Below are 144,179 nucleotides of genomic sequence, written 5' to 3'. Positions count from 1 at the left end.
GACCTGCATCACTTCGGGCTTTCCTCCCACATTAAGCTGACACGCCGCGATATAACTGGAATACTGTTAAAAGCGGCGTTTAACCCAACTCACTTTCTCACTCACTCACAGGACAGGTGGCGGAGTACCTCCTCCTCACATTCACGTGAAAGATCTCCAATTGAGTCACCATGACGCAATTGGCCAATCTAATGCAATCTAATGCCATGCACTTTTACATAATTTCAATGAGATCCCATTATTGATACAAGATTTACAGCCCTCTGCACTATATCTCCAAGAAACCAGGCTCAAAAGTACAGATAGGTTCACTTTAAGACAGTACGATGATTATCATTCCTTTTCTCCTCCGGGAGATAAAGCAACGGGAGGCACAACTATCTTGGTGCTGCAGGACATCATACATAGCCCTGTCACTCTTAATACAAATCATCAAACTGTTCCTGTTCTCCTGACTCTGCACATTGCTTTTACGCTGTGCTCCTTATATATCCCTCCTTCCTCTGACAGTCTGATCATCAAAATCCATATGATCAACTTCCAAAGCCCTGCATTATCATGGATGATCTGAACGGTGAGGTGAGGTGAAATTGTGTTTAACGTCGCGTCCAAGATTATTGCACTTCTATAGGGACGGACATGCACGTATGTGTGAGTGTGTGTGTGTGGCTGCTTGTACTAGTCTGGACTGGTGCTGATTTATAGTGCTAGCCCAATTAGATACCATGCTGCAGTTTAGCATGAATACCACACTCAGACACAGGATACTGACTTCCAGCCGACCAGTCCTTGTTTTAGCCCCTTAATGCCGAGCGCCAGACAGGGTAACAACAAGTACCATCTTTTAACGTCTTTTGGTATGACGCGGCCGGGTATCGAGCCCCGGACCTTCCGCTCTCCGGGCGGACGCTCTATCACTACCCAGCTAACAATTTCACGTTGTGACAACGTCGTGACAACGTTGTGTTTACGTTGTGGCAACGTTGTGGATGTAACGTCCATATAACGTTATTCTGTTGACTCCCATTTATGTTGTCACAACGTCATGGCCTAACGTTGTGTTACGTCATATTCACGTCGTCACAACGTTGTGATGACGTTGTATTTTACGTTGTGGGAACGTTGTGTTTACGTTGTGGTAACGTTGCGGATGTTACGTCCATATAACGTTATTCTGTGGACTCCCATTTATGTTGTCACAACGTCATGGCCTAACGTTGTGTTACGTCATATTCACGTCGTCACAACGTTGTGATGACGTTGTATTTTACGTTGTAGGAACGTTGTATTTTTACGTTGAGGGAACGTTGTATTTGACGTTGTGGTTATGTTGTAATTTACGTTGTGGCAATGTTATAATAATGCGTACTACCACGGACGTTGTCACGACGTGAAATAACTTTGTTACAAGGATGAAATACGGTTGTGACCATTCCACACTAAAATGTTGTAAAAACAACCCCAAAAAATGTTTTAGAATATGCTTTAGTCACGTGAATGTGTATGATTCGAGATACCTTTTACCAATATTTGAAAACCAGGGCGTCGAATAGCCCGGTTAACAGTGAGTTAGATCCTGTTTTGCTAACAATGTTCAAAATGTAAAAACACCACTGAGCTGTTAACTAGATACATGATTTGACTATTAGAAAGTTAGACACCATTACCCTTTAGGCTTGTACTGAAAGAAACAAAAAAAAGAATGGCAGACAATGTAAGGGGTTGACCATGTGATATTTTCTGGGGAGGGTCGGGTCCTGGAATATTATCGAAAAAATATATTGTCACCGAAAATACTTGACAAAAATAATAACGGTTCAGACTGGTGAAAAAAATGCCTGCCACAAAAAAAAATGACATAGATCTAGATGCAAGGTGCTTATCTTCAGGCTCATAGAGTTAAAGAAAATCATATATCTGCTTTTGTAGCTGTGACCGAAAACATATGTAATCTCCATAGAAAGGTTCCAGGTCCCCACCTCCTTGAATATTAAATGGTCGGTCTCTAAACAAGTCCATATTGTATACTTTCAGTCATGCGAAGTCACCATTCAACAAAGAACTCCAAGACATATTTGCGTTGACATTTTATTATTTTTAGATTATAGAAAATGTATACACTTTTCTAAATTATTGAATGCCAGAATCTTCTTCCTTTGGTGTTCACTTCCACTTCCCTGAAATACAAACAGCTTAATAAATCTCAAGCAGGTATATGAAAGATTTCATATGACGAGAAACATTCATTTGGAGATAAGGTTTTATCAATATTCAAACAATAATGTATAATTCAAGTAACTGATGGAAACAAATTTTAACATTCATTCAGAGACATCAAGAATCAGGTTGAATACAAAACGTGGTACGAGCATAGATTTATTTGGTGTGTTCCTCAATGATTCAACATTCTTGATTTTATCTCCTGGAGTGGTCGTGTAACATTTTCCCCCTTGCTGCAAAGAAAACATATTAAAAAAGTCAAAACTAAAACTATATTCAATAAGCATACATTTAGATCTGTAGTCTAAACAAAAAGATAACACACATTGTATAATTGCCTAAAATTTAGGAAAACTGTAAATCTAAAGTCTTCATGTATAAGGTCCGATCGGAAATAAACTAAGGCTACAGATATAAGTAACAAAATTATGAGTATATAAGTAACAAAATTATGAGTACCATCATAAAAAAACCAACACCTAATGTAATTTGGTTTTACATATACACCGGTCTGACAAACCCGGTCAGGCAAACCAGTGATTGTTTTAGTGAGCCACGTCTCACAACCTCTGTCAGAGTACAATGACACACAATCATGTTAGTACAAATATGGTTTGTTGGGGACCTTTTCTAAACCGGAATCCAAACGGGAACATATATATATTAGACAGGCATTGTAGCTAATTACGACTCACATCTTCATCGCAGCGTTGTTTATATAGATCTAGCTACAGTACGATTTCGTAGCGAGCACTAAAACTTACTCGTTCAGTTTTCGATCACCATTTTATTCTCTCTCATTGCCAAAATGTTTCAGAGAACCAAGTATCATATACTTACTACGTTTATTAACATAATACAGTTCAATATCGTTAAATATAATTCTGTAGTATGGTAGCCTTCCTGGCAACATACGGAGAACGAATATGGTTGCTATCAATTCCATTGTATTTTTCATTGGTGCACATTGACTAGATCTACACCTATCTCACCTTAATAATCAACAAACGATGACCAAATCACTGACAATGTATGGTGATATTTAACTTTTGACTATCGACTAGCTATCTTCAGCGAGAACAATACCGCAAACACCCCGTTATAGCGCGCGACGAGACTCGTTTTACTTTTGCTCGTTTTCATTAGAAGGGAGTCGGACATAGATCTAGTTATCGGAAAATGATGAATTGATTCTTTTTTTTGGAAATATTAAAAATACATATGATAAGCGCCTTGCTCAAATAAACTTTATAGATAGCACCAACAACCATATATGATCCACATTTAGGCTACTTCAGTCAGTGCTAATTGGGCCTTTTCGGGAACAACAAGTATGTTTCTGTCTCTTCCCGAAAATACAATTGTTCATAACATCATTGAGCCCTTTAGACTAGGGCTATAACTAGGAGCCTACAGAGAGTCGATCTGAAAATACTTCCATTGTTTTGATTCCCTCTCTTCGCTGTATAAGAGAAATCTACTCAACCTTTCCCATGGCCTGAATGAGCCACATTGTTTCACAAAAATCAAAGTCAGTACATGTAAACTTTCAGATTTCAGAAATAACACTGAAGAAATGGCAATAACTGTCAGTGGTCAGTAGGCGATGCATACGTTAGGCCTATTTAGGCCTACAGACCTTATACCCTTACGATCGAAACCCGAACATAATATGACGACCACAAAACGCCGCCAGACTGAATTCTGGTCAAACATAAACTACTTGCCCTTGGTAATTTCACTTGGTATCCATAAAATAATAATATTGTAAAAAGTCATGGGCTTCCTTCACCTCTATATACATCACGTTCTGTGTATCAAATATTACTATCAACACTGACGCTCAGCTCAGTGAAAATGATCGGCAAACTGCATTCTAAACCCCGCCACTTCTGAATAATACGATACATTTAAATCATTTGACTATCTGCATGTACAAAAACATATCAACAAGCGGAGACTGCTTTTGAAAAATAACTTACCTTATCCGAATTCACAGAACATCTGTCCAGTTCCCGTTGCTGCACAATCACTTGGTTGTAATATGTCTAGAGTGAGCTTGAACTAAGATGGCTGGTGACGTCATTTTGACGTCACTTCACGAGGCAACAGGCTAAACTTTTCAGCAGTCACTCTCACGCCGCAAAAAATGCGCGCCAATGTGTTTTTAACTGTAATTTTGCTTGTGACAACATTTAGTAGACAGATAACTTCCTTCATAGATATATATGTTTAAAAAAAATAAAACTACGAGATGATAGATCTACAAGTGGTTTCCTAAACATCATTTACAAAAAGTGTTGTAATGTCCAAAGCATAACGTTATTACAACGTTAATTTGCAACGTTGTTGTTACGTTGTGGAATAACGTTACAATGTAACGTAATACTAACGTTGTAATAGAGATACGCAATTACGTTCTGGAAATTTTAGAATTAAGAGATGAAAATTCAAATGCTGAATATACAGAAAGGTAAAGCATTACTGCCTTGGTATTCTGACAAATCCATGTTGATTTTGATAAAGCAGTTCTATTCCTTTATGGTTATCAAGAAGCAAACATTATAACCGACGTTTCAGAAACGTAGTTACAAAACGTTGTGCGATGTCCGATGTACAACGTTTTCACAACGTTAATGTGCAACGTTGTCATAACGTTGTGAAATAACGTTGCACGTTGACGTTATAATAACGTTGTGACAACGTTATTTCACGACGTTACCTATCCACAACCTTTCCACAACGTTGTGACAACGTCGTGTGTTAGCTGGGTAGACCACGGAGGTGGTTGATCTGAAAAAAAACCAACCTGCTGTGGGTGAGTACAGATGCTAAAATTTAAAGGAAAAATCATTGAGGAATTTCTTTCTGACATTAACTTATGTATCTTTAATGATGATTCCAGACCTTATTAACATCAAGCCACTGGAACGTATTTTGCCCTCGATCTGTCACTCACAGACTCAAACTTGTACAATGAGTGAGTTTATGCTTTACGTCACATCGGCAATATTTCAGCCATATCGTGACGATCTTGTACAATCAGTTTGTATGGTAAGTCCATGATGACCTCTGCGGGAGTGATCATTTTCCTACTATTCTTAAAACTGTTAACCCTAGTGATGAGCCACCATCATCCAGGTGGAACTTTACCAAGGCTAAATTGTCCTTATATGAGGTACTGTGTATTGGCAACATAAAACATGACATTTGCAAGAATATTCCAGATCCGACAGTTGTTTTCGGACATACTGAATGACATTGCTGATCAAACCACTCCGAATTCCTCTGCAAATCCCCACATTCGTAAAGCATGGTTCACAACTGAATTCAAACAGGCCAGAAAGTGTATGAAGAAAGCAGAAAATATTTTCGCCAACATCCTACAGTCCATAATTTAGATAAGGATAAAATTACAAATGCCAAGGCACGAAGTGCTTTTAAACAAAATAAGCGACAATCCTGATATCGTTTTTATCCGTTGGCTTTATCCTGCCGAGAAACCCACCCATGGTGTGATAATATAAATTATCTACCGATGGCACCTTCTCTCGATCGATATTCAATTCTATAAGCACTTATTACATTAATGTACTTTCAGGTTCCATTGCCTTTTATCTTAACATTGAATAGATCACACATTTCCGTGGTTCACTTCATATTGCAGGAAGTGGAAATGTAAATAATACGTCTGACTTGTGAGCAAAGCGTCAATAAACAATGTTTTGCAAATACTCAGTTTATCAGTACAGCGGGATGTTTCCTTGACAGCGATGACATTACCATTTCCAGTACTGGTGCAAAACTGCATAATTCAATATAAACTTAAAGCCCTCTGCTCACAGAAGGTGGGGTCAGGTATGTTAACAGAAATAGAAATAGGCATCTGTTTATGAAGCATTTACCTAGATGATCAAATGCTCCTGGCGTTTAATTCCCTGATTAGGATCCGTGTGCACTCATATCCCAGCACATGCGGCAGCGTATTATCCAATCATAGTCACTGTCTGCAGTAACCTAAGCAACAGCTAAATGGAATAACACCTGCATATCAATACATGTCATTGCGAACATCACCACCGAACACTGACATCATGTTTTTCATGTCCGCAATAACACTGTCACTGCTCTTCATCTTATCAGGAGCTAGTGTCTCCAATAGAACCCAGTTGACATTAAGAAGACTGAAGATATATCTCCAAGGGGAAATTGCTAATGATGGCATCAGTATCATCTCCGATAAGATACAGGTTAACATAAGTATTTTGCCAATGTCCATCTCCAGTCTGAATGCAGCCAAACAGACATTCGCTTTCAGTGCGGGGGTCGTCATGACGTGGTTCGACACGGGTCTGGCTTGGAACAAAACTGATTATGATGACATTGAACTTGTGACTATCTCTGAGAAGTTTGTGTGGATACCTTTGGTGGTTGTCCCAAACGGGATTGACAGCATTGTACCTATTTCAATTCAATCTCCAGAACTTTCTAGTGATGGAAGAGCAGTACTTGTAATCACTGACAGTTTCAAGACCAGTTGTCAAATAGACATCACACTGTACCCGTTTGACCAGCAGCAATGTAGCATCCTGTTCGCGCCTGCAAATGACCTTAATCTTGTGGTTGATATCACTGGCTCTATTATTACGGGATTACCTACTTTCTTTATTGAGAACAGTGAATGGGAGTTGGTGGACATACTTGCCAAGACTGTAGACGCCCAAATGAAACAGATATCAAGTCTGGTATCGTTTGAGTTCTTTTTGAAACGCAAGAGCATGTTCTATATAGTTAGTATCATCTTTCCTATGGCTCTTCTCTCTCTGCTCAACGCCTGTGTGTTCCTCCTACCAGCTGACTCCGGAGAGAAGATGTCCTACCTCATCTCAATATTTGTGTCCTATGCAGTGTTCATGAACTTCGTCAATGACTCGATCCCCAAGTCTGGAGACGTGTGTCGACTGTCTGTGTACCTGACCCTCATCCTCTGTCAGAGCTGCCTGGCTATCATCACCACCATGGCCACACTCAACGTCCGCAATAATGGTCACCTATTTCAGACCAAGACAGATGTACAGCCAGAACACGACCTTGTAAACACGAAAAGCACTGAACGTCCGTCAAAGGTCCGCCGCTCAGACCACGTTTTGTTCGTGGTCTTCCTGCTTCTGGCACTGATGTCCCTGCTAGTGTTTTGTGTATAAGGCGACATTTGTCTGGAGCCCTGGCACTGATCATGATGTCCCTGCTGGTATAAGAAGGAACTCGTCCGGAGCTCGACGTCTGATCTCCTCCTCCCCCCCACTGTGTTAGGGAATGCCTCCGTTGTGATAAGCTTTTCAAACGTGGATTTGCAGTGATTTAATGTGACACGTCGATTCCTTCAGTAATTATTTACTCTGTGATCAGTGGCATGTGTGTAGGCTAGTGTAACTCTCTTGTTGCCTTCAATGTGACTTTCTGCACCATGTGCTTACAGTGAGTACTATGTTGTTTAAAATGATTTGGGAAATTAGAAAGTTTGATTAGCAGTACTGTCATCAATATTCAAAACCATTACAACCTGCAAATAATCAAATCCGCCATGACATGAAAACACACACAAAACGATTGTAATTTTATCTTGGCCAAACATTTGGTTTTCGGATTTTCATGTACCAGCGGTAGGCTTTGTGATCAAAAGAGAAAATAAATGTAGCTACATCACGGCTATTTATTGGATTAACCAATTTGAGATTTATGTACGTTAACGTTAGATGGTCTATGAGTACAGAATACCAGAGGACTACAAATTTAGCTCATTTAGCATTTATACAAATATTCCCTTTTCTTTTCTTCCATGTCTTTTGGTTCTATCTGTTTTTTAAATAAATTTATTCGTATTTCTTGTTTGTATCACGTCACATGTGGACATTTCCAAATTTGACGCATCAATGAGTAAACATGATGTCCGACGCAATTATCTTTATGGTGTTGTGCAACATGTTCCTGTGTGTTTTCTTGTGAACAGTTGATTTGACTTGCATGTGTTTGTGGCGGGCGCGGGACACACTTACCTTTTTGCGAACACTTGTACTTTAAAGGGGCACTTATCTAAAGCAATTCCCCAGGACTGGTTGTTGCCTTTGTTATTGTTTTTTCCCCGTAAGCACCCGGATGATACGCAACGCAACTGAACGTGACAAGAGACAAGTTACCGTCTGCAAGGACAGCAAAATAAACTTGGATGCAATATTTGTTTTACCCATTTTTGAACACTGATTGGTTAACCGTGATCTATAAAGATTTCGACAAAGGGCGCATGTTAATTAATTTCTTCAGCCTAAACAAACAGACAAAAAGAACGGCGGAGATCATCGGTTGTCGTCATTTGGAAATACCCCTGATTGTTATCGTTTAAAAAAAGTATCAATGCAGTGAAAGCATTTTCGGATTTCGGATTGCGTCGATAATACGATTACTACTTCCTTGTTGTCATCCACGTTTTCTGGTATACCCCTACACTTGCGTATTTGTCGTCATTCACTTGATGCTCAGTTAATGAATTCATTACAGGTATAATTGGTGGTAGCACCACTCTGAATACCCGAGGAAGCTTCCCATTTGGCATTTATAGTGTCTGGGGTAATTATTCAATCTAAATCCAGGTTTGAAGTGAGGTGAAATGTGTGTTATGTAAATATGCACGTGGCACCCCAGCAAGAGATGAATGATCAGTTGATTTACTTTTTTTGTAAATCAGCGGATAGTTTGTAGTCATCAAAGGATTAACAGAAAATACATTGATTGATTAATTGCTGTTATCTTGCACAGTGGATAGTGTAAAAAGTGAGTATTTACATGTCTAGGTTTACTAAAACAAAGGGAATATCCTCATATCCTTGCGTGAAGTGCCGATGTAAAAACAACATACTTTGTTCAAAGGGTTAACCGACAATACGTTGATTAATTGCTCATTGATATCTAACTCTATGGATTTTTCTTTAGGAACAGTGGACGTTATAAAAAAAAATTGTCACATGGGCTTTCTCAGCCGACCTATGAGACTTGACACCTATGTAAAACACCTGAAATATATTATAGTCAAGTTGTAAAATGTGATTCTCTCAGGCAATTTATAAAATGTGTGAATATTTCAGTGATTTTAACTGAAAAATCTGTCCATTTCTTTAACAGATTGACCAAAATTGATTAAGACGATCAATAGGGCCTAAAAACATCACAACAGATTATTATGTAGGATTAGAAGCCAAACAATATAGAAATGTACTTTTCATCGTAACATTTTCAGTCTATTGGTGATGATATTAAACATAAAAATGTTTGGAATTCGTTGTCATAATAATACAGATGGACATATTTTTCAGTCAGTTTGTACAATACCTGAATATTCAGGCGTTAAACAAATTTCGTAAGTGTAAAATTTTGCACATTTTGACTGTAAAAATATAAACACGATAAAATAAGCAATGCTAAGGAGAAATATTTACTTTGTGTAGCAAGTCAAAATAGTGTAAACGAAAATCGCACAATTACCAAGCAAGTGACTTATCAAAACTTCGTCACCGTTACCGATGCTAACCACAACGATACCTACATTTCCTTATTATTTCCAAAACTGTATTTCATTTTGTTGATGTGACCATACGCCCTTATACTATCAATAAAAGTGACAAATTCGCCAACGAATTGCGCGGCACAGGTTGCGAACTAGTCTAGGTCTCTGCTATATCATCCGGGTACTCACGGGAAAGAACAATAACAAAGGCAACAACCAGTCCCGGGGAATTGTTTTAGATCAGTGCCCCTTTAACTATTTGATTGTGATTTATTAACATGTGATCGTGATTTTGTCAGAATCGACTCTGCTTTTTGGCGAGATTTCTTACGGATATGGAATGAGTATTGTTGCTTTTATTTGTAATTCAATGTGGGATAGATTAATTGTAGCCTATTTTAATCACAAATGATCACCATTTCAAAGAAATTAAGTTTCACTGCCGGTAGAGTTATCCCGTGTGCTTTTTTAGTTTCAATGCTATTCCCTCCCATCCTCATGTTTTCTAAGGTGTCACCTTTGCACTATATTATATACTCAACAACAAAAGTTCCTGTGACACCAATATTTTAGTGTATTTTTCAAACAAGTTTGGTTTTCAATATTGTAGTACATGTATGGAATCAAGTCACAAAAACGCAACTGCTACAGAAAAGCATGCAGTCCATGCAAAAGTTGACTTTTATGCAAGCCCCATGCATTTCACTACCCAAGAATGGGTATAAATACATGTGCGTTAACGGGATTCCATATGCATTATTTAGCATCGTGCTGACAACAACCACTCAAAAAAAACAAAACAGAATGACGCAATTATTCAACATTACGAAACGCAACACCTGTCCGAAAATTAGCGTCTGCGAGCCATTGGTATGCTTGAAGCAGAATCGAGTCAACTTGATGTTGCAAGACAATGTAACATCCACAGAAAATCCCATTTGGTGTTTATGGCAACGTTGGCAACAGACGAATGCAGTCACAGACCATCCTCGAAGTGGCAGGCCACGCGTAACCAATAATCAGACAACCGGATTCGAACAACACACCTACGAAATCGTTTCCAGCCAGCAACAGTGACTGCATTTCGACAGGAAACCACCGTCAAGCACATCTACAGTAGTGCAGACAGCGTCTACGCTAGACGGCCATGCAGTGGAGTTCTATTCACTGACGAGTCTCGTTTTCACCTCAGCCACAGCAATGGACGGATTCGAGTGTACCTGCGTCGAGGTGAACGTTACGTCAATCATTGTATCATAGAAACGGCCGGCCTCATATTGTTCGACTTGTTCAGGACTCTCGTCAACAAAACAACGTGAATGTCATCCCCTGGCCGGCTCTATCCCCTGATCTCTCACCAACTGAGCACATGTCGGATGAGATGGATCGGCGCCTTCGACGTCAACCACGTGTTCCACAGACATTCAAGGAACAGCAGATATGGACAGATATCCCACAGCACAGCACAGCTATTAATTTGTAAATTGACATTTTGGCATGTTCATGTTTTTGTTATGAAATCACGCATTTTCTGAAGTCAGTATGGCAAATGAAACCATTGGAACACTTACAGGAGTCTTTTTCTGTTGCAAACCGAAATTGTTTCAGACTTGGTAAAAAACATAACTTTGCATTAAATATTATTCAATGTCACTGTTGTTCAGTATATATTGTGGTACGATTGAGCTGCAATCCAAACATAGGAGGGGCGCAGTATAAAAAGAGCCATTTGCTTGGTTTATAAGTTTTATCTATTTGAGTTAAGACCTTCACAATTTGATACGTGACGAATTCCTTTATTGTCAACATTTTAGCAGATGTCGAGATTAGATATGGCCTGATATTTCACAGCAGATTGTGTTGAAACATTTTGTTTCAACAACCCTAGCAAGTATTAAAATGAGGAATGACTTACTCCCTGTCTTATGAACTTAGTCGTCACAGTCTCTTTGTTGAAGACAGCATCAATTTTAATGCCTAATCATATCGCTACGCATATTATGTTATTCTGAAGGTGAAGACAGGTATTGCAAAAAGCTAGCCGTAGGACAATTTGTTACCAGAATATAAGTTCTATAAAAAGAGTGAGGGAGTGAGGGAGTCGAAATTTAACGTCACGTAGGCAATATTTTAGCAATGTCGTAACGAGAACGTAGCCATTTAAAATACAGATATTCTCAGCCTGAATAAAACCTATTAGCGATGGAAGTATAATAAGTAGACGAACACAGTTTCGATTGATTTTAAAACTAACTGAGAGCATTTGAAAGAATGAATTAAACAATACAATATATAAATGGGTTATAGATCACCAGCATCTCAAGTTACGCGCCATACTAGGGGCCGTGGGGACTATAAAACAAATATAATACGTTTAAAACTGAGGTATCAATAAATGTACTTTGAATTATGAGTTCTTACATACATTAAAAACCCAATAAACAAATGAGAACTAATACTATTATAAAGACCCTTAATAGATGAAGATTTGAAATACGTGTCCCTTGTGATGGAAAAAGCAACGATGCCGTTTTGGCCAGTGGCACATTAGTTATTTAATTTAAGAATTGCGATTAAAAGTCGATGTTTGGAAGACTGATTTTTAATTGCATGTAGACAGGAAAGAGAGTCGGAAAACATATGTAAATTGTTTATGCTTTGATTGTTTACTTATGTATTTTAGTCCTGAGAATATGGCCTTTATTTCGGCCATAAAAATGGAACAGTTATCTGGTATGATATAGCCCGTGATCTAATGACAGTTGCGCTGGCAACTGCGTCAACATCCTTGGATCCATCTGAAAAGTTTTGTAGGTATTGTAAAATCTGTTTTATTGATTATATTGATAAATTAGTTGATTTGTTTCAGAATTCCTTAGTTCTTTAATGTATGATCCACCTCTGGTTTTACTAAATGCCAGAATGGTGGAGAAGACGAAAGAAAAGTGGGGGTTATATTGTCAAGATTTATTTTAGCCGCAGATTAAAAACTCAGTCACATGCTGGATTCGAGTGAGTAGAACGTAATTTATAGATATACTGCAAAGATTATTTAATGCGACGGCGTTTAACGTATGGTTCATCTGCTCCCACATACAAACTATTAATTGGGTTGAAGTAGCGTAAAATTATTGTCCCCCTAAGAGGGTATGTAAGTCCCATATCATTCGAACTATTTTTCTGCATGCCTAGTTTTTAAACGTAGAATATTCGTCATTTTAATCTTTGGCTCATTGGTACACTGTCCCAAGTGACTGAAGGGATGATATAAATCCTGCCGGGGTCCATCCAGGAAGCAAAGGCACTGTAAGTCCCCATGGTCCCTAGTATGGTGATCTCCCTTTAGTTACTGACGAGCTCTAGCCCATTTTTATATTGTGTTGTTCACTAATACTTATGCCTTTTATATATTCTCAACTACTTTTAAATCGACTCTGTGATTTTCTAGATATAGTACTGTCCATCGTTTACAGTTTTTTATATTGTCGAAATATATGTATTATTAATGTACTGTTCGTCACGATATGGCTGAAATATTGCCGATGTGACGTTAAATCTTAACTCACTCACTCACTCAGGGCTCATGGGCCAAACTGGTTATACAGACCGCTGATTTCTTTGTTTTTATAGGAAAATGCCATGGTCCGAACCAGCCTGATATTCTCCTTCTATTAACAACATCTGTTCACGTCTTTATTTCTGGAGAAACATCGTCCTTGTTGACCCTCGATGGCGGATGGGGAGCAGGGATGTGAAATAATATGTTCATACCATGGCTAACAGAACACCCACTGGTTCATCTCAAGCTAATAAAAGTTTCTTCATCATCTCCAATAATTAAAGAATCTAGGGCAATGTTCTAAGTCATTTCAACTCTAGGTGACAGTTCTTTAAAACTCAACCCGTTTGCATACGCAAAGTGCCTGTGTTGAGGTTAAACATTTCCCGTGGTGGATTAAGCAGTATGCAATGTGCAAGGAGACAGCAATCTGTTTGTCTGTTTGTTGTTAAACGCCGCACTAAGCAATATTCCAGCTTTATGACGGCGGTCTGTAAATAATCGAGTCTGGACAAAACAGTCTAGTGATTGACATGAGTATCGATCAACGCAATTGGGATACAATGACATGTATCAAACAAGTCAGCAAGCTTAACCACCAGATCACGTTGCGCCTTTTACGGCAAGCATTGGTTACTGAATACTTCTTTTACCCCGGATCTTCACGGGTCTCAGAAGTTTGTTAATACACTTGTTGTAAGTACACGGGTTGTTGTCTCAGTGCACAAGACACTGAACTGTAGTGGGGGAATCGTTCGAGATCGAAATTGCTGTCTGTCAGACTTGACAGAAGAAGAGATAGAAGAACTAAAAACTCTATGTGTCACCGCAGTTGAGCGGTTAACCCCAAAATCAGAAGATGGAAATATTATCAATACCCAAACTTACCGTTCCACTTTTTGTCTTACAACTCTTCCATAAGTCCATAAAAGCAGGTTACTTTAACATCGGAGTTGAGGTCTATGTTCCAAATCCAGTCTGATGTTACAAGTGTCAAACACTCGGTCATTGGGCCAAAACTTACACTAACAAGGCAAGGTACTTCTAGCTTCAAACTGCAATGGAGAGCACTTGTCCTCCTTAAAATCCTGTCCTGTTTTTGATCGGGAAACCAAAATATTGAAACTCAAGCATACCAACAACATCTCTTACACCGTGGCGGGCGGTCGGGTAGCCTAGTGGTTAAAGCGTTCACTCGTCACGCCGAAGACCTGGGTTCGATTCCCGACATGGGTACAATGTGTGAAGCCCATTTCTGGTGTCCCCCTCCGTGATATTGCTGGAATATTGCTAAAAGCGGCGTAAAACCATACTCACTCACTCTTACACCGTGGCAAAACAGTTACTCATTCCGTCCCAAACACCCTCTAAAAGCTATTCAGCTGCCGTCTCTTCTTCACCAGTTTCAGTTACCAAAGTAACTATGGTCTCCATACAATACCATCTCTCTTCTATCTCTTGGTTGAAGAATGACCAAATTACCATCAATGACACCATTCAGGCTTCTCAAAACTCTCCAATGATACCGACATCTGCCATCCAAAACAAAACTTTCAATCAATACCGTCTGATCAAATATCACCACTTAGAACCAGAACCAAACCCTGTAACCGAAATAGGAATGTTTCAGGCTGAAGCCCATTTATCAAAAAAGGCTAAAAAGCAGAATAGGAGAAAAGCCAGGACACCCCAACACTTGGCGGTGCCTTCTCCTAGGGCCTGTTGAACATCTGTTGAGGTTCATAAATCCGTTTGAGCCCCTGGAGATGGACGTCACTCCCACACAACAAGTCCTTGGGAGTGGGCGTACCTCCTGCTCTATATCCCGAGTTGAGCAGCCATGAGCTTCTCAAGTCAAATCATACAATGGGTGAGTGAGTTAGTGAGTTGGGTTTAACCCCGCTTTTAACAATATTCCAGTTATATCGCGGCGTGTCAGTTTAATGTGGGAGGAAAGCCCCAAGTGATGCAGGTCTAAGTCGTTTACCACTTCTGTGAAACCCACGAGCACGGGTAGTGTGCTGACAAACCTAGAAACATAATTGGGGCGAGCCGGGATTCGAACCCACAATCGTAGGTTTCTGGCAATCACGCACCTCTGCACAGCGAATCGCGGCGCCTTAGACGACTTGGCCAACCGTGCCCCCAATCAAACAATGGAATTGCAGAGGTCTCCGACTAAATTAAAATGGTCTCCAACTCCAACAAGATTTTATACCATCAGCTTTATGTCTTCAAGAAACCGACTTGAAAAATACCGATCAAATCGACATCAGGCAGTTTAATTCCAATCATTTCGTTTCACCTCCAGTGGTTAAGGCCACTGGGGGTTCTTCAGTGTCGGTGAGCAAGGTGTCATTTACAGTCCTGTTCCTTTCGATACTCCCCTCAAAGCCGTTGCTTTCTGAAAAACATTACACATTATTGTCTTTACTTTGTGTTCTCTATATACTCCTCCATCTTCGTATATTCAGCCAAATGATCTTCAAGCACTATATGACCAGCTTCCTAAGGTCTGTATCTGAGTGGGGATTAGAATGGACATAATCCACTATAGGGAAGTGATCATACCAGCAGTAAGGGAAAGAGTCCAGAAACGTTTATTTCCAACAATGCTTTTTCCCTCTGAACTCTAAAACATATTTACATCCTGGCACAGGTACATACTCTTGATTTGTCCATTACAGACTCTATGACTTGGTTGATGCATGTCATGGATCCAAATTGCGTGAGACCGCCTCCGTGGTCTAGTGGTAGAGCGTATACCCGGAGAGCGGAAGGTCCGGGGTTCGATACCCGACCGCGTCATACCCAAAGAAGTTAAAAGATGGTTCCTTCTTGTTACCCTGTCTGGCGCTCGGCATTAAGGGGCTAAAACAAGGACTGGTCGGCTTGGAGTCAGTATACTGAGTCTGAGTGGGGTATTCATGTTAAACTGCGGCATGGTATCTCAATGAGCTAGCACTATAAATCGGCATCAGTCCGGACTAGTACAAGCAGCCACACAAACACACACACGTACATGCACGTCGCTATATAAGTGTAATAATCTTGGACGCGACGTTAAACCCCATTTCAACTCACCTCACCAAATTGAGTGGACCAATGCTCATGATATTGCTCGGGGGTACGAGTAGCCCAGTCGTCTAATGCGCCGCGGTTCGCTGCGCAGAGGTGCGTCCCTTGGGCACGCCAGAAACCTATGATTGCTGGAATCTCGGTTCGCCCCGATTATGTTTTAGGATTGTCAGCGCCATACCCGTGCTCGTGGCTTTCAACAAAGTGGTAAACGTCCGAGACCTGCATCACTTAGGGTTTTCCTCCCACATTAAGCTGGCACACCGTGATATAACTTGAATAATGATAAAGAAGAGTTAAACCCAACGCACTCATGATATTAATCACTGGACTGTCTAGTCCAGACTCGATTATTTACAGACCGCCGTCATATAGCTGGAATATTGCTGAGTGAGGCGTTAAACAACCAACCAACCAACCATTACAGACTCTAATCTGTTGAATGAATTTGAGTGGTGAGTTCACGATGACCTCTTTTGGAGTGACCACTTTCCAACCTTTCTAAAAACGTTTACCCCATCTGATGTTCCTCTATGATCAAGATGGAACTTTACGAAGACAAAGTTGCCTTTGTTTGGAATACTGTCCTCAAACAAATTAACACCTGATTTGTTTATCAACCGTTACGTTCCTGATCATGTCCAAATACTCTCTGATGAACAAAATTGCTGATGAATGTATTCCAAAGTCCTCTGCAATTCCACACATCCGTAAACCACAATGACTGCAAACAAACAAGCAAGGACGGCACGGAAAATGGCTGAACACAATTTCCGTTGCCACCCCATGATACATAATTTGAATACCGTCAAAATTTAATTTCTATCTTTATTGTAAATAAACGCCGACGTCTTGACAAACTTATGTCTCAAAAATATACTTACCATGTCTAATGTATGGAACATGATTCAGAAAATACAAGGTATGGGTTCCGAATCCAGCATCCACCATCTCAAGAATGAGGATGTACTACTAACGGATAAATCTGATATTGCCAAAAAACTTGGTTAAACTGTGGCTAAAAATTCTTCCTCAACGAACTATGCAGAAGCAGCACTCAACAAATCTGTAACACCTCTTCTGATTATAAAACCACACCAAGAACCCAAGATGAGAGAATCACACCGTCAAGCATGTCCAGCTTAACTGTGTTGATTTTTCCATCACAAGTGATAATCCATAAAGGATATTTATGAAAATATTAGTTCTCTTTTAATTATTTGGTTTTTAAAAGAAAAAGAATTGTATAATAAATTTTGATCATATGTTTTGTATGAAATAAAATACCTTTAAAATTGGTATAATGAATTTCTATCTGAGTTTATATAAGTGGCTATTTCATCGAAGCGGGTTGAAGTAGTGTAAAATTATTGTTCCCCTCGTTTGTTCGTGTCAAATGAATATTTTGCTTACTATTCCTTTAAGCGTAGAATATTTGTAATTTTAATTGTGGATAACATTACGTACAAACGCCAGCCTCTGAAATATTGCTGGGATCCATGCAGGTAGCAAAGGTACTGTAAATAAGGCGACAAAACGCTTTCAATATCCAATAGAAATCTCTGCATAAAGCAGATTCGATTGACAAATTCCGACTATATCATAAGCATTTCATAATGAATCACTAACAAATAGTTATGATACCTGGTATTCGCAACCACCACCCCCCCCCCCCCCCCCCCCCCCCCCCCCCCCCCAGGTATGGCGATCTACCTTTAGTTGCTGGCGATCTACAGCCCTTTTTTATATTGTATTGTGGAATATAGTGATATATTTTTATAGTTGTAAGCTAGTCTTAAGTTTTAATCTGTGATATTCTAGTTATTTACTGTCCATCGATGACAGGTTTTTATTTAGTCTTAATATATGTATTCTTAATGAATAACCTCTCGTCATAATATGGCTGAAATATTGCCGATGTTACGTTAAATGTTAAACTTACTCACTCACTCTGTATTAACCCCAGCTTTAATTTCATATTTAATCGTATGTAGGTGTAGTAACGTCCGTGTCAGCACCAGGTTCATTTAATTGCGTTGTCTGTGTAATGCCTTTGCACAAATTGAAGTGCATACCACATATATTCTCAGGCAATGGCATTAATCAATTCGTTGGCCATACATTAATGCGTATTTACGTTGCCTATGCATTCCAGGGACATGACGCATTTAAATGTTTCCAGTCTACTCATATTGCAGAAAGCAAAGATACACACAGTACTTGTCACTAAAAAGTATATTAACGATGCTTTGGAAACACTGATTACTGAGAATTTAATAAAAGATTTTTTCCATGGCAATCTGTTGGCATTACCACCTCCATTATTTGTACGTAATTGCAGTAGGGGCTATAAAGAGATACGGCTTTGTCCAATGAAGGTGGGGACAGGTATTACTATAGAATCATTAATATTAATCTAAAGCGCTTACTTACATTTTCACTAATGGGTGTGCGCAAGGCGCCTGGCATTATTGATTGCGTGATCCGTGTTGACTCGTATTCCAGTTCAAAGGTTCATTGTCATAATTTAAGCAAAATTATAAATGGATAAACACCTGCCTGACAATATCTGTCATTTGGAACATCACCACTGAACACTGAAATCATGTTTTACATGCCGGCTAAAATCCTTAACTTAGTCGTCATATTATCAATCGCCAGTACCTGTGATAGCACTGAGTCGTTATTAGGAAGACTGAAGGCATATCTCCAAGGGGAAACTGATGCTTATGGCATCAGTGTTGATCTCTCCGATGACAAACAGGTCAACATAAGTATGTTGCTGATGTCCATCTCCAATCTCAATGCTGCCGAGCAGATATTCACTTTCAGTGCTGGTTTCCGGATGACGTGGCTCGACCTAAATCTGGCTTGGAACAAAACTGATTATGATAATATTACGGAAGTGACCGTCTCTGAGAAGTTTGTATGGATACCGACCATTGCCATCCCTAACGGTATCGACAGCGCTACCTTGGCTTCAATACAATCTCCAAAGATATTTTCAGTAATGGAATTGCATCACTTCAATTCATTGAGAGCTTAAAGACCAGTTGTCAAATAGACATCACTCGGTACCCGTTTGATCAGCAGCGATGTAGCATCCTGTTCACGCCTGTAAATACTTTCGATCTTGGAGTTGACAGCACCGGTTCTATTATTACGGGATTACCTTCTTTCTTTATTGAGAACAGTGAATGGGAGTTGATTGACATACTTGCCAAGAACGTAGACGTCCAAATGAAACAGATATCAAGTCTGGTATCGTTTGAGTTCTTTTTGAAACGCAAGAGCATGTTCTATATAGTTAGTATCATCTTTCCTATGGCTCTTCTCTCTCTGCTCAACGCCTGTGTGTTCCTCCTACCAGCTGACTCCGGAGAGAAGATGTCCTACCTCATCTCAATATGTGTGTCCTATGCAGTATTCATGAACTTCGTCAACGACTCGATCCCCAAGTCTGGAGACGTGTGTCGACTGTCTGTGTACCTGACCCTCATCCTCTGTCAGAGCTGCCTGGCTATCATCACCACCATGGCCACACTCAATGTCCGCAATAATGGTCACCTATTTCAGACCAAGACGGATGTACAGCCAGAACATGACCTTGTAAACACGAAAATCACTGAACGTCCGTATGTGAAGTCTGCGTCAAACGTCCGCCGCGCAGACCACGTTTTGTTCGGGATCTTCCTGCTTCTAGCACTGATGTCCCTGCTGGTGTTTTGTGTGTAAGAAGGAACTCGTCCGGACCTCGACGTCCGAACCCCACACTGTGTTATCATCACCACCATGGCCACACTCAATGTCCGCAATAACGGTTTCCTATTTCAGACGGGTGTACAGCGAACGACAATGTTAAGACGAGCAACGCTGAAAGTCTCCATGTGAAGTCTGTCCCAGACGTCCGCCGCCCACATCACGTTTTGTTCGGGTTGTTTCTGCTTCTGGCACTGATGTCCCTGTGGTGTATGTTGCATAGGAAGGAATTCGGCCGGATATCAATTCCTGAATTTCGAATGTGTAATTGGATTTTCAAATGTGGGATCCTTCAGTCATGTGTTTAAGACTCTATTGTTAACTTCAATGTTATTATTTGACACGTAGGCTTATAGTCCATTTGTTGTGTTCCTCTATTTGGAAAGTTACATTAAAGCTGTGTACGACATTCCTTATTATTGAATTAACTTGATGAAATAGGGACTGTTGTTCACCACGCAACCAGTATAATTCCAGTTATGATATAAACGGCCTGTAAATATTCTAGACTGGACCAGTCAAACCAGTGATTGACAACATGAACAACATTCTAAGCATCTGGGGCACGCTCACGTTTCATTGTGTCTCTTAAATCAAACATGGAATAATGATCTGAAATTTTTCAAAAACGGTCAGACAGCCAATTCACTTCCACTTCTTTACGCATATGCACTGGTAACAAAGGACACCAGCGAAACTGCCTCATCTCTTTCATGTTTAGTTACATCCATAAAGATTCAGAGTGACAAAAAGCTGTCCGAAATACTGTCTAACAAGTGGGATGAATTGAACTTTCTAAAAGTTAAATTTCCTTTCATGACATTCAACCCTTTTGTGTCTACATTTGGCAACGTCTGATGTACAATCAAGCATGCTCTGTGTATGAAGATTTCAAAGTGTGTCCAACGACTCTTCAAATGTTGTTTGATCAAGGTGACACCATTCTAGGCCTTGGCAAGGCTTTCAAAACGCTTTATGATAGTCGTGTGATGTCCGATGCAATTCCCTATCTTCCTTTCAACATGTTCCCTGTTTTCCAGGTGAACAATTGACTTCCCTTTGCATGCATTTGTGACTAGCTGTGCCACGGACGGGGCAGGATACGCTCACCTTTTTGCGAATATCTGGTATCATCGCTATTTGATAGTGATTCATAAGCACATGCTTATGATCTCGTCAGAACTGTACAATGGTCACTGAGTTTAGCAGAGATTTCTTATGAAACACCTTTGTTTAACCGTAAAAAATATTTACACAAAATCCATGGCTTGCAGAAAATCAATGCATAACAACTCATGGAATAACAAACTGGCAGTTTGAAAGGCATACCTTCTACCCTTTGTGCAAATGTCACATTGGAGCAGGATAATGCCCATCCCCATGTTGCTCGTGACTTTTTGAGGCAGCATAACATTGCTGTACTGCCTTGTCCGAGTGTTGTTCCAGACCTCTCACTCATGGGACATGTCTAGGATGAAATAAAACGACGCAAACACCAAAATCCAAAGACCGAAATCAGCCGGTAACGCAAGGTTAGTTTGGTTGGCATTTGGAACTTTCAATAATGTTGGTGACTTGTAATTGTTTATCAATAGCCCTTTACGCTTCAAGACCAATGTCAAAAACCTTAACAGTGTGGTATCTGTGGAAAGAGCAGACACTGGGCAGTAATAACAAAGAAAGTTTAGGGAAAATAATGGTATAAAGAGTAAAAAAATATAGGAAAACAACGACGTGCATACATATAACGTGGCCGGGATGATGCGCAGAATGTTTCCCAAAGTTTAAATACATTCTTCAGATCCTTGATGTAGTAGTAGAACTAATAATTTGACCTATTTCAAGGGCTTCATTTTGGGTTATTTCGATACGACCCAAAGTTTAAAATTATGTGTTGTAACCCCTGGTTGTCGTCAGGATATGCAAGGGGTTGCTGAGGAGTTCTGAGCCTAAATATGAGAGATGTACCGTTTACAGTTTGCATGTTTTACGTTCAATACGTTCAATTCGTTCTATGTTTGAGCCAAATACACAACCAGATCTCCTGCCTATTTCTGGAGGCATCAAACTGAGGCATCTCCGTTGATTGAAATGAAAAAATAAGGGGCTGTCACAATGTTCATCTCCAACTGAAAGGGCTAACAGCCATCCATGCTGACATGGTTGTCAACTTTATGGGAAGATGTTCCTTCCTGTGCCACTGTTAAGAGGTGGGCAGCAGATTTCAGGAGGGGAAGAGAGCTTCGAAGATGATCCAAGATCCGTAAGATCTACCAACACTGAGGAATTATTTTATAAAGTACATGATCTGATTATGGATGACCGACGACTCACCACACGTCACATTATCAATACAGAAGACAACTCTCATGACAGATGAATGTATTGGGAATGACAATGAGATTTCAGCTATCGTCTCTTGTGATTTTACATCGGTTTGAAGCAGACCCAGCTGAATTGGTTTGAGCGATTTGTGATTTGGGTCTTGGGTTCCCAGCCATCAACTGGATACTACACAACAGTGTCAAAGCATTGAATAACATCTTCCCAGAAACATGAACCGTCTGTTCCATCAGATGTCAAGATAGATTTCGATTTGCTGGGATTCCAGAAGCATTCTCCCTGTGAACTACCTTATGCCAAGCCGTTGTCACATCTATTACGGAATTACTGATATCTTGAATTGAATTGAAGATGTCTTGATTGAATAGAAGATCTCGTGGATGGAATGGAAGATATCACGAAATGAATTAAGGTTATGGTGAAGCTTGTTACTGATATCTTGAAAAGAATGGCTGATATCTTGAATTAGATTAGTAACAAAATGTGATTTAAAGATATCGAAAAGTCATGTTTTTTTATATCAATTATTCAATTCTTGATATATAGAAACTAAATACAGATATCAATAATTAATTATTGATGTCTTCAATTATTGCCATTATTAATAGATTTATTAGGAGATAAACATACTGTGTTTTCAATGTAGAGCAAGGTTACCTTTAGATTTAACCCCGCTAAATTGAATTTGGAACCGAACGTGCAGCGTGAGATTTCAAATGTTAAATTTAGCGCGGTATGTTTATCTCCATTCTACCATGACTAAATAAAACGCGAACTCTTTGGTGTTAGCAAATATACTGAGTGAAGCGGCACGGGTTGAGTCCAGTGTCTTGAGTGGGTTATCGATCTGAATTACGGAATTAACATCGCACGTCACCATTATGACGTCATATCGATCATTGTGACTCAAAAGATATAAATATGCCTACCGACAATGACTGAAAATAGTACTATTCTATGAATATTAGCTTCCGTGGTGATGCGGCCGTCAAACCAGCTGTTTTAATCAGAGGGGGTTGTTGTGATTTAATAGCCTCTGATTGACCAATCAGAGTCGAGTAAATTCCAAATTCATGGTAGAATTAATTATTGATGTCTTCAATTGTTGCCATTATTAATAGATTAATATTTATAGATACTTTCAAGTACTTCTGTCTGTTAAGTACTCTTGGTACTTTCTAGGGAGAAGTGTTTTAAAATTGATCACTGCTGTCATTGTCACTCCCCTCAACTCCTCCGCGAATTGCTTGACTTGTTGTTGAAGCTAGTTCTTGCACAAGTTGGGCATGGTTTGCCGCCATTTTGGAACGATAAGAATTTACGGATATGTAGCCAAACAGGAAATATTTGAAGATATCTGTTAATCATTTCCCGAACTTTTCGGGACCTTAATAATTCTTTTGCTTTTCCTTCATGTTACCTAAATTATATTACAGACATTAACAATTGGTATAAAGATATCTTCACAATTATTGATAATATTTTTAAACTGATTTTTATTTTCAATAACCGTCAAAATTAATTATATCTTTAATTGAATTAAAGATATCTCAAATTGAATTAAAGATATCTAAAACGAGTAAATGGTATCTGTAATGCATTTTAGGATATGTATAACTTATTTCAAGATATCTTGAATTGAATTTAAGATATCTTACACTTATTATTTCTGATATCATTATGTACAGCAGGGTGGTACTTGTTTAATTATATCATAAATACATTTAGAGATATCAGGAAATATTTTGTTGATATCACAGTAACATTTTAAAATATCAGTTACTGTATTTTGGATATCAGAAATGAATTCAAGATATCTTTAACTGAAATTTGATGTCTTGAAAACATTATTGATATCTTTTAAACAATCGAAGATATCAGTACTTCCGTTTAAAATGTAAAAACAGCTTGCCCTTCTACTTCTCGAAAGGCCAGACTATTGACTGCCAATATTACGCTAAGCTGCTATGGCAACTGTCTGAGAATATCAAGGCTAAACGTCATGGAAAACTCATGGTATGTCCACCAGGACAATTCAACTGTTCACATGCCGCCATGTGCTGCAATGAATAGACGTGGCTCTAAAGTCATTGAACATCCTCCATATTCACCAAATTTGGCACTGTGAGATTTCCATTTGAAGTAGGAACAATATGACAAGAATTATGCAAATGATGATGACGCCGTTCCTGCTGTGGGGGACTTTTTTACACCACCATGTGGAATCCTTCTGTACCAAACAGTAACCAGGTACTCCAGAATCGTTGACAGAAGAGTGTAGACATCAGACATCATTCTTTTGAAAAATAAGCCACGTTTTACCCACCCTTCGAGAGACAAGAGACGTTTGTCTAATCTACGTTGCAAGTGCGGATTAGATACCTAGTTGTAAGCACTGAATTCCTTCCACACTATTCTGAATTCAAAAACTCAGATCAAGGCTGTTTTAGGACGTTTGAAAGTGTCAAAATTCTGTGCATTCGTGGGTGCACTTATATTAATTACAGAAACTGTTGCTGCCCCTTTTTTACTCATTGCGTTGATTATTTCATCGTCAACTATGTCTTTGAATACGATTTCTATAATTGATGTTGTCTGCTTATTTACTAATTTTGTAATTCTGTAATTTAGAATTTACTGTAATTGAGTTCTGTACTTACCGATTTCTGGGTTAAACTGCGTTCCAATTTCGTAGTCTCCTCCTAACAGGACCCGTGAAGATCCGGGGTCGAATAGGTCTTCAGCAAACCATGCTTGCTTTAAAAAGCGACTATGCTTGTCGTAAGAGGCGACTAACAGGACAGGGTGGTCAGGCTCGCTGACTCGGTTGATGCATGTCATCGATCCCAATTGCGTGGATCGATGCTCATGATAATCACTGGGTTTTTTGGTCCAGACTGGATTATTTACACAGACCGCCCTCATATAGCTGGAATATTGCTGAGTGCGGTGTTAAACAACATACCAACCAACCAACCAAACTCGTAACAGCGTCATAAGTTAACTTCGACACAACCCATAGTGTGCAATGCTTAAGTCAATAGGGTCCTTCGTCATTGTCATGTTCTTCGTCCAGATAAACTATCCCCTGAATCTGCACCAACTGAAATAAGCAAGTGTACTATTTTTGTCAGCCTGCAACTTTAGTATAACGGTATTATATGTCACATCGTCTGGCATTCCGAGTGTTTGTGTGCAGACTTCTTGTTCCTTTCTGTTATGGATGGCCGAGAAAAACAAGAGCCTCATAAGTAAATTATGATTGGATGAGAAATATGTCGTTGTCTTCTTCACTCCTTAGTACCAAGTGGCGTCTTCTGTTCTTTTTTCCCAAGCAGCTCACGCAATACTCCTCCATTCAAGGGGTCCTTTTTCGTTTGGGATTGTTGTTATAGGCAGTATCCTTGTTTGATAGGCATTACTCAGAAGTTGACAGATGACAATGTAGACACAATTTATGGATAACAACTTCTTTAATACTGTAAAGGCAACGTTTCGGTTTAGATTCTTATGACAGAATGAGGAACATTGTCCAGAATATATACTCTTCAAAAAAAGAAACTTGACACTGACTTTCAAAATGTAATATAATGCGATTGTTTCAACATCGGACACAGAAAGCATAACTGAAACACTGTTTGAAGATAAATGTACACAATGTTCAAAACATTAATCGTGTCACAAACACACGTACACGATACAGTTAATGTCACAGGGAAACAGAAAATGTCAGTATCGGTTGTGCCCAACACGTGCATCAATCACCGCTTGACACAGACGACCCATAGATGCAATCAAGTTGTCAATAACACGCTGTTGGATGTGCTGCCATTCATGCGCCGGAAGTGTTTGGGACGGTGGATTCCTTCTGCGAACGCGTCGATCCAACTCGTCCCACAGATGCTCAATCGGGGACAAATCTGGTGACCGGGCTGGCCAAGGTAACCCGGACTCTATGGTAGGCCAACATTTTACTGCCCCCATTTTCTCCAGCTGGGTGTGAACACCGTCAGCCGAAATAACATATCCTCAACAATCGAGTGAGTCAGTTAATTTTTAACATCATATCGGCAGTCCTAAGAAATTGAATCTCTTTGAAGAGAAGGCATTTTTGTAGGCATTGATTTTAGGCCAGCTGAGGTCAGACGATCTAAATACTAATCTAGACGGGTGGTTTGTGTCCTTTTTGACTGACTCAACTGCAATCATGCTCATATTGCGTCATTACGGGCAGTGTACACACTAAAAACAACTAATCACATGCAGTAACACCCACGAGACAATACCATTCGGAAAAGTTAAACACAATATTGGACGCATGCTTTTAATGCTTGCTAAAACCTTGTTCTTACCCATCCCCATAACATGCAAAACATATCTCTTTGGGGACAAATTTGATTGGCGACGCTAAAGCGTGCCAGAAACCTGAGATTGTCTGTCAGAATCCTGAATTTGTCTGATGTGGTGACATCAAGGACCTATACGACGTTTTACTTTCACCAAAACCAACTTATTCACTCAGTCACTCATTCTGTTGAGAGGCTGCTGATGTTTGTGTCCGGAATACTTAGTATCATACACGGGTAGTAAGTGAGTGACTGAGTGAGTATGGTTTATGCCGCTTTTAGCAATATTTTAGCAATATCACTGCCGGGTACAAAAGAAATAGGCGTTACAAATGGGCCGATGTGGTGAATCGAACCCAGACCTTCGGCGTGACGAGCGAACGCTTCAACTATATACTAGGCTACCCCAGCGCCCCATACACAGATAGCATAAGACCGAAACAAACCATAAGCGAGGGAATCTTCAGTTGATGGACAGACCAGGGATACAAGTTGCACTGCCTTGCTAGTCCGAGTCGGTTTCAAGCTTGAGGCCAAGTAGAATTTCAGGCGTGTTCGGCGGCGTTTATAATCTTTCAGGTTAACTGGCATCCCTACAGACAATCATAACCAGCTACGTTCCATCATTGCGTCGCATGTTTGTATATATCACGTTCATTAGAGATTATTGGTGTTGCCGTTGTATTTAACCAACGAAAGAACCCAGCGAGTGGAAAACAAGTGAATGCTCAGACAAATGAGCATTCGGATTACGTCGGCAACATGTGTCGCAGCCTTGTGGTATCTGCTCTTCACACAAAGGGGCACGGGTGGCCCAGTCGTCTGAGGCGACGCGATTCGCTGTGCAGAGTTACGTCCCTTAGGCACGCCAGAAACCTATGATTGTGGGTTCGAATCCTGGTTCGCCAGTATTATGTTTCTAGGTTTGTCAGCACCATACCCGTGCTCGTGGGTTTCACCGAAGTGATAAACGTCTGAGAGCTGCATTACTTCGGATTTTCCTCCCATACACAGCTGACAAGCCGTGATATAACTGGAATACTGTTAAACGTGACTCACTCGCCCATCTCCCACACACATTACAAATTTTCCTGGAATGTGCGCATTTATATATTACGTCACATTGTAAGTGATCAATCAGTTCCCAGAACCAGTCTATTGTCAAATGGACATACATGACATATGGATACACCCGTATATTCTCAGACTGGGCATCCTCAATGAACTTGTGCATCAAATGTGTAAAGGATTTCCATACCAAACATATTATTTAGTGAAAAAAATGGTTGAGGAGGAACATAGCCAAGATTATCATGAAATAATGTGTTTATTTTGGAGATGTTACAGATTTTCAATTACGTCCAAAAAATTTTGAATGTCACTTTTGTTGCACAGACTAAACTGTCAGTACCATGCACACTTCTGGTTCACGGAATTGAGGAAGTCCAAATATTGACTTTCCAACAGTATCTTGTGTAACCTCCCTGAACCCAAACAACTGCTCCAAGATGCCTCCTCGTTCTTTGGATCAATGTCTGGATTTGATTCTGAGGAATTCTGTCCAATTGTTCATGCAAAGCAACAGTCAATTTATTGAGCGTATGGACAGGTGTCGAACACGAAGGCCTAAAATGGGACAGAATTCCCCAGAACACAAGACACTGATGGAAAGAAGACAAATACAGCTGCTCGCATCATATTCCCTGGAGTATAACATCCCTGTATCCCTTGTGTCAGGATCCTGGATATCGGGTGCAATTTGACATCATCCTTGTTGTCACTCGGTGGTGGCTGGGGAGCAGGGGTGCGGAATAATGTTATTTCATCATGTCACTACAACAATTTGGTTCATCTCGGAATGAAAAGAAGAGACGTATTGAGGATATAGATCACTCAACTGGAAATAATTCTCCAAGCTTTGATTCTTGGGCTAGATTCCTGGTTATTGAGGCTAGTGATCAACTATCTATCAAACTGAGCCCGTTTGCTTTCCCTAAAGCAGTTTCTGGAGTTTGTGGGGAGGTGAAAATTGTCACCCGTCTTCGTAGTGGCTCACTTCTGGTTGATCTCTCAATCTTTTGTCTATCAAAACATTTGCCAATATTGAGGTTGCTGTGTCTGTGCACAGAACATAAAATTCTTGTGGATGCATCGTTCGCGACCGGACTGGTTGCATGTCCAACATGTCGAAAGAGGACATTGCTGCAGTGTTGGAGGAGCAGACTGTCACCACAGTAAAAAGTATCACTGTCAAGAAAGATGATGTCATCACAAATACAAACACTCATCTCTTGACCTTTGTGCGTACATCGCTTCCGCAGTCAATTAAGGCAGATTATTTCAATATCGGAGTGGAGGTGTATGTCCCCATTCAACTCCGATGTTACAAATGCCAACAGTTCGGTCATGGATCACAGTCTCGTAACAACTCTGTGGTATGCCATCTTTGTGGTGGTACCCTCGAAAACTCTGACTGTGAAAATGATTTCAACTACTTTAACTGTCATGGCCCAAATACTGCTTCATCAAGGTTCTGCCCCGTGTAGCAAAGAGAATTAAAAATATGTGAAAAATCATACCTAGATGCCAAGAAACAATTCACAAATCAGACCTCAACTCGTTCCCAGCCTATTTCCCTAGTCACTCAGTCTAGTGCTGGATCTCAGACAGTCAGCCTGAGAAACAATCTCCAACGTCTGTTTCACAACCAGTCACCGTTCCTTTGACAAAAAAAAAGAAAGAAGAAAAATTAAATAGGATACAACACCAACCGTCCCTACATGCATCTTCAGAGGTTCCTCTACAGAACTTGTTTGGACCTGGATATGGAGATCACTCAGTCCTCACAGGACAGGGGGCACGGGTGGCCCAGTCGTCTAAGGCGCCTCGAATCGCTGTGCAGAGTTGCGTCCCTTGGGCACGCCAGAAACCTATGATTGTGGGTTCTAATCCCGGTTCACCCCGATTATGTTTCTTGGTTTGTCAGCACCATACACCCTGCTCGTGGGTTTCACCGAAGTGGTAAACGTCTGAGACCTGCATCACTTCGGGCTTTCCTCCCACATTAAGCTGACACGCCGCGATATAACTGGAATACTGTTAAAAGCGGCGTTTAACCCAACTCACTTTCTCACTCACTCACAGGACAGGTGGCGGAGTACCTCCTCCTCACATTCACGTGAAAGATCTCCAATTGAGTCACCATGAATCAATTGGCCAATCTAATGCAATCTAATGCCATGCACTTTTACATAATTTCAATGAGATCCCATTATTGATACAAGATTTACAGCCCTCTGCACTATATCTCCAAGAAACCAGCCTCAAAAGTACAAATAGGTTCACTTTAAGACAGTACGATGATTATCATTCCTTTTCTCCTCCGGGAGATAAAGCAACGGGAGGCACAACTATCTTGGTGCTGCAGGACATCATACATAGCCCTGTCACTCTTAATACAAATCCTCAAACTGTTCCTGTTCTCCTGACTCTGCACATTGCTTTTACGCTGTGCTCCTTATATATCCCTCCTTCCTCTGACAGTCTGATCATCAAAATCCATATGATCAACTTCCAAAGCCCTGCATTATCATGGATGATCTGAACGGTGAGGTGAGGTGAAATTGTGTTTAACGTCGCGTCCAAGATTATTGCACTTCTATAGGGACGGACATGCATGTACGTGTGAGTGTGTGTGTGTGCCTGCTTGTACTAGTCTGGACTGATGCTGATTTTTAGTGCTAACCCAATTAGATACCATGCTGCAGTTTAGCATGAATACCCCACTCAGATACAAGATACTGACTCCCAGCCGACCAGTCCTTGTTTTAGCCCCTTAATGCCGAGCGCCAGACAGGGTAACAACAAGTACCATCTTTTAACGTCTTTTGGTATGACGCGGCCGGGTATCGAGCCCCGGACCTTCCACTTCCGGGCGGACGCTCTATCACTAGACCACGGAGGCGGTTGATCTGAAAAAAACCCAACCTGCTGTGGGTGAGTACAGATGCTAAAATTTAAAGGAAAAATCATTGAGGATTTTCTTTCTGACATTAACTTATGTATCTTTAATGATGATTCCAGACCTTATTTACATCAAGCCACTGGAACGTATTTTGCCCTCGATCTGTCACTCACACTCAAACTTGTACAATGAGTGAGTTTATGCTTTACGTCACACCGGCAATATTTCAGCCATATCGTGACGATCTTGTACAATCAGTTTGTATGGTCAGTCCATGATGACCTCTGCGGGAGTGATCATTTTCCTACTATTCTTAAAACTGTTAACCCTAGTGATGAGCCACCATCATCCAGGTGGAACTTTACCAAGGCTAAATTGTCCTTATATGAGGTACTGTGTATTGGTTTCATAAAACATGACATTTGCAAGAATATTCCAGATCCGACAGTTGTTTTCGGACATACTGAATGACATTGCTGATCAAACCACTCCGAATTCCTCTGCAAATCCCCACATTCGTAGAGCATGGTTCACAACTGAATTCAAACAGGCAAGAAAGTGTATGAAGAAAGCAGAAAATATTTTCGCCAACATCCTACAGTCCATAATTTAGATAAGGATAAAATTACAAATGCCAAGGCACGAAGTGCTTTTAAACAAAATAAGCGACAATCCTGATATCGTTTTTATCCGTTGGCTTTATCCTGTCGAGAAACCCACCCATGGTGTGATAATATAAATTATCTACCGATGGCACCTTCTCTCGATCGATATTCAATTCTATAAGCACTTATTACATTAATGTACTTTCAGGTTCCATTGCCTTTTATCTTAACATCGAATAGATCACACATTTCCGTGGTTCACTTCATATTGCAGGAAGTGGAAATGTAAATAATACGTCTGACTTGTGAGCAAAGCGTCAATAAACAATGTTTTGCAAATACTCAGTTTATCAGTACAGCGAGATTGTTTCCTTGACAGCGATGACATTACCATTTCCAGTACTGGTGCATAACTGCATAATTCAATAAAAACTTAAAGCCCTCTGCTCACAGAAGGTGGGGGCAGGTATGTTAACAGAAATAGAAATAGGCATCTGTTTATGAAGCATTTACCTAGATGATCAAATGCTCCTGGCGTTTAATTCCCTGATTAGGATCCGTGTGCACTCATATCCCAGCACATGCGGCAGCGGATTATCCAATCATAGTCACTGTCTGCAGTAACCTAAGCAACAGCTAAATGGAATAACACCTGCATATCAATACATGTCATTGCGAACATCACCACCGAACACTGACATCATGTTTTTCATGTCCGCGATAACACTGTCACAGCTCTTCATCTTATCAGGAGCTAGTGTCTCCAATAGAACCCAGTTGACATTAAGAAGACTGAAGATATATCTCCAAGGGGAAATTGCTAATGATGGCATCAGTATCATCTCCGATAAGATACAGGTTAACATAAGTATTTTGCCAATGTCCATCTCCAGTCTCAATGCAGCCAAACAGACATTCGCTTTCAGTGCGGGGGTCGTCATGACGTGGTTCGACACGGGTCTGGCTTGGAACAAAACTGATTATGATGACATTGAACTTGTGACTATCTCTGAGAAGTTTGTGTGGATACCTTTGGTGGTTGTCCCAAACGGGATTGACAGCATTGTACCTATTTCAATTCAGTCTCCAGAACTTTCTAGTGATGGAAGAGCAGTACTTGTAATCACTGACAGTTTCAAGACCAGTTGTCAAATAGACATCACACTGTACCCGTTTGACCAGCAGCGATGTAGCATCCTGTTCGCGCCTGCAAATGACCTTAATCTTGTGGTTGATATCACTGGCTCTATTATTACGGGATTACCTACTTTCTTTATTGAGAACAGTGAATGGGAGTTGGTTGACATACTTGCCAAGACTGTAGACGCCCAAATGAAACAGATATCAAGTCTGGTATCGTTTGAGTTCTTTTTGAAACGCAAGAGCATCTTCTATATAGTTAGTATCATCTTTCCTATGGCTCTTCTCTCTCTGCTCAACGCCTGTGTGTTCCTCCTACCAGCTGACTCTGGAGAGAAGATGTCCTACCTCATCTCAATATTTGTGTCCTATGCAGTGTTCATGAACTTCGTCAATGACTCGATCCCCAAGTCTGGAGACGTGTGTCGACTGTCTGTGTACCTGACCCTCATCCTCTGTCAGAGCTGCCTGGCTATCATCACCACCATGGCCACACTCAACGTCCGCAATAATGGTCAGCTATTTCAGACCAAGACAGATGTACAGCCAGAACACGACCTTGTAAACACGAAAAGCACTGAACGTCCGTCAAAGGTCCGCCGCTCAGACCACGTTTTGTTCGTGGTCTTCCTGCTTCTGGCACTGATGTCCCTGCTAGTGTTTTGTGTATAAGGCGACATTTGTCTGGAGCCCTGGCACTGATCATGATGTCCCTGCTGGTATAAGAAGGAACTCGTCCGGAGCTCGACGTCTGATCTCCTCCTCCTCCCCCTCCCCCCTCCCCCCTCCCCCCCTCCCCCCGACCTCCCCCCTCCCCCCCCCCTCCCCCCCCCCCCCCCCCCCTCCCCTGTGTTAGGGAATGCCTCCCTTGTGATAAGCTTTTCAAACGTGGATTTGCAGTGATTTAATGTGACACGTCGATTCCTTCAGTAATTATTTACTCTGTGATCAGTGGCATGTGTGTAGGCTAGTGTGACTCTCGTGCCTTCTATGTGACTTTCTGCACCATGTGCTTACAGTGAGTACTATGTTGTTTAAAATGATTTGGGAAATTAGAAAGTTTGATTAGCAGTACTGTCATCAATATTCAAAACCATTACAACCTGCAAATAATCAAATCCGCCATGACATGAAAACACACACAAAACGATTGTAATTTTATCTTGGCCAAACATTTGGTTTTCGGATTTTCATGTACCAGCGGTAGGCTTTGTGATCAAAAGAGAAAATAAATGTAGCTACATCCCGGCTATTTATTGGATTATCCAATTTGAGATTTATGTACGTTAAGGTTAGATGGTCTATGAGTACAGAATACCAGAGGACTACAAATTTAGCTCATTTAGCATTTATACAAATATTCCCTTTTCTTTTCTTCCATGTCTTTTGGTTCTATCTGTTTTTTAAATAAATTTATTCGTACTTCTTGTTTGTATCACGTCACATGTGGACATTTCCAAATTTGACGCATCAATGAGTAAACATGATGTCCGACGCAATTATTTTTATGGTGTTGTGCAACATGTTCCTGTGTGTTTTCTTGTGGACAGTTGATTTGACTTGCATGTGTTTGTGGCGGGCGCGGGACACGCATACCTTTTTGCGAACACTTGTACTTTAAAGGGGCACTGATCTAAAGCAATTCCCCAGGACTGGTTGTTGCCTTTGTTATTGTTTTTTCCCCGTAAGCACCCAGATGATACGCAACGCAACTGAACGTGACAAGAGACTGGGCTACCGTCTGCAAGGACAGCAAAATAAACTTGGATGCAATATTTGTTTTACCCATTTTTAAACACTGATTGGTTAACCGTGATCTATAAAGATTTCGACAAAGGGCGCATGTTAATTAATTTCTTCAGCCTAAACAAACAGACAAAAAGAACGGCGGAGATCATCGGTTGTCGTCATTTGGAAATACCCCTGATTGTTATCGTTTAAAAAAAGTATCAATGCAGTGAAAGCATTTTCGGATTTCGGATTGCGTCGATAATACGATTACTACTCCCTTGTTGTCATCCTCGTTTTCTGGTATACCCCTACACTTGCGTATTTGTCGTCATTCACTTGATGCTCAGTTAATGAATTCATTACAGGTATAATTGGTGGTAGCACCACTCTGAATACCCGAGGAAGCTTCCCATTTGGCATTTATAGTGTCTGGGGTAATTATTCAATCTAAATCCAGCTTTGAAGTGAGGTGAAATGTGTGTTATGTAAATATGCACGTGGCACCCCAGCAAGAGATGAATGATCAGTTGATTTACTTTTTTTGTAAATCAGCGGATCGTTCGTAGTCATCAAAGGATTAACAGAAAATACTGTACATTGATTGATTAATAGCTGTTATCTTGCACAGTGGATAGTGTCAAAAGTGAGTATTTACATGTCTAGGTTTACTAAAACAAAGGGAATATCCTCATATCCTTGCGTGAAGTGCCGATGTAAAAACAACATACTTTGTTCAAAGGGTTAACCGACAATACGTTGATTAATTGCTCATTGATATCTAACTCAATGGATTTTTCTTTAGGAACCGTGGACGTTATGAAAATAGTTGTCACGTGGGCTTTCTCAGCCGACCTATGAGACTTGACACCTATGTAAAACACCTGAAATATATTATAGTCATGTTGTAAAATGTGATTCTCTCAGGCAATTTATAAAATGTGTGAATAGTTCAGTGATTTTAACTGAAAAATCTGTCCATTTCTTTAACAGAGAGACCAAAATTGATTAAAACGATCAATAGGGCCTAAAAACATCACAATAGATTATTATGTAGGATTAGAAGCCGAACAATATAGAAATGTACTTTTCATCGTAACATTTTCAGTCTCTTGGTGATGATATTAAACATAAAAATGTTTGGAATTCGTTGTCATAATAATACAGATGGACATATGTTTCAGTCAGTTTGTAAAATAACTGAATATTCAGGCGTTAAACAAATTTCCTAAGTGTAAAATTTTGCACATTTTGACTGTAAAAATATAAACACGATAAAATAAGCAATGCTAAAAAGAAATATTTACTTTGTGTAGCAAGTCAAAATAGTGTAAACGAAAATCGTACAATTACCAAGCAAGTGACTTATCAAAACTTCGTCACCGTTACCGATGCTAACCACAACGATACCTACATTTCCTTATTATTTCCAAAACTGAATTTCATTTTGTTGATGTGACCATACGCCCTTATACTATCAATAAAAGTGACAAATTCGCCTACGAATTGCGCAGCACAGGTTGCGAACTAGTCTAGGTCTCTGCTATATCATCCGGGTACTCACGGGAAAGAACAATAACAAAGTAAACAACCAGTCCCGGGGAATTGTTTTAGATCAGTGCCCCTTTAACTATTTGATTGTGATTTATTAACATGTGATCGGGATTTTGTCAGAATCGACTCTGCTTTTTGGCGAGATTTCTTACGGATATGGAATGAGTATTGTTGCTTTTATTTGTAATTCAATGTGGGATAGATTAATTGTAGCCTATTTTAATCACAAATGATCACCATTTCAAAGAAATTAAGTTTCACTGCCGGTAGAGTTATCCCGTGTGCTTTTTTAGTTTCAATGCTATTCCCTCCCATCCTCATGTTTTCTAAGGTGTCACCTTTGCACTATATTATATACTCAACAACAAAAGTTCCTGTGACACCAATATTTTAGTGTATTTTTCAAACAAGTTTGGTTTTCAATATTGTAGTACATGTATGGAATCAAGTCACAAAAACGCATCTGCTACAGAAAAGCATGCAGTCCATGCAAAAGTTGACTTTTATGCAAGCCCCATGCATTTCACTACCCATGAATGGGTATAAAAACATGTGCGTTAACGGGATTCCATATGTATTATTTAGCATCGTGCTGACAACAACCACTCAGGAAAACAACAGAATGACGCAATTATTCAACGTAACGAAACGCAACACCTGTCCGAAAATTAGCGTCTGCGAGCCATTGGTATGCTTGAAGCAGAATCGAGTCAACGTGATGTTGCAAGACAATTTAACATCCACAGAAAATCCCATTTGGTGTTTATGGCAACGTTGACAACAGACGAATGCAGTCACAGACCATCCTCGAAGTGGCAGGCCACGCGTAACCAATAATCAGACAACCGGATTCGAACAACACACCTACGAAATCGATTCTAGCCAGCAACAGTGACTGCATGAAGCATCCCTGGCCTTCGACGAATATCTTCACAAACCGTACGTCGTCGCCTCAGATGTGCAGGGATTGTCGCCAGAAGACCCACCAGACGTCCCATTTCGACAGGAAACCACCGTCAAGAACATCTACAGTAGTGCAGACAGCGTCTACGCTAGACGGCCATGCAATGGAGACAAGTTCTATTCACTGACGAGTCTCGTTTTCACCACAGCGATGGACGGATTCGTGTGTACCTGCGTCGAGGTGAACGTTACGTCAATCATTGTATCATAGAAACGGCCGGCCTCATATTGTTCGACTTGTTCAGGATTCTCGTCAACAAAACAACGTGAATGTCATCCCCTGGCCGGCTCTATCCCCTGATCTCTCACCAACCGAGCACATGTGGGATGAGATGGATCGACGCCTTCGACGTCAACCACGTGTTCCACAGACACTCAAGGAACAGCAGATATGGACAGATATCCCACAGCACAGCACAGCTATTGATTTGTAAATTGACATTTTGGCATGTTCATGTTTTTGTTATGAAATCACGCATTTTCTGAAGTCAGTATGGCAAATGAAACCATTTGAACACTTACGGGAGTCTTTTTCTGTTGCAAACCGAAATTGTTTCAGACTTGGTAAAAAACATAACTTTGCATTAAATATTATTCAATGTCACTGTTGTTCAGTATATATTGTGGTACGATTGAGCTGCAATCCAAACATAGGAGGGGCGCAGTATAAAAAGAGCCATCTGCTTGGTTTATAAGTTTTATCTATTTGAGTTAAGACCTTCACAATTTGATACGTGACGAATTCCTTTATTGTCAACATTTTAGCAGATGTCGAGATTAGATATGGCCTGATATTTCACAGCAGATTGTGTTGAAACATTTTGTTTCAACAACCCTAGCAAGTATTAAAATGAGGAATGGCTTACCCCCTGTCTTATAAACTTAGTCGTCACAGTCTCTTTGTTGAAGACAGCATCAATTTTAATGCCTAATTATATCGCTACGCATATTATGTTATTCTGAAGGTGAAGACAATTTGTTACCAGAATATAAGTTCTATAAAAAGAGTGAGGGAGTGAGTGAGTCGAAATTTAACGTCACGTAGGCAATATTTTAGCGATGTCGTAACGAGAACGTAGCCATTTAAAATACAGATATTCTCAGCTTGAATAAAACCTATTAGCGATGGAAGTATAATAAGTAGACGAACACAGTTTCGATTGATTTTAAAACTAACTGAGAGCATTTGAAAGAATGAATTCAACAATACAATATATAAATGGGTTATAGATCACCAGCATCTCAAGTTACGCGCCATACTAGGGGCCGTGGGGACTATAAAACAAATATAATACGTTTAAAACTGAGGTATCAATAAATGTACTTTGAATTATGAGTTCTTACATACATTAAAAACACATTAAACAAATGAGAACTAATACTATTATAAAGACCCTTAATAGATGAAGATTTGAAATACGTATCCCTTGTGATGGAAAAATCAACGATGCCGTTTTGGCCAGTGGCACATTAATTATTTAATTTAAGAATTTCGATTAAAAGTCGATGTTTGGAAGACTGATTTTTAATTGCATGTAGACAGGAAAGAGAGTCGGAAAACATATGTAAATTGTTTATGCTTTGATTGTTTACTTATGTATTTTAGTCCTGTGAATATGGCCTTTATTTCGGCCATAAAAATGGAACAGTTATCTGGTATGATATAGCCCGTGATCTAATGACAGTTGCGCTGGCAACTGCGTCAACATCCTTGGATCCATCTGAAAAGTTTTGTAGGTATTGTAAAATTTGTTTTATTGATTATATTGATAAATTAGTTGATTTGTTTCAGAATTCCTTAGTTCAGTTAATGTATGATCCACCTCTGGTTTTACTAAATGCCAGAATGGTGGAGAAGACGAAAGAAAAGTGGGGGTTATATTGTCAAGATTTATTTTAGCCGCAGATTAAAAACTCAGTCACATGCTGGATTCGAGTGAGTAGAACGTAATTTATAGATATACTGCAAAGATTATTTAATGCGACGGCGTTTAACGTATGGTTCATCCGCTCCCACATACAAACTATTAATTGGGTTGAAGTAGCGTAAAATTATTGTCCCCCTAAGAGGGTATGTAAGTCCCATATCATTCGAACTATTTTTCTGCATGCCTAGTTTTTAAACGTAGAATATTCGTCATTTTAATCTTTGGCTCAATTGGTACACTGTCCCAATTGACTGAAGGGATTATATAAATCCTGCCGGGGTCCATCCAGGAAGCAAAGGCACTGTAAGTCCCCATGGTCCCTAGTATGGTGATCTCCCTTTAGTTACTGACGAGCTCTAGCCCATTTATATATTGTGTTGTTCACTAATACTTATGCCTTTTATATATTCTCAACTACTTTTAAATCGACTCTGTGATTTTCTAGATATTGTACTGTCCATCGTTTACAGCTTTTTATATTGTCGAAATATATGTATTATTAATGTACTTTTCGTCACGATATGGCTGAAATACTGCCGATGTGACGTTAAATCTTAACTCACTCACTCACTCTGCCTGAAGGCGGTGGCTCATGGGCCAAACTGGTTATACAGACCGCTGATTTCTTTGTTTTTATAGGAAAATGCCATGGTCCGAACCAGCCTGATATTCTCCTTCTATTAACAACATCTATTCACGTCTTATTTCTGGAGAAACATCGTCCTTGTTGACCCTCGATGGCGGATGGGGAGCAGGGATGTGAAATAATATGTTCATACCATGGCTAACAGAACACCCACTGGTTCATCTCAAGCTAATAAAAGTTTCTTCATCATCTCCAATAATTAAAGAATCTAGGGCAATGTTCTAAGTCATTTCAACTCTAGGTGACAGTTCTTTAAAACTCAACCCGTTTGCATACGCAAAGTGCCTGTGGTGAGCTTAAACATTTCCCGTGGTGGATTAAGCAGTATGCAATGTGCAAGGAGACAGCAATCTGTTTGTCTGTTTGTTGTTAAACGCCGCACTAAGCAATATTCCAGCTTTATGACGGCGGTCTGTAAATAATCGAGTCTGGACAAAACAGTCTAGTGATTGACATGAGTATCGATCAACGCAATTGGGATACAATGACATGTATCAAACAAGTCAGCAAGCCTAACCCTCAGATCACGTTGCGCCTTTTACGGCAAGCATGGGTTGCTGAATACCTATTTTACCCCGGATCTTCACGGGTCTCAGAAGTTTGTTAATACACTTGTTGTAAGTACACGGGTTGTTGTCTCAGTGCACAAGACACTGAACTGTAGTGGGGGAATCGTTCGAGATCGAGATTGCTGTCTGTCAGACTTGACAGAAGAAGAGATAGAAGAACTAAAAACTCTATGTGTCACCGCAGTTGAGAGGTTAACCCAAAAATCAGAAGATGGAAATATTATCAATACCCAAACTTACCGTTCCACTTTTTGTCTTACAACTCTTCCATAAGTCCATAAAAGCAGGTTACTTTAACATCGGAGTTGAGGTCTATGTTCCAAATCCAGTCTGATGTTACAAGTGTCAAACACTCGGTCATGGGGCCAAAACTTACACTAACAAGGCAAGGTGCTTCTAGCTTCAAACTGCAATGGAGAGCACTTGTCCTCCTTAAAATCCTGTCCTGTTTTTGATCGGGAAACCAAAATATTGAAACTCAAGCATACCAACAACATCTCTTACACCGTGGCGGGCGGTCGGGTAGCCTAGTGGTTAAAGCGTTCACTCGTCACGCCGAAGACCTGGGTTCGATTCCCGACATGGGTACAATGTGTGAAGCCCATTTCTGGTGTCCCCCTCCGTGATATTGCTGGAATATTGCTAAAAGCGGCGTAAAACCATACTCACTCACTCTTACACCGTGGCAAAACAGTTACTCATTCCGTCCCAAACACCTTCTAAAAGCTATTCAGCTGCCGTCTCTTCTTCACCAGTTTCAGTTACCAAAGTAACTATGGTCTCCATACAATACCATCTCTCTTCTATCTCTTGGTTGAAGAATGACCAAATTACCATCAATGACACCATTCAGGCTTCTCAAAACTCTCCAATGATACCGACATCTGCCACCCAAACAAAACTTTCAATCAATACCGTCTGATCAAATATCACCACTTAGAACCAGAACCAAACCCTGTAACCGAAATAGGAATATTTCAGGCTGAAGCCCATTTATCAAAAAAGGCTAAAAAGCAGATGAGGAGCAAAGCCAGGACACCCCAACACTTGGCGGTGCCTTCTCCTGTTAAACATCTGTTGAGGTTCATAAATCCGTTTGAGCCCCTGGAGATGGAATCACTCCCACACAACAAGTCCTTGGGAGTAGACGTACCTCCTGCTCTATATCCCGAGTTGAGCAAGTCAAATCATACAATGGGTGAGTGAGTTAGTTGGGTTTAACCCCGCTTTTAACAATATTCCAGTTATATCGCGGCGTGTCAGTTTAATGTGGGAGGAAAGCCCCAAGTGATGCAGGTCTAAGTCGTTTACCACTTCGGTGAAACCCACGAGCACGGGTATGGTGCTGACCAACCTAGAAACATAATCACGGCGAACCGGGATTCGAACCCACAATCATAGGTTTCTGGCAATCACGCACCTCTGCACAGCGAATCTCGGCGACTTAGACGACTGGGCCAACCGTGCCCCTAATCATACAATGGATTTGCAGAGGACTCCGACAAAATTAAAAACTCCAACAAGATTTTAAACCATCAGCTTTATGTCTTCAAGAAACCGACTTGAAAAATACCGATCAAATCGACATCAGGCAGTTTAATTCCAGTCATTTCTTTTCACCTCCAGTGGTTAAGGCCACTAGGGGTTCTTCAGTGTCGGTGAGCAAGGTGTCATTTACAGTCCTGTTCCTTTCGATACTCCTCTCAAAGCCGTTGCTTTCTGAATAACATTACACATTATTGTCTTTACTTTGTGTTCTCTATATACTCCTCCATCTTCGTATATTCAGCCAAATGATCTTCAAGCACTATATGACCAGCTTCCTAAGGTCTGTATCTGAGTGGGGATTAGAATGGACATAATCCACTATGGGGAAGTGATCATACCAGCAGTAAGGGGAAGAGTCCAGAAACGTTTATTTCCAACAATGCTTTTTCCCTTTGAACTCTAAAATATATTTACATCCTGGTACAGGTACATACTCTTTTCTTGATTTGTCCTTTACAGACTCTATGACTTGGTTGATGCATGTCATGGATCCAAATTGCGTGGGACCGCCTCCGTGGTCTAGTGGTAGAGCGTCCGCCCGGAGAGCGGAAGGTCCGGGGTTCGATACCCCACCGCGTCATACCAAAAGAAGTTAAAAGATGGTTCCTTCTTGTTACCCTGTCTGGCGCTCGGCATTAAGGGGCTAAAACAAGGACTGGTCGGCTTGGAGTCAGTAACCTGTGTCTGAGTGGGGTATTCATGTTATGCGGCATGGTATCTCAGTGAGCTAGCACTATAAATCGGCATCAGTCCGGACTAGTACAAGCAGACACACAAACACACACACGTACATGCACGTCGCTATATAAGTGTAATAATCTTGGACGCGACGTTAAACCGCATTTCAACTCACCTCACCAAATTGAGTGGACCAATGCTCATGATATTACTCGGGGGTACGAGTAGCCCAGTCGTCTAATGCGCCGCGGTTCGCTGCGCAGAGGTGCGTCCCTTGGGCACGCCAGAAACCTATGATTGTTGGAATCCCGGTTCGCCCCGATAATGTTTTTAGGTTTGTCAGCGCCATACCCGTGCTCGTGGCTTTCAACAAAGTGGTAAACGTCCGAAACCTGCATCACTTCGGGCTTTCCTCACACATTAAGCTGGCACACCGTGATATAACTGGAATGATGTTAAAAGCAGAGTTAAACCCCACTCACTCATGATATTAATCACTGGACTGTCTAGTCCAGACTCGATTATTTACAGACCGCCGTCATATAGCTGGAATATCGCTGAGTGAGGCGTTAAACAACCAACCAACCAACCATTACAGACTGTAATCTGTTGAATGAATTTGAGTGATGAGTCCACGATGACCTCTTTTGGAGTGACCACTTTCCAACCTTTCTAAAAACGTTTACCCCATCTGATGTTCCTCTATGATCAAGATGGAACTTAACGAAGACAAAGTGGCATTTGTTTGGAATACTGTCCTCAAACAAATTAACACCTGATTTGTTTATCAACCGTTACGTTCCTGATCATGTCCAAATACTCTCTGATGAACAAAATTGCTGATGAATGTATTCCAAAGTTCTCTGCAATTCCACACATCCGTAAACCACAATGACTGCAAACAAACAAGCAAGGAAGGCACGGAAAATGACAGAACACAATTTCCGTTGCCACCCCATGATCCATTATTTGAATACCGTCAAAATTTAATTTCTACCTTTATTGTAAATAAACGCCAACGTCTTGGCAAACTTATGTCTAAAAAATATACTTACCATGTCTAATGTATGGAACATGATTCAGAAAATACAAGCTTAAGGTATGGGTTCCGAATCCAGCATCCACCATCTCAAGAATGAGAATGTACTACTAACGACTAAATCTGATATTGCAAAAAAACTTGGTTAAACTGTGGCTACAAATTCTTCCTCAACGAACTATGCAAAAGCAGCACTCAACACATCTGTAACGACCTCTTCTGATTATAAAACCACACTGATCATTAACCCAAGATGAGAGAATCACACCGTCAAGCATGTCCAGCTTAACTGTGTTGAATTTTCCATCACAAGTGATAATTATTTCAACATTTCATCCATAAAGGATATTTTTTTAAATATTAGTTCTCTTTTAATTATTTGGTTTTTAAAAGAAAAAGAATTGTATAATAAATTTTGATCATATGTTTTGTATGAAATAAAAGACCTTTAAAATTGGTATAATGAATGTCTATCTGAGTATATATAAGTGGCTATTTCATCGAAGGGGGTTGAAGTAATGTAAAATTATTGTTCCCCTGAGGGGATAACGTTTGTTCGTGTCATAACAATATTTTTCTTACTATTCCTTTAAGTGTAGAATATTTGTAATTTTAATTGTGGATAACATTACGTACAAACGCCATCCGCTGAAATCTTGCTGGGATCCATGCAGGTAGCAAAGGTACTGTAAATAAGGCGACAAAACGCTTTCATTATCCAATAGAAATCTCTGCATAAAGCAGATTCGTTTGAAATATTCCGACTATATCATGAACATTTCTGAATGAATCACTAACAAATAGTTATGATACCTGGTATTCGCAACCAGTCCCCCCTGGTATGGTGATCTACCTTCAGTTGCCGGCGATCTACAGCCCTTTTTCATATTGTATTGTGGAATATAGTGATATCTTTTTATGGTTGTAAGCTAGGAATAGTATTAATCTGTGATATTCTAGTTATTTACTGTCCATCGATGACAGGTTTTTATTTAGTCTTAATATATGTATTCTTAATGAATAACCTCTCGTCATAATATGGCTGAAATATTGCCGATGTTACTTTTAATATTAACTTACTCACTCTGTATTAACCCCAGCTTTCATTTCATATTTAATCGTATGTAAGTGTAGTAACGTCCGTGTCAGCACCAGGTTCATTTAACTGCGTTGTCTGTGTAATGCCTTTGCACAAATTGAAGTGCATACCACATATATTCTCAGACAATGGCATTAATCAATACGTTGGCAATACATTAATGCGTATTTACGTTGCACATACATTCCAGGGACATGACGCATTTAAATGTTTCCAGTCTACTCATATTGCAGAAAGCAAAGATACATACAGTGCTTGTCACTTTAAAAGTATATTAACGATGCTTTGGAAACACTGATTACTGAGCATTTAATAAAAGATTTTTTCCATGGCAATCTGTTAGCATTACCATTTCCATTATTTGTACGTAACTGTAGTAGGTAATATAAAGAGATACTGCTCTGCCCAATGAAGGGGGGGACAGGTATTACTATAGAATTATTGATATTAATCTGTTTATAAAGCGCTTACATACATTTTCACTAATGGGTGTGCGCAAGGCGCCTGGCATTATTGATTGCGTGATCCGTGTTGACTCGTATTCCAGTTCAAAGGTTCTTTGTCATAATTTAAGCAAAATTATAAATGGATAAACACCTGCCTGACAATATCTGTCATTTTGAACATCACCACTGAACACTGAAATCATGTTTTACATGCCGGCTAAAATCCTTAACTTTGTCGTCATAGTATCAATCGCCAGTACCTGTGATAGCACGGAGTCGACATTAAGAAGACTGAAGGCATATCTCCAAGGGGAAACTGATGCTTATGGCATCAGTGTTGATCTCTCCGATGACAGACAGGTCAACATAAGTATGTTGCCGATGTCCATCTCCAATCTCAATGCTGCCGAGCAGATATTCACTTTCAGTGCTGGTTTCCACATGACGTGGCTCGACCCAAATCTGGCTTGGAACAAAACTGATTATGATAATATTACGGAAGTGACCGTCTCTGAGAACTTTGTATGGATACCGACCATTGCCATCCCTAACGGTATCGACAGCGCTACCTTGGCTTCAATACAATCTCCAAAGATATCCAGTAATGGAATTGCATCACTTAAATTCATTGAGAGTTTAAAGACCAGTTGTCAAATAGACATCACTCGGTACCCGTTTGATCAGCAGCGATGTAGCATCCTGTTCACGCCTGTAAATACTTTCGATCTTGGAGTTGACAGCACCGGTTCTATTATTGCGAGATTACCTACTTTCTTTATTGAGAACAATGAATGGGAGTTGGTTGACATACTTGCCAAGTATGTAGACGTCCAAATGAAACAGATATCAAGTCTGGTATCGTTTGAGTTCTTTTTGAAACGCAAGAGCATGTTCTATATAGTGAGTATCATCTTTCCTATGGCTCTTCTCTCTCTGCTCAACGCCTGTGTGTTCCTCCTACCAGCTGACTCCGGAGAGAAGATGTCCTACCTCATCTCAATATTTGTGTCCTATGCAGTGTTCATGAACTTCGTCAATGACTCGATCCCCAAGTCTGGAGACGTGTGTCGACTGTCTGTGTACCTGACCCTCATCCTCTGTCAGAGCTGCCTGGCTATCATCACCACCATGGCCACACTCAATGTCCGCAATAATGGTCAGCTATTTCAGACCAAGACAGATGTACAGCCAGAACACGACAACGTAAGCAAGAAAATCACTGAACGTCCGTGTGTGAAGTCTGCGTCAAAGGTCCGCCGCGCAGACCACGTTTTGTTCGGGGTCTTCCTGCTTCTGGCACTGATGTCCCTGCTGGTATTTTGTGTATAAGAAGGAACTCCGTAGCTCGACGTCCGAACCCCCCATTGTTATCATCATCACCACGGCCACACTCAATGTCTGCAATAACAGTTTCCTATTTCAGAACAAGACGGGTGTACAGCCAGCAAACGACAATGTAAAGACGAACAACGCTGAAAGTCTGCATGTGAAGTCTGCTCCAGACGTCCGCCGCCACATCACGTTTTGTTCGGGTTGTTTCTTCTTCTGGCACTGAAGTCCATGCAGGTGTTTAGTCCATAGGAAGGAATTCGGCCGGATATCAATACCTGAATATTCGAATGTGTAATTGGATTTTCAAATGTGGGATTCTTCAGTCATGTTTGTGAGACTCTATTCTATTGTTAACTGCAATGTAATTATTTGACACGTGGGCTTATAGTCAATATATTGTGTTCCTCTTTTTTGGAAAGTAACATTAAGGATGTGTAAGACATTCATAAATTGAATTAACTTGATGAGTTAGGGACTATTGTTCACCGCGCAACCAGCTTAATTCCAGTTATAATACGACGGCCTGTAAATAGTCTAGTCTGGACCAGTCAAACCAGTGATTGACAACATGAACAACGATCTAAGTATCTGGGGCACGCTCACGCTTAGTAAGCCATTTCATTGTGTCTCTTAAATAAAACATGGAATAATGATCTGAAATCTTGAAAATTCACTTCCACTTATTTACGCATATGCACTAGTAACAAAGGACATCAACAAAACTGTCTCATCTCTTTCATGTTTAGTTCCATCCAGAAAGATCCAGGGTGACAAAAAGCTGTCCAAAATACTGTCTAACAAGTGGGATGAATTGAACTTTCTAAAAGTCAAATTTCCTTGCATGACATTCCACTCTTTTGTGTCTACATTTGACAACGTCTGAGGTACAATCAAGCATGCTCTGTCTATGAAGTTTTCAAAGTGTGTCCAACAACTCTTCAAATGTTGTTTGATCAAGGTGATACCATACTAGGCCTTGGCAAGGCTTTCAAAACGCTTTATGATAGTCATGTGGTGCCAAAATGATGTCCGATGCAATTCCCTATCCTGCTTTCCACATGTTCCCTGTTTTTCAGGTGAACAATTGACTTCCCTTTGCATGCATTTGTAACTAGCTCACCTTTTCGCGAACACCTGGTATCATCGCTATTTGATAGTGATTCATGCTTATGATCTCGTCAGAACTGTACAATGGTCACTGAGTTTAGCAGAGATTTCTTATGAAACACCTTTGTTTAATCTTTGTTTAATTCATGGCTTGCAGAAAGCCAATGCATCACAACTCATGGAATAACAAACTGGCAGTTTGAAAGGCATACCTTTTACCCTTTGTGCGAATGTCACATTGCAGCAGGATAATGCCCATCTTCATGTTGCTCGTGACTTTTTGAGGCAGCATAACATTGCTGTACTGCCATGTCCGACTGTTGTTCCAGACCTCTCACTCATGGAACATCTCTGGGATGAAATAAAACGACGCAAACGCCAAGACCAAAATGAGCCGGTAACGCAAGGTTAGTTTGGTTGGCATTTGGAACTTTCAAAAATGTTGGTGACTTGTAACTGTTTATCAGTAGCCCTTCACGCTTCAAGACCAATGTCAAAAACCTTAACGGTGTGGTATGTGTGGAAAGAGCAGCCACTGGGCAGTAATCTCAATACAAACAAAGAAAGGCTAGGGGGAATAATGGTATAAAGAGTAAAACATATAGAAAAAACAACGTGCATACATATAACGTGGCCGGAATGTTGCGCAGAACGTTTCCCAAAGCTACAAATACATTTTTCAGATCCTTGAGTTAGTAGTAGAACTGATAATTTGACTTATTTCAAGGGCTTCATTTTGGGTTGTTTCAATGCGTTCCAAAGTTCAAAAATATTTGTTGTAACCACTGGTTGACGTCAGGATATGCAAGGGGTTGCTGAGGAGTTCTGAGCCTAAATATGAAAGATGTATTGGGTGCACCCTTCACAATTTGCATGTTTTACGTTTAATGCGTTCCATGTTTGAGCCAGATACACAACCAGATAGCCTATTTCTGGAGGCATCAAACTGAGGCATCGCTGTTGATGGAAATGAAAAAATAAGTGGCTATCACAATGTTCATCTCCAACTGAAAGGGCAATCTCCAACAGCCATCCATGCTGACATGGTTGTCAACTTTAGGAGAAGATGCTCCTTCCTTTGCCACTGTTAAGAGGTGGGCAGCAGATGTCAGGAATGGAAGAGAGCTTCGAAGATAATCCAAGATCCGTAAGACACTGAGGAATGTTATTATAAAGTACATGATCTGATTATGGATGACCGTCGACTCACCTCACGTCACATAGCCAACACAGAAGACAACTCTCATGAGAGAGTTGAGAATATTCTGACGAATGAATTGGGAATGACAGTGAGGTTTCAGCAAACATCTCTTGTGATTTTTCAGACCTAGCTGAATTGGTTTGAGTGATTTGTGACTTGGGTCTTTGGTTCTCAACCGTCAACTGGAGACTACACAACAGTGTCAAAACATTGGATAACATCTTCCATCAGATGTCAAGATAGGTTTCGATTTTCTGGGATTCCAGAAGTATTCTACCTGTGAACTACCTTATGGCAAGCCGTTGTCACATTTATTACGGAATTTCGGATTGAATAGAAGATACTTTGGATGGAATGGAAGATATCTTGAATACAGATAATTGTAGATATCTGCAATAAATGTTAAGATATCACGAAATGGATTAAGGATATGGTGAAGCTTGTTACTGATATCTTGAAAAGAATGGCTGATATCTTAAATACGATTAAAAGCAAAATATGATTTAAAGACATCAAAAAGTCATGTTTTGTTGTGATATCAGTAATTCAATTCGAGATATATTGAAACTAAATACAGATATCAGTAATTAATTATTGGTGTCTTCAACTGTTGCCATTATTAAAGACGATAGACTATATTTATAGATACTTTCAAATACTTCCGTCTGTTAAGTACTCTGAGTACTTTCTAGGGAGAAGTGTTTTCAAATTGATCACTGCTGTCATAGTCATTCCCCTCAACTCCTCCGCGAATTGCTTGACTTGCTGTTGAGACTAGTTCTTGCACAGGTTCGGCATGGTTTGTCGCCATTTTCGAACGAGAAGAATTTACGGATTTGTAGCCAGACCGGAAGTATTTGAAAATATCTGTTAATCATTTCCCGCACTATTGAGGACCGGAATAATTCTTTTGCCGTCCCATCATGTTACTTGAATTATATTACCGATATCAACTAATGGTATAAAGATATCTTCAACATTATTAATAATATCTTTAATTTGATTTAATTTTCAATAACCATCAGACTTAATGATATCTTGAATTTAATTAAAGATATCTAAAACGAGTAAATGATATCTGTAATGCATTTTAGGATATGTATAACTTATTTCAAGATATGTTGAATTGAATTTAAGAAATTTTGAATTCATTTCTAATATCAGTATGTACAGCAGGGTGGTAGTTGTTTAATTATATCTTACATACATTGAGAGATGTCATGAAATATTTTGTTGATATCACAGTTACATTTTAAAATATCAGTTACTGTAATTTGGATATCAGAAATGAATTCAAGATATCTTTAATTATTTTGTGATATCTGGAAAACATTATTGATATCTTTTAAGCAATCGAAGATATCAGTACTTCCATAATAAATGTAAAAACGGCTTGCCATACTACTTCTCGAAAGGCCAGACTATTGACTGCCAATATTACGCTAATCTGCTATGGCAACTGTCTGAGAATATCAAGGCAAAACGTCATGGAAAACTCACCAGGACAAGTACACTGTGCACATGCCGCTATGTGCTGCAATGCATGGCCGTGGCTCTACATTTATTGAACATTATCCCTATTCATCAGATCTGGCACTGTGAGATTTCCATTTGAAGCAGGAACGATATGACAAGAATTATGCAAATGCTGATGACGTCATTTCTGCTGTGGGGGACTTTTTACACTACCATGTGGAAGCCTTCTATATCAAGAGTAACCAGGTACTCCAGAATCGTTGACAGAAGAATATAGACATCAGACATCATTTTTTTGAAAAAAAGCCACGTTTTACCTACTCCTCGAGAGACAAGAGACGTTTTTCTAATCTACGTTGCAAGTGCGGATTAGATACCTAGTTGTAAGCACTGAATTCCTTCCATACTATTTCAAGAACTCAGATCAAGGCTCTTTTAAGACGTTTGAAAGTGACAAAATTCTGTACATTCGTGAGTGCACTTATATTAATTACAGAGACTGTTTAATGTTGCGGGGCGGTCGGGTAGCCTAGTGGTTAAAGTGTTCGCTCGTCACGCCAAAGACCCGGGTTCGATTCCTGACATGGGTCAAATGTGTGAAGCCCATTTTTGGTGTCCCCCGCTGTAATGTTGCTGGAATATTGCTAAAAGCGGCGTTAAACCATACTCACTCACTCACTCATATGTTGCTGCCCCTTTTTAAATCATTGCGTTGATTTTTTCATCGTCAACCATGTCTTTGAATACGATTTCTATTTTTGATGTTGTCTGCTTATTTACTAATTTTGTAATTCTGTTATTTAGAATTTACTGTAATTGAGTTCTGTACTTACCGATTTCTGGGTTAAACTGCGTTCCAATTTCGTAATCACCTCGTAACAGGACCCGTGAAGATTCGGGGTAGAATAGGTCTTCAGCAACCCGTGCTTGCTTTAATAGGTGGCTATGCTTGTCGTAAGAGGCGACTAACGGGATCGGGTGGTCAGGCTCGCTGGCTTGGTTGATGCATGTCATCGATCCCAATTGCGTCGATCGAAGCTCATGATAATCACTGGATTGTTTGGTCCAGACTGCATTATTTACAGACCACCGTCATATAGCTGGAATATTGCTGAGTGCGGCGTTAAACAACAAACCAACCAACGTCGTAACAGCGTCATAAGTTAACTTCGACACAACCCATAGTGTGCAATGCTTAAGTCAATAGGGTCCTTCGTCATTGTCATGTTCTTCGTCCAGATCCAATATCCCCTGAATCTGCACCAACTGAAACAAGCAATTTTACTATTTTTGTCGGCCTGCAACTTGAGTATAACGGTATTAAATGTCACATCGTCTGGCATTCCGAGTGTTTGTGAGCATACTTCTTGTTCCTTTCTGTTCTGGATTGCCGAGAAAAACAAGAGCCTCATAAGTAAAGGATCAGGATAGGAACAGAAATATGTCGTTGTCTTCTTCACTCCTTACTACCACGTGGCGTCTCCTGCTCTTTCTCCCAAGTAGTTCACGCAATACTCCTCTATTCGGGAGGTCGTTTTTCGTTTGGGATTTTTGTTACAGGCAGTAACCTTGTTGCATAGACATTACTTAGAAATTGACAGATGGCAATGTAGACACAATATATGGATAACAACTTCTTTAATACTGTAAAGGCCACGTTTCGGTATAGATCCTTATGACAGAATGAGGAACATTGTCCAGAATATATACTCTTCAAAAAAAATAATTGACACTGACTTTCAAAATGTGATATAATGCGATTGTTTCAAAATAGGACACAGAAACCATTATTGAGACACTGGTTGAAGATCAATGTACACAATGTTCAAAACATTAATCGTGTCACCTAGACAGACACACAGTTAATGTCACAGGGGTACAGAAATGTCAGTATCAGTTGTGCCCACCACGTGCATCAATCACCGCTTGACACCGACGACCCATAGACCGGGCTGGCCAAGGTAATGTCTGGATGTTGTTGTGGTGTATGCGGTCGAGCGTTGTCCTGCTGGAACTGTCCGCCATGAACGTTGACGTGAGGAAGAACGTAAGGCTGTAGGATCAAGTCTCTGTAACGCGCACCTGTCAATGCACCTGTCACATGCTCGAGAGGCGTCATACCACCGTGATGAATTCCGGCCCATACCATGACACTCCCGACGCCAAATGGGACAACCTGCTGCACACAGTTGGGGGCGTAACGTTCACCCCGACGTCTGTAGACACGTGCGCGCCCATCAGCACGTGTGAGTAGGAAACGGGACTCGTCAGTAAACAGTACATTTCTCCACCTTGCACGTGCCCATTTAACCCTCTGTTGGCACCAAAGCAGACGGTCCGCCAGATGACGTGGGGTCAATACATGACGTCGAGCAGGTCTTCCTGCAAAAGTCCAGCCTCCCTCAGTCTGTTGCGTACCGTCTGATCTGATATTTTGCGTACCCCAGGGATCTGTGTGGTTGTGGACGTGGCTGTGGTAGTGCGGTTTCGGAGGTGTCGCAGCCGGATGTATCGATCCTGTGCTTGGGTTGTCACCCTTGGTCTTCCTGACCTTTGTCTGTCGTCAACTCTGTTGGTGTTGTTGTATCGGGTCCACAGCGCGGAGATTGGCTGTCTGGATACGCCAAAGTGCCTGGCCACTTCTTGCTGAGTTGCTCCAGCTTGTTATTTCCCAATGGCGTTGTTCCGTTGAGCTGCATTCACGCTTGGCATTCTGTCACCGCCTCTGCTGCCGTTATAAGGACTGTATGGTCAGCCGTTGATGTGGATTCTTATACCCATTGAGCAGAGGTGTGTGTGTGTGGGGGGGGGGAGGTGATCCTGTGCTGCACATTTTTTACAGGCGGTTGCGTTTTGATGAAGCTGCAAAATTGATCCCCAAACGCTACGTTTATGTGCTTTGCATGTGTTTTCGCGAATTATAGACACATCATATTTCTGTTTGACTTATTTGGTTCTCATTTAATGTAATTATTTTAGATATTTGGCAAAAAGTGGTTTTACCTCTATGTCAAGTTTCTTTTTTTTGAAGAGTATTATAGTAGGTGGAGGATTAACAGTAACAACCATAACATACATGCAGGCAGTAACAGCTTGTTGAAAATGAAAGGATTCATTTTGGAATTTGGCAATCCACTACACGCCTGTCATGTCACATACAAACCTTGTAACTCTGAGCATTGAATTCTGGTGCCTTACACCACTGGGCTCTTCGTATCCCAACAATTGGAAGATACGGGGATGTTAAAGATGCAAATCGTATATAGAAAAATGAATGAATAGAGTAAGTTAATTTCAAACTGACGATGGCAGCCTACTGGGGTAGTAAGCGACAGTCTAAAACAATACAACGTTAGGAAGGTATTTTCAGTTATGACAAATGATTAATTATATATTTGATCACTCCGCGTGTCAGGTCATACACATACTATGAGTGAGTGAGTGAATTGGGTTTAACGCCGCTTTGAACAGTAATCCACTTATATCTTGGCGTGTCAGCTTAATGTGGGAGGAAAGCCTTAGACGTTTATCACTATGATGAAACCCACGAGCAATGGTGGGGAATCGCGCTGACAAATTTAGCAACATATTCGGAGCAAGAACATGCGTGGCGTGCCTAATGGACGCAGCTCGGCACAGCGTATAGCATTGCCGTTGACGACTGGTCCATCCGTGCCCCCTACCAACAATAAAAAAAATTATATACTGAAACATAAAGGGTTTTTCAAAAGATACGTGATAACCTGAAACATGCGGTGGTTAAATAGACAAGAGTGCGGCGTTAAACAACAAACAAACTGAAAGATGCATGGTGTTAAATAAAACATGGCTTGCCTTGACACATTTTGTTATGTCTATAGCAGTGATCAAAGTCATCAAACACACCTAACTTTTTTTAAACATAGGAAAATGCTTTGTCGCATTTTTACTAAACTTGGTAGTTGACGAGTCTTCACCGCTTCATCTGTTTCATATTTGGACAAATACGTTAAGATTCAGAGTAACAAAAAGCTCTGCACAAGACTGTAGGGCAAGAGGGATGGCTTCAACTTTAGAATGGTCAACGTTCCCTTTATGTCGAGCAAAATTCCGGCAGCTCCAACCCTTGGTGTCAACATTTCAAACTTTTGAGGTACAATCAAGCATGCCCCTTCTGAAAAGATCTCAAAGAGTGTCATACAGAAGTTGTTTGATCAAAGTTACAACATTCAAGTCCTCAGAAAGATCTTTCAAAAAGGTTTTATGGTAGCCACATGGAGGATATATCAAAATTTGACGCATCAGTGACAAAAATGATGTCCGATGCAATTCCCTATTTCGACATGGGCAATATGTTCCAATGTTTGTTCAGGTGACTTACCTTTGCATGTGTTTGTGAAGGGTAACACAGGTGGGGTAGAATATGCTCGCCTTTTCGCGAACACCTGTTAACATCACTATTTGATAGTGATTCATATACACGTGTTCTTGATATATTCGGAATCGTATAATCGACTCTGTTTTTGGCAGAGAGGACTCATGAAAATGGAATGGGGTTTGTCGCTTTTTTTTACTCTGTGTAAAGTTCCAGTTATAACATTTTTAAATTATGGTCCAGATCATATGCGACACCGAAAGCTTGGCAGAACCGTACTACTTTTGCAAGTGCCAAAAACTAGTCCATTTGAGACAACCCTCGACAGCGAGTTAAACAGTGTGGTTGAGGTATGACTGCCGGAAGGAGAAGAGCTTCTGTCCACATTAGGGCGTAATGTTTGCAGGAGAAGCATCCTTCACAGACACAACAGGATTCCGGAACAGTGGAATCTGTTTTGGCGGATTATCGCGACTGGTGACTCTCAGGCGTTGAATGGATCACTGAACTTCCATGATCATGTTTTCTCTGTGTAGGATGCTTCTCAATTTATTCAAAACATATATTGTTGATTTCCCAGGGAATGTTGAATGAGGATTAAAGAAAATTTGTTTCTTGTTAATCACCTGGGCCATGTTGTCAAGAGGGGAAACCTTGAGACGATTTACATCATTATCAGCATCGTAAACCTTGCTCACATTAGTAATCGAGGGTTATACTCATCGGTGTTGAGTCGGTTAAACAACATTACAGTCATCTACGTGGTCATCTGAAATCTCCTTTCACCATTTTCCTGCTGCCAGGATCATCAGTTGAAATATAATTTCCACCACTATTTGGCCTTTTATACCTAATGGGATCTGGAATTTGATTATTCTCTGGCGCTGACTTTTTATATTTAACGAAAACTGTTTGGGTAAGTGATATATTAACATGATATATTCTATGGATTACTACCACATCCTCCCTTTTCCAATAAATACCTCGCTTGTTCTTTTCCGAAACGATATAAAAAGATTAACTTTTGATTGATTAGATAACTGGTATTTGTCTTCTGTGAGTATTCCTCATTCTGATTTGATAGGCACACAGCAAAAGTTACCTGGCACGTAGCTATACCTTATCTTATAATCCTGTTCCGAACGTTGAACTTTCATATTCATGTCATGTTAATTTGCAAAGTTGAAAAATCAAATGCATGTTTCTCAGCACCAGTCTCAGCAATAACCTCAGCTTCATATTCTTATTTTATCGCATATGTGTTTTAACGTCCGCGTCAACATCAAGTCCATTTAAGTAACTATGTTCTCTGTGTAATGCATTTGCACAAATTGAAGTGCATAGAATATATATTCTCAGACAATGGCATATATCTGAATCAATACGTTGGCTGACAGTAAACATCAGACCTTTAAACTACTGTCACGTTTACTCGCCTGTTTAAAGGTTCAAATAACAAAACTGAATTCAACGTTAATGCTTATTTACGTTGCACATACATTCCAGGGACATGACGCATTTAAATGTTTCCAAAGTCTACTCATATTGAAGAAAGCAAAGAAACATACAGTACTGGTCACCAAGACGTTCATTAACTATGCTTTTACGTAACTATACTATACGTGAGTGAGTTGGGATTAACGCCGGTTCTCAGACGCTTACCAATTTGGTGAAACCCACGAGCACGGGTATGGTGCTGACAAAACTAGAAACATAATCAGGGCGAACCGGGATTCGAACCCACAATCATAGGTTTCTGGCGTGACCAAGGGACGCAACTCTTTACAGCGAATAGCGGCGCCTTAGCCAACTGGGCCACCCGTGTACCCTATTATTACGAAATTACCGCCTTTCCTTATTGAGAACACTGAAAGGGAGCGACATGGTTGTAGACGTCCAAATGAAACAAATATCAAGTGTTGCATCGTTTGAATTCGTTTTGAAACGCAAGAGCATGTTTCATATAGTGAGTATCATCTTTCCTGTGGCTCGTCTCTCTCTGCTCAACGAATGTGTGTTCCTCCTACAAGCTGACTCTTGAGAAAAGATGTCCTACCTCATGTCAATATTTGTGCCCTATGCAGTGTTAAAAAACTTCGTCAATGACACGATCCCAAAGTGTCGATTGTCTGTGTACCTGACCCTCATCCTCTGCTAGAGCTGCCTGACCACCATCACGGCACTCAATATCCGACCACCCGATCCGGTTAATCGCCTCTTACAAGCATAGTCGCTTTTTACAGAAAGCATGAGTTGCTGAATACCTACGCTACCCCGGATGTTCACGGGTCTGTTCCCATGTTTCTCAGTTGGACAATAGACTTGATTTGGCATGTATTCGCGACGGGTGCCACCGGTATGGCAGGGCACGCTCACCTTTTCCCAAACGCCAGGTACAATCATTATTTTATAGCGATTAATAAACAAATGCTTATAGATGATCTCGTCAGAACCGTACAATGAACTCTTGATTTTAGCAGAGGTTTCTTATGTTTATGGATATGAATTTGCCTCTTTTACTCAATACCAACTGCATATGGTTGGTGATCGAAAAAGATAAACATTGAAATTTCTAAAATCTTGAATGTGCATGTGTACGGAGCACATTTTGGATGTATGTTTGTTAGTGGGAGCATGATACTCATACACGTCGTTTCCTTAATGTGAGCAACACACATTGTTTGCTCGTAAAAACACCTTTGTTTAACCGTAAATAACGCTTACGTAATGCCACGGCTAGCTGCTAATCAACTAATACACGCCGTGGGTATGCTGCAAACAGGAGTAGCGCAAAACGAAGTTGCCATACATTTTACGATTGATCAAAACACAATAGTATCACTTCAGAGACGTTATCTACAGCACGGCGACAGTCATGACTTGCCAGGGGCCAGTCGTTCACATCTGATGTTACGTCAACAAGACAAGCAGATTCGGTGGGTACATCTACAAACGAAGCGTCTACGGAATGCTGCGACCACCAGCTCCGACAATTGGTGGCAAAACCGTATGCAACTGGTTCAGGGAACGCAACATCCTGCCCTGACGTCCAACAATATGCCAAATTTTGTTTCCATGGAACCGCCAGGCAAGCCTAGGTTGACGTAGACAGCATCCGGGGTTCCAAAGACATGACTGGGACAGTATACTGGACCCAGATGAGTCCGGGTTTCATCGGGACAGCTCTGTCGTGCACTGGTCTTCAGGCTTCGAGGAGAACATTTTTGCAAGGCTTGCGTTACTCAACGTCCGTGTGGGGCTGGAAGCGTAATTGTATGGGGTGGCATCACAAGTCATGGGGGAACACATTTATCATTGTTTATGACAAGTTGAATGTCGTACGTTACCGGGCGACATCGTTCGAGAACATGTTCTACCCTTTGTGCACATGCAGGGACGTAACGTCACATAGCAGCAGGATAATGCCCGCCCACATGTTGCACGTGTTGAAACAGACTGTATATTGCTGTACTGTCATGTCCGGTTGTTTCTAAAGACTTCAGCCTCATTGAACATGTTTGGGATGAGATGGAACGATGCCTACGCCAGGACAATAAGCAGTAGCTAGTGCAAGCTGTTTGGTTGGCATTGGGACCTTCCTGCAGACTGTTTTCAATCATCTGGTGTCTTGAATTTGCCTCCTCCCCGTTATCAACGCAAATGATAGTCACACCTAATATCAACATTGTAAATTGATTTGTTACAACCCCCCATTTTTAGGGCATGTCGATCCGTCTCCTGTTACCAGGTATGGGTGTTGGCAATGCGTTTGTTATGATAAAACATTGATGAGACAAATGTCCATACATAATGTTATTTTCAATAACATAACATTTGCACCAGTTACTTTCTAGAATACGTACTATACTGTATACAAGGGGTAGCTGAAGAGTTCTGAGCCTAACTACTAAAGGTGAATAGTACACCTGTCACAGTTTGTATGTATTAAATACAATACCTAAGATTGTATCCTACTTTCATGGATCGATGCTCATATCAATCACTGGATTGTCTGGTTCAGACTCGCTTTTTTACTGACTGCTGTATTACAGCTGAAATATTGCCGAGTGTGGCGTAAAACAACAAACAAACAAACTTAGATGTGACTTGAAATTAACAAGCAATGACAGAGAAAACCTGGCATGGAAGATTATTTTCACTTTAATCCATTATTGGCACATAAATATTATCAAGACAAGGTAATATCAAAGACATTAGCACAAATCAAAGGTTAGTCATGACCCAGAGTGGCTATGCCCATATTCAATAGTTGCTGTGTGAGTTTCATTGTCACTACAAATTACCAACAGCAGCCAATGATCCTTCACATGTGGAGAAAAAATACCTGTTCAAAGAACTTGTACTTGTCAAGAAACAAATCCATATCATTTCTCTTTCGATTAAAATCTCATCTTGTGTCCTCAAGGCCGAGCAATTATGTTACAGCAGGGCTCGTCACTGTGAAGATTCTTCAGTGTATTGCTTCTCGCTTTAAACTACTAGAGAACAGAAAACCTGAATGAACTGGAGATGTTTGCACCATCGCCATTTCCTCAAAGCTTAATGAACCACCATGTACTTCCGGCTCAAAAACAAGTAGCATGCTTGTGGAGTGGTAACCATGCCTCTGAAACCGACAAGAACCTTGACCTTTGACCTAAAATTTTCAAAGCAGGGTCCCATCGTAGAGAAGGTATATACCAAATTTAATGAAACATGCATTAATACTTTTTGAAAATGGGTTACAACCCAAAAGAAGTTCCCCTGGGCAATCTGTCAATAATCTTAATGTAGTATGACTTTATATGGAGAACAACTTTATTCTTTGTAATGATTCAGGGCTACTTCTTGCACCTTTATTAGAAGTCAAATTAGCAAAAAGACTTAAAGCAGTCATGTTTTGTGGACAGTGAATTATTTGTGGTCTTGCATTAAAGTGTATAAATATGTGTTGTTTCATCTTCACTTTGATAGTGTTCTTCATCAAGCCCACATTTTGAAACTTATTTTATCATGTTGAATTGAATCACATTTCTATTAAACAAAGGCAATAGGCAATGATCTTAATATTACACAAATCAGGGATTCGAACCTCTGATCTGCAAATCCCTGTTCAACTAAGGGAGGCAACTCTGCACATGTTCAAGCATAATATAATCCTAAAACAGGTATAACCTTGAAAACAAAGTTTAGATGGTACATTCAAAATTACTTTATCTAGTTGGTGTTTTGTCCATGGTGTTTCTGTCTATGTTTTGCCGACAATAATGATTGCAATTCACTAGTTAGAGATATTCCCTCAAGAATACAGGACATCTGACACTATGGATCATCTGATTAAATGTTCATTAAACACTCATCACAGTCATTCATTCTGACTCAGCATTTGTACAGTTTTCATACATAAATATACAGTCACAGCACACAATATATATACATCAATATCAACAAAGGTCAGAGTAAGTTACACTCAACAGCACTGAATGAAATTGTACTTCAACAGAATAAAAATTAAGATGAAAAGGTAATTTGAAAATAGAAACTGAATCCATCTGCGTTTTCAGCTTCATGCAACAATCAACACATGAAGCCAGTTTTGTCATTTGTAATTTTCTTTAGAAAAGTGAAAAAAGAACATTATCTGCACAAGCACAGGAACAGTCTGCAACAAGCCACATGATGTTGTTGGTCTTATCTCAAAGACATGAACTGTCTTCAATAAGCCAGACAGTGTTAAAGTTATATGCTCAAGGACAGGAAGTCTGCAACAAGCCACATGGTGTTGTTGGTCTTATCTCAAAGACATGAACTGTCTGCAATAAGCCAGACAGTGTTAAAGTTATATGCTCAAGGACAGGAAGTCTGCAACAAGCCACATGGTGTTGTTGGTCTTATCTCAAAGACATGAACTGTCTGCAATAAGCCAGACAGTGTTAAAGTTATATGCTCAAGGACAGGAAGTCTGCAACAAGCCACATGGTGTTGTTGGTCTTATCTCAAAGACATGAACTGTCTGCAATAAGCTAGACAGTGTTAAAGTTATATGCTCAAGGACAGGAACTGTCTGCGATAGCCCACATGGTGTGTAAGTTATGTGCTCAAAGACACAAACAGTCTGCAACAGCTAATATGTGTTGAAGTTGATGCGTGCTCAAGAACACAAAATCTGCAACTTTTAAACATGGTGTTGAAATTGATACATGCTCAAAGACACAAAGTCTGCAACTCTTAAGCATGGTGTTGAAGTTTATACGTGCTCAAGGACACGAAGTCTGCAACTTTTAAACATGGTGTTGATATTGATACATGCTTAAAGACATGAACAGTCTGCAACAAGCCACATGGGGTGAAGTCTGATCATGCTGAATGCATAATGAGGTGCAACATGGCCAGGCTTCCATACAGCTGTTCCGATTCAGTGGAAGGTGCACTGCAATACTTTGTGCCTCAAAACAAGTATCATACTATAAAATCATTTATCATCCAGAACGGTTCCCACATGAGTTGTAGCTTGGGTGAGATCAACCAATATCTACACTGTAGATATTGCTGCATTGAAATTGCATCACAATGCTTTGCAGACCACTGTGACGTTACTCTTACCATGAGGTCACAATCAAATGACATCACTAATGGCTCTGCCACTGAAGCTGTTAGCAGTACTTTTTACATTTAACACACTGCTTATTACTGTCTACAAACTGAAAAAGTTGGAAGTTGATAAAAGTGAAAAAACTCCTTGGCAAGCCCTGGAGTTTTTGCTCTTTTATCAACTTGTGTTGATATATTTGATATCAAAATTCACGCAATTGTAATAGAACATGTCATATGGTTTGGATTATACATACTTCTTTCTGATCATATATCCAACTAGTTAGAAGTCATTGTTGGACTGAATGACTCAAGGGTACTTAATTGTTTTGCTGGGTTTTCAGTATTTACATGATGGAACACAGACAAGATAGACACAATTTTATGGATAACAACTTCTTTAATACTGTAAAAGGCGACGTTTCGGTATAGATCCTTATACCGTTGTCAAGCAAGACTGAATGAGGGACATAGTGTAGAATATATATATAGCAAGTGGATGATACATATATATATATATTCTACACTATGTCCCTCATTCAGTCTTGCTTGACAACGGTATAAGGATCTATACCGAAACGTCGCCTTTTACAGTATTAAAGAAGTTGTTATCCATAAAATTGTGTCTATCTTGTCATCCGTCAACTTCTAAGTAATGCCTATCAAACAATTGATGGAACACAGAGCTTTAACTTGAGAAACAGGGGGTAGGTATGTAATTTCTCATGTATCGTATCAACATTGTTTTATGATGTATTCTACAATTATCACTACTGAGATGCCATACATACGATTTGTAAGACAGGGTAAAAACACAAGCTCCATACACTGCTGTCACAAAACAACTTTGGGTAAAATGTTCCTAAATGTCTGAAGTTCTCTCTCTTCATGGAGGTGTAAGAGAGTTGTTGGAAAGTTCAGCGTTGGATGAAATTCTAAATTACTCATGGGCTGAGATGAAATGGGTTTATGTTTAGACTTAAAAAAATAGAAGAATTGCATCTCAGGCAATGACTTTTGAAAACAGAGTGTGGGCCGGCAGGGTTATTTATTTTTTTTGCTTGTTCAAACTAGCTTGAAACCAAATATACAGTTGTATACTATCAACCTGGGAAAGGGCCTCCCTACATAAACATGCATACAAACTACTACTGCCACCATGACCACAACACAAGATGCCAGTAAGCAGTGAACATTTGAAGGAAAGTAACTGTGCACTTTATTGGATCACACTGTCTTTAAGTGTTAGGATGCTATTTATTAAAGTATTTTCTTTTTGGAAATGGAAATATAAACGAAACGTGTGGAAGACTTTCTGATGATGCGGGCAGTGCCTGAGAACCAAGACTATTTTTTCAGCCTTAACATTGCTTTATTTAACTCATCTATCAATGTGCGAAGTGTGTGTTGATATTAACAGTGCTAGCCCACTGAGATACCATGCCACAGTTCAACATGGATACACCACTCAGACTGTATTCTGAGGGAGCCGACCCGTCTTTGTTTTATCCCCTAAATGCCGAGCTTCAGGCAGGGTAACTAACAAGTACCACATCTTTGGGTGTATGACGTGGCCTGGGATCAAATCACCAACCTTCCACTCACAGATCAGCTTTTTAGGCTTTTTACAATTGAAGACAATAAATACCGGTATGACAAAAACGAACATTATCGCCACTGAAGGTAAAACAAGTTGAAATACAATGGTGTAAGTGAGTTGGGTTAACAACACTTTTAACAGTATTCCAGTTATATTACAGCTTCAAAATACAAGTAAGAGTGAAAGTTAAAAAAATTGACCGTTTATAAACCTTTTAAGCATGCTGGTGCCCAAATTCAGATAGCTAGAAACTTAAAAAGTTAATGCAAAGCCATTATGATTTGTATGTTCGTCTTTTGAAAGAAACGCTTTTAAGATTGAGGTTTTTGGGGGATGAAGGAGTGTGTCTTAAAACTTAAGGAATTAAGTTTTTTTATCCAACATCAATTCCTTTAACTGCTTCAAAAGAAGTTAACAGGTCTCACATGTGCTTGACACAGTTTCAGTGGCTGAAACAACATAATAAAACTTCACCTAAATACTAAAAACAAACAATACAGTAAACAATCATAAACACATAATTAACAAAATATCCACTGTAACTGAACAGAAATAACAAGCTAACTAAAATATTTTAGAATAGGAGCAAAACTCAAAACAGTTTAACTGAATAAGTTGAGCAGTAACAGGACAAATGAACTGAGATATTTATTGTCAATGTGCTTCTGAGAGTAGTCTTCATCTCTCAGTACTATCCCAACGTTTCAGACAGCAGACTTTGGATACACCTCCTGTTTCATTTTAACTTCAGTATTGCATGCTATTGGAACAGATTGCTGTTGGTAAGTGGCAACTGTTGAGTCAATATGAAATGAATTTTATATGAACAAATGATTTGCCAACTCCAACTTGTCCAGCCATGATTGATTTTGTCATCAATTCACATATTTATAGTCTGAGAGGAACCAGTTTCTCTCGCTTGGCAAGTACCTTCATCACAATATATTGGCCATGTCTGTAGTTTAATTTGTCAGGGTAGACTTATGTTGTGCTCCATATGACTGACATCTACCCCCATCAGTGATTGTTACAGCTAAATCTTCCTCGTTATGTACAAAAAGCGTGATTATCATCTAATTTGATACCTGTATGCCATGAAATGGTGAATAATCATGTTTTAATTATTGAGCCGATGTTACAATGATTCATTCACAATGAGTCACACATAATACTGGGAGAAGACAAGAGTACTAGTAAGGGGTCATGTGATCGAGATGAGGATTATTTAAAGATTTTTTATATTTTTTTAAAAAGGAAAAAAAACAAACCTGCTGCAGACTTTATGCCTGAGAATCAAGACTATTATCTTTTTAGCCTAACCAATATTCCTTTTTCCAAGGAAATGTAGAAAAACGTAGATTTCCTTTTCTCAAGTGGAGCCCTGAGTTCATTCAGTCTATTGTTGGAACCACATCAACAAATCAACTGTGACATCATGAAAATGGATGCCACCATCTTCCATTTCTTGCGACAGTGCGTTCAAATGTCATCACTTTGAAATAGACCTTATTGAAAACTGTGAAACAATGGAACAATTGGTGTAAACTAGCCAATCACCTTGAAACAAACATTAGAATATTCTGTGAGATACTTTCATCTATTTCTGTGCTGCTATGGGAAATATATGATCATACTTTACAGTAAGGCAGAAAACAAACACAGCTTCTAAATAGATAAATGCAGTGTACAATCAGAATTTCATTCTCACACCTATTCTGCAAAATGTCTCCATTGAGGCTATAGTGCACTCACACATACTGGTAAAATTCTCAAATACATATGACATAAAAATCCCAAATAAAACAGCAGTTGTCACATCCGTTGCCCCACTAGACATAACGCTGTGGTGGAAACCACTTTGGCAATACTGGTTGAGACTGGTTTAGACTAGTATGTACTGGAGTCTCCGTCTGGTGTTGACTGGTCTGTACTGGTGCTGAGACATCATGTGTTTTGCTTCTTGCCGGACATGGGTTTTCTCTTTCTTGCTGTCAAAGCCTGAAACCAATTTGGGTTCCATGAATTTGAGATCAGGTTCACAGGATTCAAGTAGAGGTCTTGTTACTTTCATGATGGACTCATAATAAACAGCTACATTAACTCGGAAATATCCCAATATCATGTCTTAAGAACTGATTTATTTCATCAAATGCAGTGAATGTTCAGAAAGACTAACCAATTCAACCATACAAGGTATCATCCAGTTATAAATCGTTCATTGTAAACCAGGGATGAACATTTTTCAATGTTTTGTTGCCCTGTAAAATAATAATTATAATCAAAGGTTTGTGTGTAATTTATGTGACATTCAGCAATATTTCAGCTAAAACACAGCTCCTTAAGTCCAGGCCTGACAAACTAGCAGCAGATATTGTGGGGAACATCCCACATGGTCAGGGTACATTCCACAATCTAGCAAGACAAAAGGTTAATGACTGAGCCCAACTACCCCATCCCATAAAGTCACCTCTTATGACCAGCAATAAAGGGCTATAGGTGTCATGGGATCTGCTCACCTCAGCTGCAGAGTTCTCAGAGTTAGAGCTGGAGAACACTGGGTTTCTCTCCACAGTGGGATGATCCTCCTCTTCATCGTCCTCCTCCTTCTCAGCATCATGCTCACTCCCATCATCGTCAAGGAAACCATCTTCTTCTATGATCATTTCTTCATCAGTATCTGAAGGAGGGCAAGGTGCAAGGTTTTAGGTGAATTGATAGAATGTTGCATTCATAAATTATGTATTCAGTTTTTAGAGTGAGTGAGTATATGAGTTGGGTTTAACGCCGCTTTTAACAGTATTCCAGTTATATAACGGCGTGTCAGCTTAATGTGGGAGGAAAGCCCGAAGTGATGTAGGTCTCAGACGTTTACCACTTCGGTAAAACCCACGAGAATGGGTATGATGCTGACAAACCTAGAAACATAATAGGGGTGAACCGGGATTTGAACCCACAATCACAGGTTTCTGGCATGCCCAAGGGACACAACTCTGAACAGCGAATGGCGGTGCCTTAGACGAGTGGGCCACCCGTGCCCCTCAGTTTTTAGAAGGGATTCTCAACTTAAACTGAATCCCAGCCTAGCCACACAGGCATCAGTTTCACATCCCTACTTGCTCCTGGTTACAGGACACACAAATGAAATTTGAGAACGATTTATGGATGGGTGACGTATTGAAAATCGGACTCGAACTTTTTGAACTAGCTCTGTTGAAATCATTGATGGGAACATAAAGAACAGCTTCATTGGACCTAATCAAAATTAATATCACAAAATTAATTATCACTTCCAACTACACACATACTAAATTATATCCCATTGTGAAGAAAATGGCTGATTAATTAAGAATGGGATTTGAACCTCTTTGACAAATTCACGTGTCATCATGTCAGTCAGGTGAGCTAAGATACTGGGAACTGTCTGAGGACCTCATCTGAAATTCAATCTGCAATATAAAGTTGATGAAGCTGGATACTTACATTCAGTCTCGTAATCATCATCTGTGAGGTAGAACACGGTGGACTTCGGCTTGGTGATCTTAGACACCTTCTCAGCCAGGTCAGTGAAGTAGGCCATCACAGGGACATGGGACTGCAACACAACCAGCAAATATCGCCATAACAACACACAGGAAATATCGCCATAGCAACACACAGAGGAAATATCCCCATAGCAACACACACAGGAAATATCAAGACAGCAAAACAACCAGTAAATATCACTATAGCATCACACATAGGAAATATCACCATAGTAACACAACCAGGGATTATCACCATAGCAACACACAGAGGAAATATCACCATAGCAACAAAACCAGGAATTATCACCATGGCAACACAATCTGATATTAACAATATGGTGACAACATCTTAACACAGGTGTGTCTGAACTGCCATCTCGTGTCTTTGAGTGAGTGACAGCAGAAATTTTACCACTCAGCAATATTTCAGCAATGGGCTTCAAATACCCATGCCGTGAATTGGTGCAAACAGGTAGCCTCATGGTTAAAGAGTTTGCTCGTCCTGCTGAAGTGAGTGAGTGAGTGAGTTGGGTTTAACGCCACTTTTAACAATATTCCAGTTATATCACGGCGTGTCAGCTTAATGTAGGAGGAAAGCCCGAAGTGATGCAGGTCTCAGACATTTACCACTTCGATGAAACCCACGAGCACGGGTATGGTGCTGACAAACCTAGAAACATAATCGGGGCGAGCCGGGACTCGAACCCACAATCATAGGTTTCTGGCGTGCCCAAGGGACGCAACTCTGCACAGCGAGTCGCGGCGCCTTAGACGACTGGGCCACCCGTGCCCCCCTGTCCTGCTGAAGACCCGGGTTCGATTCCCAACATGGGTACAATGTGTGAAGCCCATTTCTGGTGTCCCCAGCATGACATAGCTGGAATATTGCTCAAAGCGGCGTAAAACCACACCTACACACAGCATGACGAGTGAACACCTTAACCCCTGGCCACCCTTGTGCCATGGAATGTTGGATACTAACACTACCTTCAATCTGAAAACTGCATCTCAGTACGCTTGTATCCACTAAACGACAATAGGACAAGAGTTAGTTGAGCAAGCTCCACAACTACAGCACATGAGTATCCCTGTGTGTGACTCACCACCTGTTGTTGCTTCTTCTTCATCCCTGCTTCTGTTTCCTTCGTCTTTTCAATAAACAGTTTGTCCAGGTAGCCTCCCTTCATCCAGCCATTGAACAATGTCTTTCCATAGTGGTAGCCCACATCCTGGGAAGAGACACATGGAAAATATGAGTGAGTGTATCTTTTCATCAAGGTATTTTTCATATACTGATTTTCGGACCCAAGTCTACAAAATTGAATTTAAAATTTCACTATTCAGGTTGTCCTTAACAATAAGACCTGCATCACATTGGGCTCTCCTCCCACATTCACTTTCTTAGGCAATCCAATTAAAATTTTACTTTGTCTGATTACTCATTAATCTTATGTCAGCATGGATAAATTTTGCATTTTACGACACCAACTCTAATTCCACAAAAATAATCTCCCACATGTGACGCCATGTGTAGACCACGGCAGGACATCAACCAAGTCACCAGGTCAGACCACCCAATCTATTTGGACTATTTGGTTACAAGCAGCATAGGTTGCTGGGGACCAATTGTAACTGGGAATCCCCACAGGGTTGCCATGAATGAATCGTAAAGGAACACCAACTCACTGAGATCTCATCATAGCTGCCAAATTGAAGAGTACCATACTTGTCAATGGGAGGCCTCATGTATTCACAGTAGTCGCTGCTCTTGACCAAGTCAAGTTGTCGCACACATGACACGTACGCCAGCCGGGACTGGATCTCCGTCATGTCCAGAACCTGAACACAGGAAAGAAAACGGAGTCACAAAATGTCTATGTCATAGTGTTACAGGTATAGAACGTACTGGCTATTCACTGAGGCTAAAAAGTTTTACAAACCTGTAGAGGTTATGAATTCTCTGATGAAATCCTTCCTGGGGGCACTAATTGCATTTTCCTTGCTCAAGAAAATCTACATGACATAGTTGTAACCATTTTCCTTAATAAAAAATGTTACCACACAAAAAAACTTCGTTTTTGTATGATATACGACCACCCTTACGGGGCCTCACCCCCAACGGCGCCTCACGCCAGGGGGAGCAACTCTCACCCAAATCACTTTCCTTATGTCAAATACTGACGGAATGTGGGGAGGTGGGTGGCCGTGCCCCAAGGAGGATTTCATCAGAGAGTTCATAACCTCTACAAGGTTGTAAAATTCTCTTTCTGATTAAATCCTCCTTGGGGCACTTATTGCATCAAGACAGACTCCCAAAGATAATCTAGGAAGTGGCATCCGTCAGCAACAGGCGTAAATAAATACATCGTATTTGATTATTCAACAGAATAAAATATTGAGTTCAATAAATGGAACCAACCTTATCGTGAGGCACCACCGTCGAAAGGCGGGGGCTAGAGACAGGGCATGGTCGACCATATATTATGATAAAGCCTGTTTTTGCGGCTTGTCATAAGTTGAGAACTCGAAACACCTCCCACCCCCCCACACTTTTTTTGAACAAGTGATATAGGGGCGTAGATCATGAGAGACCATAACCAGCGCTGAGCTAGGCCAGAGGGTCCCCGAGGATCGAAGGAGTGCGTGCGCAAAATACGAGTATTATCAAGTAGTAAGGACTGATATTTATCGACCGCAGAAGATAAAATCCGGACCATTACTGAGCAGTATAACCGGAAGACTGTCTAAAATCTCGAATGCTCAATCAGCTAGAGATTAGAACTTTGCCCAGTTTGGAGAACTGACTGACCAAACCGAGTACGCTCGCTTGAGTGTTTGTCGAGTTGGTAAGGTTTGATGAATCGTGCTCGGCTGGCTCCAAATAGCCGCGGAGCAGATCTGCTCAATGGGCAGAGCCGCGGCGTACGCTTTTGACGCAGCCACTGCTCTAACCTAATGAGCCTTCAACCTGGTAGGGGGGTCCCTGCCTGTATGCGTATACGCTGTACAAATGGTTGAAACTATTCACCTCGAGATAGATTGTTTACTCGCAGGTGAGCCAACCTTCCTACCGCCGTAACAGCAAAATAGTTGGTTATCCTTACGGACACCCATATTTCTGCTGATATAGGCCTTGAGAGTCGTGCGGACATCCAAGACATGTCTTGCAGTGGTCCCCGACGAGGAAGGCTGTGAAAGAGCAGGTAGCTCAATAGGAGCCGTTCACGTGGAATTGTGTGCAACCCTAGGACGGTAAGAGTCTGGTAGTCGAAAACTGACTCTGTCCCGGTGATATTTATCGACCGCATGGAAGACAGTTATTTCGGGATCGGCTGACATAACACGAATGTCGCCTACCCGTCTGCCGGACGTAACCACCACAAGGAACGCCGTCTCCCAGCTCAACAGCTGAAGAGATAGAGACGACAGATCCCGAAAGGAAGGACCGGACAGCCATTCGAGAATGATTGACAAGTCCCAAGGGGGACTGATCCGCCGGACTGGCGGTCGGATCCTGTCCACACCTGCTAAAAAGCGCTGCACTAATGAGTGTGCACCAAGAAGTGCCCCGTTGACAGGGACGTGAAAAGCTGCGATAGCTGTAGAGTACCCTCAAACTGTTGATGCGGCCAGGCCGTCATCTAGTCGCGACTGGAGAAACTCAAGCACGGATACGAGATCTGCAGAAAAAAGATCTGCAATCCCTCTATCAACACACCAGGGCGCATAGCAGGCCTATCTATCGTACTGAACGTTTGTTGAATCCCTCCGCAAAGCCAGTATTGTGTCTGCCACGCGTGCAGGAATACCACTCTTCTGGAGGCGATTCCTGACAATGGCCAAGCCACCCACTGAATCCTGGGATTCAGGTGGAGGGCCCCGTTCTGGAATAGGAGGTCCGGTCATAAAGGTAATATAACAGGCGGCTGAGCCAGAACCCTGAGTATTACTGGAAACCCACTCTTCGCCGACTAAAGAGGTGCCAGGAGCACAATTAGTCGCGCAGACTGAGTGCCTAGCTGAGACAGGACCTAGGAAATCAGAGATACTGGGGGGAATGCCCACAGAACTGTCCGTCCAATCTAGCAGGAAGGCGTCCGGTGCCACCGACCTCGGGTCGTGGACTCGGGAGCAGAACGTTGGTGTCTGGTGATTTAACCCAGACGCAAACAGATCCACCTGTAACGGCCTGTATAACAGGGAGAAAATCCCGAATATCCCCGGGTCGAGCCTCCACTCGTGAGGAGCGAGGATCCGGCGAGACAGAGCGTCCGCACGGAGGTTGTCCACCCCCGGGAGATAAACAGGTACCACCCTGGTATTGTGAGAGTCGCACTATAGTAGGAACTGCCACGTCTTTCGTCGTTTCTAAGCGACGGAGACGCCGTTCCCCCCTGCTTCCGGATGTAAGTCATTGCCGTTTGGTTGTCCATCTCTAGACGAACCACTTGGCCACGAAGAAGATCCGGGAAGCGTTGAAACACCAACCTGACCACTCTCAGTTCTAGCACATTGATATGCAGTTTGATCTCCTGCTGGGACCATAGTCCCGAGGCAGTGTGATCATTCAGAACGCCTCCCCAGCCGGAGAGTGACGCGTCTGTTTGAACTGTGAGAGAGGGAACGGAAGTGTCGAGGGGGAGCCCCCGGGACAGATTCCCGACCTCGGTCCACCACTGGAGGTGTGTAATGAGCCACTACGGAGTCTCGAGCACAGTCTCGAGATCTTCCGAGTTAGCCACTAGGAAGACTAGATTCTGAGTAGGGCTCAGATCTGACTTTCTTGAGATTGACCATCCACCCTAGAGTGATCAGAATATCTATCACTTGTTGTGTAGCTATCTGACTCAGGGATTGCAATAGAGCTCTTAGTAACAAGTCGTCTAGGTACGGATGGCAGAACCGACCTTTTGACCTGGCCACTTGGGCGGGAATCAACATCAGCTTGGTGAACCCCCTCGGGGCCATGGAGATCCCGAATGGTAGAACCCTGAACTGATAACACCTCCCGTCTAAAGAAAACCTCAGGTATTTCTTGAACTCGGGGTGTATTGGTATGTGGAGATAGGCGTATTTTAGTCTATTGACGTTAGCCATTCTCCTGTCTCGACAGTTGAGATCACTGTTTGGTGACTAGTAAACAAGTCGAGTAGAAGCCCTCGCTTTCCTGTCCCTCGGGACCCGGTTCGATCGCACCTTTCATAAGAAGTGCGTCGACCTCGGCACGGAGGAATTCCGCCTTCTCTCGGGTAGCAGGCACCGGAGTGTGCTTTATCCCGGAGAAGGGGAGGGGCGGATGATGTTTCCACCGAGGCAAATGGCCATCCCTTAAAATGGACGGGGTCCGGGGATTGTGATGTAACTGTCTCCCATTCCTTCAGGAATAGAGCCAGTCGGCCGCCTACAGGGACATCCGGCTGGAGGCAGTTGACCCCGGGTGTCAGCAGTTCGATAACTTGCGACTGTGGGTTCACCCGGGGCTCTTCGGGCGCTAATGGGAACCCATCGTTCCCAGCCCCGCGAAAAAGCTGTTGGCCTCGACCAGCTGCCTTGCCCCGGCCCGTGCCTCTCTTGCTCCTCCCGGCGCCCTTATACCTGAAGGAAGCGGCGGCTTCCAAGCAGGTGTGGACGTCTGACCCGTGCGTTAGCGTAGGAGGGGACAATTTGAGAGGCCCGCTTACGCAGTTTTAACGCTTGGTACCTCCAACAAGGCCTTTTGAGTCTCTGATGGAAGTATGCAATTGAGCGGCCTCTCGGACCACCTGCTGAGCCCCAGGGAAGAGGGCGGCACCCTCTTATACGGCAAAGCAAGTAGGTCTTGGCGTGTGTAAGTCAAGTATTTACATACCGACATCCACCGCCTGCGCATGCCCATAACAGCGCACATCATCTGCGAGGCACAGCTACGAATAGCGTCCCGCGTAAGATAACTGAACTTCCGTTAGTTGCACGGCCAACTCCGAAGAGTCGGCCGGCCCCTCTCCCGCTAACTCCCTCTGTACAGCCGACAGATACGCGGAGTGTACGGACACACGGAGCTGTTGGCATGCATTATGATATTGCTCCTCGAAGCATAAGTAAGCAGCCTTCAACTCCGCACTGCACGCGGGAAAGGGGGGCAACCGCCGGCCCTGCTTGACCTTAGTCAAGTTGGGTGTCTCCGACTCTGGCATGGGCGCAGCCACCTGAGGCAGTACCTGGACAATCCTGTCCCGCACGTGCCTCTGCACCCGGCCCGAGGCCTGGTGCCGAGGTGCCGAGGTGCCAGAGGTTCAAGGGAACCCACCTGGCACCGGGCTAGGTATCCACTAGTGGAAGCCTCGGCCCCGGAAGAGGCGTCTGGCTCGCTAGGGAAAATTGTGCGTCGGTAGTGCACGGGCTGGCGCCCGCCACCACTACGCTGGGGAGCGACCTCGAGCCAGAGCCGAAGCTCGGTCTCGGATCGTCCCCGAGACAAAGGGAACCAACCTGGCTCCGGGCTAGGTATCCACTAGTGGAAGCCTCGGCCTCAGAAGAGGCGCCTGGCTCCGCTAGGGAAAATTGTGCATCGGTAGTGCACGGGCCAGCGCCCGCCATCACTCCGCTGGGGAGCGACCTCGAGCCGGAGCCGAAGCCCGGTCTCGGATCGTCCCCGAGACCAAATGGCCTGCCTCGGCCGATGCCGGGCATAACACAGATCTCGAAGCTACCGATCACAGATCTACCCCCGCCTTTAATAGACCTCTTTAAAGTGGACAAGTCAACTTGTCTCTTTTGGGGGGTAAAGGCAATGTCCTCCGCCAGACATATTAGGCAGCGTTCGTGCCTGTCTTAGAACAACCCGTACACAGTTTGAAGGTCTTTGTAAACAAGACCGTAATTTCTGAGGTGGGCGGGAAGGGTATTAACGTGTATCAGTGCGATATAAAGATCGGAAAGATACGTGCATAAATTGTGAAACTAGAAGCAAAGGCGTAATGTAGAATGCGATTTGTAACGCGATACTAATAGCCAATGTCGTAGTATAATTATAACACCAAAGGGGCGTGTTACGCGCTAAGGTGTAAAACCCGTAAAAAAGGTAAGTGTAGTTTATAAATTAACACACCACCTTGGGTTTTGTAAAGGAAAAAATTGTAGACCAATGCTGTATGATATAACAAAACCCCAAGCCGTTTCTTAATGGCCTTGGTGTTACATGTATCAGCCCGTGGAACTACAATATGGACGCCATTACGGCCACTTGAATTCAAAGGTACCGTGCACGTGGCGTTAATTACAACTCTATAACTTCACAATGCGAGGTATTACGCCTTTGCAATGAAAGAAATGTACCATACATACAGTTTGGTTAGCCATGGTTCTTGTCGAACGATAGATTTCTCTTATTTTGTCTTGTGTGAAAAATCAACACGTCTGTCTCTTACAGATGATATAAGGAAAAGTGATTTGGGTGAGAGTTGCTCCCCCTGGTGTGAGGCGCCGTTGGGGGTGAGGCCCCGCAAGGGTGGTCGTATATCATACAAAAACGAAGTTTTTTGTGTGGTAACATTTTTTATTAAGGAAAATGGTTACAACTATGTCATGTAGATTTTCTTGAGCAAGGAAAATGCAATAAGTGCCCCAAGGAGGATTTAATCAGAAAGAGAATAATAAGTCTTTGTTCTCAGTTACTCAGTTCATTAAGTTCACTGCATGTCACAAAAAAAATCCTTAAATATTCCAACTACGACGCCAGTCAAAAACAAGTATACCAAAACTTTACTCGTCAAGGAATAAATTTTGTAGGGAGGCCCTTTCCAGGTTCATTGTACACAACTGTTCATTTGGCTACATGATTAGTAGCCTTCCCCCCAACCACACACCCCCAAAACGAAAACCTACAAAAAAACACAACGCCCGCCCACACTATATTTTCAAAAACATTTCCTAAGAACCAATTCTTTTATTGTTTTAAGCCTTAATCATTACCTCATTGTTGAAATAGAATGGATGAAGATAAGTTTTTTAAGTCTTATACAGAACAACTTGAACATTTGAAACTGAAGCAAATGCCTATATCAATTTACCAATGGGTGATCAAGAAATCACTATGTGATCTGAGATGCCTCTTCTTCTCACACAGGCAATATCTCCAGCAGGTGTCAGTATTGGATAAGAATTCCAGTTACATGACAACAATCCATGTCCTGTTGCTACTCCCTTAATGCATGGCTCTACTTGGACCAAGTTGAGGTGAAATGTGGTTTAATGTTGCCTTCAAAATTATAGCACTGCTTAAGCGACGAGCATGCATGTGTGAGTGTGGCTGATTGTACTGGTCTTGACTTATGCCAGCTCTATAGTGCACATGCTAAGCCACTGAGATACCATGCCACAGTTTGACATGGATAGCCGATTCAAATACAGTATATGACTCCCAGCCGAATACATGTAGTCCTTGTTTTGGCCCCTTAATGCTGAGCGTAACCAGGGTTACAACAAGTACCATCTTTTAAGGTCTTTCAGTATGATGTGGCCGGGGATAAAATCATCTCTCCAAGCACAAGCTCTATCCACTAGACCATGGAGATGGCTTTAATTGCACTAATATAACGGTGATAATGGTAAGTGCTAACCTTCATCTCCACACATGCAGCGTGGGTTGAATTATGCTCTCTTGGAAACTGATTCCATAAAATAAACACCCATACTTTCACCAGTGTGATATATTTAAAAAACACCTCTAATCTTTATTTTTATAAGGGTTGTCACAGACATGCCCCAACCATAATACTGAATTTCACACTGGAAACTGATGCCGACAAAACTTACCTTGACATTCTCTGTCCATGGATTCCAACGTTTCCATAGCAACCACCATCCTGAGACCTGATCGCCATAGTTGAGGAAGTTGGACTCCTCCTCACTGCCGACATCCAGGGCCAGGATTGTCTGGGCCCCGAACGCCCTCATCACATCAGCTGAAGGAACACACGTTTTTACATTAATACCTACTGAAGCACCAAAAATCATTGAAATCAATTCTTACATACCACAGCTCCGCTCCACAAAGCGATCTTAGCGTTTGATGATCGTAAGCCTTTGTTAAAATATGTGAGTTACGATCACCTTAGCGCTAAGACTGTTTTGGCGGACCGGAGCATAATAAGGCAATTCTGGGATTCCAATCTAGGAACTCCTATCCAGGAAGTTGGGATTTCTGCCATGAGTGGTATTTTCTGATACAGCCTGGAAAAAGAACTGTTCCTTTTTAAAGACAACATTTGTTTGTTTACCTGGTACGTTGTTGACGTATCCTCCATCCAGCAGGTGGTGACCGTCCATAGGGTCACACATGGGCGGCAGGTAGCCGGACAGTGACATGGATGCTCGCACATACCGCCACAAACTACCTGTACACACACACAACATACACATCTGTAGTCAAGGCATTATATTGGAAATTATACAATATTAGCTAAGTAGACTTTATTTCTGATTTTAGACCCTCATTATCCCAGATAATACAAACTGTCCCACTTCAGGGCGAGAATCTCTGCATCATGTGGATATTGGGAAGCCACATTATTTCTGCAGACCAACTCTCAACCCTGTGGTCACGATATGGCTGCAATATTGCCGATGTGACTTAAAATTTTAACTCACTCACTCACTCACTCAACCCTGTGTGAACTTGTTACAGGTTGATGCCCACCATGTCGACCACTGGTTCATCCTGGCAGAATTTGATTCACAGTATCGTGTTTTTTCAGCCAAAAACTTAATGGCTTGCATCTCTGGGTAATAGTCTCATAAAATGAGGAGACGCTTGGACCAACTCTTCTCCTGCCATCACAGATGTCGAACAGAGTTGTGGAGGAGACACTGACCTGTAGTGTGTATCCTCATGCTAGAGTTGGAGATGTCGGTGGTCACACAGAAGTACGGCAGCCACAAGTCCTCCACCTGCCTGTCCTTGAACACCTGCTCGATACATCGGTTGAAAGCACCACCTGTCAACATGGTGAATATACATTGATTGAAAGCACCATCTGTCAATATGGTAAATACACATCGGTTGAAGGCTCACCAATCAATATGGTAAATACATAGGTTGAAAGCACTGGTAGACAACACGGTAAATATGAATTTGTTCAAAGCACTGCTGGACAACATGGTAAATACGCAATGATTGAAAGCACTGCCTGTCAACATGGTAAATATATTTCGGTTGAAAGCACTGCCTGTCAACATGGTAAATAAACATTGGTTGAAAGCACAACCTGTCAACATGGTAAATATATTTCGGTTGAAAGCACTGCCTGTCAACATGGTAAATAAACATTGGTTGAAAGCACAACCTGTCAACATGGTAAATATATTTCGGTTGAAAGCATTGCATGTCAACGTGGTAAATAAACATTGGTTGAAAGCACTACCTGTCAACATGGTAAATACACATCAGTTAAAGGCACCACCTGTCAACAGGGTAAATACACCTCAGTTGAAGGCACTGGCTGTCAACATGGTAAATACAGATCGGTTGAAGGCACTGGCTGTCAACATGGTAAATACAGATCGGTTGAAGGCACTGGCTGTCAACATGGTAAATACACATCGGTTGAAGGCACTGGCTGTCAACATGGTAAATACACATCAGTTGAGGGCACTGGCTGTCAACATGGTAAATACACCTCGGTTGAAGGCACTGGCTGTCAACATGGTAAATACACATCGGTTGAAGGCACTGGCTGTCAACATGGTAAATACACATCGGTTGAAGGCACTGGCTGTCAACATGGTAAATACACATCAGTTGAAGGCACTGGCTGTCAACATGGTAAATACAGATCGGTTGAAGGCACTGGCTGTCAACATGGTAAATACACATCAGTTGAAGGCACTGGCTGTCAACATGGTAAATACACAAATCGGTTGAAGGCACTGGCTGTCAACATGGTAAATATACACTATTTTAGAACACAAACTGTCAACTGTCTACAATTTATCTCGCTGACTACAATCTATCCAGTTGAATCTCACCTGTAAACATGGAGGTAACTGGGTATGTCAGATCAATAATTTTCTTCCAGAGAGATGTCATGTCCTGTGTAATAAAAAAAAATTATAGCAGGACTGGGACGGGCGACTCTGGGACTTGGTGGGCCCTGTGGTTAGTCACAAGATTTACTGGTTAATGACAATAAAACTCCATAGTTACAATACTGTCACTAATGTTCACTATGCACATATTCCTTCTGACTTTTACATGTTTGAGTAAGGATAAAGCATACATACTAATAGCATGGACTTATTTACAAACAAAATACTGGTATTCTATGCATATCACAGGGACTAATTTACTAAGTACTGGCATTCTATGCCTATACCTACACACAGCATGGACTAATTTACAAACAAAATACTGGTATCCTTTTCCCATACCTACTTGCAGCATGGACTTCCTCTCATTATTTTAGAACAGTACACCTTTTTCACAACATGGCAATCTACAGACCCCAGCAAACGGTAGATGTGGTAGACACTGACATCATGTCAAATAAATCAAAGGAATTAGATAATCTTATGTTTCAGAGGGGTATATCATTTTTCAATGATATTGAAGGTTTTATATACAATCTGAGCTGTCATAAATGCGGTGAAATACAGAACTTTCCCAATAGTCACAATGACATCATAAGAACCCAAGCCCAGGTTATTGACAGACTCCGATCAATTAAGCACCGATTATCATTAGTCTGTGTCAGAGAATAGTGAGCAATGCCATATCAGCAATTCTTGCTGCTGTTTATGGTCAGTCTTGGCTGGCAAGCACTCAACATCTACCAAGTTCTCAACTCTTTGATGACCAGGTCCTGTTTAACCGGTATGTCCCCTATTAACAATAATAACAAGGAAATGGATTCACAATATGTAAGAACTGCACTGAAGTAAACGATCACTATGTTGTTGATACCAGCCAACGACACATCTCCACCATACAGTGACACAACTCACCATTGACCACTCTCTGCCTCGCTGAGTGAAGCGAGTGTAGTTCTGCTCTTCACACCAGAGGGCGCCGATGAAGGACCCCATACTCGTCCCCCCGACCATGTCAATGGGGATACCCGCTTCTGTGATCGCCTTGATCATACCAACGTGAGACAGTCCTCTGTGGGTAGAACACATTCAGCAGTTCATACTAACCTTCAATGATTCATATTTACAGGTAATTGTGTAAACTTAACTAATGACATAGATTATGTAAATGTGCAAGCATTTCCTTATATTACACAGCCCCCTGGTCAGTTCATCCCCTCCACTCATCTCCCTTCTTCTTACCGAGCCCTACTCCACCTTTCTCACTTCCTGGCCCTTCCTTGGCTGTGCAGCTCTCTCCCTTATCATCTAGCTGCTCTCCCAGCAATATTGCCCTTCTTTCTCCTCCCTCCCCCCCACTCACACTCTCACCTAGCTCCTCCCTCACCTCTTTAATCCCCCACCCCCACTCCCTCCTGGCTCCCCCTCACCTCTTTAATCTACCCCACCCACACTCCCACCTGGCTCCTCCTTCATCTTTTTAATCCACCCCACCCCCACCACCCTTCCCTCATGTCTCCTTCTTCACTCTTTAATCCCGCCCCCCACTCTCACCTGGCTCCTCCTTCGCCTCTTTAATCCTCCTACTCTCAAATGGCTCCTCCCTCACCTCTTAACCCCCATCCATTGTCACCTGGCTCCTTCCTCTCCTCTTAACCCCCTCCCATTCTCACACGGCTCCTCCCTCACCTCTTTATCTCTCCCATTGTCACCTGGCTCTTCCCTCACCTCTTTATGCCTCCCATTCTCACCTGGCTCTTCCCTCACCTCTTAACCCCCTCCCATTCTCACCTGGCACCTCCTTCACCTCTTTAAGCCTCCCATTCTCACCTGGCTCTTCCCTCACCTCTTAACCCCCTCCCATTCTCACCTGGCACCTCCTTCACCTCTTTATGCCTCCCATTCTCACCTGGCTCTTCCCTCACCTCTTAACCCCCTCCCATTGTCACCTGGCTCTTCCCTCACCTCTTAACCCCCTCCCATTCTCACCTGGCTACTCCCTCACATCTTTATCCCTCCCATTCTCACCTGTCTCTTCCCTCACCTCTTAACCCCCTCCCATTCTCACCTGGCTACTCCCTCACATCTTTATCCCTCCCATTGTCAGATGGCTCCTCCCTCTCCTCTTAACCCAATTCCATTCTCACCTGGCTCTTCCCTCACCTCTTTATCCCTCCCATTCTTACCTGGCTCCTCCCTCACCTCTTTATCCCTCCCATTCTCGCCTGAGTTCTCCCTCACTTCTTTATCCCTCCCATTCTCACCTGGCTTCTCCCTCACTTCTTAAACCCCTCCCATTCTCACCTGGCTCCTGCCTCCCTTCTTAAGCCCCTCCCATTCTCACCTGGCTCCTCCCTCACCTCCTTATCCCACCAATTCTCACCTGGTTCCTCCCCGACCTCTCGAAACCACCCCTTTCTCACCTGGCTCCTCCCCCGCCCAGTACCAGGCCAATGGATGTTCCTGTGAGATAGCGAGCCAGCCTGGAGAAGTCCTTCTGGCGGTGTGGCGGTTTCTCAAACAGTTTGCTATACATATCAAGCTGAAACAAACCAGTGAGTGGCATCTTGAATTCCTCCAGAATACAATAAACACTCAGCCTTCATTACAAGTTCACAGTACCTGAAGTCAAAATTTATACAAGATACTTCATAAGCAGTATTCAGTATATTCGTTTGCAAAAACTAACAAAGAAGGACAGCCATGAGATGTTTGTTTAAGAACACTGTATACTGACAAATTTCACTTTCACAATTTCACAAGAGATCTTGTTGCAGTCCTCAAGCTCACAAGATAGACATGCTAGAAGTAGTCATTTCTGCATTATCATTTTAGATTTTAATGTGAACATACAGCTTCTATTAGCCACGAATACCAGACCAATTAATGTTTTTTCCATAACATTGGGCATGTGGTTAATGTCAGGGACACATTTTACAAGTGATGTATGTACTTACTCTCTTTTGAAGAGGTTTTTTACTGAAGACCCGGGGTGGACAGCGGATGTGATGATGATGAGAGCACCAGTCTCGAGCGTTGAGCCAGTCCGCCGTCCGCCGCGGCGTCTCTGCATCCTCCCTGTGGAGCAACACCAACTCCTTCTGGGCCCTGATAGCGATACCCTCTAGCTCCTTCTCAACCTGGCAACATAGAAGAGTCAGGAGGATAGTCATTGCCATGGAAATATACACCAGCCTACCAGGAGCCCCAGTAAGTTTCCATTCTGTTTGAATTAGGGGTGGAACTTTTCACCAAAAGTCAGTTCGTCGTTACTAACCATATGCATGATCTTTAACCATATAATTTCCAATCCAAGTTTTCAACATTACCGGAAACATGTGAAACATTAGTCTTGTCAGTTGTAGTGGAAAAGAGCATGGAGTGTGACGTTTCTGATTGTGAGGTGGTGGTGTTTAAGCGGAATCAAACTTGAATGAACTGTTGTGCCATAAGTACTGATTCGTTGGGTCATGTATCAGTACAAAACAATACACATATATCTAAGTGGGCATGTAAAATCATATGAAAATTAATTGTAGTATTTTCTGCTGCTATGTACAACTTTTTATTTAAGTCGAGTTTAATAAATTAGCTTTGGTTTGGCATCTATGCATTCCCTTTGAAGATGGAATATGTCTCCCAGCATAGTTATTAACATGTCGAGGTGTCATGCATTTTGTATCATATTGTGACCCTGCTATGAAGACATGTATAAAATCAGTGTATCATTTCAATTCAAAGTCTGGAGGTGAGGTGATGTGGGGTTTAATATCATGTCCAATATTACTGCACTTAAACAGCGACGTGTTTATGTGTGTGTGTGTGTGTGTGTGTGGCTGCTTATAGTGCTAGCCCACTGAGATACCAAGCCGCAGCTTAACATGAATACCCAACACACAGAACTGACCAGTCCTTGTTTCAGCCCCTTAATGCCAAGCGCAAGACAGGGTAACAACAAGCCCCATCTTATAATGTCTTTTGCTACGATGCGCCCGTGGATCGAACCCAGATCTTCCGCTCGAGGCAGTCTCTAAGTGTTGAACTGCCATGGGGAGGTTCTATCTGATGCAATCATCAATAAGCTTGTGTTGTGGGTTTTATTTCTAAAAATCAATTCCTGATGACTGTTGGTACATAATGCTCTGGCCAACTGATCATTGTGAAACATGTGTGCGCTGCGATGTGACTGGTTCAAATACGTGAACAAATGGGATTTGAAGTCTGGAAATCCTCGGGATTATTCAGTGAAATACCCGACCTCTAAAATATATGCTTGATAAATATTTGGTGTCATTAAAAATATACATTCTTTGCTATCTTGTTACAGATAAATGTAACAAATGTATCGGATTGTGATACCAAGTTGACATCAACAACACTATCCATTATGGAATACACAAACTATGTCACTGGTCACTCACGGTGCCCACGGTGTGGTCATGGTCAGCCTGAGCCACAATGAGGATGCAGTCGGCCTGCCTGATGCAGTTCTTGGTCCACCTGGTCATGGTGTAGTCACACTGGTACAGCACCATGCGGTGGATGTCCTCCTGCTGCCCCAGCCAGCTGAACAGGCGGAACTCGTTCACACTGAAAACACCACACAGTCAGGTCATCAGTCTTAGAACTGCATCGATTAATTATTGGTTTGTTGTTCAGCACTGCATTCATCAATATTACAGCTATATGATAGTGGCCTGTAAATAATCTAGTCTGGACCAGACCATTCAGTGATATTGTGAGCAATGATACACATTGTCAGGGAATAGTGACATGCAATCAACCACCGAGTCCAACTACCCAATCCATTTGTTTGTTTGTTGTTTGTTTAACGCTGCACTCTACCAAATTCTACCTATATGACCGGGGTCTGTAGATAATCAAGTGATTGATATCATGAGCATCGATCTACGCAATTGGGATATGATGACATGCATCAACCAAGACAGCGAGCCTGACCCTCCGACAAGCAGAGTTGCCTGTTATGGCAAGCATGGGCTGCTAAAGACCTATCCTAACCTGGATTGTCACAGGTCCGTGATCAATTTGGTTACAAGCTTCTAAATTAGGGAAATATTCAATCCCCATCAACTTCCAGTCACAATGCACCTAATAACCCTAATTACAATGCACATATTGACAATAAATCTTATCATATAGTTCCAGCTTGGCAACTCTCAAGAGTTGGGAACAAAATGTCTGATTGGGAATTGTTTTACAGCAGCCCTGGCAAAAACTTTTACAAACCTGTAGAGGTTATGAATTCTCTGATGAAATCCTCCTTGGGGCACTTATTGCATTTTCCTGGCTCAAGAAAATCTACATGACATAGTTGTAACCATTTTCCTTAATAAAAATTGTTACCACACAAAAAACTTTGTTTTTGTCTGATATACGTCCACCCTTATGGTGCCTCACCCTCCACGGCGCGTCACGCCAAGGGAAGCAACTCTCACCCAAATCACTTTCCATATGTCTAATGCTGACGGAATGTGGGGAGGCGGGTGGCCGTGCCCCAAGGAGGATTTCATCAGAGAATTCATAACCTCTACAGGTTTGTAAAATTCTCTTTCAGATTAAATCCTCCTTGGGGCACTTATTGCATCAAGATAGACTCCTAAAGATAATCTAGGAAGTGGCATCCGTCAGCAACAAGCGTGCATAAATACATCGTATTTTGATTATTTCAATGAATAAACAAGAGTTCAATAAATGGAACCAACCTTATCGTGAGGCACCACCGTCGAAAGGCGGGGGCTGGAGACAGGGCGTTATCGACCATACACCATGAAAAGAGCCATTCTTTGTGGCTTATCATATCGAGAACTCGAGACACACACACCCCCCACCCCCCACACTTTTTTTGAACAAGTGATATTGGGGCACAGATCACGAGAGCCTATAAACCCGCACAGAGCTAGGCCAGAGGGTCCCCGTAATCGAAGGAGTGCATGTGCAAATACGATGATTATCGAGTGGTAATGGCTGGTATTGTATCGACCGTAGAAGATAAAATCCGGACCGTTACTGAGCAGTGTTATAACCGGTCCGGGCGGTCTAAAATCTCGAAGGCTCAATCGGCTAGAGATGTAGAACTTTGCCCAGTTCGGAGAACTGACTGACCAAACCGAGCACGCTCGCTTGAGTGTTTGTCGAGTTGGTAATGTTTGATGAACGTGCTCGGCTGGCTCCAAATAGCCGCGGAGCAGATCTCCTCAATGGGCAGAGCCGCGGCATACGCTTGTGTCGTAGCCACTGCTCTAACCGAATGAGCCTTCAACTTGGTAGGGGGGTCCCTGCCTTGAAGTGTGTACGCCGTACATATAGTAGAGACTATCCACCTGGAGATTGTTTGTTTGCTCGCAGGTGAGCCAGCCTTCCTACCGCCATAACAGCAAAATAGTTGATTATCCTTACGGATACCCTTAGTTCTGCTGATATAGGACTTAAGGGTCCTGCGGACATCCAAGACATGAGCATGTCTTGTAGTGGTCCCCGACGAAGAAGGCTGTGAAAGAGCAGGTAGCTCAATAGGAGCCGTCACGTGGAAGGCGTGTGCGACCTTAGGACGGTAAGAGTCCGGCAGGCGAATACTGACCCTGTCCCGGTGAAAGACAGTTAGTTCGGGATCGGCTGACATTGCGTGAATGTCGCCTACCCGTCTGCCGGACGTTACCGCCACAAGGAACGCCGTCTTCCAGCTCAACAGCTGAAGAGAGAGAGACGACAGATCCCGAAAGGAAGGACCGGACAGCCAATCAAGAACGATTGACAATTCCCAAGGGGGACTGATCCGCCGGACAGGCGGTCGGATCCTGTCCACACCTGCTAAAAAACGCTGCACTAATGGGTGCGCACCCAAAAGTGCCCCGTCGACGGGGACGTGAAAGGCAGCGATAGCTGTAGAGTACCCCCGGACTGTCGATGCGGCCAGGCCGACATCTAGTCGCGACTGGAGGAACTCAAGTACGGCTACGAGATCTGCAGAAAAGGGATCTGCAATCCCTCTATCGACACACCAGCGCGCATAGCAGGCCCATCTATCCTCGTACTGAACGTTTGTCGAATCCCTCCGCGAAGCCAGTATTGTGTCTGCAACTCGTGCAGGAATACCGCTCTCCTGGAGGCGATTCCGGACAGTGGCCAAGCCACCCACTGAATCCTGGGATTCGGGTGGAGGGCCTCGTTCTGGGATAGGAGGTCCGGTCGTAAAGGTAATAGAACAGGAGGCTGAGCCAGAAACCTGAGTATGACTGGAAACCAACTCTGCGCCGACCAAAGGGGTGCCAGGAGCACAAGTAGTCGCGCAGGCTGAGTGGCTAGCTGAGACAGGACCTTGGAAATCAGAGGTACTGGGGGGAATGCCCACAGAATTCTGTCCGTCCAATCTAGCTGGAAGGCGTCCGGTGCCACCGACCTCGGGTCGGGGACTCGGGAGCAGAACGTTGGTGTCTGGTGATTCACCCCAGACGCAAACAGATCCACCTGGAACGACCCGTATAACTGGGAGATAATCCCGAATATCCCCGGGTCGAGCCTCCACTCGTGAGGAGCGAGGATCCGGCGAGACAGAGCGTCCGCACGGACGTTGTCTACCCCCGGGAGATAAACAGGTAGCACCCTGATAACGTGTGAGTCGCACCATAGGAGGAACTGCCACGTCTCTTGGAGAAGCGACGGAGACACCGTTCCCCCCTGCTTCCGGATGTAAGTCATCGCCGTTTGGTTGTCCATCTCTAGACGCACCACTTGGCCACGAAGCAGATCCAGGAAGCGTTGGAACACCAACCTGACCGCTCTCAGTTCTAGCACATTGATATGCAGTTTGATCTCCTGCTGGGACCATAGTCCCGAGGCAGTGTGATCGTTCAGAACGCCTCCCCAGCCGGAGAGTGACGCGTCTGTTTGAACTGTGAGAGACGGCACGGGAGTGTCGAGGGGGAGCCCCCGGGACAGATTCCCGACCTCGGTCCACCACTGAAGGTGTGCATTGAGCCACTGCGGAGTCTCGAGAACAGTCTCGAGATCTTCCGAGTTCACCCAAAGTCGACGGAGCGCTTGTTGAATGGGTCTCATTCTCAAGCGCGCCCGCCAAACCACATCCACTGTCGCCGCCATGTTGCCCAGTAACTGGAGCCATGTACGAGCAGTGTGACTGGCGGACAGAAGGAACTGGGAAGTAACACTTCTGACCTTGGTAATGCGATCTTGTGACAGAGATACAATTCCGCTCACCGTGTTGAAATTCGCCCCTAGGAAGACTAGATTCTGAGTAGGGCTCAGATCTGACTTCTTGAGATTGACTATCCACCCTAGAGTGATCAGAATATCTATCACTTGTTGTGTAGCTATCTGACTCAGGGATTGCGATAGAGCTCTTAGTAACCAGTCGTCGAGGTACGGATGGCAGAACCGACCTTTTGACCTGGCCACTTGGGCGGGAATCAACATCAGCTTGGTGAACACCCTCGGGGCCGTAGCGATCCCGAATGGTAGAACCCTGAACTGATAACACCTCCCGTCGAAAGAAAACCTGAGGTATTTCTTGAACTCGGGGTGTATGGGTACGTGGAGATAGGCGTCTTTTAGGTCTATTGACGTTAGCCATTCTCCGGTCTCGACAGCTGAGATCACCGAGCGCAGTGTCTCCATCCTGAAGGACGGTACCTCTATAAGTTTGTTCAGCCTTCTCAGATTGAGAATAGGCCTGAACCCTCCGTCTTTTTTGGTGACTAGGAAATATGTCGAGTAGAAGCCCTCGCTTTCCTGTCCCACGGGAACCGGTTCGATCGCAGCCTTCATAAGAAGTGCGTCGACCTCGGCACGGAGGAATTCCGCCCTCTCTAGGGTAGCAGGCACCGGAGTGTGCTTTATCCCGGAGAAGGGGGGCGGATGGTGTTTCCACCGAGGCAAATGGCCATCCCTTAGAGTGGACAGGGTCCAGGGATTGGATGTGACTGTCTCCCATTCCTGCAGGAATAGAGCCAGTCGGCCGCCTACGGGGACATCCGGCTTGAGGCAGTGGACCCCGGCTGTCGGCAGTTCGATAACATGCGACCGTGGGTCCGCCCGGGGCACTTCGGGCGCTAATGGGAACCCGATGGGTTCCCGGCCCCGCGAAAAGGCTGCTGGCCTCGACCAGCTGCCCTGCCCCGGCCCCTGCCTCTCTTGCTCCTCCCGGCGCCCTTACCTGAAGGAAGCGGCTGCTTCCAAGCAGGTGCAGACTTCTGACCCGGCGCATCAGCGTAGGAGGAAGCAAGTGGAGAGGTCCGCTTACGCGGTTTAACGCATGGTACCTCCAACAAGGCCTTAGAATCCTTGATGGAGGCATACAACTGTGCGGCCTCTCGGACCACCTGCTGAGCCCCAGGGAAGAGGGTGGCACCCATCTTATATGGCAAAGCAAGTAGATCCTGGCGTGTGGAAGCCGAGTATTTGGATACCGACATCCACAGCCTGCGCATGCCCATGACTGCGCACATCATCTGCGAGGCACAGCTACGAATAGCGTCCCTGGCAAGATGACTATGTACCTCCGTCAGTTGCGCGGCCAACTCCGAAGAGTCGGCCGGCCCCTCTCCCGCTAACTCCCTCTGTACGGCCGACAGATAAGCGGAGTGTACGGACACCCGGAGCTGCTGACATGCGTTACGATATTGCTCCTCGAAGCAAACGTAAGCAGCCTTCAGCTCCGTACCGCACGCGGGAAAGGGTGGCAACCGCCGGCCCTGCTTGACCTTAGCCAAGTTGGGGGTCGAAGACCCCCCCAGGGTAACGGAGGTCCAGACGCATTCGTCCACCACCGGTACCTCAAAATCACCATCCTCTGCTAACGGGTACCGCTTAATAAGTTCGGGCAGGTCGAACTTCCTGCGGGCACCCGACAACAGAGGATTGATAACTTCATGCACCAATGAGGACAGAATACGGAGCCGCACCTGGGGCGCCTTGCTCGGAGCAAAAGCGTCCCCCGGAAGGCGGAACTCAGTCGGATCCGACTGGGGCATAGGCGCAGCCACCTGAGGCAGTACCTGGACAATCTTGTCCCGTACATGCCTCAACGAGGAAACGAAGGAAAATGTTCCCGAGGTCTCCGAGTCGTCTCCCCCCTCCTCCATCCACTCCTCCTCTCTCGATTCCGAGCCGAAATTAATCGACTCTTCCCCGAGAGAAGAGGCAGACGAAGTCGGAAGGGGACGCCCGAAGGCCTGGGCCTTCGCATCCCCGGGCTGCACCCGGCCCGAAGCCGAGTCCCGGTCCCGAGGTGCCGGGGGTTCAAGGGAACCCACCTGGCTCTGGGCTAGCAATCCGCTAGAGGAAGCCTCGGCCTCGGAAGAGGCGTCTGGCTCCGCTAGGGAGAACTGTGCGTCGGTAGTGAACGGGCCAGTGCCCGCCACCCCTCCGCTGGGGAGCGACCTCGAGCCGGCGCCGAAGCCCGGTCTGAGATCGTCCCCGAGACCAAGTGGCCTGCCTCGGCCGACGCCGGGCATATCACAAGGTCTCGAAGCCGCGTCCGGCGCCGACAACGGGGAAGGCTCGGTCCGCATCTCCTCTCGGAGCTGAGACTTTACCTCCTCCATCATCGACGCCATCTGCGACCTCAACAAGGCAGAGATGTCTGCCAAAGACGGTGCAGGAGAGGGTGCAGTGATTGTGACGGGGACCCTAGAGCCTTCTCCCCCGGCCCCCGGGGAGGGAGCGGAGGAGACAGTCTCAGCTGCTTTTTTTCCCCTTCTTACTTTTTTAGATGGGGGGGGGGCGGTCTTTGCCGATCTAATGTCCACCCCCGCCTTCAATAGACCCTTAAAGTGTAAGAGGTCCACCTTCCTCTTTTTTTGCGCCCGTGGTGTAAATGCAACACAGATCGGGCATGACCCATCGTCATGCCCGTCTTCGGCCAAACACTTTATGCAAGTATCATGCCTGTCTTGGGGGGGAATCGAGGCCGAGCACCCCGTACACAGTTTGAAGGTCTGTAAAAAAGACCGTAATTTTTGAGTTTGGCGGGAAGGGTAATAAAGTGTATCAGTGCGATTGAAAGATCGGAAAGATACGTGCATAAATTGTGCAACTAGAAGCAAAGGCGTAATTTAGAATGCGATTGGTAACGCGATACTAACAGCCAATGTCGTAGTATAATTATAACACCAAAGTGGGCGTGTTACGCGCGAAGGTGTAAAAAACCCGTAAAAAAGGTAAGTGTAATTTAAAAATAAATAACACACCACCTTGGGTTTATTAAAGGAAAAGATTGTAGGCTAAAGCCCGATGATATAACATTAAAAAACCCAAGCCGTTTTTGATGGCCCTGGTGTTACATGTATCATACGTGGCACTACAAAATGGACGCTACTACGGCCTTTGTTTTCAAAGGTATCGTACACGTGTCACATAATTACAACTTTATAACTTCACAATGCGATGTATTACGCCTTTGCATGAAAGAAATGTACCATACATACAGTTTGGTCTGCCATGGTTCTTGTACGAACGATTATCTTGTACTTTGTTTTGTCTTGAAAAAACAGCACGTCTGTCTTAGTCAGATGACATAAGGAAAGTGATTTGGGTGAGAGTTGCTTCCCTTGGCGTGACGCGCCGTGGAGGGTGAGGCACCATAAGGGTGGACGTATATCAGACAAAAACAAAGTTTTTTGTGTGGTAACAATTTTTATTAAGGAAAATGGTTACAACTATGTCATGTAGATTTTCTTGAGCCAGGAAAATGCAATAAGTGCCCCAAGGAGGATTTAATCTGAAAGAGAATATTTAGATACATGTATCAAACAATCAGATCATGGGTACACTGAAGTTGACTCGCAAACATAAACAAGTCAAAATGAATGTGCGCATCGTCAGAAAAAAATGCGAACCTTAGCGACTTTATGGTATTTTAACCACTGACATATTGTGATTTTTGGTCATTATATATCACTTGACTAACCACAGGTCCGGGTAGTCCTGTGGGTACCCGGGTCCTACTCAGTACCCACCTGACACGAGTCCCCGAGTTACCAGTCCCAGCCGTAGCTTACATTATTATTACCTCTAGCCAATCAATGAGTGTCACTCATAACCAAGTAGAAGATGGAGGCTACAATTTACCTGTCCAGAGCCGAGCTGCCTAGTCGAGTTTTGATGATATCACTTGACAGACGAGTAGTCAGACCTGTTACAAGATATAACAACAGTTGATTATTTCAGCTCTGCTGGTCTCGTCCTCATTACAAGGGCTGTTACGATTCACTCGCCTATTCGGTGAATCGAACCGTATCCATTTATGAATTGAATTTGTTATTCGTGGCCACTGGAATCGAATGGTTATGAATATGCAATCATGTGCATTTACATATTCTGTACATAAAAATATCAATGAGGGCATATTATATGCATAGATTTCTTCAAAGACAACGCTCTTAATATATTTAATTTGACAGTATTGTGGTCACTGGTCATTGTCTCATTTGAGCAGATACTAGTACCTGGATAAGTGCAGTACATATAAATGTTTACTATATTAATAATTAACAAACCTTGCCAAAAAATTTATGTTGTTTCACTGAATATAACAAATAATACATCAACTGCTGACTTGTTATTGTATTCGTGGATGAATATTCATATTCGTTACCCAAAATTCATGATACGAATCGTATTCGCCTCATGGTGTATTCATTGCAGCCCTACTCATTTCGCATCATCAGTGTGATCAACATAGGGGTATAGTGATGTGGGTAAGCAACAGTATTCTTCAAGATGCATTTCACATTTCAAGATCACTCATCAAATGTTCTCGGTTTACAGATTCTTCAAACTGGAGGAGAAAGGTGAGCTAAATGAGGTTTTAACATTGCATCTATCCTTTTTGCACTTGATTAACATGCATATTTCAGTCGACCGCAGGATTTGCAAAGCATGTGTACCGTCAACTGGGCGTCGACAGATATTTTATGAATCTTTTCATTTTTTAATCAATGTTCTCAAGTGATTTGATGCATTTCACGGATTTAGACCCGTTTTATTACAAGATAGATCTTGATTATCGATCAGACTGGGCGCCGCCATATTGTTGGATGAGTGATGAGAGGTGGAATCTGTTTGGTTGATAGAAAGGACATAGAAGTTGTTTTTGTTTGTTATTTCACACCACACTCAGCAATATTCCAGCTATATGCAGCGGTCTGTTAACAATTGAGTCTGGATCAGACAATCCAGTGATTGAAATCATGAGCAACGATCCATACAAATGGGACATGATGACAGGCATCAACCAAGTCAGCAAACCTGACCACCCGATCCCGACAAGCATTGTCAACCCTCATGCTCATGACAAGGATAGGTTGCTGAGGACCTATTATCCTTCACGGGTCTATTGTCCATAAGACTCCTTGTCATAGTTTAGTAACTGCATGTATTCACCGATAGCGCTGAGGTTGTGCTGCAGTTCCAGCGTGAAGTTGGTGAGGGGAACATCATCCGAAGCCGGCAACACGGCCACAGTTGCTAGGTTACACACTGACCGGCTTTCTAAACCAGGGTTGTCGGCTGGAAGGACAAAGAAATCACTCAAGATTCTTTATTTGCATATAAATAACAAATACAACATATAACTATAAGTTTGAAAGAAAATGTCAGCAAAACTTGCCAAAGTGGAATTAAAAATTTTCCAATTCGTATGCCAAGGGCACTTAGTTTAGAATCCTATATAAATCCCTGAGCATGTACAGTGATTAGTTTAGACCCTGAAACACGACCTTCTTGATGATTGCTACCAGAAATGTTTACATACCAAACGACACCATCTGTACCCAGGTGTCTGTATCTGGAAATTTGTCATTTCCGATGATTTCACAGGGACCACTACCATGTGTTTGTTTGTTGGTTGAACGCCGCACTCAGCAATATTCCAGCTATACGGTGGCGGTCTGTAAATAATCAAGTCTGGGCCAGACAATCCAGTCACTGATATCAGGTGCATCGATCCACACAATTTGGATATGATGATATGCACTAACCAAGTCAGCAAGCCTGACCACCCGATCCCATTAGTTGCCTCTTACGACAAGCAAAGTCGCCTATTATGGCAAGCATGGGTTGCTGAAGACCCGGATCTTCACGAGTCATATGGATAATCAGGGTTTCAGTGTACCAGCTTGACGAGTGTGTCCCTCTTCCTATACTTACTTCTGAAGGGCATAGATATGTGAGCACCGAGCGTGTTCCGACTCTGCAGATTTCCCAGAATCCTCTGGCCTAGTAGGTGGATAAGTCGGGTGACAATCTGTGGATACTTCCTCTTGATGAGATTCAGCAACTCCGAGGGCATCTTAGCAACCTCTGTGTCTCTGGAAGTGAGTCCATTACAAACCAGGTGAAATCACCAACCTTAGTAATGTCTTACATTACATTGCTAGCTTTTAAGTGAATGAGTGAGTTTGGTTTAATGCATCTTCCCAAGGCAAGGGAGTGAACTGACTGTAAAAGTCCAGCTTCCACGCTTGCCGAATAAGGCTGGAATTCCTGGGCTCGATCGTAGCGCCACCAGTGGTTAATACGAGTTATGTCCCTTCTAAGCCTCTCCTTTGGACCAATCAGATTCCACCGCTCACATTACTTGTATTTGTTTCAAACAAAATGGTGGCGCCCAGTCAAGACAATATGATCGGTAATCAAGATCTATATTGTGATAAAACAGGTTTTACATCGCGAAGTGCATCAAATCAATTGAGCACCTTGATTGAAAACATAAAAAAAGACTTGGAAAATATCTGTTGACGACAAGTTGGCGGTGCACATGCTTTGCAAATCCTCCAATTGTCCGAAATCTGCACAACAGTTTACTAACCGGATTTTGATTTCATTGCACAATTTTGATTAGACTATGCATAGACTTGCTAGTCAAGCCAAAATATAACTCCATAATACCAGCCTAGTTCGGAAAGGGTGGAAACTGGACTTTGAAAGTCAGTTAACTCTCTTGCCTCGGGAAGATGGGTTTAATGCTGCTTTGAAAAGTATCTCAGTTTTATCACCTGGGAAATCAAACAACAATCATGTGTTCCTGGCAAGCTTAAAGGGACACAAATCTGCACAGTGAATTTCTGTGACCAAGATGGTCTAGGTTATGCCTGCATTTGATCAGCAGAAAAAGAAATGTAACGATACTGAACACAAGCTGAATAGGCTACATTTGGTAATTACACAGTGTTGTCATATAAGGTTTTTTTAAAAATCATACATGCATAATTTTAAGCAAGCAACTAAAACTCGACTAGGTAATAGTGATTTATTTTGTGAATATTACGTGAGTGAGTATGGTCTTACGCCACTTTTAGCAATATTCCGCAAGATCACAGCGGGGTCACCACTCGGTTACCCCACCCACCACCCTTCAAATATAACAAAAAACGCAGCTCTGTAGATTGAGTAAGATGTGGCAAATCATCACATGTTGTTGGCCTGGGATATTACCTCACGGCCATGACGGTGGTGGCCCTCTCCGTCTGTGTGAGGACCTCGACGATGCCGACCAGCTCCCCGCGACCATATTCCTCCACCAATTCCTTCTTGCCTCCCAGCAGAGTGATCACAGACCGCAGGCGCCCCGTCAACACGATAAACACGCTCTCCGAGTTGTCACCTTGTCTGGGATCCAACAGAAACCAGATAAAGCTTTCAAGCCAAACGAGACACACAAAATGAAACCCACTAGATCCAATACTACGGGGAAAAAAATATTGTATCAGGGTTGGAGTAAAGGTCTTTGTATTAATGAAGATGGAGCGTCTTTCACAGCAGCAGGGTTCTAGCAGGGTTTCACTGCATGACTCCTCTAAAACTCATACAGTAGAGTGAGTCAGTTGGGTTTAATGCTGCTTTGAACAGTATTCCAGTTATATCACGGCCCAATTGTTGCAGGTCTCAGACATTTACCATTTTCGTGAAACTCACAAGCATGGGTATAGTGCTGACAAATCTAGAAACGTATTTGGGGTGAACTGGGATTTGAACCCACAATCACAGGTTACTGGCGTTACTAAGGGATGCAACTCTGCACAGCGAACTGCAGTGCTTCAAACAACTGGGCCTGTGGCCCCTCCTTATGATAGAAGAAAAGGTGAATACAACTGAACTAGATAGACACATTTGATAATTCATGAAACAATTTTGTCATGGTAAACTGATTTCTCGGATCAGTGGATAAACCATGCATACAGATATCAAATATCACCTAAAGAGAGGGGTGAGTGAGTGAGTATGGTTTTACGCCGCTTTTAGCAATATTCCAGCAATATTACGGCGGGGGGCCACCAGAAATGGGCTTCACACATTGTACCCATGTCGGGAATAGAACCTGGGTCTTCGGCGTGACGAGCGAACGCTTTAACCACTAGGCTACGCGACCGCCCCCTTAAAGAGAGGGGAATGAACAATGCATACAGCCATAGGATGTCACCTAAACAGTGTTTGGTAAACCAGGCATACAGATATCACCTCAACAGTGATGGGTAGACCATGCATACAGATCAAACCTAAACAGTGTGTGGTAAACCAGGCATACAGATATCGGATCTCACCTAAACAGTGTGCGGTAAACCAAGCATACGGATATCGGATCTCACCTAAACAGTGTGTGGTAAATCAGGCATACAGATATCAGATCTCACCTAAACAGTGTGTGATAAATCATGCATACAGATATCGGATCTCACCTGAACAGTGTGCGGTAAACCAGGCATACAGATATCGGATCTCACCTAAACAGTGTGTGGTAAATCAGGCATACAGATATCAGATCTCACCTAAACAGTGTGTGATAAATCATGCATACAGATATCGGATCTCACCTAATTAGTGTGTGGTAAACCAGGCATACAGATATCGGATCTCACCTGAACAGTGTGCGGTAAACCAGGCATACAGATATCAGATCTCACCTAAACAGTGTGTGATAAATCATGCATACAGATATCGGATCTCACCTAAACAGTGTGCGGTAAACCAGGCATACAGATATCAGATCTCACCTGAACAGTGTGTGATAAATCATGCATACAGATATCGGATCTCACCTAAACAGTGTGCGGTAAACCAGGCATACAGATATCAGATCTCACCTAAACAGTGTGTGATAAATCATGCATACAGATATCGGATCTCACCTAAACAGTGTGCGGTAAACCAGGCATACAGATATCGGATCTCACATAAACAGTGTGTGGTAAACCAGGCATACAGATATCGGATCTCACCTAAACAGTGTGTGGTAAACCAGGCATACAGATATCAGATCTCACCTAAACAGTGTGTGGTAAACCAGGCATACAGATATCGGATCTCACATAAACAGTGTGTGGTAAACCAGGCATTCAGATATCGGATCTCACCTAAACAGTGTGTGGTAAACCAGGCATACAGATATCGGATCTCACCTAAACAGTGTGTGGTATACCAGGCATACAGATATCGGATCTCACTTAAACAGTGTGGTAAATCAGGCATACAGATATCGGATCTCACCTAAACAGTGTGTGGTAAACCAGGCATACAGATATCGGATCTCACCTAAACAGTGTGTGGTAAATCAGGCATACAGATATCGGATCTCACCTAAACAGTGTGCGGTAAACCAGGCATACAGATATCGGATCTCACCTAAACAGTGTGTGGTAATCCAAGCATACAGATATCGGATCTCACCTGAACAGTGCCTTTCCTGCTTCAGTCATCTGCCAGTCTAAAGCAAAATCAATCTGACGTACAAATGGTGTCATCCTCTTCACCGTTGTGTGAGCAGCATTCAGAACAACAAACGGCTCGGCCCTCATGATTCTAGAAACAGCAGACTCCATGATGTTATTACAGCATAGCAACGATTAGCTTCTCTTTGTGTGATGCATATTTCCTCACTAATTTCAAATTGATAAATTACAAAGAGTTTGATATATATATTTCAATATATAGAAACAGTTTAAAACACAATTATTTTTTATTAACAAAATATGAGGCTAAAAAAATGGTCTTGGTTCTCAGGCACAGTCGCATCATTCACTTATATTTCCATTTAAAAAATAAATAAATACCCTTAAATATTCTGCTTCTCGAACACATGACCCTGGCAGTGAATTGCTGCAGTACCATAAACAATGTGATCTAATATAGGGAGCAGTTACTTCCCTTTACAGAGCAGTTACTTCCCTTTACAGAGCAGTTACTTCCCTTTACATGCGCACTGCTTTACTGCACATCCATTTTATGGTCATGGCAGCAATAGGAGTTTGTGGGCTTGTTCTGCCTTTTGCAATTTGGGTCAACAAAACATAAGTCGATGTGATGATAAACAAATTCAATGATATTTGCGTACTCTATGCCGGACAATGTTTCATACACAGAGATTAAGAATACATGTGTTTTGTCACGAAATTAAGCCTGAAATAGCAATGCGCTGTTTACACATTTCCCCCTGTCTGGGGTGATAAGTCTTAAACATACTCAATATCATGGCCAATATCCTAACTTAAAATAAATTTCAATACACTGATAGGAAGACCGAAGACTTTGTATCTCTAACGACAAATGTTCATTTCAAAGCAAGTTCATGGTGATGTGTTTTGCCGATTAGTTCATAAACAATTTTGCTGAAAGTAACGTGAACCAAATTGAATGAAATCTTGGAGAAAAGTAATATAATGGATTACAAACGTAATTCCAGATACACAATGAACACTTTCATGGCCAGACAGAGTAATTACAGGACTAACTGCGTACTAAGTACAGATTTGTTGACACGCTACTTCCAGTGTTATGTGCTCATGATAACATCATCATGTCGTGAAATAAAATTATAGCTCATTGTATGCTTTTTCCAGTGAACCCTATCATTTTCGTGATATTAAATCTGTCTGTAACAAAAGTAATATATGCATTTTGTGGTATTGTAAGATGTTTTCATGATCGCAACTTTTATAATCATTGTATAATAGTGAGATTTTAAAATTGTGACAAGAAAATAAATACCAATTCACTGGATGTGAAAAATATTTAGGCAAAGGTGACCATGGAATCATATCTTCATCAGCTATTTAGCACATAAAGTGAGTGAGAGTGAGTTGGGTTTAACGCCGCTTTTAACAGTATTCCAGTTATATCGCGGCGTGTCAGCTTAATGTGGGAGGAAAGCCCGAAGTGATGCAGATCTCAGACGGTTACCACTTTGGTGAAACCCACGAGCACCGGTATGGTGCTGACAAACCTAGAAACATAATCGGGGCGAACCGGGATTCGAACCCACAATCATAGATTTCTGGTGTGCCCAAGGGACGCAACTCTGCACAGCGAATCGCGGTGCCTTAGACGACTGGGCCACCCGTGTCCCCTTAGCACATAAAGCTGGTAAACATGGAAGATCTTTGGTGTGTGTGCTCTTGATAGCATACATTGTATGACATGAAGATTCAACGAAGTTGAGTTCTGTGCGTTACAAAACATGGAGTACAAAGGCTTGGTCTTCCTGACCACCACCAGCTGCTTAAACTTGGACAGAGAGACAAATTTACCACAATTTTACTCATCAAGGAACACATTTATGTAGTGATGCCCAACTGTTTATTTGGTAACAAACTACTTTAAACAACAATAAAGATAAAAACACTATATTTTCAGAAGCCAGTGTCAGAGAACCAATTATTTCATTATATTTGAGCCTAAGTGTTGCAAGTTTCCCTACTATGACTAGTGGATTCACTCACATGTAGAAGTCCTCCTTGGAGATAGACACCACCCTAGAGTCTGTCTTGGCCTTGATGGAGAAGAGTGACGGCTCCCCTGTCAACACAGCCAGTGTCCCCACAATCTCCCCGGGGTCGGCTGTGAACAGGATGGCCTGGAGACAACAGCAACAGCATACAGGCACCACAGGAGTGAGTAACTGATCATTTATAGGATTTGGTTTGTTGTTTAACGCCGCACTCAGCAATATTACAGCTATATGACGGCGGTCTGTAAATAATTGAGTCTGGACCAGACAATTCAGTGATTAATATCATGAGCATTGATCCACTCAATTGGGATCAATGACATGCATCAACCAAGTCAGCGAGCCTGACCACCCGATCCCGATAGTCGCCTCTTACGACAAGCATAGTCGCCTTTTACGGCAAGCATCATTTATAGGACTGCGACCTGGTTAGTCTAGTTCAGCTAGGTGTTCATGTCAACATATACCTGGTGCAAGTGACACCAAGTCACCTTAAATCAAGCCCTGAGTGCGACTATAGAAACCCTCGATATCCTCTCTATCACTGATGTACTAACAAAGAGGATGCATTCACTGCCTTCCTGACTTACCTCCCTTGCCTCCTCACCGACTATCTGTTGCAGCATGTGGAGTGTCCCCATCACCACAAACACCAGGCTGGCATCCTGGAACAACAACGACATGTCAGTATCGGCCAGAGGTATAGTTAACAATAACCACTGTTCAGCAAAAAGTCAAGTCGTCTGTGTGTATAACCTTTATGTTAAACATCTGGGATTTAAAAGTCCCCAGGTGCCCCCCTACAGTAGAAGAGCTCACGGACACCAGAACCCTCTTCAATTTCCTACTCACAATAAATCATTCACTTTACAGATGTCAATCACAGGTTATGAATTTGTTCTTGTCATGCCAATGCATAACCATTCCACACAAAGAGGATTTGGATCCCTACCAACAAAGTACTGTGACTTCATTGTGGTTTCATCTGGTTGGTGTCTGCATAATGATGTAGATATGATACTGCTTCTTACACTATTTCTGTCAATACCTGTTTTCCTTGCCTACACAGCAGCCCCTGGGGTGACATACCTGTTTTCCTTGCCTACACAACAGCCCCTGCCGTGACATACCTGGTCTCCTTGCCTACACAACAGCCCCTGCCGTGACATACCTGATCTCCTTGCCTACACAACAGCCCCTGCCGTGACATACCTGATCTCCTTGCCTACACAGCACAGTCCCTGCCTTGACATACGTGGTCTCCTTCCCTACACAACAGTCCCTGCCTTGACATACCTGGTCTCCTTGCCTACACAACAGCCCCTGCCTTGACATACCTGATCTCCTTGCCTACACAGCACAGTCCCTGCCTTGACATACCTGGTCTCCTTGCCTACATAGCACAGTCTCTGCCGTGACATACCTGATCTCCTTGCCTACATAGCACAGTCTCTGCCGTGACATACCTGATCTCCTTGCCTACACAGCACAGTCCCTGCCTTGACATACCTGGTCTCCTTGCCTACATAGCACAGTCTCTGCTGTGACATACCTGATCTCCTTGCCTACACAGCACAGTCCCTGCCTTGACATACCTGGTCTCCTTGCCTACACAGCACAGTCCCTGTCGTGACATACATGGTCTCCTTGCCTACACAGCACAGTCCCTGTCGTGACATACCTGGTCTCCTTGCCTACATAGTACAGTCCCTGTCGTGACATACCTGGTCTCCTTGCCTACACAGCACTGTCCCTGTCGTGACATACGTGGTCTCCTTGCCTACACAGCACAGTCCCTGCCTTGACATACCTGATCTCCTTGCCTACACAGCAGTCCCTGCCGTGACATACCTGATCTCCTTGCCTACACAGCACAGCCCCTGCCTTGACATACCTGGTCTCCTTGCCTACACAGCACAGTCCCTGTCTTGACATACGTGGTCTCCTTGCCTACACAGCACAGTCCCTGCCTTGACATACCTGGTCTCCTTGCCTACACAGCAGTCCCTGCCTTGACATACCTGGTCTCCTTGCTTACACAGCACAGTCTCTGCCTTGACATACCTGATCCCTTGCCTACACAGCAGTCCCTGCCTTGACATACCTGTTTTTCTGGCCTACACAGCAGCCCCTGCCGTGACATACCTGTTTTCCATGCCTACACAGCAGTCTCTGCCGTGACATACGTGGTCTCCTTGCCTACACAGCACAGTCCCTGCCTTGACATACCTGATCTCCTTGCCTACACAGCACAGTCCCTGCCGTGACATACCTGGTCTCCTTGCCTACACAGCAGTCCCTGCCTTGACATACGTGGTCTCCTTGCTTACACAGCACAGTCTCTGCCTTGACATACCTGATCCCTTGCCTACACAGCAGTCCCTGCCGTGACATACCTGTTTTTCTTGCCTACACAGCAGCCCCTGCCGTGACATACCTGTTTTCCATGCCTACACAGCAGTCTCTGCCGTGACATACGTGGTCTCCTTGCCTACACAGCACAGTCCCTGCCTTGACATACCTGATCTCCTTGCCTACACAGCACAGTCCCTGCCGTGACATACCTGGTCTCCTTGCCTACACAGCAGTCCCTGCCTTGACATACCTGGTCTCCTTGCCTACACAGCACAGTCTCTGCCTTGACATACCTGATCTCCTTGCCTACACAGCAGCCTTGCCTTGACATACCTGATCTCCTTGCCTACACAGCACAGTCCCTGCCTTGACAGACTGTAGGTTCAGGTGACCCTCCAAAAGGCTTCGATCCTGCAACATAGAGACATGGTTGTACTGCTATATCTTCAAATACTAAGCTGACCGGTGGAGAAGACCATGCGGCAGTCCTTCTAGTAGATTGATAATATATATTTAAAAACAGTTACGGAGCAGACATATTCCATGTTCAGTATCATAAATGCTATGAAGTTATGACAATCAACATGCGATAGAGACCACTTGATTTCCGTTTGTCATCCAGAAGTATCCAAATAGAATAACACCTAGCTGATTTACCACAAAGATATAGGAACAGAATTGCAGCTATTCGGAATGCCTATGAACTGGCTATGGGATGATTTTTTAAGTCACATGCATGCTTCACAAATGCTCAAACATACAGTTGTTGTACGTTTTCTATCATGGTAAAGAGGATAAACATAATCAGTTTATTATTTTGGGTCTGTTCTCACATAACCACACAAACCTCATGTCAGTCAGCACAACAGACAAGGAGGGAATTCCCCCAAATTCCCATGGGTGTATGGGGGTAACCTGACACCAACTCACAGTGAGACCGAGGAGATTGAGGAGGTCCTTCTGTGCCAGCTCCAGGATGTACTCATCAGAGTAGCTGTCCGACATGAGCCCCAGAGTGTCCCCGTGACCACTGGATCTCTTGGGCCTATGTCGAGAGCTCGGCGTCGCCGGACCGTCTACATCAGACTCCTTGAACAGCTGGGGGTAAAACATTAGAACGTTCTTAATTAAACGGCATTCACAGATTTTCTACTACATGAGTGAGCAATTTATATCTAACATTAACACTTCAATCTGTAAATAATAAACCATGCAGATGAAAATGTGACCAATCAGTATGCATAGCGTCACAATTCTTGAAATCAATGTATGATGACACAAAGGGGTTCATCTAGGATCTTAAAGAAAGTGCCTATCCAGGCAAATTTGGAAAAAAAACATAACTTTTCTTCTCATAAACTGGGATGTTACATTTATACGCCTTTTAATCCATAATGTCAAACCATGTCACATTTTCAGTCCTGTAACATGTTGTGTTAAACTAGTGTTGCTTGCAGGTACTTGCAGAATAGAAGAAGTCTTGTCACCGTTATTGTCTCAGGATTGAATAAGATAAGTGCTTCATAAAACAGTGTTTCATAAAACCATGTTTTATAATAACCCAAAAGATGACCTTGACCTTCGATAGACATGACGCTATGGAACTATAAAATGTCATGCCTGCAGTGGTAACCATGTCTCAAAAACTTACAACGATATAACAATGACTTACGAAAACCTGAATGTCGACCTTCACCTTTGACTTATTTTGATGAAAATCTTTCAAAAGGGGGGTCCCATCCTGGACAAGGTGCATACCAAGTCTAATGATAAAGGTTTTAATACTTTTTAAGAAACTGTTACCACAAAGAATATTGTGAGTATTTTCTTTCTCACGATCTCGACTTTTGGATGACATATGCCAAACGAATTCACCAAGGCCATTTAGTCCATGGAAGAGTTATCTCTAATTTCAATAATCTGGGTGTTGCAGACATTAGAAAATCACAGGCGATGGTTAAATTCTAACAAAACCTTAAAGCAGTCCATTTCTCCCGGTGCAGCTAATTATATCATCCCCTACATTGGGATATCTTTAAATTCTAATTTGAGATGTCCTACCAACATATGTTGCAGACTCTGAGAACTCTGAGAACGCCCAGACAAAACCCTGGACACACATTTAGCCAAGATATAATCACCCAATACCTTTTGTAGTTTGGTTCTGATGACAATTTGGGGTACCAGGCATCAGTTATAGCCCACAAAACCCTACATGAGCAACTAAGAGATACAGAAAACATCAGCTTTTTTACAATGGATCTTGTGGGCAAGACTCTGACTAAAAGTCAAAACTTAAGTGGGTCCATTGACTCATAGGACCATCTTACCTTTAACTTCTAAATTTAGGGTTAAGAGTATGAACCCTTGACGTTCAATTTTTAATTTTGAAAACTGCAAAGTTTTATTAGTTACTCCATGACTGTATTATTTCTTCATTGCTTATGGACCGACTCTGTGGTCTTTTTGAGAGAGTCTACCCCTTGGTTTCATCCTCGTCTATGTCATACCATATAACAGATGGTACTTGTTGTTACCCTGCCTGGCACCCAGCATTGAGTGGATAAAACAAGGGCTAGTCGGCTCAGAGTGAAATACTCAAGTTAAAACTGCGGCATGGTATCTCAGTGGACTAGCACCCATAAAACCAGCATTAGGCCAGACTAGTACAAGGAGACATTGGCGCACGCACGCACGCACTGGTGCTAACAAACTCAGAATTCATGGCAGGGTATCTGACCTGTCTGCTCGGTGGGGAGCCTGTGATGGTGCTACTGTAACAGTCTTGCTTCGGAACCCGGGCTCGCATACAAGCAGTGTCAAAGTCGGATGGGTGGCGATCTTTGTCCGAGGTGCTACTTAGCAGCTTGGTACGACCTGGAACACACGACAGTAGACTGATGACATGAGATAGATCCCTGGTGCCTGTACACCGCAAGATTCTCACACCAATAGCAAGCAGTGTGGGGAATGATTAACAGGGCACACTGGAGGTGACACGTATCCAGTGAGGTAGTCAGTTGTGTTGTAATGATGCTTTCAACAGTATTTTAGTTACATCACAGCATGTCAACTTCATGTGGGAGGAAAGCCGAAAGGGAAGCAGGTCAGGGACTACTTTAATGATGCATGGTAGTTTTGGAAGAAACATAATATTTGATCAGTAACAGCTTCAAATCATAAAGCATATAACCTTCTCCTTTTCAACAACAATTTCTTTTAGCATGTCGAGCAAGTTCAGCGAACAAATATTTTTCTGAGTCAAATTATTTGTTAAAAAAAATTCCAGTCAAACTCCCCTCCTTCCCTCCCCTACCTTCCAAATATATAAAAGTTGGTACTTCAGACATGCAACTCTGCCCAGAAAATTGCCATACCATAGACAACTGGGCCACACATGCCCAAGTATCCTGTGAAAGATTGTATTCCCTTCCTAGTACATCAAACAAGATTCAGTAGCAACCCATCGGCAGGTTTTTGTGTCTCACATGGATCTCCTGCTCTATAGTACAGTCTACAGTATGCTGGCACATAGGCATAGTATAAGAAATTCCACGTATGTTGTATGGGTCACATCTTTTTTCATAATCTCCCTGTACTATGTGGTATCATTTTTTAAAGATTGAAGTTTGTTTTCAGGCTGCTTTCAGCAATATTCCAACAATATCACTGCAAGGGACACCAGGGCCCACTTGCACAAAGCGATCTTAGCGCTACAACTATTGTAAGCCTGTGTTAAAGTATGGGAGTTACGATCATCTTAGCGCTACAACTACTGTCAGCCTATGTTAAAGTATGGGAGTTACGATCATCTTAGCGCTACAACTATTGTAAGCCTGTGTTAAAGTATGGGAGGTACGATCATCTTAGCGCTAAGATCGCTTTGTGCAAGTGGGCCCAGAACTGAGGGACACACATTGGGTCCATGTGAGAAATGGAACTAAGGTCTTCAACATGCGGAGCTGAGGCTTCACCGTCCAGACTACCTCATCCCCCCTTAGTTCCAATAGAACACACATTGTTGTAACTAAAGTACGCCAGAGAATTAGGACAATAGCTTCAGGTATTCATGTACATACCATCAGAAAAACATTTTACAATTGATGTTCATGCTATGACAGCTTAACATAGCGAGCAAATAAATCCAACGCATGTCAGAATTGAATGTTGAGATGTGTTTGTGCGCAGTGCTTGACATATTTGGTAGACAAGCCTGGGAACCCATGATAGCATATCATTTTACTGTGTCTGAAACTAAATGTTCCCTTATTCATTTCAATAAGTATATTAAAAAAATGAGCTGGAGCATAATACTAAACTCATCTGAGTGAGTGAGTGAGTTGCTGTACATACCTGTAACTTGTTCCGAGGTAGACCTGATGTAGCCAGGCCTTTTTGAGTCAGCATCCTCGGTCTTCTCCTCCGGCTCCACACCGGAAGAGCCAATGGAGCTGCTGTGGGTGTACTTGTGGATCTTGTGGGGACTGCCATGGTGGGCGATGGTTTGAATGGACAGGGTACGAAGGTCTATACGACTTTCCTGCAAGGAAATGTTATCATATTTTTAAGATCCTTAAAATTCTCTTAACAGCATATCACTTAATACAAACATAACTTGTTTCCACGTGACACAAGCACAATATAAAATATACTTCAAGACCCTCAGAATATATTGAATCACATCAGTTATGAAGAAATAATGGAGGACATGTCTGAAGGAGTATTGGAATTATGTGTGCAAGTTTAAGAGACGACATATGTTCGTAAATACAGTTTCAGCTAGATAGGCCTTGTAGGTCAAAGGGTCATACCTTGACAGACTGAGAGACAAAAAAACATCTTCCTGAGGCAAGGGAGTTAACTGACTATAAAAGTCCTGTTTCCACCCTTGCCGAAGCAGACTGGAATTTCAGAGTTACATTTTGACTGCACCAATGACTCTATGCATAGTCCAATCAAAATCTCATAACTAAAGTGATATCCATTTCGTAAACAACATATTGACTGCTGCACATATTTTGGTCAACTGCAGGATTTGCGAAGCATGTGTACCTTCAACTGTGCATCAGCAGATATTTTCTAAATCTTTTCATGTTTTTAATCAAGGTGCTCAAGTGATCTGATGCACTTCATGAGGTAAGACCTGTTTTATTACAATATAAATCTTGATTATCAGTCAGATCTTCTTGACTGTCTGGTGGTCTGTCTGTCTGGTGAACTGTCTGGTGGTCTGTCTGTCTTATGGACTGTCTGGTGGCCTGTTTGGTTGACTGTCTGATGGACTGTCTGATGGACTGTCTGTCTGATGGACTGTCTGGTGGTCTGTCTGTCTCATGGACTGTCTCATGGACTGTCTGGTGGTTTGTCTGTCTGATGGACTATCTGGTGGTCTGTCTGTCGGGTGGACTGTCGGGTGGTCTGTCTGTCTCATGGACTGTCTGGTGGCCTGTTTGGTTGACTGTCTGATGGACTGTCTGTCAGATGGAATGTCTGATGGACTGTCTGTCTGATGGACTGTCTGTCTGATCGACTATCTGGTGGTCTGTCTGTCGGGTGGATTGTCTGGTGGTCTGTCTGTCTAATGGACTGTCTGGTGGCCTGTTTGGTTGACTGTCTGATGGACTGTCTGTCTGATGGAATGTCTGATGGACTGTCTGTCTGATGGACTGTCTGGTGGTCTGTCTGTCTCATGGACTGTCTGGTGGTTTGTCTGACTGATGGACTATCTGGTGGTCTGTCTGTCGGGTGGACTGTCTGGTGGTCTGTCTGTCTCATGGACTGTCTCATGGACTGTCTGGTGGCCTGTTTGGTTGACTGTCTGATGGACTGTCTGTCTCATGGACTGTCTGATGGACTGTCTTGTGGTCTGTCTGTCTGGTGGACTGTCTGGTGGTCTGTCTGTCTCATGGACTGTCTGGTGGCCTTTTTGGTTGACTGTCTGATGGAATGTCTGATGGACTGTCTGTCTGATGGAATGTCCGGCAGTCCGTCTGTCTCATGGACTGTCTGGTGGTCTGTCTGTCTGATGGACTGTCTGATGGACTGTCTGGTGGTCTGTCTGTCTGATGGACTATCTGGTGGTCTGTCTGTCTGGTGGACTGTCTCATGGACTGTCTGGTGGTCTGTCTGTCTGATGGACTATCTGGTGGTCTGTCTGTCGGGTGGACTGTCTGGTGGTCTGTCTGTCTCATGGACTATCTGATGGACTGTATGGTGGTCTGTTTGGTGGAATATTTAGTGTTCTGTCTGTCTATCTGTTGGACTGTCTGTCTGATGAACTGTCTGTCTATCTGTTGGACTGTCTGTCTGATTGACTGTCTGTCTATCTGATGGACTGTCTGCCTGATGCACTGTCTGTCTATCTGATGGACTGTCAGTATGACGGATTGTCTAGTGGTCTGTCTGCCTGTCTGATGGACTGTCTGTCTATCTGTTGGACTGTCTGTCTGATGGACTGTCTGTCTATCTGATGGACTGTCTGCCTGATGCACTGTCTGTCTGTCTGATGGACTGTCAGTATGACGGATTGTCTAGTGGTCTGTCTGCCTGTCTGATGGACTGTCTGTCTATCTGTTGGACTGTCTGTCTGATTGACTGTCTGTCTGTCTGATGGACTGTCAGTCTGATGGATTGTCTAGTGGTCTGTCTGCCTGTCTGATGGACTGTCTGGCGGTCTGTCTGATGGACTGTCTGGCGGTCTGTCTGATGGACTGTCTGGCGGTCTGTCTGTCCGGTGGCCTGTCTCTCTGTTGATTTGTTTTGTGGTCTGTCTAGTGTCATTGTGCTAAGCTGGTTAAACAGCTAGAACTCCTTCATCACCTCGCTATTGTGTTTGTGTTTAATGCGGTTCTGAACAGTATTTCACATTTTGACAAGAACCCATGGGTATGGCACTAATAGACCAATGATCTTAATCATGAATCAGGGGCTAACACTGCAGTGTACTAACAGGGTTGATGAGTTCACTGCTGAGACCCAGGTAGTTGTGGAGAGCCATGAATGTCACTCGCTGCAGTCGGATCATCATTATCTGAGGAACAGATACATAGCATCATGTCATAAATACTGATCATAAATTATCAAAACGATACCAACATGACAATCTATATAAAATAAAATACTGTATTCGACATAATGAGCACTCCGGTCTAATAAGCGCCCACTGCAATATTTGCTAATATATCGGCTAATGAACAATCCCAATTAGTACAATTTCCAATTGATCAATGTACACAAGACATATATTTGTGTATAACATGAACTCATGTGTTATATGCACCCTTAATTATGGGCAATTAAATTCTTGAAAAATATATCTGTCGTATACAAACATTTCAGGCTGTCATCATAAACCGCGAAATTTACGACCTGGGTGCTAATTACGTCGAATATGGGAGTCACACAGATCATCATCTCTGCTATTTGCAAATTGCAAACATTTTCCCAAATGCTTCAATGAAGTCTCTCTGAAATTTATTTTCTGAAGCATATTCCCTTCAAAATACACTTACTGGTGCATGATTGAGTGTGTGAGTATGGGTTAATGCAGCTGTTATCAATACTCTAGCAATGTCATGGAACAGGACACTAGAAAAGGGCTTCACAGAGGCGAATGCTTGAATACAATATGTACCACCACAAACAAGTAAACGAACACCCACAACAGGAAGGCTGTGAGTTGCAACACCCTCCAGCCATGACAGATTAACTACAGTCAGATGACTAAAGGGTGTTTCTGTATTTTCTTTTAGTAATAGGGTAGTATATAAACACACAGTCACTGTGATCATGGTGAGGATTTGAAAATTTATGCATTTTCAAAAATTCAAATTATTCGCAGAAACAATATGCCTGGTTCAAACATATTGCTTTCATTACCAAACCATGAATAATTTGGAACAATCGACAACAAAAATAAACCCAATATCTCCCATACAATCCACTATAACAAAGAGTTTCAGGAAAGTTCTAGACTTAATGGCGCCAAAAGATATTAAAAAGTATCATCAGTTGGCTACCAATTATTCATTGGCAGTACTCAGAGGTCCTTGCTTTACCATTTAACTGATATCCTTTGTTATACACTTCCAATAAGAAAAAGAGAAAGGGGCGGTCGGGTAGCCTAGTGGTTAAAGCGTTCGCTTGTCACGGTGAAGACCTGGGTTCGAATCCCGACATGGGTACAATGCGTGAAGCCCATTTCTAGTGTCCCCCGCCGTGATATTGCTGGAATATTGATAAAAGCGGCGTAAAACCAATCTCACTCACTCACTCCAATAAGAAAATCATATTTGAGTTACAGAATTTCCAGAAATGCTTGTATTCCAAATGTATATATCAAAATACCCTTGTTATGCCCCACTGCACACCCTACCTTACCCCCTACCTCACTACTTCACACCCTTGGGGTGAGGGGGTAGCCAAGTAATTGAAGCATTTGCTTGTCACAACAAATGGCTTGATCTGATTCCTAGAACAGGTACAATGTGTGAAGCCCATATAGGTCCCTCCTCACTGATATTGCTTGATAGTTCTGAAGTGGTGTTAAATCATACTCTCTCCCCGCTCCATCAACCTCCCAACCCACATCCTACAAAGATCCAGGATAGCACTTCTGGTCTTCAGCAACCTATGCTTCTCGTAAGAGTCCCATGCTTGAGATGGTCAGGCTCTCCAATTTGGTTGATTTATGTCATAGTATCCTAATTGCATAGATCGATGTTTATGATATCAATCACTGGACTGTCAGATCCAGACTCGATCATTTACAGACTGCCATCATATAGCTGAAATATTGCTGGTTGTGGCATTAAACAAGACGAGACGAGACGAGACGAGACGAGACGAGACGAGACGAGACAAAACAAAAGCTTGAATCTCAGGTCCGCCGTACCTACCTGGACCACCCTGACAATCGACTCAGGGAACTTCTTGAACATGGAGCTGAAGGCCGACGCAGGCAACCTGGGACAGAAGACAGTACACACTAGAGATGGTACATCACACCATATGCCCACAGGAATCGGTTGACAATAAATTTATCTCAGCAACATTAGTTCCCAGAGGTCCGGAATATAATTTTGTTCTCAGTTCACCAAGTTAGCAATACTCGTAGCAGACGATGCAAACAAACAAGTTACTTCCCTTTACCCAATGCAATCGGATAAACATCGGTTAATCAACAATACTTTTTCGAGATATGATACTCTAAGTATAAGATTTTTATTAATAAGCATATTTCCCAATTATTTTCCCACGAGTCCTTGTTTGTTTCCTGCCATCTGCATCATGTCAGCTGGATATAGATAAAAGTACAAGTTCTTTTTGACCAGAAAGTATAGTGAGTCACAACTGCCAAATGCACCATCTTCAGTTGTGATGTACTTTTCATATGTTGGAGGCGATAATGTAAACTCGGTTTGAAAAATGAAAACATGCTGTCTGGAATGTTTCTGTAAATGACAAGAATCTCATATCCCTTCCCATATCACTCGCCTTTTTTTATAACTCACATAATTTTGTGCTTTTTCGACAGTATTTCCATTGTATGTCAGCTTAATGAGGTAGGAAAGCCAGAAACGATGCAGGGCGTAGAATCTAACCACATTCGGAAACCCACAGGAATGGCTTTCATACAAACCAAGAATCATCATCTGCCAGAATACTGAGCTTTGAATCAGGATCGTCAGATTCTGGCATGAGTTACGAAGCCAGTTCAGAACAACTTCAAAGGCAAATCTGAACAGACACAACAGCACAGCTTACTTGAGGATGAGCGAGTCCACTGCTGCCTTGGCGGACACGGTCTTGTAGGGGGCTGGGTGACCCTGGAACACAGTGTCAGATATAGGAGAGGGAGAGGGAGAGGAAGGGGGCAGCAATGACTTGAACATGTGACATCCAATTATTCTTAAAACTCCATTTTATTTCCCTGAGTTTTCATGACATCCATAATCTTTTGTAGGGTGCGGAAAATCTATGCCCGAAGCTAGACTCCTTACATGATGTCTCTGGACAAACAAAGAAATCAGATTCAGTTGTCCTTGGACAACCTTAAAATGTAACAGAACTTTGTTAGTTTTGATCAAATATTAGTAACAAGTACTACCCTATTCGACGTAATAAGTGCACCGCTCTAATAAGTGCCCACGCCCCTTCCGATTGATAAATGTACACAAGGCTATTTATTTGGCATAATACGTTTGTTATATGCACCCTTAATTATGGGCAATTAAATTCTAGAAAAATATATCTGTCGTTTATAAACATTTCAGCATAAACCCCGAAATTTACGCTCTTTGAACTCTGTTGTTTTTCACCAAAATAATATTCTAATAAGAGCCCCCCATTTCTAATTTTGAGAGCGCCCTGGGTCCTTATTATGTCGAATACGGTAAATAAAGTTTTAAAAGAGCATATATACATCATGACAGTTATGGATTGTTTACTTCTTGCCTCTGATTTTGATCACGTTTTAGCATGTTCAGGACGCTCTCTGATTGGTTGATCAGGGCATCATGTCGCCATATGTGCAACATATTGAGGAAGGCATGGCAGAACATGTATGGTTTACGTCTAATTGGGGCCTAGCAATGGACAAAGTCAATTTTCAAAGTTGGAAATACATTTACACCTTTCATTTTGTGATAAACACCATTGAGGGTTAATAATCTGAACAAGTAGGCTTCGTCTCCGGACAAATGATTATTCAATTGTTTAGTTCTCCAGGGACAAGTTAAAACAGTTGATATTCACCCCTCCCCCAACCCCCATCCACTCTGAATTATGATAAGATTATTGTTCACAGTGAGTGTGGGACTGACCGTGAGGAAGTCCAGCATACTGAGCAGACTGTGGATGCTGTCCCCTGTGGTCACCATCTTGACCAGGTGCTGGCTCCCGTCCTGAACACACAAGCAGTGGCATAATTAGATAAACAGTGAGTGAGTGAGTGAGTGAGTTGGGCCTTACACCGCTTTGAACAGTAATCAAGTTTTTTACAGCTTAATGTGGGAGGAAAGCCTGAAGTGATATGGGGGCACAGGTGACCAAGTCGTCTAGAGCGCCGTGATTCACTGTGCAGAGTTGCTTCCCTTGGGCACGCAAGAAACCTATGATTGTAGGTTTGAATCCCGGTTCGCCCCGATTGTGTTTCTAGGTTTTTCAGCGCCATACCCATGCCCGTGGGTTTCACCGAAGTGGTAAACGTCTGAGACCTGCATCACTTCGGGCTTTCCTCCCACATTAAGCTGACACGCTGCGATATAACTGGAATACTGTTAAAAGCGACGTTAAACCCAACTCACTCACTCACTGAAGTGATATAGGTCTCAGACATTTAGGTAAATAAATTGCATGTGATTCCATGGCATTTGATTGGATAACCAGGCAAATAAACTGAAATTGAACCAGGACATGCCTGCTATTGGACTGCTGTTCCCTGACTTCCGGAAAACAGATTGTGCCGGCTTTTGTTGCATTATTGTATCATTGTCTAAAGGGTTTAGGAGTTGATGATTAAATATGCAGTCTGCGTAGTTATCATTGCTTACATATAGAAGAATTAAACAGATGTAGAATCACGCACCTTCTCAGTGACAAACACTTCGATCTCACCACTCTGCACCACATATATACTGTCGTCCTGGTCCCCGATCTTGAACAAGTAGTTGCCTGTCTTGATGTTCAGAGGCTCCATGTGTCGACACAGCTCCAAGAAGAAGGGCTTCTCCAGGTGACCAAATACTCTGAAACATGACCATAGGTGCTGACAACCTGTGTGCACTTTACTTTATAGAAAGAGGGGGCAGTGGGGTAGCCTTGTGGTTTAAGCATTTGCTCATCACGCCAAAGACCCAGGCTCAATTCCCCACATAAGTACAATGTGTGAAGCCCTTTTCTGGTGTCCTCCGCCATGATATTGCTGGAATATTGCTACAAGCGATGTAAAACCATACTCACTCACAGTGACTCAGTCACTCACTCATAGCAAAAGTGGCATTAGAACTTGGATATATCTAAAGTGTTGAAGTAACAACTGAGGTGAAATGGGGTTTAACATTGCGTTCAAGAATATTGCGCTTATACAGTGACGTGTATGCACGTGTGTGTGTGTGTGTGTGTGTGTGTGTGGCTTCTAGTACTAGTTTGGACTAATGCCGGTTTAACAGAGCGTGCCTACTGAGATACCTTTCAATAGTTTAACATGGATACTCCATTGAGACACAGTATATAATACTGACTCCAAGTCCGAAAATCTTTGTTTTACCCCTTGATTGGAAAGTGAAAGCATGCAAACCTAAAAAATATATACTAAACAAAATTCCTAAAACTCAAAAAGCCCTATTTGATGGCTAGACTCATACCTATTCAAAGTTTGGTCAAGAAATATTGAATGGTCTCTAAGTTATACTCCAGAAACAAACTCTACCCTCCTATGAGTACAACTGGTTGTCATTAAAACCGGAACAGAATTTCACAGTACCCAGCTAACATAAAGCACCAGTTCTTTGAGTATGGGCAAGAAATATTGATCAGTCTTCAAGTGACGGATGGAAGCATAGACAACACCCTGATTTCTATATCAGTATTTGTACCTGATACTTCTCAACATATAGAGCACTTCTGATGGCAGCCTGTTATCTGTTTCCTGAACATCTGGAGTATCAGCTTCAAAGAATGATTTGGGAGGTTCTTTTAATCGAAGCTGTGGAAGACTTGAATCTTTCCTTCTTTCTAAAAATCTGAAATGGGAGTATTCTGATAATCAATTACTCATCCTATTATGTAATTACTGACATCATGAAATTAAATATAAGCATTTGACAACCTTCAACAAGCTCAGAACTGGAATGCCAGTTGAACTTTTTGGTACAGTTCAGTTTGCTTGACGTCTGGCAACGATATCCCAACAAAATTCTGAAAATATTAAAACACCAAAAGGAATTGATCTTGGAATGAAAACTAAGTGCCCTGGGCAGGCAAATCGGAAAATACTTTGTTCAATAAAGGTGTTTTTAAAGTCCTTATTTTCCTGAATAACATTGCATTCAATGCCATAAACATAAACTGAGCATTAAACCCTTTCCTCTGTATTGGTCCTGTCATCAGTGTAATAATAGTCACTTCTCCAGAGCCATAACATTGCCATAACCACAACAGCATGAACTGGAAAATGTATAATTGCAAAGTGGGAATTTTTTCTGCCATTGCTGCAGACTTGGGGCCGAATATCAGCCTCTGAGCTGTCTAGACAAATCACTGACCAGTGTCTAGAAGCATTTGAGGCTTTAATTCTGTTCATGCTTCAATTTTGCTACAATTTGGAACTAAATAAAACTGGCCAATGAAGATCCAGGTTAGAAGGTGTCTTCAGCAACCCATTCTTGCGTATAAGACGACTATGCTTGTCGTAAGAGGCGACCAATGGGATTGGGTTGTCAGACTCGCTGACTTGGTTGATGCATGTCATTGTATCCAAATTGCGTGGATCTATGCTCATAATGTCAATCACTGGATTGTCAGGTCCTCCAGACTCGATTATTTACAGACCTCTGTCATATAGCTGGAATATTGCTGAGTGCAGTGTTAAACAATATACCAAACAAAACTGAATAAAACTGATTGAAAAAGTGAACACTTTGTCTCATTCAAGCAGGACCAGCTACACACTCTGAGGTCTAGTGCAATAAGGTTTTCTCTGCTCCTCTATACTAGTCTTAAAAAACACGACAAATTTATGAGGCTGTAAAAATAAAAATCCAAGATTTAGGGGTTTAGATTCAAATACAAAAGAAAATATCATACAGATAACGACACCTCGCTACAAAACGTGGCCGATAACGACATCTCCCTACCTGAGTAGTCTGTTCACCATGTCCTTCCGATCCCTACATAACATGGTAGGGAGGTGGGAGGGAGGGAGGTGTCGTTAACATGACTGATAACGACACCTCCCTAAATAACATGGCTGATAACAACACTTCCCTACCTCCGAAACCTGTTCACCATGTCGTCCACTTTCTTCTGATAACGACACCTCCCTACATTTAGTGGCAGATAATGACACCTCCCTACCTGCAAAGTCGGTTCACCATGTCCTTCCGATAAGGACACCTCCCTAGATAACGTGGCTGATAACAACACCTCCCTACCTGCCTGATAACAACACCTCCCTACCTGCGAAGTCGGTTCACAACGTCCTTCCGATAAGGACACCTCCCTAGATAACGTGGCCGATAACAACACCTCCCTACCTGCGAAGTCGGTTCACCACGTCCTTCCGATAAGGACACCTCCCTAGATAACGTGGCTGATAACAACACCTCCCTACCTGCGAAGTCGGTTCACCATGTCCTTCCGATAAGGACACCTCCCTAGATAACGTGGCTGATAACAACACCTCCCTACCTGCGAAGTCGGTTCACCACGTCCTTCCGATAAGGACACCTCCCTAGATAACGTGGCTGATAACAACACCTCGCTACCTGCGAAGTCAGTTCACCACGTCATTCCGATAAGGACACCTCCCTAGATAACGTGGCTGATAACAACACCTCCCTACCTGCGTAGTCGGTTCACCATGTCCTTCCGATAAGGACACCTCCCTAGATAACGTGGCTGATAACAACACCTCCCCACCTGCGTAGTCGGTTCACCATGTCCTGATAAGGACACCTCCCTAGATAACGTGGCTGATAACAACACCTCCCTACCTGCGTAGTCGGTTCACCACGTCCTTCTGATAAGGACACCTCCCTAGATAACGTGGCTGATAACAACACCTCCCTACATTTAGTGGCAGATAATGACACCTCCCTACCTGCGAAGTCGGTTCACCACGTCCCTCTGATAAGGACACCTCCCTAGATAACGTGGCTGATAACAACACCTCCCTACATTTAGTGGCAGATAATGACACCTCCCTACCTGGGAAGTCGGTTCACCACGTCCTTCTGATAAGGACACCTCCCTAGATAACGTGCCTGATAAAAACACCTCGCTACCTGCGTAGTCAGTTCACCATGTCCTTCCGATAAGGACACCTCCCTAGATAACGTGGCTGATAACAACACCTCCCTACCTGCGTAGTCGGTTCACCATGTCCTTCTGGCTCATCTTCTTTCTGCCATGACGACTCACAGCTATTGTGTTCTTTGTGAAACTTCGGACCTGTGAATATAAAGGATCATCACTAAGCAGTGTTCGAGATTAAGGGGGGTCCTGCAGCCCTTCTATGGTATTTAAATCTAAATCTTCAACTTTTATCAATAACGTGATGACATGGACCGTTTCGTTTTCCAGCTTAATTTTGAACATGGTTCAGCATTTTGCTTTCATGAGAGTGTTGGCGGGTGCTTCATCATTGTGCAAGTTGCAACTTCAAAGAACTGATATTAATTGGTCAGTTTGCAGGTTTTAGTGTGTCTGAAATCATCATCTCATGGCCAGAGTATGCTGTTGATCTTCACAAACACTGCAGTATGTTGAGAGTTATCATTCATCATGTCAGTGTTTATTTGATGAGATCAACATTAGGAATGGTCATGTTAAAACGTCAGTGCTAAGCCATATCAAAGATCAGTGGCCATGTCAATGTCGTTTGTGTTTAACTGCCACTGAAGATTAACATATAAGCATGATTAGTCAAGTTAATGTTACCAAAAGGTTTTCTTATTATATGAAAGAGAGATAATTGATCAAGTCTACATTTCACTGGTTGGTTGAATCCATATACAGAGCTCCAGATGACATTTTTTTTTTTGGGGTGGGGGTGGGGGGGGGGGGGGGGTGGGGGGGGGGGGGGGGGGGGGGGGGGTATTTTACGCAATACCCTGCTTATCTGTAGCTCTGCATATAGTTTAACGCCCCCATATGCATTCAACATGTTCTAACAAAGAAACGGGATCAATACACACACACGATCAAAGATAAGAACGACAAGTATTCGATCAAGTCTGATGCCCTGATAGTGACCTACGACAACTCAATATAGTGCAAGGCTTTCCATTTTCTATTATCGCTGTCTTATAGCTGGAATATTGCTGAGTGCGGCGTTATACAACAAACAAACAAACCAACATTTTCTATTAGTTGGTTTACAAACAATTTCAACGTAGGTGGTCAAAAAAACTTAAATAATAATGTTCAACCTCCATATTAGTACTGCTACTAACGAGACTAGTGAATGAAAAACAACCTCAAGGTCACACTATCACAGAAGTATGACTGCAAAACAATTCTGAAAGATAACTGATTGTTTTTTTGGTTAGAATAAAGATTTTTATATATATTATCACCACCAACAGCGGTGATAAAGTATCATACAGTTCACCTACCACTGGCTACCAATAATTGTAAAACTGGCAGACAAAACATTTATGGTCTCAAGTCTTTTCTTTTCTACCTCACCAATATTTCAATGTGTTTTTGTCCGTCAGTCCAACTAAAAGATATCGAGATATCAACAGGGCCTAATACTCACCAAGTTCACAGTGCAAACACTTACTTTTCGTAACATCTTTCTGCCATAAAACAGCATCTTGTCTCGTTTCCTGAAGCGATACTTTTTGTTTGCCTCGCTTTGACTTGGTAACACTGAAAGAACAAGCATCCTGTTGGTGAGTATCTGACATTGCCATCACAAAGAGTGAGTGAGTGAGTGAGTATGGTTTTACGCCGCTTTTAGCAATATTCCAGCAATATCACGGCGGGGGACACTAGGAATGGGATTCACACATTGTACCCAGGTCGGGAATCGAACCCGGGTCCTTGGCGTGATGAGCCAACGCTTTAACCACTAGGCTACCCGACCGCCCCGCCATCATAAAGAAGACTGGTGAAATGGAGTGGACATGGATGCACGTGTGGAGGGGGATACTTGCGCTTGTCCTGACCAGGCCTCAAAGTTTAAATTTTAACCAAATAGCCACATGGCTACTAGTATTTTTTTCCTGGTAGCCACTGGTAAAATCAAGAAGTCACGCCAATATTGTAGGTAGCCAAAAACATTTGCAATTATCTTTGATCAAATAACTATTATAATATGTACAAGTTATAGCACTAGTCTTGGAATTGTACACTAGTGGAAACTGTATTTGATTTTTGTTACTTGTGACTTGAACATGTTGAACAATGATGCAATTTATGGTACAAGATTATATAGGTATATCCTTGCTTATCCATTCAGCATTGTCAACTAAAATAATATACTAATTAAATTAATATTTATGTATTTTGGTTTATTGTCAATTTTAGAGGCATTATTTGCGTGTACAATTATTAACAGATGTGTTTTCCAAGATCAGCTGTTATTTATTTTTGTGGTAACATATGCATGATATGTGTAGTAATAGAATTTAGTTGCCACATGAAATTTTTAAGGTAGTCATTTGGCTACCTCTGAATTGTAGACAGTGGACAAATTGAAATTTAGGTCGCGTTGGCGACCGTTTTAATCGCAACTTTGAGGCCTGCTGACAAGTGCCAGTTTTATAGTGTTTTATTTGTTTGTTGTTTAACACCAAATTCAGCAATATTCTAGTAATATCAAGACAGCCTGTAAATAATCACATCCAGTCCAAACAAACCAGATATTGATATCATGAGCAACTTTCCCCCGCATTGAGATGAAAAGTCCCCCAGTCTGACCACCCGATCCTTTTAGTCACCTCTTACAACAAGCATAGGTTACTGGGCACCTATTTTAACCCTAAATCCCCATGAGGGCAATAAGATTATGTGCTCTTCAAACATGTCAAGAGGACAAGAGGACAAGTGTCTATTTCTAACGCTGATATTGCAGTGTTACAATGGAGGGACACCCAGTAATGCCCCAAGCGCCAACACTTACCTTTTGTTCTGAACTTCCATATTCCGAAGAAGAGGACAACAAGGATGGTGATGGTGGCGACAACGAACGTGATCATGATGCTCTGAAACAGAAAACATTTGTGGGTGAGAGACTGCAACCTTACCCACCAACTCATGATTCATCCATTCCAAACTGTATGACTTTGACCAAATGGATAATGACTCATTTACTACCAGTGTCATGTTGCCGCAGGGCAGTTAAATGGGCATCAACATGCTGTAGCTCACCTGAATAGGTCATATGTGTTAATTGCTTGAGGTTACACATGGCAATTTTAGTTTTATGATAGTAGCTTGTAAATAATCGAGTCTGGACCAGACAACCTTGTGAGTTAGTGAGTGAGTTGGGTTTAATGGCACTTTTAACAGTATTCCAGTTATATCACGGCATGTCAGCTTCATGTGGGAGGAAAGCCCGAAGTGATGCAGGTTTCAGACATTTACCACTTCAGTGAAACCCACGAGCACGGGTATGGTGCTGACAAACCTAGAAACATAATCAGGCCGAACCGGGATTCGAACCCACAACCATAGGTTTCTGGCGTGCCCAAGGGACGCAACTCTGCACATTGAATCGCAGGGCCTTTGACGACTAGGCCACCCGTGCCCCCCTACAACCTTGTGATACAGTATGAGTGAGCAGGGCTCGATATAAAAACCTTGATTTAACTTGCACCAGGTGCATGTTGCCATGAAAACCTAGTTGCACCAGATAAAAACCAGGTTGCACACTGGTACCGTAAATTTATCAAAATTGATATGTGCACATAATCATGATAATCCTGAAGTATCCACAAGTTGATGTCAAGCCCAAGAAAGTATGACAAATTATACACAACACAGTGATTATTTATGTAGTATGGTAAATAAAGCTTAGAGGTAGTGAGTGTGTTCAAAGACCCTTCTACGTAAGGATAAGATTTTGACCTGCACTTGGCATATGTACACATAAACATAAGGTCATGTTTTTCATTAATACGTTGCACTGGTGAATGTCTTATAAAGGTAAATTGCCCCCTGGGAGTGATTTTAAAGCCGTATTTAACAGTATGCCATTTACATCGAGGAATGTTAGTTTGTTGTGGGAGAAAATCATGAAGTAATGCATGTCTCAGACATTTATCATTTTGGTGAAACCCACAAGCAGAGGTATGGTGCTGACAAACTAAGAAACGAATTGTTGCGAACCGGGTTTTGAACCCACTTTAACAGGTCTCTGGCATGACCAAAGGAAGCAATTCCGCACAGAAAAAGAGTCTCAGATGACAGGTCCAGCTGTGTCCCCTGATCCAATGAGCAATGATCCAAGCTGTTGGTGTACGATAATATGTAATCATTCAAGTTTTACGTCCAGCACAGGTTGTGACGACCTGACCAGAATACTGATAGAAGATGTCAAATTGTTTGTTGATTAACGCCACTCTCAAAAATATTCCAGCTATATGACGGCAGTCTGTAAATAAGCGACTCTGACCAGACAATCAAGTGATTGATACCATGAGCATCGATCCAAGCAATTGGGACATGATGACACGCATCAACCAAGTCAGCGAGCTGACCACCCGATCCCGTTAGTCGCCTCTTACGGCAAGCATGGGTTGCTGGAGGCCTATGCTACCCCGGATCTTCACAGGTCTAGATGTAAGAAGTACCATTGCATTGTTTGAGTGATAGTAGCAATGGTAATACTGGGAGAAGATGTAAGAAGTACCATTGCATTGATTGAGTGATAGTAGCAATGGTAATACCGGGAGAAGATGTCAGAAGCACCATTGCATTGATTGAGTGATAGTAGCAATGGTAATACCGGGAGAAGATGTAAGAAGTACCATTGCATTGATTGAGTGATAGTAGCAATGGTAATACCGAGAGAAGATGTCAGAAGTACCATTGCATTGATTGAGTGATAGTAGCAATGGTAATACCGGGAGAAGATGTAAGAAGTACCATTGCATTGTTTGAGTGATAGTAGCAATGGTAATACCGGGAGAAGATGTAAGAAGTACCATTGCATTGATTGAGTGATAGTAGCAATGGTAATACCGGGAGAAGATGTCAGAAGCACCATTGCATTGATTGAGTGATAGTAGCAATGGTAATACCGGGAGAAGATGTCAGAAGCACCATTGCATTGTTTGAGTGATAGTAGCAATGGTAATACCGGGAGAAGATGTAAGAAGTACCATTGCATTGATTGAGTGATAGTAGCAATGGTAATACCGGGAGAAGATGTCAGAAGCACCATTGCATTGATTGAGTGATAGTAGCAATGGTAATACCTGGAGAAGATGTAAGAAGTACCATTGCTACTATTATTCAAACAATGACAGGCCTTAAGCATTGGAGGTAAATGGAAAAGTGAACAACGACCACACAACATAACATGATATAAGCTCACTTGACTTAAGGTTGGGTCATGTGAGCGAAAAAATAAAAAACTACCATGTTTGTAGTATAAAACCACCATGTTTGTTGTATAAAACCACCATGTTTGTAGTATAAAACCACCATGTTTGTAGTATAAAACCACCATGTTTGTGGTATAAAATAAGGGTGAAACGATACACCGATATTCCAATGCATCGCGATACTTGACCCACGATACGATATACGATACACGTGGGCCCATTTATCGATACGCCACGATACGGAACGCAAATCTCAAGTAAAGCGTTTCCTCGCTATTGTGCCTTTCAATAAACCGCTAAATTGGTTATAGCGCGCGGTAACGCATGGCTCCCCAAAACGTACTTACATTTTTAATAAGCTCAGGTTTTACACCGACATGTTTTTCCCCATCTCAAAAAACATTATCAGCTGATCTCCGCAAGCACATAACACCGGAAATACCTGTCAGCAAATCCGAACTGAAGTACGCAATTAAATACCATTACTATACTATCTTGTTATTAAAACGTGTTCATTATATATCTGGACTTGTGTTTGTAATATATTTTATTAATTTTATTCAAAATTTCATTTAATATTTTTTTCATTAAGTTATGTGAAATCGTGTGTGAAGAGATACTGCAACCACGGTCAGATTACCGCTTTTGACGTATTGAAACGACTTTTAGTTGCTAGAGAATGGATACATATATTAAAAATGCCATACTTTGACTCCTTAAAAGTCATGTGTGTGGCAATTTGGCGAATATATGTCAACATAAGGTTTTCACAATCAAAATACATGTAGCACGGGAAGTCCCTAGGGTGACTGATCAAATTGTTCCATACGTAAAAATATCCTGCAACAGCAATCACCAGTACCAAAATGCTACACTTGTGGTTCTTATAATTTGAAATATATATATATATATATATATATATATATATATATATATATATATATATATATATATATATATATATATATAGTAAAAGCTGCAACTAAGGTAACACGATATTGGAATATATTATTCCTGATAAAATTCTTTGAAGTTGTATCACCGGTGGAGTACATTAATTATTTTCTGGTGTTTGAACTTTGAATTGTTTTTAAGGAAAGTTAGAGAAAGTTCCAACTTCAGTAGTCTTGTTATTATAAAATAATTTTGACTGTTCCAAAATCATGAAAGGTTCAATCTTGACATGCTTTAAGTCTTGTTTTATTTATCATTGCGTATCGAGATACGTATCGTATCGTGACCAGAATATCGAGATGCGTATCGTATCGTGACCTTCCTGTATCGTTGCAGCCCTAGTATAAAACCACCATGTTTGTGATATAAAACCACCATGTTTGTAGTATAAAACCACCATGTTTGTGATATAAAACCACCATGTTTGTAGTATAAAACCACCATGTTTGTAGCAGTACAACTGAAGAAAGTAAACATGTCAACAATGAATAAACGGAACCAGAAAACCTGAATCAAAATGTTAAAAACATGTCAAATCAAACATTCCAAACACCAGCCTTGATAGTGTAACAAACAGAACATGTGCAAGATGGGTGTGGAAAATACCTTCAACACATGATCCGAGATTCCTGTAGGGGGTGACTTTCAACCAAACATTTGGTGCATCATGAACTTAAGACACCATGGTGCAATCCAATTATTAATTTCCGGGACCACAAGCATAACTCATATGCCACACACACGAGGCATTGTATGATACAAGGTATTGTCACATTACAGTATCTTGAGGTAAAAGTAAGCAAGACCAGCAATTACTTCCAGACCTTGCTATTTCCTGACACAACCCATGTATTATTGCTCTGCATTCAATAGTGGTATAAGAAAGTATTTCAAATTAATCTTCAAACCATACAAATTACACAAACACTACTCTCTATGTCACCATGTGGATCTACTATCCCTGTTGGAAATTAACCATGGTCCTGGCATGACTGGGATCAATGAGTTTGCTGCTAGAGCTATAGTATTCCATGACATGTAAGATATCCACCAAATGAGTAAATGCTTAACCACATCTTAACCATTATAGTTACAACATGGATTCTCATTGCCTAATTTCTGTTTTCCTGTTTCCTTGGATGTGCAATGCTTCCTTGTCATATCTTGTCTAGAAATCTCCTTGAATTTGTCTCCAAGATTTCACATCTAACCAGACGAAATGTGAACAACTACCAGTCGTAGTATTTTGTATGAGTTCATTAATTGGTAACTTGTAATTATGATGTTCTCATCATGACATAATTGTTACCATGGTAAGTGAACAAACACTACTGAAGTAAATGAGATTTGAAATCTGATATGAAGAAAATGCCCAGGTTACTGAAAATACACCGTGTTGGATATCAAGAGGGGCCTGGAGTCACTGAGATTTTGAACCTGGAGTCACTGAGATTTTGAACCTGGAGTCACTGAGATTTTGAACCATTTTGTTCTAAGTTAACTAGACATGATACTGATGAGTACAGATTCTGTCTGTTCAGATCAAATCACAAACCAATTATTCAATCAAACACTCCAGCACTCCACAGTAGTACAGTGACATGAAAGCGTTCACTAACTCACTATGACCACTTGTCATGCACACAGAGATTGCATCACACATACAACAAACATCCTTGTGTGGTTTGGAAACAAAATTTGTAAACATGGTCAACATATTAACCTGGGAAACACTTCATTTAAACATTATGTCTATCTCTGTTGGCCACTGCAAAAACTAAAATGCTCAATGCAGAGAATAAATTTGTCTACACGTTCTCTCACAGAGGAGGATTTCCTCCATAATTCTACTACAATTCGAGGGGTACCTTCTGCTCATAATACTTGTACACTGTAAGCCTAATCACTCCATCATCAAAGCTGTCTAATATTCTCTTATATCCCGGTTTTGTTTTTTAATTGACATCCTCTTCATTTTGTTATTTATCATACCGTAGGGTTGTTAGTATGAAAGTCCCAGAGCTTGGGCAGTTCAGTTATACGCCCTATCTAAACTCATAAATGGCTTCCCTCCATCTTTCTCAAGTGTAAATCACTTGTACATGTTTCCTACTACAAAATCCATGTCGTGTACCATGGACGTGGCAATGCAAGTGTAATGCAACACATCATGGTAGCAGTGTTCACACAACAATTGTAGGGTCATTTTTTCTAATTGACTAGCATTTGTGGATAAGATGTTTTATGAAGACTACTTCAGACTTCCCTCATTTCGAATAAAACTGAACATGCTGTTTTCGGCCAAGTTTTTCTCCTGCAAAATTGTCGATAAGACTTTTTGTGACTGAAATACTTAAAAACATAGGTAGATTGGTAGAACCTCTAGCTATTTGATATTTGAATAACAGTCTGTGAAATATTCCATCTTGTTTTTAATGGGCAAACAGCATTTTTCTAGCATTTTCAACAGTACTTTAAACCAACTTTGAGGGCCCTGTGGCAATCTGAAATGGAATGATTTCTATTCATGAACGATAATTCATATAATAACATGACATTTTAAAGTGCCAATTTATTCAAAGTTCAGCTGGCTGCTGGCAGTAGACTTATCGATATTCTGACACCCACGCCTGCAACCTTCATGACTATAATAACGTATTATCAATATCAATATCTGACAAATGTAATATTTTGGATAACACTTTCTTAGCAAAGTATAGATTCTAATACTTTTGGGGGATTCAAACCCACACTGCCAGAGTGAGGCACCAAATTGTCAGCACACAAAGTCAGCGATCTAACCCACTCAGCCACAGAGGCTTCCACAAAAATGAAAGTCTGACAACTGGTAGTCTAGATCACGTACTTTGTGTACCCCTAGACAAGTGCAATATCAATATCTTCGAGTTTTCAGTGTTTCAAACATGTCCACAAACTTTTCTTCGCTTATAATTTAACTGCATACAACATATACGCCATTATAAGCTATCCAAACATACTTGTTTTTTTAATCCTGCACTCAACAATATTACAGCAACATATAAATAATCAATTCTTGGCAACACAATCCAGAGCAACATCTCACGCTGCAGTGGTACAATGACATGCTATAAACCAGCTCACCAAGAATAACAACATGAACTATACAGTTTCCCTTTACAACAAGTACATGTTGCTTGGGACTAATTCTATCCTGGAATACCAACTGGGTTATATAGCAGAACAGGTATTTCCAATCCAGTTATTGACGCTATGGTCAACGATCCATGAACACTGGCATGTGGTCAACCAAGTCACTGAGCCTGACCACCTGATCTATTAAGCAGCTCTGCGACAAACATCGGGGGTATTACATAGAAGTATTTCCAATCTATGAGTACAGTAAAGTAAAACACTTCATAACTATATCATGCATATAAATTGGAAAGTAACGAAGCACAGATTTCATATGTGACTCATCAGTGGAATGGTTGATGAAATCAAATAATGGGAACAATAGGTTAATGGACACTGTTATCATGTCATATTTTGTTACAATGTCACACAGGAAGCATATTGCTCAGCGTTCAATTACTGTGCAGGTGGCTCTAGGTGAGTCATTAATATGATGACAGATGTGTACGTGGGCTTCCAGATGTAATGATGCTCACTGTGCCAACATCAATGTTCCAGACGGTAGGGGAGACTATTGGTCTGGAAATCACTATTGTGATAACTATTGATATTGAAAGAAACTATTACGTTAACTATTGATATTGCAAGCAAATATTGCGATAAATATAGATAGTTTTCAGTGTATCATTTTAGATGGATTTTAGAGTTGAATTCACCTTGGAACTGAAGTTTCCTTTGAATGTGATAACCATAACAACAAATAAAAAGTAAAGTTTGAGATATGACTGATTTGTTTTTTCTTTACACTAATAATTTATGAAAAATTACCATGTGTAAATTACTACCACTCATGATCAAAGAAGAACAAATTTGAACAGCACTGCATGTATTTTATTGATATGGCATATACAATCGAAACAATCGATATTCCTAACTGAAATCGATACTATTGATCAGAAACTGATTAAACAATAGCAATATATCGAGATTTCGATTTATTGTGACACCCCTACTAGACATTAGTGTAACATGATACACTTGCAATGTTAATAAGTCATAGTCCATCGTAACAGAAATGACCACATGAAGACCCAATCAAAACATATTTTCTAAACGTAGGTAAAATTAATCAAAGCCTTGCCAACTCAAACACAACATTAACAGAAAACAGCATTATGCAAATCACTTTGATACCAAATATCACTAGACAAAGTCCTCATTGTCAAATTAGGAGATAAACCTATCATGTTTTTAAAACCCAGTTGTGGAAATCATTAATTCTTGAAAATGCTCCAAAGCCTGTTCCACTGCTAGAAGACTGTTTGGATGATGTTAAGAAAAGGATGACTCGAAACCAACTTACGCTCGATGAGAACAAAACAGAAGCCATGCTTGTCAGATCTGGACCTAAAAGATCTCATCACTCAAACATCTATCATGACTGGAGATTCTTGTTTACCATAAAGCAGCAATGTTAAAAATTTAATTATTTATCATATTTCCACTTATGAAACAACAGATTCATTCGCACATACCTCACAAAAGAAGCTGCACATCATCTGGTCAGGTGTCTGATCCTATCCATACTGTATTATTGTAAGGGGCTGCTCATCAACATCATTCAAGCCTACTCACCAAAATTCAGAAAATCCATAAGTGATCAATGCATGTGTTTGGCATATGTGGCAAGGCAGCATCCATTACATAAGTTATTATGTCATTACACTGGCTTCATGTAAAGGGAGATAATGGTATACACTGGGATTTAAATTATGGAAGCAGATTATGTCAAATTATTCACAGTCACCTCAGGCTTGGCTGCAGCGATCTTACCGCAGATCAGTATGATAGATATATCTTGGATACAAAACTTGTTCCTGTGGATATCATACCAAAGATGCTTTACGCTTTGTGTGTACAAATTACTTTGTTCTTCGAAATGAAATGTATTTTTACCAACATGGTTATTCTTTACAAACAGTGCTTTGCGGATATTCGTATTTGAGTAAGGAAAAGCAAATCCTAATATTAGATTCTATTCAAAACTTCATATCAAAAACTGGCAGATTTTCACTTAAAGGACTTGTTTAATATAAACTGCAAATAGATTTATTTTATATATGCACATCTAGCTTGGCATGTACAATTCATTTGTTACATCTAACCTTCATTTATGTATTTATTGTAATATGTCCTATCATACTCCCATGTGTACATGGTGTAATGGAGTGGTATTAACATAAGCGCTTCGCTTGTTTTACCAATCCATTTTCACACTTTTGTGAAAATAAATATGTTTAAACCACAAGTAAGGATTCAATACAAGATAAGTTCATATATTCCTCAAACTGAAAACGGTTCATGTTGCATTTCTGGTTTGCCTTACTGATTATGAGTGTATGCCGCGTATCGCGGAATTACACTATGTACAGCAGTGTGTATGCTCTTTTTCATGAAGCGCCCTGGAATGCATCTCATACAACTGTATAGTGCCCCAGAATGCATCTCATACAACAGTACAACAGTTCCAATTAAGAAAATCGCCCATGTTCAGAGACATTTAGTCGAATGTTTACATGCTGGATTTTAACACGGTTTGGAATACAAGATGTCTGGTATACGCAAGCATGCAAGGAACCAGTTAAGCACAGTGAGTAATGGTGTCAACTCAGGTAGCCTTCTGTATTCTGATTTTCTTGGAAGCAAAAAGTTCATGTTGTATAGGATGTCCTATCTGTATGCATGCCTACTATGGATTCCTTCAGCACAACTGGCACATGAAATGACTTGCAGTTTGAACTGGCAGAATAAATTTCATCAGATCGTTATATGGTGGACACTTAGGACAATGGAATTATGAAATTAATCAAGCAACACATCAAAAACAACATTGGTCAATGACAATGCACACGTGCAGTTTGAAAATGTTTTTTTTCCCACTTACTGAATTTTAATATAACTACTCATTTTAAACTGTTCAGTGAAAATGACAATGCGACTTCAGAAAATATAATGAAGAAAATACATTCCCTACATTCAATCTTATATGAGAAGCCGACTGTCACTTATAATGTTTTGATTTGACCACTGTTGACAGTTTGTTGTTCGATAACTTGACAATGTTGTCAGTTTGCATGTGTTGCTTGGGTCCGTCTTTACAATATAAAATCATGTTAGATATAAGTGCAACAAAAATAAATACCATGGTTAGTTCGAATTCTGACAGATGTTTTAAGCCTTGGTGAATTTGAGGACCTAAGTCCATAACTGTTTACGTTTGGTCCATAAACTTCGTCATGGGGTCAAAGTTTCGTTGTCTGCTGAACCATTTTGGTCCGAGGTTATCTAAGGGACATAACTCTTTCATTCAAAAGAACTCGCTTACCACAAGAAATGATAACGCAAAACTGCTTCAAGATCGACACGATTTAAAATGACCGAAACTTCTTGAATTAATAAAATGTTATTTACAGTTTCATATTGTCTTCACAAGCGCACAGAAGCTAACCAAATAATGACACATATGTAAAGGTCCCAAATATATATTATCGCGTTGTTCATGTCCACTCTTGTACAATAATAATGTGTTAACTCAATTGAAATGTGGAAGGAATTTAGGCCTGAAGTGGTGCAGGTCTAAAGTTACCCAAGAACACGGGTATATTTATGACAAATCAAGAACTATAAACAATTTGGGAATTTTTACATATTTTGGTCATCCCTCCGTACACTTTTCACAGTTGTTCGAGAAAAACACGTGATTAAGTACTCTGTTATCTCTGCCCCATGTTAGGACTGGTAGTAAACCCAAAAAACAAAACAACAACCGATTATTTTTAAATAAATGTGTGGGTTTTTTTTCGGTGAGATATATATTTTTAACGCAATTGGTTTGTTTGTTTGTTGTTTAACTCCGAACTCAGCAATATTCCAACTATATGACGGCGGTCTGTAAATAATTGAGTCTGGATCAATTGGGATCGATGACATGCTTCAACCAAGTCAGCGATCCCGGTCCCGTTAGTCGCCTTTTACGACACGCATGGCTTGCTGAAGACCTATTCTACCCCGGATTTTAAATCATCAAAATGGGAAAGATCCATCTGTGCTAAACCTTTAGCCTGCTGCATTTGCCCTACACTGTTTTTTCCATTATAATAGGGGGCACTTGTGGCCCAGTCGTCTAAGGCGCCGCGATTCGCTGTGCAGAGTTGCTTCCCTTGGCCACGCCAGAAACCTATGATTGTGGGTTCGAATCCCAGTTCGCCCCGATTATGTTTCTAGGTTTGTCAGCACCATACCCGTGCTCGTGGGTTTCACGTGGTAAACGTCTGAGACCTGCATCACTTCGGGCTTTCCTCCCACATTAAGCTGAAACGCCGCGATATAACTGGAATACTGTTAAAAGCGGCGTTAAACCCAACTCACTCACTCACTCACTCACTCACTCCATTATGATAATAATTCTGAGAAGAAGCATTAACTAGGGGCTGATGAACTTGATCTATAGTTTGTTAAAATGTTATTATGTCTATATGGACAAATACCTGTTTCCAGCAAAAAACACGTGTGCATTGCACTATACGTTGGAGAATACATGATGTATTACCGCTACATCAATACACAAAATATAACTCTTTGGTTCTGTTGGTATGGTGAAATGTATGCATGTATATACATAACATTTTGTGACATTATGGTGATGTTTATAATGTACTGGAAATTGTATGTGACAATCTGGGGCACAAGTGAATATCAAAAAGAATATATGTTGGCTGTATACATATTTGTTGGGGAAATAAAAACATAAATAATATATAAAAGAACCATAAACAGGTTAATTAGGGATTCGAACTCACACCGAGTGACGCAACTCTGCGCCATGAAGTGTGGCTCCACAAAGAGGCAGGCTGGGCCACACGTGACCGATATGTTTCAATAAGGGAACGGTCATTTGATATGAAAACAGAATAATTTTGAAACGATTGGATAAAATGTATTATTTGCTATACATATAAGCTGCGAATTTTGGCAAGTATGAAATGGAACAAAATATATCCGACAACAGTGAGTTGCTTATCACATGTATAACCTAAATTATATAAGTATTGAAAGCCAAAGGGAAAACCTTTATACATTTATTAATTGTTTTGCAGGTTAATTATCAATCTGAAAGTACCTATTATTCTATTTACGCCGATACAATGTCAATTCCCATAAAATCGCCATCATAGTAGCTGGAATGATAGTTAAACAATAAACAAACAATTCCCGCAAGGCATGCACTATAGCTTATAACAATATCAAGGCCTATTCTAAGTGACGTGATTGTTGCATTAACAAATATCATATCAGGTTTAAGGGGATGTGTATTTTCAGCAGGTGTTCGCCAGCATTGTCACGTGGTGTCGCAGTTGCAAGATTAACCAATCGAAGCTCACTTCCGTTGCACGAGTTTTCCGCCCGCGTTAATTCCAGACTCGTGAATGGAAGCAGAAGTATCGCATATCCAGCAGCTCCATCGGTGAGTGTTTAATCCAAACAGGGTAAGAATTCGTTAAAAACTGAAATGAAAATGAGCTTAGACAACAATTATTTACGCGCTACAACGTTGTTTTCTACGGAAAACAAGGTTTTTGATGTGAAGTACGAAGACTATCCACAAAGAAACGTCCTTCAATGTGACTTCTTTACCGGGACGGTCCGATAGCTTAACCCTCTTGGTGCCACGGGACCATATATGGTCCCTCACTTTTCACACCCGCAAAGTGCCAGGGGACCATATATGGTCCCGAGAAAATGTCTTTTTTTAAAATGTGAATTTTGATATTTATAACACTGAGTGCGCAAAGTCAAAACTATAACCATCATCATCACCCCAATCATCTTAGCTTTAACATCGTGTAACTCATACTTTATACAATGCTATGGATTGCGAAATTTGGCGAGATTAGTAAAGTGGATACCGCTCTTCTCGGCCTTTTTCTGCCATGTTTGAACACCAAGCGAATGACGGCGAATTTTGATTATGCACCCATGTCACATACACGTAAATACTTTCAGACAAAATCCTTGTTCGCTAATGAAAGAGCACGGTCATTGAAACATACATGGACGCAATTGGGATTTCTTCAAGATATACATTCCAAACTGTCATTCGTTTTGTGACATAATCTTTGAAACAGACTGCGTATGAATTAATCACGACCACTTCCGTCAGTTTTGTTTTGACGTCAAAAACACGCATAAATTCATCGGGAATTTTTATCGGTAAATATAACTCACGGAAAATTCTGAGTGAATGTGTACTTCAACATAAATATCATATGTCTATCACTGTTAGGACATGCAATTGCCAATGATATGAATTATTGGTCATTTAGATTTCAAACAAGGGCGCTTACTTGACTTTGCTTGCCATTTTCGGGTGCGTCCATATTACGATTAATGTGGAAAAGTAGGAAACTTAAACTTATGTAATAAAACCAGCACTTTTATCGATGGCTGGGCAGTGCATAGATCTTTTGGATTTGGTTACTTTAGATACTGTTGGAAAGACAATCAACTCGAGTTGCATGTTATACAATTTGGTTACACTGTGTGAAGAAATAAAGACGTTGCAACACTTTTGATACAATGTATACGTTTTTGTAACCGCGACGTCAGAACAGTGCGGCACTGATATGAGCGGTTTGCAGGCTGATTGACGTCCAGGCACCACGAGGGTTAAGATGCATTCAGCTTATACATTCTCTCCTGTCGTGCCCAAAGTGGTTAAAGTATTTGTGAAAACCCAGGTTCGATTCCTTAGATCGGTGCCTCCCGTCATTAAGGGAGGTAATACTATTACCACCCCTATATCTCCAGGGATCGCATTCGGCCCAGGAGATAGAGAGGATGTTTTATTGCGAGAGGTGTAATACTTGTATAGTCACTTTCACCTTCCAGACAGCGAGGTCCGCCTCCCTGGACCCGGTTCCACAAAGCGACCGTAGCGCTAAGATGATCGTTACTCCCATACTTTAACATAGACTTACGACAGTCGTAGCGCTACGTTCACTTTGTGTAACGGGGCCCTGGCCTGGTGGACAGAGCGCCTGGCCGGAGAGCGGAAGGTTAGACATCCTGTCTGCGTCATACCAAAATGTTTTAAAAGATGCTATTTTCTGTTGCCCTGCCTGACGCTCGGTATTAAGGTGATGAAGCATGAACTGGTCGGCTCGGAATCTGTATACTGTGTCTCGATGCATGAGGTATCCATGTTAAACAGCGCCATAATATTTCTATCAGGCTAGCACTATAAAACCAGCATCGGTCCGAAATAGTTTAATCAGACACACACGCGTGCATGTAAAAACTTAGTTTCACCCCACCTCTGACCGCCTCTGTGGTCTAGTGGTAGAGCGTCCGCCCGGATAGCGGAAGGTTCGGGGTTCGATCCCCGGCCGCGTCATATCAAAAGACGTTAAAACGTGGTATTTAATTGTTGTTACCCTGCCTGGCGCTCGACATTAAGGGGCTGAAACAAAGACTGGTCGGCTCGGGGTCAGTATACTGTGTCTGAGTGGGGTATTCATGTTAAACCGCGGCATGGTATCTCAGTGGGCTAGCACTATAAAATCGGCATTAGTCGTGACTCGTACAGGCAGCCACACACACACACACACACACACACACACACACGTGCATGCACGTCGCTATATAAGTGCAATAATCGTGGAAGCGACGTTAAACACAATTTCACCTCCCCTCACAGCTACAGCGTTCGAGACTTTATTCTGAACAATATACACCGTTTGTTTGACGGTGTACATATGGTTAATTATCGATTGCATACTGTCAAATGAACACGCAACATCCATTTTAAGTCGAATTAAGAAACGATGTGTGTTCGTGCTCAAGTCCACCTCCAAACACACAGTATGAGATTCGAACCCGAACGACTACATTGTTGTGTTTGATTATTTCATGTCTATATACACAAACAATTTGATTTGATTTGTGTGGTCATTTTGCCAAATATTACATAAAATATGTGTAACATGTATCCTGATGCAGAATGGAAAATGATGAAGTTTTGAACACGTTATACGCGTCTCCAGACCCACACGCCATAGTGCAACTACGTCCATCCTACATGTAATGCACGTGGCAGAATCAATCTGTCAATGGCAGAGCTAATTGTCTCTACCTTGTTTTACTGGGTTTTTTCATCAAATATTGGCATCAAATCATGTACACTTATTCCAAATGTCTTTTCATTAATTGACATTCATCAAACATGTACACTTGTCAAATCAATACCTTAATTAACATTCATCAAACATGTACAGTGTGTGCTGAATGTGATCAAATCAGATATTGTCCCAATAGAAGTGGTAATTGCTATTGTGTAAATCCATGGTTTTGAACGGTCAATTATAAGACAAGTTCAAATGCAAATATCCCTCAAGAATTGTTTTTCGCATTTTCAAGGCTCGGGCAGAACACTTTATAAATATAAGATAACAATATCTATATGCATCAATATTATCGTTTATCATAGCTACACAATCTATTTCATGCATACCAAAAGTTTCCTTCAAAACTTTCAGGGCTCTGTTCTTGATAAAGGTTGTGGTTATCCACGCCATGAAGGGTAATAATGCCATCATATACTACTCAAAAGAAGTTAAGGATCACCCGACTCTTTCATAATGGTAAGGTTAATCTGTCATGACATGATAGATTAACTATTGTAATATGAAAGAATCAGGTGATCCTTAACTTCTTTTGAGTAGTATATATAGGGGTGCGAGGTATTACCTCTATATCGGTAAATTGATGTTCATTCTTTCCATGATACGTATCACAATATCATGTTTTAATGCTCGGTATATCGGGTGATTTCAAGTACGTGTAGCTATTTTTATCATGTGTTTAATGTTATACACTTGCCAAATACATGTACCTTCGAAATGTTTCCGTCACTCCAAAATGCAAGTTCGGATTCTTCTGGGGTGTAACACCAAGTCATCACTGTCCAGGAGCGTGCATCCTTGCGTTCCTGCATCCTTGCGTTCCTGCATCCTTGCGTTCCTGCATCCTTGCGTTCCTGCATTATGCTCTTCCTGCATCTTGTTTTGTTCCATTTGTGAACTTCAATTCCTGCATTGATTTTTCAAATTGCTTCTGAATTTAAAAATTTGAATTATACAATATATTGTGATAAGCATCGCAATATGGTCTAGTGCATTGCACACTATTGTGATACACTTTAAACAACAAATGTCCATCTCTACTCATAGAAGACGCGGATCTGTGCCAAAATTACACCCCGCTACATGCTGATCACATAATGTCATATTGCATTGGCCAACACATGTAACATACAAAACAGCATGAAATAATGAAGGCTTGAGGCCATAAGGTATATGTGCATATCTATATTACAATGATTGATAGAATGGTAATAACATACTTATCACATTGGGAGACACGCAACCACCGGTAGTTGTGTGGTGTCAATTAAATGTGTTTCGATAGAGCATTGCGTACAGGCTTAATTAACAGATTACACATGATTCTGCTGAAAATCGTAATGTTTTGCTTTCCCAAATTCATATAAGAAATAATTTTAATATTGCTTACGTTTATGGAAAACTCAACGCAAGTGCGCGAATGTATGCACACTAGCTGTTACGTTTGTTACTTGCACAAAAGTCGCTATATGACTGAAATAATGCGTTAATAACTTAAATTTTAACTCACGCACTTACATATATTGCAGTAAATTCTCATAAATAGATAGGATTTTAGACTGGATTCCACACTCTTTAGTCTCCCTTAAGTAAAACCGCTTGAAAGTAAATGCTCTAGACCAGTTTCCCAGTTTTCCCCAAAATATCGGCGATCGAAGCACCCAAGCACTAATTACCCATCCGGCAACTGGATTGAGGATTTCACATAACTGAGTAATAACATTTATGTATCTCCATCCTTTCTCCACACGAGTGTGCGGTCACGTTAGTCTCTGATACACTTTCATACTTGTGAGTTAGATACTCCAGGATATGCTCCAAAGAGGCTGGAAAAGGGATTGATGGCCATTCCACAAACCACCGCTTCCAGGAGGAATTATAAACTCCTTGCGTCCCTGGTCTCCACTGGGTGACAAAAGCTCTGCAGTTCTTTGCGAAAAGTCCTCTCAAGGCCACTAATAGCAGTGTCCCATTTGCTCACAGAGGGTGTGTTTGACCTTGTGGTGATTCCAGTGAGTCGTCCCATACCGGTAGAAATATTGGTAAGGCATAACCTCTTACCCCCTTCAATTGAACCTGGAATGTGTCTATGTGGAGATCTGATATCCAACTCACTTTCTTCTCCAGTTCAAAAGGTCTTTCAAGTGAGGGCCCAGTCTCTGATTGCACTGGTTGAAAACCTTGCGATTTAAGAGCCATTCGCTCAAATCTGCAAAATGGCGACTCTCTCCTCGTCTGCACTGAAGGTACTGTGCTTCCAGAGTTGCATTTCTCTGGCGACAACAGTCCCATATTTCTTTTGCTATAATGATTAGAACATGAGGCTGTGTCTCCCTCTGACGATTCACATGACTCCTGTGCGGTTGTCTACCCAGACGAGAAGGGACATGTCTGTCCAAGATTTGCAGAAACACTGAAGAGCCAGTAGGACTTTTTTTAGTTTGAGAACATTGATCTGGAATTTGCGCCCCTCCAGTCTCCACCGACCCCCACTCCGGTGTTGATTGCATACTGCACCCCATCCCAGATTGGAAGCATCTGTTTGTATATCAGATGTGGGTGTGTTGCTGAAATGGGTTTGCCATTCAAGGCCGACAGATTGTCAACCAACCAGTATATTTCTGGAACACACTTCCTGGAAAATCTGATCCTGTGTTCATAGCACTGATGTTCCAATAGTTCCTGTGATGATTAGTAGGAACCTGCAGTGTAACTGGGCTGGAACAATTGCTCTCACTGACCAGTATTCGAATCATTACCAGAAGTTGCTTGAGTATACTGTGGCATCTTTGAAAGAAATCTGTCACTTTCTTCTGGAGAAGTGTTAGAGTACGATGCTGAGAATCTATCTCAAAATCCAGAAAGCTGAGATTCTGACTTGTAGCAACAACTGATTTGGCTTTGTTGATAACTCTTGTTGAGACTCTCTCGGCAACGGATAAGATTCTCTGGACTGCGGGCAAACCAAATCATATCGTCTAGGTATATGAATATCCGAATTCCTGCTCTTCGTGCAATGCTTACCACAGGTTTCAGCAATTTGGTAAACGCTCGTGGAGCCGGTGCTAAGTAAAGACAATGAAATAATCGTCCCTTCCATTAAAAATGGAGGAATTGTCTCTGTTGCCTGGCAGTTAGGACGCTGAAGTACATTTATGCATCCTTCAGGTCCACTTTACACAACAAATTTTCCAGAACGACATCCTTCAGGAGTGAAAAACCTTTTATCTTAAAAGTGTGTATGTTTGTATGGCATGAAAGCATTCAGGATTTGGGGAACTATGAAAATGGGACTCGAAAACTAAGATTGAGAATCCTCCATGTTCACTCCCAGAAGAATATCTTCTGTCGCCCCTTTAATCATAATGTTGCCAATCTCCTTGTCAAGTACAACCTGGTTCACCTAAGAAAGAGTTAGTAGTGGTGTGGAGGTGGTTTTCTCTGGGTAGGATTTTGAATGAATTCTATTTAAGAGCCTGAACAGTCTGAAGAATCCGTGGGTCCAGAGTAATCTTTGGACAATTGGTGTAGAAGGTGCTATCCTGCCCGCAAAAATAATTTCTGGGAAAGAGATGCTATCTAAATTTGGATCTTCTATTTCTGGTAACATACTGTCTGAATGTTCTGGACCTTTGGCATTCAGATTCACATGACTTGCATTATGCCAAGCTTCATGGCATCGGTATTTGTTGAAAGAGTGATACAAACCTGGCCTGAGGGCTCCCCATGAAAAGGCAGCTGCGAGAAAAATGGGCTGATTTCTGAAGAAATCAATCGCCCACCAAGAATAATCCCTTGCCTTTTGCTCACGCTTCATCTCGGCGAATCTGTTTTGCTTCTCAGATAAAGGAATATCATCACGATTTTTTTCATTCTGAACATTATCTTTTTAGAAGGTAGAAAACGTTTTGAGTTGTGAGATGATTAGACCGGTGGGTTGGCACGGACCAAGAATCTGATTCTTCCCTGGTGATCGAAAATGGGAGCCATCAACTGGTTCAGCTGAACAGGCCACAATAGCATAACAATTTTCAGAGCGGGATTTATCAAGCTTATTGACGTGAACGAAGGAAAATCGACCTCTTGTTTGTGAGGGTTTAATGTAGTCATCCACAGCCAGCCCTGAAAACGAGCGAGAACGATGGTAACTATCAGCTGAACTGATGTGTCTTATGTAGTGAAATTGCTTATTTGACAGTTATTGAACGATCTATCTGAAGTTTAAGTGATAGCAAATTTAATATGTCAGCCATGTGAAGCCACTTATAATTGATATTGACATTGCTCATATATCGTCCAGGCACTCATGAAGAGCCACCTCCCCATGGTGAAAGCTGGGTAACGCTGGGTAATAGCTCTTCCACCGCGTGGACCTACGGTAGAATGTGTCCTCAGCAACCCATTGCTTGTCGTATGAGGCAACTAAATTGAGAAACCGTGGGTTGCGCCCCCGTGTCATTGGAGGACGGGATTCTGGCGGTTGAGGGCACTGGAGCCAGGAATCCTTGTTCCTTTTGCCCAACTCACTATCAAAGCTGACTACATGATTATTGGAATGGAGGTGTATGTCCCCTCTCCACTCCGATGCTTCAAATGCCAAAAGTTTTGCCCCCGCCTTGGCAACTAGTCAAACCGGAGGTAGACCTCACACTACCCTAAAAATGCTGACACAAACCAATTGGTCTATCAACAAGAATATGCCCAATTGCGTTCAAAATATGATACCTTACACTCTATTTTTACCGATGGCTCCAAGGATGGTGGCAAAGTTTCAAGTGTCACTGTCATTGGATCTAAAAGGGTGTCTTCCAGAGTCCCAGGTAATAGTTCTATTTTTACAGCCGATTTCAATGCTATTCTTATAGCATTGGACTACATTCAAAACCAATCATCTCAACAGTTCATGTATCTTTTCTGATTCCTTGTCATGCCTTCAGGCAATACATAATTGTTCTTCCAACCATCCGCTGATTCTTGATATTTTAGAATTGAATAATGTTCTCGCCATTTCCCAATACGACATCGTCTTTTGCTGGTTGCCAAGTCATGTTTGAATTTCTGGTAACACTATGGCTGATACTGCTGCAAAGGCAGCACCCAACAAATCAGTCACGCCACTTCTTTGACCATACAGTGATTACAAGCCAATAATTAGATGCTACATAAAAGATCTAATGCAAAAGGAGTGGAACACCCAAGTAGGTATAAACAAACTTCATGCTATAAAACCAACCATAGTGTATACCTACTTAGGTTGCCATTCGAGACATAACGAAGTTGTTTTGCGACGATGTCGTATTGAACACAGTCGATACACCCATGAGTATCTTTTAAAAGGTGAGGATCCTCCGTTCTCTGTCCCATGTGAATCACAGTCAAGCATGTTTTGCTTGATTGTGTTGATTTTTCTCCCATAAGGGATTACTATTATCATTCAACATCTTTAAAGTATCTTTTTTATAATATCAGTGCTCATTTAATTCTAGGTGTTTTAAAAGAAATACTATTATTTGATAAATTTTGAATTGTTTTAGAATAGCTGGATATTATTGTCAACTGAGATGTATGAAGGCGGTGCCACTCAGGGGGTTAAAGTAGTGTAAAATTATTGTCCCCCTGACTGGCACGTGAGTCCGTCTATATTGAAGTATTAAAAATCAACTAGTGTTTGCATTCCGTGATTGTGCTTTGATTTTTTTAATATTGGTTAATATTTCGTACAACCACTGGTGACCAAAGCGATGGCATAAATCCACCTGGGAATGATGCAGGAAGCAAAAGCGCTGCAAGTTCCCATGATCCCCAGTTAGGTGGTCTAGCTTTGGTTGCCAGTGGTCTATAGCCTGGTTTTACTTTCTAATAACTAATTGACTCAAAAAAGTCTTTGTTTAAATATTGTCCAGGTATGTTTTATGTCTACACTGTGATATTTACCTTACTGTTTTACTGTCATTTTATGATGATAAACTTGTTCTCATCGCGATATGGCTGCAATATACTCACTCAACTCACGTATATCGTCCGCCGTTACGGTTGTAGAAGGAGATGTTGAGGTTTTTAAGTAATTTAAGTCATGAAAATAACTTCAATGTAGATTTGTGAAGCTTTTACTTTAATCACTTTTTTCATCTTAACAAAAATCTGTTAAAACATCTGTTATATCGACAATCAACCATTATTTTTTTTAAACAAACCAAAATAATTGAAAGAAGACGCTTGACGTCCATGTGCATGTGCTTAGGAACACAAGTATTAAATAAGAATATAATCAACCTAGCATTGATAGTGCCCTGATGTTTTGTCAGTGGAACATACACGAGAGACCTCTCTGGTGTTGAATCAGTTACAATGCATGAATTAAACATGCTTGAAATTCCAGATGTAGGAGGGTTTCATATCTGCCAGCTAATTTAATCACCTTAACTTTTATTTCATTTCGTTTTATGTTATATACTATTGTAATATAGATAGATATAAATGTTATTAACGGGAGAATGTAACGAAGGTAATGCACAACATTTAGGGAACATGACTTTGTCTGAACCTTACCCATCTGACATAGAGAGTGCACACTGATCCATTGATAGAGGTAGTAATGGTGTTTGCACTTTGAGCATGCGTCAACGAATGGCCAAAAGCACATGGCAAATATCCATTTGTTATTGGTCCTTGTTTTAATGCCGATTGCCAAGCAAGGTAACAACACGTACCACCGTGAATTCTGTTGGCTATGACGCGGCCGGGGATCGAATACTCGACCTTTCTTTCTTCGGACAGACGCTCTATCCACTAGACCATGGATGCTGTCACCAGTTTTTATATTATTCTAAAGCCACTTAGACTGATGGTGAAATATACTCTCAAACGTTTCCTATTCGTGACGTTCCAATAACGCACATCATGTTCAGTAGGTAAATATTCAACCACGCCTCTGTGCCCATTGTGCTCACAACCATGGAGGTGGCCTCCAAGTAAATGTTTACTGAGGGTGATCCGCGTCTTTTACCGGCGGAAGTCCAGTGTAATTTATGCTGAACATCAAAACACACTTGCTACATCATCATATTTACAAAACGGACTGAGGATGACGGGGCGTTCGATGCCCTTTTGGTCATTTCCTAGTAGATCCAGTCAAGGATTTCTTGTTCAAACTCAGCCGCCATTTTCGTTTGAGAACGATCACGAGGCGTCCTCAGTCAGCGAATGGTACATTGCAAGCGGCTGAAAGTTAGTGACACGTTGTAAGGGGAATCGCTGTACATCGCTTGCAAGCGATTGGCGCTCTGCAACGCACCCCCGACCTCAGCAATGTCGGCAAAGTCCATTTGATGAACAGGTGGGTTACATTTGGTCTTTCCCGGAAATTTTACAATCATCACATCGATTATCTGAAACCTTTTTTCCAAATACCGACAGTCATATCTCGCCCACTTTTGAATGCCATCGTTCAGCCATTGCCATTGCTGGGGAACAACTCACGAGAACCTTCCCTCTTAAAGAAGTTGATATCAATATTATGTACAGCCTCTGTTAGGGTGTTGCTTAAATTTACAAGCTTTAAAAAATGATGGCTCCCTGAATGTTGCAAGCCACGAATCGCTAAGAGTAAGCAAATTAATCGGTTATCCCGGTGACAGTTAGAAGAGCTTGCGCACTCTTCCAAAATGGCGGGGCAAATACCGCTTGGTTGCCTTGCCCTTATGAAGATCGTAATTGAAGAACAACCCACGAGACACTTCCCTATAAAAAATAACGTCGTCCAATTTACGACATCATGAAGTTGCGAATGCATTTTCGAATCTCCAGAAATGACGTCATGATAGAACAATGTTTTATCGTGAAATACACCATGCTTCTGGGGGCGGTAGCCTAAACGTGTATCGATGTCGGTGTACGTGACGTTCAAGACTGCTGTCACTGCTGCTACTTCCTCCAGCTTTGTCCTCGAGATTCGTCTCAATTTCTTTCACCGGCGGAAGTCCAGTGTTATTGATGCTCAACATCAAAACACACTTTCTCCTTTCACTCAACAGATATGTTAGACAGATTAGGTCTTACAACATGTACATTGATTTTCTTAAATTTGTAATACGTGAGGTAATACCATTCCTTGGATATAGTGTTCATTAATACGTCATTACATAAACCGCTCAACTTTTAGCAAACAACTGGTGTCACCATCCACACAGCCCGAATATCAATTGAATGCCCCTCGGGAAAGAAAACAAATATTGTTCCTAGTAACTATATGTAGGAAACTACTTAAGTCAATAAATGAACATTTTCACAGCTGATCTTTCAAACACAAAATATACATGGACAGTACATCGCATAGGTAAATGTTATATTGATAAATAAAACGGTCATTTTCTGAAACAATAAAATCCTCAAAAAAATGCTGTAAACACCTTTGATACATAGTGAGATGGGCTTCGTCGTGATTTTGCCGCTCACTCTTTTACTCATTATTTTTGCAACTACTCTTTACCATGCTCTTCCTATTATCATCAGGTAAAGTGCATGGACACTCTACCCAATACCTTTGTACTTTACATCGTTGGTTCTGTCATGCTGAAGTGTGCCATGCAGTCAGAACAGAAATATCTAAGACAATACAAATACAATTAGAGAACATCCCTGACAGTCAGTTCAATGTGATCCTGTTTGTGTATCTAATTGGCCATGCCCGTGTGATCAGTATACACCATTAAAGTTGTCATCCTCTGTTCCAAGGGTTTTAATGTAGCACGACCGTATGAAGAACGTGAACGTACACACGGACGCATACGCCCACCATTGATTGTCCTGCCACAAGATCAACACTCCACGCAGGTTGCTTGAACAAATGTAATGCAGCAGCTATTGGCATGTTTCTTTTGATCCATTCTCTCAGAAGAATATCCCTGTGTGATCCTGTCATCGCCACCACAGTTGAAGGACGTGTAAATCACATGAAGATAGTCTGTGGTTCTCTTGCCAATATACAGCTGTAGCATTGTAGGATTCCATTCATTTAGTTATATACAGCCCTTAACCTGGGTGTGATTCAAGCGCTGTGAGCCTATCGTGTCGGACAGTGACGTGAAATATTCAATTTGGGAATCCGTTCATCGGTTTCAACACGTGTTCACTGGGACGTCTTCGATCTCATCCTGTGTTATCCATCTGTGATCTTAACATATGACCTGGATCTGCCTACTGTACTTGTGATATGGAACTGTGATCTGAATCTGTACTATAAACCACTGTTACAATTTACTATAAAGCATCATAACTATAAACAAGAAACTGACGTCACGACATAAATGATGCATTGTCTTGTATTTCTGTGCTTGTTACTGAACATCTCGACGTGCGATGGCCAAAGAGAGTTGTACGATCATTTGTTTAGCAACCACAGCGCCCTTGTCCGACCAGTGGCCAACGTCGGAACGCCAGTACACGTGACTGTGGGGTTTGGTCTGATCACTCTTGAGAACCATGACGAGATACGACAAGTATTCATCAGCCAAGGAGTTCTGACCGTCACGTGGAGAGATGAAACTCTCGTGTGGTCGCTTTTTGACTTCAACGTGACTAGGATAATCGTTCCAGCTAGTGCATTATGGATACCGGATCTGATCATCTTAAATGACGTCAATAACAACGGCCACGTTCCCACAGATGTGGTCAGTGTCGTGGTACACTACATGGGCGACGTGATGTTGAGCGTAGGAGGTAGACGCGAAACATACTGTCGTGTTGACGTCACCAAGTTTCCCTTTGACACTCAAGTGTGTCAGATCCGAGTCCGACAATGGGCGTCTATAGATTCCGAAGTACGAGTCACTCCAAAGTCCAGCAACATAGATCTGAGCGAATACAATGGAAACAATGGCGAGTATACCATGGTGCACACGAACATAACGACTGTGACAAATGAGAAAAACCATCAAACAGAATTGCGGTTTTCCGTGACATTTACCCGAAAGAGTCTGTATTACATTCAACTATGTGTTCTGCCTGTTATTCTCCTTTCGATTCTCAATCTCGCAGTGTTTCTCGTCCCGAGCGAGAGTGGCGAGAAGATGACCCTGGGTATTTCAGTCTTTCTCTCCTACGCAGTATTCCTCACCATTATCCACGGCTTTCTCCCTGAAATCTCAGACACGATATCCATATATGGCATCTATCTCAGCGTCATGGTCTGCCTAAAGGTCCTGACCTTGTTACTCTCAGTCGCCGTCCTCAACATACACCACAACAAAAGCCAACAGCCTCCGCCATCTTGGCTTTGCAGAACAATGTCTTCGTACCCGACACCAGAAACAGTAAATAATCCGTTTGTCAATGACACCGCCGTCCACTGTGAGTCCTGGCATGACGCTGCCCGCAATGTGGATCGAATGCTATTTTTCACATTTTCTATTGTGACATTGACGGTCACAACTGGTTTCTTTTGCAGTTTCACCACATGACGCCCCACTGTGCTTGATTGTTTTACGCTGCACTCACTGCTCCAACTGTGTCATAGCGGCCTGAAAATGATTGAACATCGGTTAGATAACCCAATGGTTGATATTATGCCACGTAGTTGGAGTCCGATGATATGAAACCAACGCAGACACCTTGCCCACCACCGATCCATATTTAATGCAGTTTTGCGGTAAGACATATTATAGCCGGGCTTTATCCAATGTTGTTTTCCCTCAAAGTTGCACTTTGTTCACTGGCAATTATCTTGCCTAAAGAATTTATGTTGTTTTATTAAATGATTTGTGTCTTATTGTTTTTACGACAATCAATAAATAAAGTATCGTGTGATGACTTATTCTTGTCCGGTTTTATTCAATGTTGTCAAATAATTTGTGTCTCATGTTTTAAGTTGACGAACTGTCAAGGAGTTGGGGTGGTTGTATGATATTGATGGTGACTTTGACATTTGACACACGCAAGACATACCCGTAAATAAGAGCGACAAAGCACTTTTACATATCCATGAGGTTGTTACTGTTCAGCATGTTTTTATTACTTATAAATGTCAGGGCATATTTGTTGTTCGAGTGAGTGATTGAACGTTATTTTACGCCGAGAGCCTTCATAGTGTGACGGCCAACCTGTATGAACGCCAGAGCTTGCGACGACGTTCACATAATGTTTGGCCCTCACTCTATAAAGGGTCACAGTTTTACCTTAAAGAGATGTAGGCCTAGATCTATACACAGTTATATTTAGTACGTGTGACTTCATGTTTACATTGACATCCATAGAACAACCAGCTGTATCGCGGAATAAAATGGTTCCTGAAAATGAGAGAGGCGACATGAGTGAATGTATGCACAACTTGCTCTTCAGAAACATCTGACACAACACATGTATTCAAATTATATCGCCATAAAATGAGAAAGGTATGTTGTATCGAGATTGGATATTTTTCAGGTAAGAGAAGTTTTCTTGAAACTTGACTTTTTTTAAAGAAACACACCTTGCAACATCGAATTTTTTGTGGCAGACATTTCTTTTTTTGCGATAAAATCCCACAAAATTAAAACTAAATATGACTTAGCCTAACCCTTATCTGTCTGGCATGTTTGAGTGCACAGATCCATTGACTGGGGTGATAATGGTGTTCGCGCTATGAGCATTCCTCAACGGATGGCTAATAGCGCATGACAAATATCCATATATTATTTTTTCTTGCTTTATCTCTCAATGCTGAATGCCCAGCAAGGTAACAACACGTACCACCTTTAATTCTGTAGGCATGATGCGGCCGTAGGTCAAACCACCGACCTTTGGCGCTCCGGGCAGGCGCTCGATCCACTAGGCGATGGATGCGGTCACCTGTCTTTATACTAGACTAAAGCCAGTCAGGTACGACCGATGATGGCAATATAATTTCAAGCGTTTTCTGTTCATGAGGTTCCGGGTACACACATCGTGTTCAGTGGGTAATTATTCACCCCGGTCTCCGTGGCCGTTCTGTTCATAACTAAGAGGTGGCCTCCTGTTTAATGTTTCCTGGGGGTCAACCTGATCTTACCTCAGCAGGAGTCCAAAGAAAATGATGCTCAACATCAAAACACATTTGCTACATCATCATTTTTACCAAATGGGCGTTAACAACATATACATTGATTCTCTTGAATTTGTAATATGTGAGTTAATACCATCCCTTGGATATAGAGTTCATTACATACATCATTACATAAACCGCTCACCTTTCAGAAAACAACTGGTGTCACCATCCACACAGCCCGAATATCAATTGAATGTGCCTCGGGAAAGAAAACAAATATTGTTCCTAGTAACTAAATGTAGGAAAATACTTAAGTCAATAAAAGAACCTTTTCAGAGCTGATCTTTCAAACACAGAGAAATGCATGGACGGCACGTCGCATAGGTAAATGTTTTATTCATGAATTGGACACCTTCAATTCAAAACGGTCAATTTCCCCTATTTTCTAAAACAATAAATCCTCA

At 41.8% G+C, this 144,179-nt stretch overlaps 5 protein-coding genes across 7 annotated transcripts; 4 read left to right on the top strand and 1 right to left on the bottom strand.

Annotated features, from left to right (window-relative positions):
- Nucleotides 1-6,491: 6,491 nt before the first annotated feature.
- LOC139458656 (acetylcholine receptor subunit delta-like) lies at nt 6,492-7,424 on the top strand. Its single transcript, XM_071240071.1, has one exon. It carries the CDS (start codon nt 6,492-6,494, stop codon nt 7,422-7,424), a length of 933 nt encoding a protein of 310 aa, XP_071096172.1.
- A 12,231-nt stretch (nt 7,425-19,655) lies between these two features.
- LOC139458655 (acetylcholine receptor subunit alpha-type unc-63-like) lies at nt 19,656-20,150 on the top strand. Its single transcript, XM_071240070.1, has one exon. It carries the CDS (start codon nt 19,656-19,658, stop codon nt 20,148-20,150), a length of 495 nt encoding a protein of 164 aa, XP_071096171.1.
- Nucleotides 20,151-32,311: 12,161 nt separating this feature from the next.
- Nucleotides 32,312-33,244, top strand: LOC139458654 (acetylcholine receptor subunit delta-like). The gene has a single exon (XM_071240069.1). The coding sequence runs from the start codon at nt 32,312-32,314 to the stop codon at nt 33,242-33,244; it is 933 nt and encodes a 310-aa protein (XP_071096170.1).
- Nucleotides 33,245-44,980: 11,736 nt separating this feature from the next.
- LOC139458652 (5-hydroxytryptamine receptor 3A-like) lies at nt 44,981-46,099 on the top strand. The gene has a single exon (XM_071240068.1). It carries the CDS (start codon nt 44,981-44,983, stop codon nt 46,097-46,099), a length of 1,119 nt encoding a protein of 372 aa, XP_071096169.1.
- Nucleotides 46,100-62,860: 16,761 nt separating this feature from the next.
- Nucleotides 62,861-126,803, bottom strand: LOC139459888 (patatin-like phospholipase domain-containing protein 7). Of its 3 annotated transcripts, XM_071241605.1 has the most exons (35): nt 126,680-126,765; nt 125,013-125,104; nt 116,982-117,063; nt 115,638-115,726; nt 114,213-114,301; nt 111,727-111,873; nt 110,718-110,877; nt 109,954-110,034; nt 108,896-108,957; nt 108,028-108,094; nt 106,080-106,160; nt 103,484-103,670; nt 101,871-102,007; nt 100,061-100,228; nt 99,464-99,541; nt 97,366-97,440; nt 96,768-96,901; nt 94,720-94,851; nt 92,491-92,664; nt 91,204-91,364; nt 90,439-90,564; nt 89,125-89,188; nt 81,441-81,609; nt 79,977-80,159; nt 79,443-79,561; nt 77,935-78,091; nt 76,960-77,023; nt 75,807-75,929; nt 75,213-75,329; nt 74,749-74,897; nt 67,642-67,794; nt 67,059-67,184; nt 65,912-66,023; nt 64,948-65,108; nt 62,861-64,429 (listed from the first exon to the last, which is right to left on the bottom strand). In XM_071241605.1, the coding sequence occupies exons 2-35, from the start codon at nt 125,034-125,036 to the stop codon at nt 64,376-64,378; spliced, it is 4,005 nt and encodes a 1,334-aa protein (XP_071097706.1). In that variant the 5' UTR covers nt 125,037-125,104; nt 126,680-126,765; the 3' UTR covers nt 62,861-64,375. The 3 variants fall into 3 exon arrangements, with proteins under 3 accessions (XP_071097706.1, XP_071097705.1, XP_071097707.1); XM_071241604.1 differs by lacking the exon at nt 125,013-125,104 and having other exon boundaries at nt 126,680-126,803; XM_071241606.1 differs by lacking the exons at nt 114,213-114,301; nt 115,638-115,726; nt 116,982-117,063; nt 125,013-125,104; nt 126,680-126,765 and adding an exon at nt 113,694-113,714.
- Nucleotides 126,804-144,179: the final 17,376 nt, after the last annotated feature.

The sequence above is a fragment of the Haliotis cracherodii genome, unplaced genomic scaffold (genome assembly GCF_022045235.1).
Source record: "Haliotis cracherodii isolate W230 unplaced genomic scaffold, xgHalCrac1.p SCAF_13, whole genome shotgun sequence".
Classification (NCBI taxonomy): Eukaryota; Metazoa; Mollusca; class Gastropoda; order Lepetellida; family Haliotidae; genus Haliotis; species Haliotis cracherodii.
The sequence above is the reverse complement of the archived record's forward strand: the minus strand, read 5'-3'. Positions and strand labels throughout refer to the sequence as shown.

What these genes read in the sequence shown, in the direction of transcription:
- LOC139458654 (XM_071240069.1), top strand. Translation starts at nt 32,312, where the DNA reads ATGTCCATCTCCAGTCTCAATGCAGCCAAACAGACATTCGCTTTCAGT.
- LOC139459888 (XM_071241604.1), bottom strand. Translation starts at nt 126,742, where the DNA reads ATGGACTTAGGTCCTCAAATTCACCAAGGCTTAAAACATCTGTCAGAA. An exon ending in ATGGTGAACCGACTACGCAG is followed by an intron (nt 111,874 to 114,212) that starts GTAGGGAGGTGT and finishes CTCCCATTTCAG; the next exon opens with ATTTTTAGAAAGAAGGAAAG. An exon ending in GCAGCTATGATGAGATCTCA is followed by an intron (nt 67,185 to 67,641) that starts GTGAGTTGGTGT and finishes GTCTCTTCCCAG; the next exon opens with GATGTGGGCTACCACTATGG.
- LOC139458656 (XM_071240071.1), top strand. Translation starts at nt 6,492, where the DNA reads ATGTCCATCTCCAGTCTGAATGCAGCCAAACAGACATTCGCTTTCAGT.
- LOC139458652 (XM_071240068.1), top strand. Translation starts at nt 44,981, where the DNA reads ATGCCGGCTAAAATCCTTAACTTTGTCGTCATAGTATCAATCGCCAGT.
- LOC139458655 (XM_071240070.1), top strand. Translation starts at nt 19,656, where the DNA reads ATGAAACAGATATCAAGTCTGGTATCGTTTGAGTTCTTTTTGAAACGC.